Source organism: Dromiciops gliroides, chromosome 5 (assembly GCF_019393635.1).
Source record: "Dromiciops gliroides isolate mDroGli1 chromosome 5, mDroGli1.pri, whole genome shotgun sequence".
Taxonomy (NCBI): domain Eukaryota; kingdom Metazoa; phylum Chordata; class Mammalia; order Microbiotheria; family Microbiotheriidae; genus Dromiciops; species Dromiciops gliroides.
In genome coordinates, this window is record NC_057865.1 from 67,038,692 (window position 1) to 67,182,870 (window position 144,179).

The 144,179-nt window shown below is 41.0% G+C and overlaps 1 protein-coding gene and 1 long non-coding RNA gene across 4 annotated transcripts; both read left to right on the forward strand.

Moving 5' to 3' along the window:
* Nucleotides 1–38,327: 38,327 nt before the first annotated feature.
* Nucleotides 38,328–74,903, forward strand: LOC122730104. Of its 3 annotated transcripts, XR_006353381.1 has the most exons (7): nt 38,328–38,503; nt 67,779–67,912; nt 69,786–70,211; nt 71,790–71,841; nt 72,005–72,088; nt 72,553–72,862; nt 73,979–74,903. It is a non-coding gene; the product is annotated as an uncharacterized LOC122730104 (long non-coding RNA). The 3 variants fall into 3 exon arrangements; XR_006353379.1 differs by having other exon boundaries at nt 69,786–71,841; XR_006353380.1 differs by lacking the exon at nt 38,328–38,503 and adding an exon at nt 56,270–56,316 and having other exon boundaries at nt 69,786–71,841.
* A 63,573-nt stretch (nt 74,904–138,476) lies between these two features.
* On the forward strand, nt 138,477–138,791 carry LOC122728717 (myosin light polypeptide 6-like). The gene has a single exon (XM_043967514.1). The coding sequence runs from the start codon at nt 138,477–138,479 to the stop codon at nt 138,789–138,791; it is 315 nt and encodes a 104-aa protein (XP_043823449.1).
* Nucleotides 138,792–144,179: the final 5,388 nt, after the last annotated feature.

Below are 144,179 nucleotides of genomic sequence, written 5' to 3' on the forward strand. Positions count from 1 at the left end.
ATTTATGCTTGTACTTATCTTTTAAATAATCTTTATATTTACTTTGCTTTTTTAATGCTTAAATATACACAGACATACACACACACATATACTAGAGGTCTACATATATAAATATATAATATACATGTAAACATAATATATGGGTGTATAATATTGCATTATGTATACATTCATAACATACATGTATGTGTGTTTGCATCTATATGTATATATCATATATCCATACCTATATATACAAGTATATATTCACATCTATATGTAGGTATATATAGATATGTACATACACACATACATAGGTACAGCTATCCTAGAGGCATTTACCCCCATTTTGGTCTTGACTTGTATTTAATTAACAAGATGAAGATCTGAAATGTGTTTGTCAGTCTGCCAACAGACATTCATTAAGCACCTACTACGTGCTAAGCACCAGAGCTGAAAGATACAAAAGACAAGCCCTGCCCTCAAGGAGCTCCCAGTCTAACAGGGAGATAACTTAAATATCAAACATATTTAAGAGTAACCAGGTGGATGCACTGAGAGGTGAGGCTGACATAGCCAGTATATTTCCCAGGCAGAACTGACCCCATGTCTTTTTGACTCCAAGGTTAAGCCTCTATTCATCCCATCATGCTTCCTCTTGTGGATGTGGACATTGCCGTGCCTCACTTTAGAGCACTCCAGTAAATAAACCATGGCGTCCCTGGGTCTGCCACTTAACAGTAATCTTCCTCATCCCCCCTCCTTTCTGACATCAGCCCAGGAATGGAAAACACACAGTTTTATTGAGAACTATTGAGAAGAGCTCTTCAAAGGCTCATTCAAAGCTCTGGTGGATGAAAATGGGACGGGAAAGGAGAAAGACAGGGCACAAAACAAGAGGATAAGCTGGCTCTGAGAGGAACATGGAGATGTGGACTAGAATTGTGAAGATGCTCTGACGTGGTGGGATTGGATCCACCCTAGGGAAGTTGAATTGGTCTGTCAGCCATAGGATTAACCCAAGGGAGGGACCCAAGTATTTAAGGGACCTTCGTGGTTATCATCTTACAGATAAAGCCTATGGAAGTCATGATTTGCGCACAGTGACACAAATTACCAGTGGCAGAATCGAGATTCCAACAGAGGTCCTACAACTCCAAATGCGCCACATTGTCTCTCAAATGCACAGTAAAAGAAAATTTCCATTGTCAAGGACTTGTAGTACAATTTAATGGGAAGGGATGAATTTGGGAAATATCATGGATAAAGAAGAAAAAGTGTGAGAAATTAAGCAACTTGGGATCATTAGTCAGAGGTAAAGAGAAAATGACAGTATTGTTCCACAAAGAACAAATGAGAATTACATACAAATTACACAAAAAACAAAACAAAACAATCCAGCACAGATCTTTCTATTTTATCTTCCTATATCCCTCATCAGAGGCAACATGGCTTAATTGCTAGATTATTGGGTTTGGAGTCAGGAAGAAATGGGTTTGAATCCTTCCTCTGACACTGACTTCCACTGTGAATCTTGAGCAAGTCATATTCATTTCTCTGAAACTAGGACAACTCCCTGGGGCTTAAATAAAAAATCAAAGTGCATTGTGATCTGAGTAGGTAGAATGACCTCCCATTATAGAAGTCCCCTACATTGTGGGAATCACATATCCTTCAGGTTTTTGTGTATTTGTCAGGATAAACATTTAGTAAGCACTAACCAGATATCAGAGAAGGGGAGCTGCCTGTCAGTCCCCAGATTAGTGAGTACAAATGTGAAAAGTGCAGAGTTGAGTTCCTTCCTTGCCCTTCTCGTAGTGAGAGGAGTTGGTGCCAATCCATTGCACGTACTATGTGCTTCAGGGTCCATAAATGAGGTTTTACCTTCCTCACAACAGTCCTGAAGGGCCACTGTCCCCTCTATTCTCAATGAACTGGGTGTGTCTTGTGCTGCTTACCCTAGGCGTCAGGATTGTCAGTTACAGTTCTGAATTTGACAAAACTGGGTATTATGTGGCTTGTGAAAAATAACCTAAACTTGGATGTTAGAGAAGTCAGTGGTATAAGGGAGAACTCACTGCAAGTCAGTGGACACTGTGATGAGAGAGCCTGGATCTGAGAGAGTCTCTGTTAGAGGCTGGGAGGCCCTCGGGGGCAGCAGGGTCACTAGTATTTGTTTTGGAGTCTGCTCCCCTGTGTCATCATTGTGGGGTGGGAGAATGTTCACAGGTGTCTTTGTTGTTCCTGGTTTAGGGTTTGGGCTGCTCCAAAACCCTACACTACATTCACCACTGGGGAAAGAGAAATAATGATGAGGGCCCCAGTCAGATCCAATCCAGCCCTGCCTCACCTGAACTGTATTCACTTAATGGTCTTCTGCCCTGCCTCCCCCATCTTGAATAGGATGGCTGAGAGTACTGGACATGGGTAATAGCTGTTTTCTCTCTCTCCCTGCCCTTTTCCTACTTTCTCTACTTTTCCCTTCCCCTTCTTTCTCCACAGACACAGATATTCTACAGGTAAAACCACCTCCAATTCAGGGAAACTAAAGATCAATTTTACAACAAAGAGCAAAAGGACCATTTCTGAAACGCTTGCAAAGAAACTTAGATGTAGGCCAGTTTGATTCAGTTCAACTCAACTCAATTCAGTTGAATGCAACTCGATTCAACACAATACGATGCAATACAACAAATATTTATTAAATACCTACTATTCATACAGTTTGGTGCTAGGTGCTGTAAGGATACAAAACAAAAGACCAGTCTCTACCCTCAGGATGCTTATATTCTACTGAATCATCACATATAATCGGGTTTCCATGTTCATTTGGGTCACAGAATGATAGAACCAGTAGGGATCACTTAAGTCTCATCTTATTTTGTACAAGAGGAAACCATTCTCCTAGAAGTAGCCTGGTTTTGTCAGGAGTATACGTCTGTTGTGGCTACAGAGTTGGCAGGGAGCTCAGGAGTAAAATAGTCTGACACTCATACTAGAAAACTCTCTACAATATCCCTGATAAGTGATCATCTTGTCTTTGCTTAGAGACCTCTAGTTATGGGGAATATGCAAGGTCTTGAGGCAGCCCATTCTCATTTCTCATTCTATCTCTAATTGTTAGGGAGTTTTTCCTCATATTGAGTCAAAATCTGTCTTTCTGAAACTCCCACACCTCATTCCAGGTGCTCTCGTGCAGAAGCAAGCAGGACCAGCCTAGTTCTTCCCACATGAAACCCTTTCAAATATGTGACAGTTGCTTTGGCCTCAGACATTTGCCAGCTGTGTGACCCTGGGCAAGGTAATTAACCTGTTTTCCTCAGTTTCCTCAACTATAGAATAGGATAATCATAGTACCTACCTCATAGGATTGTTGTGAGGATCAACTTGGCAGAGTGACCCAGTACACAGTAGGTGCTATATAAATGCTTATTTCCAAGTCCAATACTCTTCCTCCATTAACTTGTTAAGTTTAATACAGTCAGTAAGCGATCCCAACCATCACTACCAGATTCATTCAAGTATATGAAATGTAATTATAAAGCAATGCCATTTTTATGCCTTTTTCTTTCCTACTTATGATTTCAAAGTGTGAAGAACTCCTGGTATGGAAACTTCCCCCACAGATGAAAGTTTTACCTGGGTCACTGAGAAATTAAGTAACTTGCTTAGGGTCACACAGGTAATATAGTTCAAAGATAATACTTGAACTCAGGTCTTCCTGACTCCAGAGCTTTACCTATTGTGCTGAGCTATGTTTCTAAAGCAGTGAAATAAAAAATTAAGAATAATGAAACTGATTTTTAACAAACTTATCAATACTTATGCCATCAAATGAGTGTTTTACCTTTCAAAATAGTCACCTTGAGAAACAAGACACTTATTTTTAGCTCTGTTACCCTTGCTCCAACCTGCCGAGGACTTTTTTTGAAATTGCCTTTGGGAGCAGCTTAGGAACCACAAAAGAAAATAGGTCTTTTTATAATCATACTTTAAAAAATACCAACCAAAGACAAAACCAAACCAGTATTGCCCGACTGGATCAGCTCCCTCCTTTACCAGACTTGGCTCTGAAAGACTCTTGATTCTAATGCTTATTACTGGTTATACCCATTCTTGCCATGGGCAGGAGCCATCTTTAGGAGATTAACCCTAAAAGCTAACATTTGTCAATGATATTTTGTAATGGTACCAGTATGAATTAATAGGAAATAAAATTAAAAGTGGGGGGCAGTGAAATAGGAATGCAATAATTGAGGAGAGTGAGAAGAATCAACAAGGAAGCAAACACTAAGGAATAAATGTAAAATGTCAAGCATTTGGGAACCAGAAACTAGAACTTGGACAGAGGATAGACAATTCCTGTGGGTTTTGAAAAGGAAAGGGACATTTGTTTGGGGGAACTCTTGTTGAAAGCAGCAGAGAGAAGGCAGACTCAGAAAGGGCAATTGCAGCATCTTGGGACTCATGGCCAATGATCACATGACCCTGGGAAAGAAGGGTCCATCTGTCAATCTAGGGAAACCAGTAGACAAGTAGACCCCTACAGGCATAGAACTAGGCTTAACAGAAAGCTGGTGAAATTGATTATGGAAAACTAAGCAGGACAAAGAGGAAGAGGTCTGTCAAGGGGGACTAAGTTATAATTTCCAAGGATTTGAATCATCAGGATTTCCAGAAGTTTGATGGGGTGGCTGCTCAGTTTGTATAGGGCAGTTGCAAGCCCAGGATATGCACTTTTGGAGGCTAGATCTGGAATGGACTTTCTTAGTTCATGAACCAAGGGTAAACATAAAAGCTATAAATCAGTGCAACCCGACAGTCCTTTTTAAAGGCATCTGCTTACACTTTGTACTAAGGGAGAGAGAAAATTTGGAGAACTTAATCTTTGTAAGCCTCCATTTCCTCATCTGTAAAGGAAGAACAATAATACCACTTGGTTGGGAAGAAGATCATTACGAGAGAAGGCATACAAGGCGCTTTGCAGGCCTTAAAGCACTATATATGAATATGAACAATGATAATTGTTATAACTCTAATATACAATAATGGATGATCATTCCATTAGTAAGATGCAAAGCCGAATCACATGAAAGATCACAGAGGCAAGGTCATGTGCAAGCATCCTATAACTTCAAAAAGACCCATACAGAATATTTTGACAGGCCTGTCCACGGACAGTTTGGTAGTGAGCATGCTCGGGGTGTGAGGATCTTGCATGAGAACAATAGTGGCCAGGTGCATTGCAACCTCTTTGTCCCTGTCTGGTAGTTTGCCTTTGGAGGGACGTTGTTAGCCAAGAAGTGCTAATTTCCTTTCAGCAAACCTAATGGATTGTTCCAGGACCTTCGAGATCTCTCTGGAATATGTCCCTTTTTCTCCACTCATACAGCCATGAGCTCATTGCCTGTGGCTGGGACCACTGCAGTATCCTATGCCTCAGGTCTCTCCAGTCAATCTATCCTCCTGTTGAGGTGAATTTTCTGTTTGTTTGGTTTTTTTTGCGTTTTTTTTTTTGGTTTGTTTTTTGGTGAGGCAATTGGGGTTAAGTGACTTGCCCAGGGTCATACAGCTAGTAAGTGTTAAGTGTCTGAGGCCGCATTTGAACTCAGGTCCTCCTGACTCCAGGGCCGGTGCTCTATCCACTGTGCCACCTAGCTGCCCTTGAGGTGAATTTTCTTTCTTTCTCTCTCTCTTTCTTTTCTTTTTTTTTCAGGGCAATGGGGGTTAAGTGACTTGCCCAGGGTCACATAGCTAATAAGTTTCAAGTGTCTGAGGCCGGTTTTGAACTCAGGTCCTCCTGAATCCAGGGCTGGTGCTTTATCCACTGCGCCACCTAGCTGCCCTGAGGTGAATTTTCTAAAGCCAAGGACTGACCAAGTCACCCTCCTCCACTCACCTCCACTTAATGAGCTCCAGGATAAAATACATACTTCTCCATTAGGCATTTAAAATTCTTTATAGCCTGTCTCCTTCCTACCTTTTTAAACACTGTTTTCCTCCACAAACTTCTTACCTGGCTGCATTGGCCTTCTTGCTCTTCCTTGAATGTGACTCTCCATCTCCTATATTGGTACCTTTATACTGACTGCCCTCCATGCCTGGAGTATTCTCCCTCATCACCTCTGATTCCTACCCTTTTGGGCTTCCTTCAGCTTCTTTGGTAGGCTTTTTTGCAATGTCACCAGCTGCTAATGCCATCTTCTCTGGGATTACCTTCCACCTATTCTGTACGTATATTGCATGTTCCTAGTTATTTATGTCTTATTTCTTCCAGTAGAATGGAACTTTCATTGGGGCAGGGACTATATTTGCCCTTTTCTATATTCCCATTGTCCACTGTTAACAAAATGTTTATTGACTAAGAGGTATAGATACATGAAGCTGGTCTCTTTTGTGGGAGATAAGAAACAGAGGTATGGCAAAACTCTGGTGGGAATGATAAAGAATGTGGAATTAATGTTAACAGCCTACTTGTTGGCACCTGCTTGGATAGCTGTGGGGAAGAAACCCTCCTGTTCCTTCCTGCGTTCATTAATGTCCCTTGGTCGACAGCACCTATTTGTAAATGATTGGCTCTTTACCCATCTCCTGGTTGAGGGCAACCAAGACCTGAACTTCCAGGTCCTTCCCTTCCCTGCTATTTTGGGGGGGTACAGCTTGGAATGAATGAGGGTTGTAGTCTCAACTAGATGTGGAAGGTGTTCTCCTGTTTGCATGCTCATGCTGCCTTTTATTATCACTCTGATTAAGTCTTTTCTAAGTGATGACCTTGGTAGAGGTGATTTGATGAACCACAAGCTAGGAATGGGAAGGGAGGGAAGTTGCTACATCAATGGGGCCCTTGCAGAGGGATATGATTGATGCAGACAGACACACTCCTAGACAGATGTCAGAACCTGGTGTAACCTCTGCTGGGTTAAAGTTAATGGATGATTGACAACCAGTTGTCCTGAGGATCCACCCCCCCCCACAATGTGGCTTGCAGAAAGAAGTTATGAGACAATCTTTGTTATATAACTTAAAGGCCAGAGAGAATACTGATTTTGGAAGGATGGGGGATGGGGACCTCGGGCAAGTCATTTAATTTTCTTATTCTTCAATTTCCACATCAGCAAAACGAGGGGGTCTCTGAAGTCCCTTCCAGCTCTTGACCTATGAGCCTGCCATCACTCCATACTTTTTCTGTTAACACTGAGTTTATCCACATTTTTAGTCTTTTTTTTTTAATTATTTTTTTTAGTGAGGCAATTGGGGTTAAGTGACTTGCCCAGGGTCACACAGCTAGTAAGTGTTAAGTGTCTGAGGCCGGATTTGAACTCAGGTACTCCTGACTCCAGGGCCGGTGCTCTATCCACTGCGCCACCTAGCCGCCCCCACATTTTTAGTCTTATTGTATTTTTATCCCCTAAGTGTGAGTGAGAGAATGAAAGGTCTCTATCCAGTGTATGTCTCTGAATTCATAGTTCTTAGAGATATTCCGGAACCGGAAGTATCTGGAAGCCCTCTCTTTTTCTTGACCCCAGGACTGCTTAGGGGACAGGGGAATGACTCCATACTTTGGAGGTCCTGTAGAAACCATGATGGTAGAGCTTGGCAGTGACTTGGTGAGGCAGGGGGTCAGGAAATAGAAGCCATGTGCCATAGCTCTCAGAGGCAGGGCTGGGGCTGACTTCCTGGCAACAACGTCCTTCTCCACCTATTTCAACCTCCTCCCCCAAAGTTATTCTTTTATGATGAGTTTTCCTCTTCCTGGTTGCCCTTGATATTAGACAGATTTCACTAGAATGGCAAGTGAGGGTCAGATGGTGGCAGCATGATTTGTTCTAGATCCTATACCCTCTTATCCCAAGCAGGGTCAACTTGAATGACACTTCCCCATCTGTTTTGGGCTAGGTCTGAAACTCACCATCCTGCTACTAACATAACCTTGACTCCCTTTGGGAGTCTAATTAGAGTAACAAGTTAGAATATGATTAGACGTATGAAAAATTTAGCAAGTATAAACTCAGGAATGCAGTTTTCAAATTTTAAAGTATCCTTCCTTAGGGAGATCTGGGTGTGTGTATACTTTGGTTATTTTATATTTGGAAAGATGACTTCTTTTTAGTCGCAGCTACATTGGGTTATGTTTCACCACTTAGCCTTATGATCACCATTTAGTGATGTTGGTGCAATGGTTTGGGGTCATTGTAACGGTCAGTAAGATTCAATCAAAGAATTAGAGAAATGATCAGTCCTGTGCTTTGAGTGGGTGTCCTTGATATGTCTTTAGCTCATAGATTAAAAGATGGAAGGAGCCATAGAAGACTTCTGGAAGAAAATTGGGCCCAGAGATTTTAGTGACTTGTCCAAGGTCAGACAGGGAGCAAATGTCAGAACCACAGTTTGAATCCAGGTCCCTCTGCCTCCAAAGCCTCATCTTTTTTTTCACTCTCTGCTCCTTATCATCAAACTCAAGGTTCCCAATCTACGACCGAAGTAGCCACTCATCTTGCCTCCCATCCTAAGTCAGTATGTAGGGCAAGTAAAAAATAATATGAACTTTATCCTTTCCCTCCTACGGTTAAGAAAGAAAAGGAAACAAACTTGTGGCGAAGGTTGTTCTCATTCCACGAGTTCCCTCATGCTCATTTCTGCTCATTTCCTTTCCTTACTTCATGGTCTATTTGTTTTACACCTTTTTAAGGGAAGGCTGTAAAATGCATTTAGCCACTTCCAAGCTCGCCTGTTCTCCAAATAAGTTCATTGTGCAGGACCCTGAGTATGTGCTTGGGCTTCCATGGAAATCTGCCTGTCCCTGAATATGCATGCATCTGGGTCAGTCTAAGGGCTTCATGTGTTGAGCACTGGGGAGAGATCTCTGTTTCCTTAACCTTCATTAGCTTCATCTCTCTCTCTTTCCTCCCCTCCCTTTCTCTTTTTCTCTTTCTTCATTGGAACCACCCAAAGCTAACTTGGGAATTGTTTGTTTTTGTTTTTTTCCCCTCATCTCTTGGAGCTGCTCCCACTCCTCTCTGATTCATGCCAGCTCCCTTCAAAGCTAAATATTACACAGGATCTGTCTCTTGACAATTGACCCCAACTAGGGACATGCCTTGGTACTCACCCTGGAGGCAAGGAATGGAGCCAGGGAAAGGTATGGCGGAGACAGGATGGAGCCAGTGAATGTCACTGGGGAAACCCGAGAGATGAGTTTGCCTTTTCTTTGGCCTAAACAACCCATCCCTTCTGGGAGGCACCTCTTGTAGGAATCCCTTTTGCCAGAGGGTGGGAGAGGAGCTAATTGTTTTTGTCTTCCTTTCCGGTGGACTCAGGGAGGGGCATGCATAATTTCTTTATTCTTCCGGCAAAATGGTAACTTTCCAGTTAAAACTATTGGCTGTACTTTTCTAGGCACCAGATAGTCCAGTCTTGCAAATTATTTGGACCTATTTACCAGCCTTGTTCTTCTTCCAAGTAGCATATAAACAATGGGGCAGCTAGGTGTTATGGTGGATACAGTGCTGGGCCCAGAGTCAGGAAGATCCAAGTTCAAATCAACCTTAGACAGCTTTTAGCTTTGTGATTCTGGGCAAGTAACCTACCCTCTGTCACCCACAGAGAAAGAGTGAAAATGAAATTCTTTATCTTTTTTTTTTTTTCAGTATAGAGCATTACTCATTTGAGACACACTGGCTAGAGTCTCAGCATAGTCATAGATCATTGAATTTTAGATTTGTAAAGAACAATGGGAATCACCTAGTCTAACCTCATTTATAAATGAGAAAATTGAAGCTCGAGAAGAGACTTGCTGAAAGTCACATAGGGTGTAATGGACAAAGTTAGTACTTGAACCTGGCATCTGTCTCTGTCTAGGACTTTCTCATTACATCTAGAAGGAACCTAAAAAGTCTTGCAGTCCAATGTTTGCATTTTACAGATTAAAATAAAAAGTGAAGACCCAAATGAGGGAAGTAAATAGTCTAAGATCACATAGGAAGTTCATAACTGAGTCAGAATGCCAACCCATGTTGGTATGTTACTGTTTGTTTTTGTTTTTTACCTTGAGTCAAATACCCTTTTCCTTTCTACCCTCAAGTTGACTTCAAATTCTGAATCTTTCTGAAGATACTGAAGGGGAGGTGGGGGTGAAGGAGAGAATGTTCTGTCTTCCAAGATCAAAGCTCTAGACTTAAGAGGGATCTTAGAGACCATCATTTTGCAGATAAGGAAACAGCCCCAGAGAGCTTCATTGACTTACCCAAGAGCATCATTGACTCAGCTAAGGTCAGGGAGTGACAAGCTGAATTTGAATCTAGGTCCTTTGATGATTGCAAAACCAGTACTTGCTCTTTCCACTCCACTGATTCCTCTCACAGACCTTCAGGGGAGAGAGTTCTATCTACACCTTGCTGCTTGATAGAGATGATCTGAAATCTGGTGTCCTAGCTTCTGACAGATGACGAAAAAAGGAGGAGAGACAAACCTGGCAAATGAAGAGCTGATGAGATAAATATGGGGCAAAGTCCATCTAGTAGCCAATACAATAAGAAATATTCCACAGAGAACCTGTAATAATCTTACTTTCCATAACATTGAGGCAAATCACAGAAATGAACAATCTCTGAAAAAGTATCATCAACATTCACATAAGATGATGGAAAGAGTCATTTTATCTTCAAACATGTCATTTTATCTGTGTGTGACAATATGGCCCTAAGGCTAGCCTGTCAATTGTCCCCAACAAGTCCTCCCAGAGTACAAAGCATGGAAACACTCTGCCTCCCCAAAGACGTATGCTAACTAACTATGGGTATCCCAAACTTCTCAGGAGGCCTGGAGGCAAAATTAAAAGTTGGCAGCTCCTTTATGGACCATAGCAAAGCTGTGGGAAACCCAGGAATCTGGGTTCATAAAATCTTCTTGGTCCTGTGGTCTCACTTTCTCCATCCTTGTCCACCCAATTGTTAATTTTGTTCAAAGTATTTCAGCCCAAAACTAGGGATTTTATTTGAAACTGGGTCAAAGTGCTATAAAACTTGTGCCATCCCCATCCCTACCAATCAAAAATCCCATCCTGGCACCTAGAAGGCAGAAAGAGGGTTCAGTCTCCACCCCTTTAGTTCAGCTTTAGCCAAGGCATAGTTCAAGGATTACAGAAACACTGGACATCTGAAAAAGAATCTCTGGGTTGAAATAGAGAGTTATTACTAAATTCTTCCTGGATCTCAGTCACACTATAGAGTTTGGAGTGACACCGTGGACCTTGGTAACATTCATTTAGTACTGGTGTAAATATTATTACCACTATGTATCCCATTTTGGAGACAAAGCCAGTGGCACTGATTCAACCAGTCATAGATTGTCTGGCAAAGTTATTACCAAGAGAAAAAAAAAAAGTATTCTGAGATAGCAGGACACCTCCCCCCCCCTTTTCAAGCTTTTTATTTCATTTTATGTTTGCAAATCCAACACTCTCTTTGACATTCAAAACAACAAACAACATGTATTTGTAGACTTTGGTAACCATTGATTGGCTTTGAGCAACGGCTCCTCCCAGTGGTACAACCGAGTCACTTCAGCCTGATCGCTTCAGGTGAGTATTTGTTTCCTTAATTGTATAGCACTTCCATTATCCTACCCCATCACTTACTAGCCCCCGACTGAGTGTGGGAGGCCAGAGGGAAGCCAGCCTTGGAGGAGTTACAGTAATACTGTCAGAACAGTAGAGGCAACATTAGTTAAATCACCTTTGTCAATGTATTTAAGCAGTCCCCTAACAGGCAAAAATAGTTACTACCACTGAGCCAAATTGTACAACACAGGTGCGCTCATCACAGCAGATATCTTATCACCAAGATAGTTTTGCATATTGGGTGGCTCTTTTGAGATATGGACAGAGACAAACAGGATGGGAAGGAACAGATGGGTCATGATCTGTGTAATTGATGGGATGTGTTGAAGAAGATGATGATGATAAATCATTTATATAGCACTTTGAGGTCTGCAAAGCACTCTTTATATCCAAGTTGAAGAGATTACAGAATCATTGAAGTAAATTTAGCTAAACTTGGAAAACTTCTGCAACAGAAATCCTCCAATTGTGGATGATTCGAACAACTGTGCGTCATTGCACGTTCTGGTCCATTTATTTCTGTCACTCACCTGCTAGTGGCCAACACAAGAGAGAGTGCAAATATTTAGCAAGGCTGAAATAACATTTGCTCTTCCCTGCTTTTAGGCTGATATAATTTATTTACTTCATGATAAATGACAGAGATACTCTGGGATAGTGGAAAGAACACTGAAAATAGAGTGAGAAGATATAGATTTAATGCCTTACTCTTCCACATACTAGCTACAGGACACGTTGCTTCTGAGCCTCAGATACCTCATCTATATAATGGGGATAATAATATGTCTACTACTCAACCTTTCAGGCTTATGGTAAGGAGAAGACCTCCACAAACAGTGAAATGCCATTTTCATGCAAGCTTATTATTATTATTATTACTTGCCCAGACTTGTGATCTCAGCAGCATGATCTAAACTAGACCAGTAACCTTTCAAATATGCACCTAGGTCAGGAGGACCTCCTGTTCACAAATGTTAATTCTTTTATCTCCTGTTACTGCTTTGGACAGTCCTTTGAGGATCTTGCATTCGAGTAGGGAGCTCAGGTCCTTGTCTAGAGTTCTAGAGAATTGTCTCAGTTGCTTAAAAAGACAGGAGATTTTCTACCTCCCTCCCTGACTAGGTTCATTCAGTAAGCGGTGTTGTGACCTAGCCAAATACCTCTAGGCACCATCATGTTATTGGAGGTAATTAAGCAGATTTCACAAGACATCCATTCCCTGCCCCTGATTTAACCACTGCTTAGCGTGAGAGGGCACAGTTGGACCCAGCCATGCAAGAACATGTGACACGTGGGGACTCAGAAGCTGTATCCCAGTAGGCAAAGAAGCAGTTTCGTTGTCCACCAGCAGCCGTCTCTCTTTTGAAGGGTGGTAGATTGCAAAGATGGCCTGGCTGGGTTAACTCATGGAAAGAGCTTTAAAGTCAAGCAGAGAGGTTGGCCTGGTGTAATTGGATTTAAGCACTGATGAATATACTATAAAAGTGACGCATCCTCCTAATAATTAGGGTTGTCATCCCCAGGTTTTATTCAAAGCTTCAATCATGCTTGAACTCGTAGCTTTGCTCTAAAGCTTAGTTATTTCATTTCAAAAGAGAAAATTATTGTGGGAACAGTACCAGGAATAAAGAGGAATCTTGGAATGTTCTTTGAGAGGGTCCTGGTTTGCCTCAATGATGTAATTGTCATCTTGTGGACAGCCCAGTTCCTGCTGTTTAGACAATCAGATGATTTGGTCCTTGTCAGAAAAAGGGAGGGGATCCCGTGCGATGATGGGGATACCATCGCCCGGCAGGGACTCTTCTTTGTTCTTCTGGTATACCTTTCAGGGAGTCGAGAGGGCTGTGACAAGTAGTTCTGTTAGCATACGCAATGGGTATTAATCTTGCAGCAGGGGGATGGGGACAGCAGAACTTGAGGATGCAAGTGCAAGAAGGCCCTTCAAGCATTGGGGGTTTAGCTTGGAACCTAAGTGACCCAGAATTTCTGGGTCTCCTATCCGTGCTCAAAGCAGCCCCGGAGGAAAGTTACAACCTCTCAGAAGCATGGAGAGGGAGCAGCCTCGTGTTTGAATTGCAAATAAACTCCTTGCTGTTTCCCTTAAGTCATGAAAATAAACAGGCAGAACTCCGGGAAAAATGAAACTGAAGATGAAAGGAAGCCTCCCAACAGAGAAATGAGTTGGAGGGTGGGAGAGGCTTTGCTCTGCTTTTCCTATCTCCTTGTTTTCTGGTACATCCTCCTCCCCTTCTGGTGCCTTCTCCTCTTTCCCCTTCTTAGCCTGGGACCAGGATGATTGATGGCAGCTCGGGCCATAACCTAGGGTCACCAGGTACCACGACTGCTCCTGCAGCTTTTCAGCTCAAACCACTGAAGGCCCATCTACATCTTAGACCTGCTTCCAGGACCGTTCCACTTTTGTCTCTTTCTCCCATCGGGCACATAACGATGCTTGTTGATGGACTGATTCTGGGCCCACACCAATCCAACTCTCAAAGGCAGGGGAATTAGGAGGCCTGCGGGAGCCACCTGTAGTTCAGAAGGGGTCAGTTCAAAGTCAGCTCCAACCATCCTCCAGCTGTCTCTGGGCCCTGGTTGTAGTAATTGGGCTTTTGTCTTGTCCATTGTGACTAAGTCCCCCAGCTTGTGTCCTGGATCGCTGTTTCTCCCCTGTGCCTAAAACTTTGTACTGGTCTCTGCTTTTTCCGTGCTGTCAACATCTCCACATCTTACTGCTCTAGTTTTCCTGGAATTAAAACCTTAATTCCTGCACATCTGTCCTAGGAACTGAGGCCCTGTCTCAGAGGCAAAGGCTCTCTGGCTTAGTCCTTGCTACTCACTGAAAGATTCCCACTGATGCCTATTGGCCACCACCATGTTATCCGGATACTCTCCGGAATTCTTCCAATTTCCTTATCCCATCCTCAGCTGACATAGCTCTCCTTCACTTATGCCACCCCCACTGAACTATCCCTGATTTACTCTGTTGTTGCTTCCATCAAGTTTGGTTTTTGCTTCTGGAGGAATGATGGAGAAGGGACTTGGGGATAGGGTGGTGAACAAAGAATGAGGAGGCCTATTAAGTCAGAACCATATCTGCCGTCTTCTTTATCCCCATAGGTCTCCTTCATCAGTGATTAGGAGAAGGGGTTCTGTTTCAAGTGTTCATTCACCCGACCTCTATCCCCCACAATTTCTATTTCTCTGAGGCTGGGACCCTACTCAATTTCCAAGGAATGATAGTAGACTACAGGTGACATGCAGACCTAGGTGTCTACATTACCCCTGAATTGAACCCCAATTCTCCCTGGCCCAGTGTTCTACAGGACCCCTCCCTGGTCTTTGTGGCCTACTCATGGCATGAAACATCAACTCTCCCTGTCTCTTGGGACAGCCTCTGTCCTGTTTACCAAATGAGGGCTTGAGATTCCAGTTTCACAATCAACAAAAGCACCTAAAAATAGCAAGATGGTTCATTCCAAGATCATTTTTCTTAAAACAACAAGATCCACAAACAATCCTTTCAGCTACATCTAAGTTCCGCACCCAGGCCTGACAGGGTTCTCTAGTCTGCTCCTCATAAGAGAAGGGAGGGGAGTGGCCTCTTTGGAGGCACCCCACCCCCAGATGAGCAATAGACTATGACAAGCTAATTGTGAATTTGAAGATATTGTGCCCTGTCCCAAGTTGACCAGGTGGCTTTTTTCAATCAACTGTCTCATGGCTAAGGCAAAATGAGGGATGAAATGGGTTGGGCAAAACCGCCAAGGCTATTTTCTACAAAGTCCAGATTACTTGTTGCCAAGCCCTTTTTCCTTTAATTTTTGAATCCCTGGGCAATTCCATGGAAATGTAATCCGGATGTTTCTGACTCATATACACATAATTCTTCCCATTATTGTTTCAGCAAAAGGCATTTGATGTCCATAGTAAACCATTTTTCTTTACACAATCAAGTATTCACAGGTACTAGGCTGGGCTAACAAAGGTTTGTATGTGGGGTCTAGTTTCATTCTCTCTTTCTTAGTTCCCAGATGCCTTCCCCTCTTAGATGACCTTCTAACCACTCTCTATATATATCTTGTACATACCCGGTTATTTTCATATTGTCTCGTTCAAATTTAAGTTTCATGAGACGCATGAGATGCAGATATTTCGAAGATCAGCTTCAAAATGCTCCCTGGGGTTCCTTTCTTTTGAAAAAGCTTTGGCTGAAATGGTTATTCCTGTCATTTGACATCTGTGACCAGTCAGCACCAGAAAGTGAAGAGGAATTAACCCAGCTTGTCTGGACTGTCAGGAGCCTGGAACCCATTTTTCAGATTGTTAAAATAGAGACAATGAGTTTCCCTTGTCAAATGGGGAGATGACACAGTCCAAATCTATCAATCTAGCTTTTTTTTGGAGCAGTAGGCTTTGTTTCCAAACTTTGCTGTTCTTTCCAAAAAATCATCCTGAAAGCTAAATACCCACCCTTCTCTATATTCTACTTCTCTACATACTTTGAGTGGGTTTAGGACATTCATCTCACAAGTACCAGATTTCTTCTGACATATTCCTAAGGTTGAGAATTTTGAAAATCAACTCTTGTCAACAGATGAAAGCCCTAGACTATCTGAACCATGTCAATATTAAATCATGATTCTCTATGCCCCAAGGGCCCTTCTTAGGTGGGACAAGACCTTGTTTCTGGTATATGAGAAGGATCCAGATGGTTAAGGCCTAATTGGATTCAGTTTATGGCCAGGGAAAGTGCCTCAAAGATTCTAGCTCTGATGAAGAAAAGAATAGCTGAAGAACACAGACTAGACTAAGTTCATTTGTCTTTTAAAAATAGTTATCTTTAAGGGAAGCTAGGTGGCCTAGTGGATAAAGCACCCTCCCTGGATTCAGGAGGACCTGAGTTCAAATGTGGCCTCAAACACTTGACACTTACTAGCTGTGTGACCCTGGGCAAGTCACTTAACCCTCATAGCCCTGGCCAAAAAAAAAAAAAAAAAAAAAAAAAGCTATCTTTTCTATTTACAAACTCTGATCAAGGAATTGAACAATCCTAATTCCAGATGACTGATAAGGAAATAAGCTCCTTGCCTCCTGACAAAGGGGTGATGGACCCATGGGTACTGAATGAAACCTTTATCTGTTGACATGACTGATGCAGGAATTTATTTTGACTATGCATAATTGTTACAAGGTTTTTGTTTTTGTTATTGTTTTTATACTAGAAAGGGGGGAGGTAGAGAAAATAGATTCTTGTTAACTGAAAAAAAATTTTAATTTAATTTAATTAAAAAAATAATCTAAGGGGAAGATAGTTGTTGTTTTTTCTCTGCTTTGCCTACCCATATTCAAACTGGCTTAACCAGTGATGGTGCTGAGGCTGAACCAGTTCTCTTGTCCAGTATACTAGAAAATTCCCAAATAGTTGCGTAGAGCAATTGTTGATTGGACAAGTCAGGTAGAGGAATGTGAGTTGTTCTGCTAGCAACATTTGCCCAATACAGCTCTTTATGAGGCCCCTGGCTCTTGTTCCTTCCCTTTCCCAGTCCCTGAGCTAGCTTGAACAATCAGAAGTTCTGCAAGGCTTAATCAGACCCTTCAGTGAGGCTGGAACATGCCAAGCGAATGGCAGCAAACCCCGCTACTACAGATGAAGCATCCTTTGAACCGTATACATCTTCCTGTTTGTGACAAAGAACAGATTTCCAAGGCCTTTGACAGTACAGCATCAGGCTGTGCCCAAATGTCCCGATAACGAGTTGTTGTTTTGTCTTCAAAAGGATTTTCAGGAAGCCTACAAGCTCTGCATTCATCCAATTTGGTTTCATTTGGATTTTTCATATACAGGGGAAATGTAGCTCCTTGGTTAAATATATGTACTGGAGTTCCTGAAATTTTCCCTTCTCAAGAGCTTTTCTGAAGTAAATTGGAACAGAGAGAGTGATGCTAAGATAAGGAAATGTAGATAAAAATACCAAGTAAGGAGTTCTTGAAAATGGAAATGTGTTCTGCACAGAGCATTGGCAAGCCTTCTTAGGAGGAAAAGGTGTGGTCATGCCCACATAGCTTACTCTATCAGAAGCACATCTTTTTTGATTCTATAATTTCAGAATGAATAGTAACCTTTCTAAAGCTTTGAAAGTCCTTTTCACATGGTGGGCATTCTCTAAATCATTGCCAATGAGAAGAATAAGTGGGTGATGATAAGTTAAGAATAGTACCATTCATTTATCAAAATATGTTCATGATTGAAATTCATATCTTCTTCAGAGCACGACTTACTCAGCATGAATAAAGTTCACTGACCATAACACCCAAAGTACTTTAAGGACACTAATTACAGTTTAGGGAAACCAAAGATGATCAGTACCCAGAGTATAAATGGGAAAGAGGTCATTGAAGTCTACAGGAATGAATCATTTATTTAAATGTTCATTGATAAATATTGGTAAGAAGAGATAGGATGCTCATAATTGAAATGACATCACCCATGTGGGAGGTGTTAAAAAGTGATAATGCATGAAGAAATTATTTGTTGTGCAGAGTATACTCCCTAAGTCAAATAGTATCCTAAAAAATGTGGTGGTGGTGTTGTTGGCAGTGATTATAAAAGTAGAAAACAAATTGTCCTATACCTATAAACAGAAAAGTATTAAAAAGGCATACTCTGAAAGACAGAACTACACTGGGAAATCATAGGGATTATTGAATTTTGTATAGTATTAAAATGCAACAAACAAGTAAACTCGTTTCCCCCATAACACTAAGACTTACATTGCTTCTTTAGGCTTTGCCCAGTGACTTTGTTGCACATTGATAGTTGGTAATGGAAAATTTGATCCACAGCTGCCCCACATCTTTAGCTCCCCCCATGACATCCCTAACTTGGTTTATACAAAGGTACACAGTGTGGGCTGATTTGTGGAAAGGAAGCTTTCCCACAATGCCAATTAAGTTTAATTTGGATGACCCAATAGGTTTTTTTTTTTCCACCCTGGGCTTATAGTAGTTTAAGCCCACAGAGAGTAACTCCAATCCTTACACTTGGTAAGTCCCTCTTCCTGAACCGTAGTCTCCATTGGTTTGTCTATGACACCCATTGGTACTGAGATCACTGAAGTCCCTTAACCACTTGTATATTTAGCATTTCCCTTTTCTGTGTCAACAAATTCTCAATCTTCTCCAGGAGAATGATCCTCATTATTTCCGTCCTAGGAGGAAAGGAGACTAGACAGAAATAGATCTAGCCAAAGGCTATAATAATCCAAAGGAAAAAAGCCTCTTTCCATATTCAGATCAGTCTCTGGATAATGGTGGCTCATCCTGTGACATTGTGGACCACTGTATATGTCCTCGAGTCTCCAAAGCATTATAAATTACACAAACTCCAAAGGTAAACGACACTATTTCTGTTTTTCTTTTCAAAAACAAAACCAACCACTGTGTAAATTTTGGGAAAGGGAGAGTCATCGAGGAGTCTTTCTTAGGAAATCCAGACTAGATTCTGTCTGGCAAAATATACAGGGTGTCCCAAAAGTCTTAGTGTAGTTTCTTAAGCTTCTTAAAACTTTACCAAGGCTTTGGAGATTCTTTGTATATGCATGTGTGTATACATATATATATGTACACACATAAATGCACATATATATAGTAATCTATAAAATATACAATGTATATTTATGAAATAAGATGGCACAAATTCTATATTATGTTACATATTCTATGGTGATCATATATAATATATCATGTAATGTCTTATAATGATATATAAGATAGTATTTATATTATGCTTCATATATACATGTATGTATGTAATTTGTATCCCCTTATTTCATTGCCATAGGGAATTCTTAGTGATGAAACTCCCTGTGCTAAGCTGGATCAGGAACTATTTAGCAACTTATGGTCTTAAGTTGTCCCCAGAGACACTGAGAGATTAAGTGGGATCACAGAATTCTAGCTATCAAGCTGAAAGCAATCTCAGATGCTATTTGTTGTTGAGACAAGATAGATAGATAGATATAGATATAGATATAGATATAGATATAGATATAGATATAGATATAGACATAGATATAGATATAGATATAGATATAGATATAGATATAGATATAGATATAGATATAGATATAGATATAGATATAGATATATGGGGAAAAATATATGGGGTGGCCCAAAAGTCTCAGGAGAGTTTATATTTTTACAATATATATACACATATGTGTGTATATATGTATATGTGTGTGTGTATGTGTGTTGCCAGACAGAATCTAGTCTGGATTTCCTAAGAAAGACTCTTCCACCAATCTCCCTTCCCCAAAATTTACCTGGTGGTTGATTTTGTTTTTGAAAAGAAAAACAGAAATAGTGTCATTATGTAATTTAGAATGCTTTGGAGACTCACAGATAATAAAAAATCAAAGGTGGAATTTGAACCCTGGTCTTCACACCGAGGCCAGATCTATCCTCCTTACCAAATATCGACCCTTCTCATTCACTTCTACATAAACGAATATACACTTTTGTGTGTAAATGTCTCTATCTAACAGAGGTGCCATGGCATACTGGATGGGGCACTGGAAGCACAGTCTGGAAGACCTGGGTTTAAATCCTACCTCAGACGTGTGATCCTGGACAAGAACTTAATTTTTCAGTGCCTCAGTTTCCTCAGCTGTACAATGAAATTAGACTCAATCCCCTGATGACTTTCTTCTTGCTCTAAATCTACAGTCCCTCAAGAAGCAGCCTTGGTCTCTAGGAACACCGGGATCATTGACTTTAGTGCTGGAATGTCATATACTCTGATCCCTTCATTTTTTTTTTTAAGTGAGGCAATTGGGGTTAAGTGAGTTGCCCAGGGTCAGTACAGCCAGTAAGTGTCAAGTGTCTGAGGCCGGATTTGAACTCAGACATTCCCGAATCCAGGGCTGGTGCTCTATCCACAGCGCCACCTAGCAGCCCCATCCCTTCATTTTACATATTCAGTAACTGAGGCTCCGAAAAGCTAAGTGACTTACTCAAAGTCACATAGGTCCTCATTGGCAGGACTTGGATTTCAAGATTATTTTGATCTGGAAGGAACCTTTGAAGTTATCTGAGACTCAGAAATTTTGAGTGACTTGTCTGTCTGTGGTCACACATGTCATAAGGAGCCAAGCCGGGATTTAAACCTGGGTTCCCATGTCCTAATTCCAGGGTTATCACTTCTGTACCACATTTTCCTCCTACCCCTGACACATAACCAGCTACAGGATCATGCATAAGTTACTAAAACTTCTCAACATCCCGGGCAACTCCCCCAAACTTGTAAGTAAGTGGTGAAAAGTTGCCATTATCAATCTACATGAGTGGAGGGAGCTTCTTTGGGCGAAATTCCGGCACTGATGTCATCACAAGTCTGGACTATTCTTCCTCACCTTTTCTAAAAATATAATAATAATACTAAAATAAAATCTCTAGACAGATGAATCCAAGATGGGTTTTATCCGTGCTGGTTTCAAGTGGCAAAATACCTCATGACACTGAAATTTGTAGCTTCTCCTGGACCAGTGTTATTCCAAGGCCCCACATTTACTCTGTTAGTGTGAAAAGAGATGTCTGTAAAATTTTCTTGGATCTCTCAGGAAACAGGGAGTATGTGAATGTGCTGAGAAGACAAAGGGGGAGATAAGACTCAGTAGGAAGATAGTTTGGTATCTGATTTAGTCAAAATGAGCACATTCAGCTTTGCAGAAACTACTGGGGGATATCTTGCCTCAGGGCCAGGGAATAAGCTATTAGTTCCCATCTTACTTACTGGACATAAACTCCTGGATCCTGCTCTTAGTGTTTTTTCTGTCTGATCCAGGGAAGGATTCCTAAAATGTTGATATGCATTGGTAGATGGTGCTGTGGTTCGGTATTAGTGAGTTTGGGTCCATCTGAGTTCTTGCACTTGCACATCCCAGGTACTTAAGGTGGGTTAAATAGGCCCGGTGTTGAAAGTCTGTTTATTGTTTGTAATTTATTGCAGCCTAACTGAATCTTTTCTGTCAGGAATGATGGGATGGAAAAAGTTGGACAGTAGTCAGTAAGGAAAATTAAAATAATTAAGAATGAGAATAGCTTACATTTATATAGCATTTGAGGTTTGCCAGACATTTTATGTGTATTCTCTTACTACAAACCCATGAGGTCTATGCTGGTATTATTCCCAATTTACATGTAAGCCTCTCCCAGAAGCTTCCATGGATTAAAGAGAAAGTTTCTTGACAGGAGGGTGCAGGAGATCTTGCCTAGGGGTATTGGGGGTGGGGTTTACTGACTGTCAGAATCTCCTTCCTTCTGCCTTCCCCCACTGCTAAGTGAATTCTCATTAGTCTGTAGAAGCTTAGGGGAGGTGCTAGGTATATTCAGATGGGGAAACTAAGGCTCAGAGGTATTACATGACTTGCCCAGGAAACAGGTTAACCTGTGAAAGGATTCACGCCTAGGTCTTTTGGACTCTGTATCTAGCATTCTGTCTTCTATGCTTCTATACATCTCCTCTCTACTGCAATGGCTAGCCTCTTGGAAGGAAAGCAGACCCTGCCCTAAGAAAGGGTTTCCTTGGAGGCACATTAAAGAGAATGGAAATAGCCAACATCCCCAAATTTTCATGTTGGAAGAATGTCACTCTATCTTAAAGCAAATATAATTGAGGGTCAAGTTAACAACTATTTATCATTCCTACTATGTGTCAGGCACTGTGCTAAATGAAGGCTAGGGAGAAAAATAGGAAAACAAAAGATGGTCTCTGTCGTCTAGGCATTTACAATCTAACAGGGGGAGATGACGCAAAAGAAAGCTGAAAAGGGGGTAGGGGGAGATAAAGTACCTAGTTCGGGGGTCTGTTGGCCCCAAAGATCTGCCACACTAAGGGTTTTTTTAACCTCTTCTGTTTCTTTAACCTCTTCTGTTTCTCATCAGATTAAGACATATGATAAATTTATAGGGTTATCAAAAATGTACTTCTCACCAGCAAGAATGATCACTCCCTGTTCATAGACATAAATTTCATGAATAGAATCAACAGCCTCCTTTGTTTATATTATATTGTTGCTATACTTCAGAACTGTGCTTGCTGTCTCAACAACTATTTGGTGGGGGCGCAGTATTCTTTAAATGATCTCTGGTGGGATTGCCTTATATCTGAAATTCCTTTAGAGCACTCCTTTGGCTGAACCCAGATGGAAATTCTATAATAATCCCAATGAGACTGCATCACGGATAGTTCCTTTTGGAGCAGCCTCTAATACAATCTCTCTACTTTCTATAAATTACCAGCAGAGTTATTGCCAACAGGGTCAGCAGAATGTAAGAAATGCCTATTTTGTAATGTCTCCAGACCAGTCCAAACCTATCAGCTCCTTCTTAGGCTATAGAAGTTTATAACAATGCTCTGTTTGAATATCCAAGATTACAGAATGCAGATTCTGTGAAAGAAAAGGCCATCTTAAGAGACTAAAACATCTATCTGATTGAATCCCAAAGAACTGTCAGTGCACAAAATAATTTCACCTGGAACCAGGTGGTCTTGATTATCCAGGCAACAGTGGAGCCCACGAATTGTATCATGTTCAGAAAGTCAATGGCAAGATGCTCTGGGATCCTGCTGGATTTGCAGCGTGCAAATTGTCAGACGCGATTATTTCTGACAATGGGCCTGCCTTTTACCTCCCCAGTTTAAGGTGTTTGTGGACAGGAATCTAATCTGAGCTATTATACCTCATCACCCTCAAGCAAATGGGCAGGATGAAAGGCTGGTACAGACTATTAAGAATGTCCCAAGGCAAATTGTTGGAGGAGATTGGCCAAGAAAACTTGCCAGCCCTTGCTGGCTAGTGCTCAATATGTTACTTCATGTTCGATAATAGGAGTCAGTTCTGCTGATGGGGTAATGCCTTAAGACTCTCCTTGACTGTTTCCATTCAGACTTTGAGAATTTACAAGACATAAAGGAACATATTCTTGATTCTCTGGCTGTAGTCATACCTTGCTCATTTCTATCTCTCTAGGTTTGACTTTGCTAAGCACTGTGGAACCAAACCACAATGGGTCCCTTTTGCCATAACTGAGGAGGCAAGGGCCTGTAACACACAAGACCTAGAACATGGATGGGTCTGTGTGGCCTCATCATGTCAGCCAAGAAAGGCATTCTTCCAAAGGAGACATGGCAACAGGAGGGCCATTAGAAACATCTCCCTTAGTGCCAGCTGGAATTAATTTTTCAGATACATCTCCTGAAGACCCACCAGAGCCACAAAGTCAAGGAAGCAATAAATTTCCCTTGGTCACTGCAACTGCTGAAGTAGAGTCATTCAGTTAAAAGATCATGTGTGCTAATGGAAGAGTAGAATTATGGATTTGGGGGTGGGAGGGACCTGCCCTATGAGTCTTCCTTAATTTGAGAGTTGGGTTATTCCAGATTCATTTTGCATCAAAAAATGTCTTGTTGAAGGCCTGTTAACTTGCCCTTTCCCCCATCTTTTTTTAACTACTTTCCAGCAGAGCACTCCAAGTTAGCATCCCACAGAACCACTGACTTCTCCACCTTTCTGCATGTGGTCATGGGTGTGAACAACTGGGTTGGAAGCTTGCTTTAAGAGAATCTTACCATGAGATGCTGGTGACTTCCTGCTTCTAGTTGGCTGGGATATTCTTTGGGAGCCAATCCTTCCTGTTGGAATATTTAGCCCCGGTGTGCTAAAGTGGTGCAGATTCCAAAGGACAAAAAGAAAAATATAACAAAAACCCCCCCAACAACAACAAAACACTGAGTTAGAAAGGAGAAGGAGAAAGCTAACCAAACTTTCAAGAAGCTTAAAAATTTTTTAAAAACACAACACAACGATCTGGTTTCAATGTGGGTGAAGGCTCAGAGAAAAGGGGAAGAGGTTGTGGGATTATTTAATGTAAACCAGTTTACCCACCCCAAATTGCATGCTTAGGTAAACACTGAGCCCTGGTGGGTGTCTAGAAGGCCTTGCAATTGTGCAGTAAGTAGCAACATTTTTTTAAAAGACCTCAGTGAAGTGAGATTAGGATCTAACCCTGAATTTTTCCATTGAAAAGAAAAACCAAAAAAGTCTTAGACAATGAATCATTATTTGTAATAAATGGAATGGGGGAAAACGAAGAGAAAGGGCTCATAGGAATTTGTGGCACTGGTAGCCAATCAGTGATGGAACTGTGGAGAAAGCATCCAGGCTTGAGTATGGCCTTAGGATCATTTTATCAGGTAAACCTAAAGAAAAAATGTTAAACATATTAGGAATGAACAGGTTCTCATTCCTCTGCCACTGTAGCTTCACTCTCCTCTAAGGCTTTGGGGACACCCTATATTTTTCTCTTTACACATACCACCAGTGCTCTATTCTCCATCAGACTTTGTCAGTTTTGTGCCTATAGCAAGGTGATGTATGGAATGTTCAAGGATGACTAGCATCTGTGGTGTGAGAGCTTGCTGAGTCCTTTTAAGGGATGCTTATCCACCTTTGGTGTCTGTCTGTCATGCAGCTCTCACCTGTGGCTCCAAGAAGCTGTAGTGTGTGTAGGGGCCATACTCCAGTCAAACTGTCTCGGCATATGGACTAAATCAAGTTGAGGGTAACTGACAGGCCTTACACCCATCCGTGAATTAGGGGGATGTCCACCCCGAGCATGTGAAGACTTCCTCTGTGAAATGGATGGAAGAGGACAATTTGTTCCAAAGTTCTTGAAGGCAGCTGAAACAGGTACTGTGGAGGGCTTGGAGCTTGGTCAGATACTGAAGATGCTAAGATCATCTTCTGCATCCTGGGCCATTACCCACCATCTTGACTTTTGTCTTGCTGCTGGACTTGGATAACTCTGGAAGAGAGAGCGAGGCTGATGACTTTGTGCAATTCTTTCTCACAAATCTAATTCACACATCAGTTAAGACATCACCCCATGATATCATTGGTCCTCTTTGAAAATGAAGGACAAACAATAGGTATACAAGCTGGAAGTGGGATGAAAAGAAAAGACTCACAAAACATTAATTAGGAAAACAATTTATACTAAAACAACAACACTGTAAAAGAAAACCTTTCAAAGATTTAAGAACTTTAATCAATCAAAGAATACCCACCAGTCATGGCAGAAAACAGATGATACAGAATGCTACCCATCTCCTGCCAGAGACAGGATGGAATAAAGTTGAAGAATTAGATGTACGGTTTTGGACATCGTCAATGTGGGAATTTGTTTTTCTTGATGATGCATATTTGTTACGAGAGTTTTGTTTTTCTTTTGGGAGAAGGGGAAAATGTGAGAGGAAAAGCAATGCTCATTAATTGGGAAAAAAATAATGTATAAAGGGGAAAAGATACCCTTTTATCTTGTGTGATGTTTTGCCCATGATGCTTGTACCTACTTCAATAATGCACAAATTGGACAGTTTCAGCCATGCCTCCTCATCACCCTATGAGGGTAACAATGGCCCCTGTCCTCATAATGCATTAGACTGCTGGGCTCTGTATAGGCTTTATGTCTGGATTCTCAAAATATGTCGCCATCAACTGGACCCTCATAAGCCCTGGGTCTGAAATCTAGACAAAGCTACCTCTAAAAGGCTGTTTCTGGGGGGCAACTAGGTAGCATAGTGGATAAAGCACCAGCCCTGGATTCAGGAGGACCTGAGTTCAAATCTGGCCTCAGACACTTGACACTTACTAGCTGTGTGACCCTGGGCAAGTCAGTTAACCCTCTTTGCCCTGGAAAAAAGGCCATTTCTTTTTTTTTTTTTAAGTGAGGCAATTGGGGTTAAGTGACTTGCCCAGGGTCACACAGCTAGTAAGTGTTAAGTGTCTAAGGCTGGATTTGAACTCAGGTACTCCTGACTCCAGGGCTGGTGCTCTATCCACTTTGCCACCTAGCTGCCCCAAAAAGGCCATTTCTTCATAAAAATCAATTCTTCCTACGAGTCTAACCCCTTGCCACAAGGCACCAAACACGGGGAAGGGACATGGAGATGCCCAAACTCCCCTCTAATATTTAGGGCCCCGAGGAGGTGACACAGAGACATGTCCACATCAGAGAAACTTGTCCTTGGGAAACCCAGGCTGTGTCCTTAAGTTCTTCTGTCATCTAAGGGGCTCACCTTTTTCCCTCTTATTCTGTGAACCATGGAAGGTAGCTTGCCTAGTGAAACCTGCCACTTTATTTGTCATAGCCCTTCCTGCTCCCTGGTAATCCCTACCCTTCAAACTGCTACAGGGGTGGAATCACTAGGGCTTCTGCCCTCCTTCAGGAGTCAGCTGCCTTCTCCCCACAGGTGCTGAATCAGCTTCTCTCAGCTTTATCATTAACCCTGCCCTTCTCTTATTATTCTGATAACAGGGCTAATCTTAGAGAACAAGCATCTAGGGCTACCACTCAGGGCTCTCAGCTCCAGGGGTTCTGTACTGCCCCCCCCACCAGATCAAAGATAAACTCCTCTGTTTAGATAGAAACCCTTCACAACCTTGTTCCAAACAAGCTTTCCATACTCGTGGAACACCCCCATCCCCCAACTTCCCCTTCCTTGCATGCTGTGATACAACCTGACTTGTTCTTCATGTACAACACACCATCTTCCTTCTCAGGCTTTGCACTGGGCCTGGAACCAATGCCCTTCTTTTTCGCCTTTACTTCACAGATTCCCTCTCTTCTTTCAAGATGCAATTCAAATATGACTTCTCTGACCTTCCCAATCACTACTGCCCTCCCCAATCACTACTGCCCTCCCTCTCAAATTACCTTCTAGTTAACCACTTTGTATTGGTTTATACAGGGTATCCAAGAAGACCCGAGTTCAAATGTCACCTCAGACACTTACCAGATGTATGACTTTGGGCAAGTCACTTCACCCTGTTTGCCTCAGTTTCCTCATCTGTCAAATGAGCTGAAGAAAGAAACGGCAAAGCACTCCAGTATCTCTTCCAAGAAGACCCCAAATGAGATCACTGAGAGTCAACATGACTGAAAAAATGATTCACTGATTGGTCTGTATTTTTTCCATTATTCTGTGTATTCACTCACACACACACACACACACACACACACACACACACACACTTGTTTCTTCATTAGAAACGTGTGCATAGGGATTGTATTCATTGTATTTGTATCCTTGGCGCCATGGTAGGCAGATGAAGTAGGTGCTTAAGAAATACTTGTTGATTGGTTAATAATCTGGTTCTAGATATAGATTGATTCTGTGAACTTTACAGGTTTGGGTTTATGATGCATACTCTCCACTCTTAGTATCAAATGCAAATAGAGACATACACATAAGAACCCTGCCTGCCTCCATATCGACTTACTTGTAAAATGTAATGTTATCTCTGTTTTGTTATATTTTTATTTATTTTGCTAAATACTTCTCAATTATGTTTTCATCTGGTGCTGGCCTCACTCAGGAGTGTTGTAGGACACACGTGGCCAATGGTCCACGTATTTAATGCCTCCGTTCTACACCTACTCTCAACCCCACAATTGTGTCTGTTATATATTACCCAGGAAATAATGAAATCTCCTCCTTCCTCTGTTGATCGAGGATCTACAAAAGCAAATATAATTTCATCCCATGAACTTTTAAATTTAAAAAGTCAGTCCCAGTGCGTAGTAAGTAAATCCACAATAGGAAAGGAACAAACCTGAGAGTAATAGAAAGAGCTGGGTACACTCTAGTATCTTTCTCATTAGTTATTGCTTAACATATTAACCCTGGTTTGACTTCAGAGGCTGAATGCTGTAACGAATTAATCATGAACCTCTTCTTAATCTCAGAAACTCTCAGTGGCACATGCCCCATTCCCAGCTCCTGGCTCCAGACTTCTAAGACTAGAAGCATCCTGGGACCCATGGCTTTTCTGCAGCCTCCAACTTTATACTTTTACAGAGAGAAGGTGTTAAGCACACTCTTAACTCCTAATTTGTTCTGGAGGATTTTAACTGCCAATCCAGTCACTCTAAAGGGAAATTTGACTCTCTGATACACTAGCAATTTCTTCTTCACTACACTGCATCTGAAAATACCATTTCAGCTATTTCCACAATTCTTCTCTTGAAGGAAAAGAGAAGCCAAGAAAAAGAGCAGGCTTAGGAACAATTCATTGCTGATTGTAATAACTCACGTTTATATAATGCCTTGCAGTTTATCGTTAAAAAGGAAACTTCTTTTAAAACAACATTGCAGGGGGAAGCTAGGTGGCACAATGGATAAAGCACTGGCCCTGGATTCAGGAGGACCTGAGTTCAAATCTGGCCTCAGACACTTGACACTTACTAGCTGTGTGATCCTAGGCAAGTCATTTATCCCTCATTGCCTTGAAAACAAGACAAAACAAACAAAACAACCCATTGCAAGGTAGTTGGAGCAACTATTGTTTCACTCATTTTATAGACAAGGAATTTTTTTTTTTTTGGTGAGGCAATTGGGGTTAAGTGACTTGCCTAGGGTCACACAGCTAGTAATTTTTAAGTGTCTGAGGCCGGATTTGAACTCAGGTCCTCCTGAATCCAGGGCCGATGCTCTATCCACTGCACTACCTAGCTGCCCCTAAAGATGAGGAAATTAAGGCTCAGAATGTATCAGAATTCAGGTCTTCTTCTATGGCCAGTGCTCTGTCCACTATAGAGGTCCTGCCAGACTCAAATACAAACAGGGCCTCTATTCCATACATTAGAATCCCCAAAGGCTGCATATTAACTTAGTTTTAAAATGTAATGTTACCTATTGTTCATTTAGTTTTATTTATTTTGTTAAATATTTCCCAATTACATTTTAATCTGACTCTAGAGGCAGGCAGGAGTATTGTGGGCCAAAGATGGCAGCCTGCAGGGTGTGTGTTTTATACCTCCTTCCAACAAGAGAAAAGTTTCGCAGGTGGCTGGGCTTGGATGTCACTTATTGCAACCAACAGCCCTGCTTTCCTCATCTAATTTTCAATTTAGATAAAAAAAATAAAGTAAATATTAAGCATAATATATAATGAAATAATAAGATCAATAAAATTGGATTAACAAAAATTATGGAAATAATGAATCTAGAAAACTTTACTGAAGAAAGGATCTATCAGTCTGCAAGACCTGGGCCTGGACTGTGGCACAATTGACTTCTTTCTTTAAGAATCTTCATTTTTTTTTCTTTGAATATTTCAAAATATTTTTGAATAGAATAGTAGAGATTTAAAGCAGTGGCTGCGGGGGGCGGCTAGGTGGCGCAGTGGATAAAACACCAGCCCTGGATTCAGGAGGACCTGACTTCAAATTCGGCCTCAGACACTTGACACTTACTAGCTGTGTGACCCTAGGCAAGTCACTTAACCCCCATTGCCCCGCAAAAAAAAAAAAAAAATTACAAAGCAGTGGCTGCAAGATAGTCAGGTAATGATCTGAAGCCCATTGGAAGACTTAAAAGAAATGTGTTTTCTTCCAAAGGAGGCCTCATTCCTGGAGTTTAGATTAGGAAAAGGGACGTTGGACTTAATAGTTGTGCTAACTTAGATGTAAGGCAGCTTGAGTATTGAGAGTGGAGTCTGCACCAAACCCAGAGAAGTTTTGGACAGATGCTTCCAAGGATCATGGAGAGGGAGAGGCCCAGACACAACTTATTCTCTAAGGGGTTAAGACGACTTGTCATTCTGAGACTTTCCCTCTTTGGTTTGTTATTTCAAACCCCTGCATTTCCCTATAATGAGAGGAAATGACAAACAAGGAAACAGAGAAAGAAAGAAAGCAGAGACAAATAAATCCATGGAAGGGCAGCCTGCTTATCTCAAAAACTTCAAGGTAAGGGAGAACTTTGTAAACTTGCATTTCTCCTTCTGTGAGAGGATTTGGTGAGAGGGTTCCAGGCTAAAACAAAACAAAACAAAAATGCCTGGGATTATTACAGCCTGCAAACTGGGCTTGAACACTGAGAGAATGGAGAGATTTCTGGGACTTCTAAGGGGTGTGTGTGTGTGTGTGTGTGTGTTAGTCATGGCATGTGGATGAGGGGGAATAGGGGATATGGGGAGTTCTCCAGGAGTTTAACAGCCTGCAGCAGGCCCCACTCTCTGATAACCCCAAGTTGTACTAGGTAATACTTTGGAACCACAAGATTTCTGCATTGGAAGGAACCTGAGTGATCATGTAATACGTGCCCACCCCACCCCCATTTTTAGAAGTGAGGAGACTCAGGCTCAGACTAGGAAAGCCACTTGTTCAATGTTCTACAGGGCTTAAATGGCAGAGACAGTAGGACTAAGGTGGTTCCTAATGAGACACTGGAGCTGGATGATGGTACCATGGAAAGAAAACTGGATCGGGATCCAGAATACTAGAGTTTGAATCCTGCCATCTTTGGGAGCTTGGGACACTCAGGGAACCTCTCTAGGCCTCATTTTCTTTATCTATGTTACTAAAAGGTTGGAATAAAAGACCTCTTAAGCCACTTTTAGCACTAGTTTTGTAATCTTATTATCTTCCATGACACAATGCTGTCACGAGTCTCTCCTTACTCCAGTCCATCCAGCACAGTGGAAAGGGTGTTGGGCCTAAAGTCAAAAAGACCTGAGTTCAGATCTCACCTCATACTTAGTAACTGCATGACCCTGAACAAGTCACTCAACCTTTGTCTGCCTCGGTTTCTTTAGCTACAAAATGGAGATAATAACATAAACTAACGCTCAGAATCAAATGAGAAAATATTTGTAAAGCACTTCGCATGGTGCCTGGCACATGGGAATTGCTTAATAAATATATGTTTCCTTCCTTCTTTCCTTTCTTCCTCCCCATCTTCCTCCACATGGCTAGAAAAGGGATTTCCCGAAGATGCCAGTCTGCCATGTCACTTCCATACTAAATAAGTATCAATGGCATCCTTTTATTTTCAGGATAAAAGACAGAACTCCTTCAGGCATTCCAAGCTCTTCACAACCTTGTCTCTTTCTACCTTTCCCATCTTCTTACACATTACTCCTCTACAAACAACCTACCATCCATCTGACCAAATTTACCTTCTTGCTGTTTCCTCACACACAACTCTCCATCTCCTTGCCTTTGTCCTGGTTGTGTCCCCCATGCCTTGAGTGCTCTCCCTCCTCATCTCTCCTCAAAACCCATGGTCTTTTTCAAGACTCAGATCAAGTACTGCCTTCATCAGGTCCTTCCTGATGCCCCACTCCCATCAAAGATTTACTTTGCATTTTTCTACATATATCTATATATGTGCATGTTGTTTTCCCCATTAGAATGTAAGCTTTTTGAGGGCAAAGACTATTTTTCATTTTGTCTTTATTTTCTTAACCCCTAACCCAGTGCCTGACACATACCAGATACTTAATAGATGCTTGTTCCATCCTATATCTTGTATTTCAATACATTCTAAAGACTAGAGAAGAAGAATGCTATTTGACAAGGCAGAGCCAAGATGGTGGAGTAGGGGCAGCAAATAAGTTGAACTCTTTCAACATTCCCCTCCAAACTACTTTAAAATAACACTTTAAATCGAATTCTGGAGTGGTAAGAGCCAAAAAAAGGTCAGGGTAAGACATTTTTCCAGCCCAAGGCAAATTAGGAGGTCAATAGGAGTGGTCTATGGCCCTGGGGTAGTGGTCAGCCTAGAGCTCAGTGATTTGGTAACACTTAGCAGCAGGAGCTTTGGGAGTTCTGGGGAAGAGGAAGGACTCTGGCTCATAGCTACAGGGAAATAGGGGCCCTGGTCACAGTTCTAGAATTGAGAAAAGTACTTGTGGTCACTTACCAGGGAGTAGGGACCTAGTCCCAGTTCCAAGACAGAGAGGAGAAATAGTGTTTATTCAGTATCATACCAATCAAACTGCTAAAAAATCATTTTATAAAACTAAAAAAATAATAAAAATTCATCTGGAAGAACAAAATGTCAAGAATATCAAGGGAATTACAGGAAAAAATTGTGAAAGCAGCCTAACTATACCCAAACTGAAACTATTATAAAGTGGTTATCACCAAAACAATCTGGGAGTGGCTAAGAAATAGAGTGGTAGACCAATGGAATATATTAGGCACACAATACACAGTAGCAAATAACCATAGTAATCTAGTGTTTGATAAACTCAAAGATCCAAGCTTTAGGGGCATGAACTCGCCATTTGGCAAAAAATACTGTGAAAATTGGAAAGCAGTTTAGTAGAAGCTCGGTACAGACCAACATCTCACATTGCATACCAAGATAAGGTCAAAATCAGTACATGATTTAGACATAAAAGGTAATATAAATTAGGAGAACATGAAGAATTTTACTTGTCAGATCTATGAATAAAAAAAGAATTTATAACAAAACAAGAAATAGAGAGGATCATAGGATATAAAATGGATAATTTTGATTACATTAAATTAAAAAAATTAAATTAAATATTAAATTTGCACAAACAAAAACAATGCAGCCCAAGATTAGGCAGAAAGCAAGAAACTGGGGAAATTTTTATAACAAGTTTTTCTGATAAAGGACTCATTTCTCAACTATATAAAGGACTGAATCAAATTTATAAGAATATAAGTTATTTCCCAGTTGATAAAGGGTCAAGGGACATGAACAGGTAGTTTTCAGAAGAAGAAATCAAAGCTATCTATAGTCAAATGAAAAAATGTTCTAAATCACCATTGATTAGAGAAATGCACATTATAACAATTCTCAGTACTACCCTATATCTACCAAATTGGCTAATATGACAAAAATGGAAAATGATAAATGTTGGGGGAGAATTGTTACACTAGCAGACTGTTGGTGGAATTGTGAACTGATTCAGCCATTCTGCAAAGTGATTTGGAACTATGCAAAAAAGGCTATAAAACTGTACATACCCTATGACCCAGCAATTACCCCTACTAGGTCTGTATCCCAAAGAGATCAAAGGAGAAGGAAAAGGACCTAAATTTACAAAAAAATATTTATAGCAGCTCTTTTTGTTGTTGGTAAAGAATTAGAAATCGAGGGGATACCCATCAAGTAGGGAATGTCTGAACTGAGGGTCAGAGAGGGGAAGTCATTTACTACATCCTACAGCTGTTAAGTGTAGGAGTCAGGACATGAATGAATCTCCTGACTGAAGGTTTGTGGTGTTTTCCAGTTTCCTTTTGAGAACCTCTGATTTAGGATACTGGAACTGAGAATCTAGTCAGCCAGAGGGAAAAAGAAAAAGAAAAAAAAGAGGTCACCTGGGCCCCCTATGGTGGCCTGAGGAAACACTTCTCTTAAGAAAACACGACTTTTAGCCTTACTGCCAATATAGTTATTTTCTCTCCAAGCATGGGCCTCACTTTTCCCGTCTTCACTGACTCCATCCACACCATCTTTGTTGTATCACTTAGGGGAAGCTTTCCAAACCAGGAAATTCAGGGAAGGAAGGTAAAGAAGATGAAGACTTTCAGTGCATTTCTCAGAAATCTCTCCTGGGAGCAGGCAGGGAAAACTGTCTCTGCCCCCTTAGCACTCACAAAACAGAAGGGCTCGGTTGGGGAATCAAAACAGATTTGGAAATTTGGGTTTCATCACACACAGCCTTTGAAAAGAGGCTCTTCTTTCCCTTCAAATGGAATAAAACAATCTAGAAAATTTTTCTGGGGAAAAAAAAAAAGCCTTTTTCTCAGTTCAGCTAGGAGAAAAAATTAGAGGTAACCCAATCCAAAGGGCAGAGCCCCGAATAGGGGAGTCAGAAGCCCCAGGTCTGCCACTAACTACATGAATTAACTCCTTTGGGTGGGAAGAAAAACATACCTATCTCTTCCCCACATCCTGGGAATGGCATAAAAGTTAACCAGTTATTTGAAGGAATGATTTATAAATACTCTAAAATGATAAGGGATGGGATGTTGGGAGGATGTGGGTGTCAGAGCCTGGAAAAGGATGGAGAGAAGGGGTTCTTACAGTCTCCTCTTCACACAGCTCTTAGGCAGCTGCTTCTCCCCTTGAGTCAAAATGAGGAAAAATGTTCAAAAGAAGGTATGATTCTATGATCATTGAATCATCATTTTTGAGCCAGCAGTAACCTTAAAGGTTAAAATGTCATGTCATTTCCCATCAGGCTTTTCCTTTTCTTGAAATCCTTTCCCCCCTATTCCTAGACTAATTCCTCATAAAGGGGTTGACTGGGAGAAAAAAGAAATGAAAAAGAAGTCAAACAATGAATATTATTATTATTATTATTATTATTGCAGGGCAATTAGGGTAAAGTGACTTGCCCAGGATCACACAGCTAGTAAGTGCCAATGTCTGAGTATGGATTTGAACTCATGTTCTCCTGAATCCAGGGCCAGTGCTCTATCCACCATACCTCCTAGCTGCCCCCTCAGAAACATTATTAAAAGCTTACTATGTGCCAGGCACTGTACTAAATGTTAAGGAGACAAAGAAAAATAACTATTTTCAGGAATGAAATGAATAAGCTCTGAGTCATTTTGATTATGAGCTTCTCTAATAGAACAAATTTCTTTTTTCTTTTTCTTTTTTTTGTGGGGCAATAAGTGACTTGCCCAAGGTCAAGCTAGTAAGTGTCAAGCGTCTGAGGCCATATTTGAACTCAGGTCCTTCTGAATTCAGGGCCAGTACTTTACCCACTGCACCACCTAGCTGCCCCTATAGAACAAATTTCTTAAGGACAGGACCTCTGCCTCAGTCCTTTTTATATGCCCCTACCAACACCCCAGAATGTTTGATCATGCCTTGAACAGTCATTGCTTAATACGTAATTATTGACACAATGAAGTAAACCACCGAGAATGGACTTATACTATCTTTTTAATAGCATACAAAATATGTTTAAAATGTGGACCTCATTTAATGCTGTGTTCTAATGGAGAAGGGAGACTTGGAACTATGGAAACACAGAGTAGATTTTTGTATGAGGATAATTTAGAGGGACTGTAGAGATACTGGAAAAAACAACCTAGTTTAAATGGATTGTTGGGGGAGGGTTGGACTGTTTTGACTTACTAGAATTTCTGGCTTGTTGGTTAGCTGGAAAATTACCCCCACCTCCTTTTTGTTGTTGTTGTTTCAAGCCTTGCTGGAAATTGTTTTAATTTACATAAGTACTCTTTCTTGCTTTACTAAGTATAATTTACTGAAGAAAATGCATTATTTTTTGCTTCATGCTTCAAGATCTTACAAGGCTTCAAAAGGCCATAAGCATGAACAGTGGGTCTTCCAGGACTGTAGTTGCAGAAAGTTGGAGGATTTGGGCTGGATCTGTCCCCACCCCAGAATAGCTCCTTGAATGAGCTTGTTTTCGGTCTTCTACCTCTCCTTGATGAGGATGGAATGCAGTAAAAAAGAAAACCCCTCTTCCAGTTAATTGAAGGTTCTAGTTATTTTAATTCTGGTCAAATCTAGCCTTTCCTATACATAGAGGAAATGAAAGCATGATAGGAATTTGAGGGGCCTCTGAGCTGGCATTTGAGTGAGCCAAGGCACGGTTTTGGTGCATAGGGAATGTTATGATTAGAAGGGATAGGAAAGTATCAAATTAACCTTCTGTTTTAGAAACCCTAATATTGACAGACACTCAAGGCTTCTGCTCCTGGACTAATTTCGATTGCCCTGATTGGATCCACTTCCTTCAAGCATCTCCCCTAAAATGTGAGCTCCTTCCCTGACTCGCTGCCACTCCAGTGGTGCTGGCCCAAAGGCGACACCAGCTGCCCTTACAACAGCTGCACCCCGCCTCTTCTCCCCCCCCCCTTCCCCCGCCCAGAGCCATTCGCCTCCCCAAGCCCTTAAGGTGGATTTCCAAATACCAAATCTAGCACAATTTCTACTGCTCCTCCTCCAGCCATGGATATGTTTATTCAAGCTATTCCTCACACTAGCCCTATTTCAAATAGCCTTTCCTCCCAGAACAAGCCCAAGATGCATCAGGGAAAGGAAGATCATGCCCTGCTCAAAAAACCTAAAATGAGCACAAAGGTACTGAACATTAGAGCCATGGAGCACAAATACACAGTCCATGCTGAATCTGAAGCTGAGAAGTTGGACCTTACGTCTTTCAGAACCAGAGAATGAAGTCAAAGAGTTGACAGAAAGACACCAGGTGGTCAAAGAATGGCAAGAGTGATGAATTGGCCATTGGGGAGGACAAAGCTATACAGATGAGGAAACAGTGGGTAAGTGACTTGCCTAGGGTCATGCAGCTTGATGTCTGAGGCCAGATTTGAACTTAAGTTTTCCTGACTCCAGAAACAGTATTCTATCTACTTTACTATGTACCTGCCTAGGTATTTTATAAATTCTTAACTGCTGTGTATGAGTGAATTGATTCTTATTATTCTCTCCCTTGTACTTTTTGACCCCTAATGAGGAAGTTAGGTGGCAAAGTATTGGGCTGGATGTCAAGACAGACCTAGGTTCAATTTTGCCTCAGATCCTTGCTAGCTATATGACCCTGGGCAAATCACTTAACCTCTCTCAGCCTCAGTTTCCCCATCTGTAAAGTTAGAATAATAATAACTACATTATGGGTTATTATAAGAATCAAATGAGATAATATGTGCAGAGTCCTTTGCAAACCTCAAAATGCTATATATATGCTAGCTATCATTATTGGTATTGTGATTATTTTTGTTGTTATTATTAGCCTTGTTACTGAGGTTGTCCTCCACCAGCAATGTAAAAGGGAACTAAAGACTGTTTTGGTCATTGATTCCTTAGCTCACACAAGATTATATTTTTCTCCTAACACCAAGATAAAGAACACAATGAACTGAACTTTGCTTCACCTAATTATAGCACTGTGTCTATTTGACCATGGAGAAACGTTGACTAAATTATTTTTTAGACCCAATGATACATCTTTTCTATGATATCTCTTCATTTATAACAAATCAACTGCTTTCTTTAAGGAAGTTCTCTTTCCTTCCCTTGCTCTTCCCATCTTCCCCACATTCCTCCAACTTTATCTCTACTCTATCTTCCATTTACCTACCCTGCTTGTAGCTGATTCACCTGCCTGGGGCATGACACTAGTAGCTGTTATTAGCTGCCAAAGCTCCTGTTTGGACCCAGGCCAGACCTAGGGGGAATCTCAGATGGAGTATATTTACATTGGTACAACAGGCAACGGGGCCCAACCTCAGAGGACCATTTCTATCTAGCTTTGGAAGGGCTTCAGAAACATAACGAGGGCAAGTGGGAGGCAGCCAGAGAAGAAAGAAGGAGCTGCATAGTTTTTGGCTGAGTTGGGTTTTTTTTTTTCCTTTTTTATATTGAAATCAGATGATGTCTCGGACTGTCTGTCTATGATTGACCCAGCAAAAAGGAGATGCTCTGGCCTGTCTAAACCACCTCTAATATGAGAGTCAGAGAAGTGTCCCAGTCAGAGAACTGAGACCGCTCCTCGCTCGGGCTCCAATAAGGTCCAGTTCACTTGTTATATGTAGGCGTTTAAGCCAAGTTCTCTTGGAATTGGTCCTCAGCAGGTAGCTGGAGCTGGAAGAAGCTGACTCAGCAATGGAATGTTTTCCTGGCTCTTAACATCCCAGGACTGACTATTCAGGTGCCTGTCTGGAACCTACTCTCCCAGTTTCTGTGCATTACTTGGTCTGGTCTCCCATACTGCTCCCCCTCTCCTATCTTACATCGACCTTTCAACTTCTGCAGATTTACCATTTGCTGACTATTTGTATGGACTTTGGACACCTGCTTGCTTAGCTGACCTACTGCTGTTGTAACTCTGCAAGGTCACATATGCTGTTTCCCAGGTTCCTGAGCAACCCGTGGCCACTCACAATATGGAAGGGTGCTGGGAATATGGGGCAGTGGAACCTTTAAATATCTGAATGGAGCCTGGAGGGCAGAAGAGAGAGCCCTGGTTGTTATACAACCTTAACCACAAAACTGCTGCTTTACCAGCCCATGAGGTCAAGGTGGGTAAATGACCCTTTTCCTATCAGTTCCACCATTTTTTAAAGCAATGGGTGAGTTCACTTGGGTGATGCCCTGCCTACTAAAGAGGTGAAAAATCTTGGCTAGGTGGTTCAGTGGAAAAGGTGTTAACTTAGAAGGAAGATAATGTAAGTTTAGATGCCATTTCAGCCACTTACTGTGAGTGTGTGAGTGTGGAGGGGGGGAGGGGAGAGGGAGGAGGGAGGAGGGAGAGCACAGCCAGCCAGAGAGAATAAATCACCTACTATGTGCCAGGCTGAGGTTAGCATTGTACAAATATCTCATTTTATCCTGAACAAGTTACTTTAACTTACTGTGTGCTTCAGTTTTCTCATCTGTGAAATGGGGATAATAATATCACCCACCTTCCAGGGACATTATGAGGCTCAAATGAAATAATATTTATAAAACACTTTAAAGTTCTATTTGGGTTAGTCACTGCCCCCAATACATTTTACACACACACACACACACACACACACACACACACACACACACACTCTACATATATGCATGTATATATATATATATGTATATGTGTGTATACACATACATATATACAGCATAAATATAAAGTGAATAAATACAACTATCTACCAAGAAAATAAATACAAGTTATTTCCAAGGGAGGCTCGAGTGCTAGGCCAGGAGTCAGGAAGACTTCAGCTTCCTGAGTTCAAATCTAGTCTCAAACACTTATTAGCTGTGTGATCCTGGGCAAGTCACTTAAACCCTTTTTGCCTCAGTTCCTCATCCGTAAAATGAGCTGGAGAAGGAAACGGCAAATCACTCCAGTGTCTTTGCCAAGAAAACCCAAGATAGGGTCACAAAGAGTCATATGTGACTGAAATGAAACAACATTTAGAGGGGAGGCAAGGCACTAGTAAGTAAGGGATGGCTTCATTCAGAATATCGTGACTCAGCTGTGCATTAGAGGAAGAAGGGGACTTTATGAAGCAGAGGTAAGGAATAAGTGCATTTTAACCATGGGGCTGGCCAGTGCAGAGGCAGATGTTGTAGTGCCTTGTGTGAGAAGGAGAGAGGACAACAGTTTGGTTAGATCCCAGAACAGAGAGGGGAGGAAATGTCCAATGAGGCTAGAAAGAGAGGTTGGGGACAAAAATCTCTATATGGCTTTAAAATCTCAGTAGAAGAGTTTGTATTTTATCTTGGAAGAATAGGAAGCCACTAGAATTGGTTGAGTAGGAGAGTCACCTGATCAGATATTTGTTTAAGGAGAATTGCTTTGGCAGCAGTATTCTACAGGAAGGGGAGAGGGAAAAAGAGAGGGGGAAGAGAGGAGGAAGGATGGAGGAGGGGGAGAGAGGAAGGGTGAGGGAAGCAGGGAGGAGGAGGGAGAGAAGGAGGGAGAGGGGAGAGGAGCCCAATGCACAAACCTGGGGAACACTCATAATAATGGTGTGTGATGTGACTGATGAGTCAGCAAAGGAGACTGAGAAGAGGTCAGACAGTCAGGAGGTGTCAAATGTAGTAGATAGGTAGAGAAGAATTAGGACTGAGAAAAGTCCTGTAATCACTGATAACTTTGGATGGAGCACTTTCAATTGGGTGATGATGGCAGAAGATAAATTGCAAAGGGTTGATTGGTAAATGAGAAGAAAAGAAATGGAGGCATAAAATATATACAACCTTTTAAAGGAACTCATCTGAGAAAGGGAGGAGAGACATAGAGACATAGTTTGAAGGAATGGTAAGGTCTGGTGAAGGTTTTTAAGGATGGGTGAAATTAGGAAGGTTTGAAGGCTATGGGGAAAGAAACCAGTTGGTAGGGTGAGGTTGAAGATTTTGGGGGAGGGGATTATTAAGAATGGAACTTCTGGAAAGAATGTAAGAGGATGGGATTAAGTTCACATGTGAAATGATTGGCCTTGTCAAGGAGAAGGGTCACCTCTTTGTCAGAGACTGGAGGAAAGGAAGAGAGAGGGAGGGATGCTATCAGAAGGTTTTGTGTAGAAGAGATTGGATGGAGATTTTGATTAGTTTTTATTTAGGCTTCAAAAGAGCAAAGGTTACTGCATAAAATAGATAAAGGGAGAACCTGGAAGTAAAAATTGGGAACAAATAGTATTTTGAAGGTGGAGTGAGGGCAGGAAACTTGCCCGAGTTCTCTCAAATTCCCCTCCAAACAACAATGTTTAAAAATGAATTCTGGAGCAGTAAAACCCACAAATGGACATGGCGAAACAATTTTCCAGCCCAAGACAACTGATAAGGGCCATAGAAAAGGTCTGTCTCACTTGGATAGAAAGGGGGTGCAGCCTAACACAGGAAGTGTACAGGCAAGCTAGTGAGAGGCCCCTAGCACAGCACAGCAATCAAGCCAGCCATTCAGTGGGATGGCTGTGAGGCCTCCAACCCCCCAGCGCAGCAAGCAAGCAAGCATCCAGGTCTGGATGTCCTGGCCCAGCAGGTGAGTTACCAGAAGTGGAGGCCCTGGTGCAGTAGGTGAGCATTCAGGTCCAGAGACCCCAGTGCAGTGGGCCAAAGGCCTAGCTCCTGGTCTCCAGCACAAGAAACTTGGGACAGAGTTCCCTGTACCCTAGGAGCAGAGCTCAACTTTAACAGTCATGAAATTGGCTGGAAAATGTGCAACTGTACCTTCCCCGAAGACCAAAAACCCTAACCATAGAAAGCTATTGTGGTGACAGAGAATATCAAATACAAACTTAAAAGAGGACAACAATCTCAAATCACCTACAAGTGAATCCTCAAAGAGAAGTATGAGTTAGTCTCAGGTCCAAAAAGAACTCTTGGGAGAGATCAAAAAAGATTTTCAAAATTAAATGAGAGGTAGAAGAAAAATTGGGAAAAGAAATAAGAGTTATGCAAGAGAATCATGAAAAAAATCAATAAAAAGTACCAGAAAATGGTACAAAAATTCACTGAAGAAAACAACTCCTTAAAAGGTAGAACTGGCTAAGTGGAAAAGGAGGTACAAAAGCTAACTGAAGAAAATAATTCCTTAAAAATTAGAATTGAGCAAGTGGAAGCTAATGACTCTATGAGACACCAAGAATCAGTCAAGCAGAATCAAAAGAATGAAAAAATAGAAGAAAATGTGAAATACTTTATTGGAAAGACAGCTGACCTGGAGATCCAGGAGATCCAGGAGAGACAATTTAATTATTACTGGACTACCTGAAACCATGATCAAAAAATGAGTCTAGACAGGATATTCCAGGAAATTATCAAGGAGAACTGCCCTGATATTGTAGAGTCAGAGGATAAAATAGTTATTGAAAGACTCCATCGATCACCTCCTGAAAGAGATACCAAAAGGAAAACTCCAAGGAATATTGCAGCCAAATTCCAGAATTATCAGGTGATGGAGAAAATACTGCAAGTAGCCAGAAAGAAACAATTTTAATATCATGGAGCCACATTCAGGATTACACAGGACCTGGCAGCTTCAACATTAAAGGATCAGAAGACTTGGAATATGATATTCCAGAAGTCAAAGGAGCTTGGATTGCAACCAGGAATCAGCTACCCAGAAAAATTGATCATTATCTTTCAAGGGAAAAGATGGACATTCAATGAAATAGGGGACTTTCAAAGTTTCCTGATGAAAAGACCAGAACTTGAAAGAAAATTTGATCTTCAAATACAGGACTCAAGAGCAGTATAAGAAAGTAAACAGGAAAAACAATGTTATTAAATAAGGTTAAACCCTACACAGGAAGATAATACTTATAACTCTGAGAACTATATCTCCATATGGACATATAGAAGAAGTCTACATAGAGGGTATAGATATAAATTGACTTTGATGTCATGATATAAAGAAAATTAAGAGGTGGAAAAAGGAGTATACAGGGAGAAGAGGAAAGGGGAGGTGGAATGGGGTTAATTACATATATGAAGAGACAAAAAACCCTATTCTAATAGAGTGAAAGAAGGGGGGGTGAGCACTGTTTCCACCTCACTCTTATCAGATGTGGTTCAAAGAGGGAATAACATATACACTCATTTGGATAAGGAAACTTAGCTTACTCTTTAAGGAAGTAAAAGCATAAGGGAAAATGGGGGCACTGATAGAAGGGAGGCAGTGGTCAGAAGCAAAACACTGGTGAGGAGGAATAGGGTGAAAGAATTAAAAAAAGGTCAAACTAAGGGGAACATATGATGGAGGGAAACACACAGTTAGTAATAATAACCGTGAATGTGAATAGGATGAACTCTCCCATAAAATGGAAGTGAATAGTAGAGTGGATTAAAAATTCAGAATCCTACAATATGTTTTTACAAGAAAAACATTTGAAGCAGAGAGATATACACAGAGTAAAGGTAAAAGGTTGGAGCAGAATATATTATGCTTCAGCTGAAGTAAAAAAAAGCAGGGGTAACAATCCTTATCTCAGACAAAACAAAAGCAAAAATAGATTTAATTAAAAGAGATAAGGAAGGGGCAGCTAGGTGGCACAGTGGATAGAGCATTGGCCCTGGATGCAGGAGGACCTGAGTTCAAATCTGATCCCAGACACTTGACACTTACTAGGTGTGTGACCCTAGGCAAGTCACTTAACCCCAATTGCCTCACACACACACACACACACACACACACACACACACACAAAGAGAGAGATAAGGAAAGAAACTACATCTTGCTAAAAAAAATGTACCTTAGACAATGAAGTAACATCAATACTAAACATATGCACCAAGTGGTATAGCATCCAAATTCTTAGAGGAGAAGTTAAATGAGTTACAAGAGGAAATAGACAGCAAAACTATACTAGTGGGGGATCTGAACCTTCCACTCTCAGAATTAGATAAATCTAACCACAAAATAAATAAGAAGGAGAAATTTTATATCTCTAAATGCTTACATGAATAAAATAGAGAAAGAGGATATCGATGAATTGACCATGCAACTAAAAAAGATAGAAAAAGAGTGAATTAAAAATCCCCAAATAAATACTAAATTAGAAATTCTGAAACTCAAAGGACAGATTAGAAAAATTGAAATTAATAAAACTATAGAATTAATAAGTAAAACTAAGAGCTGGTTTAATGAAAAAAAATCAATAAAATAGATAAACCTTTGGTTAATTTGATTTTTAAAAACAAAGAAGAAAACCAAATTACCAACATAAAAAATGAAATAGCACCAGCCCTGGAGTCAGGAGTACCTGAGTTCAAATCTGGCCTCAGACACTTGACACTTACTAGCTGTGTGACCCTAGGCAAGTCACTTAACCCCAATTGTCTCACCAAAAAAAATTAAAAAACGAAAGGGGTGAATTCACCATCAATGAAGTGGAAAGTAAAGCAATAATTCCGAGCTATTTTGCTTAACTATATGTCAATAAATTTAACAATCTAAATGAAATGGATGAATATTTACAAAATGTAAATTGCCCAAATTAACAGAAGAGGAAATAATAGGCCATTTTAGAAAAGGAAATTGAACTAGCCATCAATGAACTCCCTAAGAAAAAACCTCCAGGGCCAGATGGATTTACAAGTGAATTCTACCAAACATTTAAAGAATAATTAACTCTGATACTATATAAATTATTTGGTAAAATAGGTGAAGAAGGAATTCTACCAAATTCCATTTATGACACAGATATGGTGTTGATACCTAAACTAGCAAAGCCAAAACAGAGAAAGAAAATTATAGAACAATTTCTCTAATGAATATCGATGCAAAAAATTTAAACAAAATATTAGCAAGGAAATTACAACAATTCATCACCAGGATAATACACTATTACCAGGTGGGATTTATACCAGGCATGCGGGGCTGGTTCAACATTAGGAAAACTATCAGCATAATTGACCACATCAATAATGAAACTAACCCAAATCATATAATTATTTCAATAGATGCAGAAAAGGCTTTTGACAAAATACAGCACTCATTTCTGTTAAAAACATTAGAGAACATAGGAATAAGTGGAGCTTTCCTTAAAATGATAAGCAGTATCTACCTAAAACCATCAGCAAACACTATATATAATGGGGAAAAGTTAGAGGCATTCCCAAAAAGATCAGAGGTGAAACAGAGATGTTCATTATCACCTCTATTATTTAATATTGTACTAGAAATGTTAACTTTAGCAATAAGAGAAGAAAAAAGAATTAAAGGAATTAGAATAGGCAAGGAGGAAATAAAACTGTCACTCTTTGCAGATGATATAATGGTATATTTAGAGAATCCTAAAGAATCAACTAAGAAACTACTTGAAACAAGTAACAACTTTAGCCAAGTTGCAGGATATAAAATAAATCCACATAAATCATCAGCATTTCTATACATGACCAAAAAAGCTCAGTAGTAAGAGATAGAAAAAGAAATTCCATTTAAAGTGACTGTAGACAATATAAAATACCTGGGAGTCTATGTGCCAAGACAAACCTAGAAACTCTATGAACACAATTACAAAACACTTTTCACACAAATAAAATCAGATCTAAGTAACTGGGAAAATATCAATTGCTCATGGATCAGCCGAGCATAATAAAAATGACAATTCTACCTAAATTAATTTACTTATTCAGTGCCATACCAATCAGACTACCTAAAAATTATTTTTAGAGCTAGAAAAAATAATAGCAAAATTCATCTGGAAGAACAAAAGGTCAAGAATATCAAGAGAAATAATGAAAAAAAAATGCACAGGAAGGTGGGCTAGCCATACCAAATCTGAAGCTATACTATAAAGTGGCAGTCATCAAAACTATTTGGTACTGGCTAAGAAATAGAGTGGTGGATAAATGGAATAGATTAGGCATAGGAGACACAGTAGTAAATGACTATAGTAACCTACTGTTTGATAAACCCAGAGACTCCAGCTTCTGGGATAGGAATTCAGTATTTGATAAAAATTGCTGGGAAAACTCAAGATAGTATGGCAAAAAGCAGACATAGACCAACATTTTACCCATAAACCAAAATAATGTCAAAATGGGCACATGATTTAGACATAAATGGTGATACCATAGGTAAATTAGGAGAGGAAGGAATAGTTTACCTCTCAGATCTATGGAGAGGAGAACAATTTATGACCAAACAAGAGATAGAGAATATTATGAAATGCAAAATGGAATTTTTTTTTTTTGCAGGGCAGTGAGGGTTAAGTGACTTGCCCAGGGTCACACAGCTAGTAAGTGTCAAGTGTCTGAGACTGGATTTGAACTCGAGTCCTCCTGAATCCAAGGTCAGTGCTTTATCCACTACACCACCTAGCTGCCCCCAACCCTTCATCCTCTCTTGGATTGACCTGACTGGGGAGGCATCTGTCTACTGTACCATCATGTGGCATGTATTATTTCTGAGCCAAGACTTCAGTTCCAGATATGCTATTAGTTTCACAGGTTAGAAGGATGTCTTAGTTCTTGCCACATTTTTCTCCTTCATATTCATGGGAGCCTGAAGATCAAAGAATTAATTTCCCACCTTCACTGTAAGATGATTTTTCTATTATGGCACGGTTAGAGTCTGTCGTGGAAGAGAAAATGTTTGTGTTCCTTGGCTTTTGTGTTTGACTCATTCAATGGTGTGCCACGTCTCCTGGGAGTGGAGGAGTTAGCAATATTAGAATTAGAATGTCAAGGACCATCCAATCTGGCTAAGCTAATGATGGGCAGTGAGGAGACATCTCTGCAGCTCCTTGCTTCAGGGGCTTATACTCTTAAAAGTGACACGGCATCCACAGTGGTGGAGTGTTTTCCAAGTAGGGAAAAAACCAAACTAAACCTCGCCTTGGAGAGGTTAATGGGGTCACTGGGCGATGTCACTGCCAGCAGAGAAACAACTTGGCATGACTGAGAAGAAGAAAATAGCAATGCCAAAAAAAGAAATGGGCTTTTATCTGTGTGGATTTTGAAAAGATTATAACGTACCGGCTCCTGACCCTGTGCTGTGCGAGATTGCTCGAGGCTGAGTGCCCTGCACCACTTAACCTCTGTCTACGCAGCTATCTTCCTCTGGCGTCTCTGCATTTTCCATCTACGTGGTACTGAGGCGCCCCTAAGTATCCACAGCCAAGGACTTCTGAATTTGCAGCCTAGTCCGGGATTCCAGAGGAAGCCCTGGGGATATCACCCCCCCCCCCAGCTCCTGAGGGAGGTCACATTGCTAACTTCATCAGAGTGTGACCCTGGGTTGACTTTGACATGGTAGGCTGCAGCAACAGCAGGCTCATCCCCTCCCCACAAAGGAGAACGCCACCAGGAGAAGTTGATGTTTCAGTCTGGGAGAACTCTTTGGTAATTTTGAAAAAAAGAGATTTCTGCTGTCTCCATAGCTCAGGCCACAGAAGTGCTGCTGCCAACGTTTGGCATCATCCAAATGGCACCAGGACCAGTAGTAACCTCTGGGCATGAAGCTCACGTGGAGGGCTTATTCTCTTCATGGGTTTCCTTGAACACTGGGGCACAATGCAAAGAGAGGAGTACGTTGGGTCCAAGCATGGAAACCATTGGTGGCCTGGGGAGAGCTCAACATTACCCATTGACTCCAACTCATTTAATATGCTAAGGCAAGACTGTTTTGCAGGATGAAGAGTATCCTTAGTCTGTGGGTTGACCTACATGGTGGGTAACCACATCCAGTTTTTGACAGTAAACAATGGTCAGCATTTATTAAGTATAAATGTGCCAGGCATTATGCTAAACACTGAAAATATAAAGAAATACTGCTCCCCTGATCTAGTTTAACTCCCCTATATTGCAAAGAGCAAAACAGATACAGAGGTTAAGTGATTTGCCAATGGACATGCAGCAAATCAATGGCAGAGCTATCATCTGAATCCATGGATCTCAATTTGGAAGGGACCTCAGAAACCAGCTAGTTCAAATTCCCAATTTTACAGATGAGGAAACTGAGGCCAGGGAGGTCATGACTTGCCTACAGATGACCTTTGGGGGACTGGTAAGATATGGCTTTTGAATATGTGCTGACCTATAGCACACTGAACCTGGGGTACTCTGCTCTGAGAGAGTGGTTCAACAACTACATTAGAAAAGCATTTGATGAGGTTTGTCATCCTATTTTTTTTTTCTTTGCAGGGCAATGAGGGTTAAGTGACTTGCCCAGGGTTACACAGCTAGTAAGTGTCAAGTGTCTGAGGCTGGATTTGAATTCAGGTCCTCCTGAATCCAGGGCCGGTGCTTTATCCACTACACCACCTAGCTGCCCCCTATCATCCTATCCTTTTGAAAAGGATGGAGAAATGTGGGCTTTCTCTTGTTGTTCAATTGTTTTTCAGTTGTATCTGACTCTTTGTGACCCTATTGGGGGTTTTCTTGGCAAAGATACTAGAGTGGTTTGCCATCTCCTTCTCAACTCATCTTACAGATGAGGAAATGGAGGAAAACAGGGTTAAGGGACTTGCCCAGAGTCACACAGTTAGTGTCCGAGATTAGATTTGAAATCAGGTCTTCCTGACTCCAGACTTGACACTCTATCCACTGTACCACCTACCTGCCCAGATATGGGCTATATGATAGTAAAAATCAGGTGCCTTCAAAACTGATGGAATGGCTGAACCCCAAAAATAATCATTAATGATTCAATGTCAATTCAGAAGGAGGTGTCCAGTGGAGTACCCCAGGGATCTTTTCTTGGCTCTGTAAAGTTTAACATTTTCATCAGTGACTTGGATATAGGCAAGAGCTCGCTCATTTATCAAATTTCCATATAACACAAAACTCTCTGAATTTCCCTTCCCAGTCTTTGCTCCCTCCAAGTACTCTAAGATACAGTGACACTTGGCTTCCTTGCTGTTACTTTTACAAGGCCCTCCATCTCCCAGTAACATTTTCACTGGCTCTTTCTTATGCTTGAACACTCTCCCTTCTCATCTCCACTTCCTGGATTCGCTTCCTTCATATCTCAGCTAGAGTCTCACCTCCTCAAGAAGCCTTTTCAAATCTTCCTTCACCTTGGTAGCTTCCCTGTATCCGCCCCAATTTATCTTATGGAAAGATTGTTTACACACAGCTGTTGGCATGTTGTTTCCCACATTAGACCGTGAGCTCCTTGAGATCAGGGATTATCTTATACCACTCTGTGTTCTAAGTGCTTACCTCAGTGCCTAGCACATAGTAGACACTTAATAAATACTACTTAACTGACTGACTGGGAAGGTTAAGTAAAATAGTCAATGGCAGTCATACCTTCCCATACCCCCGATTTTTTACACTCTAAAGCAATGATGTTAAACTCAAATAGAAACAGGGCCTTTCAACATTGTATGTGAAGATCTCTGTGGGTAGCATATTGATTTAGCTTTAAAATGTAATACTATCTATGTTTTAGTATATATGTATATATACATATCTGTATTTATATATGTATGCACACATACACACACACACACTTGTATGTATTCATGTATTTTAGGTATCCAGGTAATTCAGTGGATATGGGCCTGCAGTCAAGGAAGACCCGAGTTAAAATCTGACTTAACACACTAACTAGCTGTGTGACCCTGGATAAGTCCCTTAACCCCCATTTGTCTTAATCCAGTAGAGAAGGAAATGGCAAACCACTCCAGTATCTTTGCCAAGAAAACCCCATGGGTAGTATTGGCATGGTATGGTTCACAGGGTCATGAAGAGTCACACAAGACTGAACAACAACAGTTTATTTTGTTAAATATTTTCCAATTACATTTTTGTTTGTTTGTTTGTGGTTTTTTGCGGGGCAACGGGGGTTAAGTGACTTGCCCAGGGTCACACAGCTAGTAAGTGTCAAGTGTCTGAGGCTGGATTTGAACTCAGGTCCTCCTGAATCCAGGGCTGGTGCTTTATCCACTGCGCCATCTAACTGCCCCCTTCCAATTACATTTTAATCTGGATTCAGGCCTCACTCAGGATTGTTGTAGTCTTCAAGTGAACCGACCTGTTTTATCCCTATGTTCTAGAGCATAGAACCCAATCTAATAAAATGAAATATATTAGAGATTAACAGGAGGTTTACACTTGTCTTTTTTTTTTTAATCTTCTTAAGTATTAGGTGGGGATGGGGGTGTTTCTCTGAAAAAGATTTGAGCTTCTAACCCTAGTGTGGTCGACCTCATTTCCATCTCTCCTGAATGGATTGAGTTCCGACCAGAGATTTCAGGCTGAAATCCCCTGCCCTGGCTCCAGGCTCTGCCACCACTAATAGCTCAAATCTCTGGAGCATTTTATGGCTCAAAGCTCTTCCCAATTAACCTGGACAACTCTCATTGTATCACTGTGTGCTGGAGCGAGCTAATACTGGTTAAGGAGAACAGAATGTTCAATTGGGGGGGGGGTGTTCACACCCTCAGAAATCAGCTGATCATTTGTACGCTTGTGATGGAGAAAGTGTTCATGCAGATTAAACTTAAAAGTGAGGCCTGCAGCACATTTTTTTAAAAAAGCTGGTTGTTAAACATTTACTAACATCCCTGAAAAGACCCATTTTACAGATGAGGTAGCTGAGGCCCAGAGATATGAAATGACTGTAAAAAAATTTGGGGGGGCTAAACTATGGATGACTAAACTGGGGACTTTTGACTATTTGGCTATCTGACTGCGTTTAATTGAATATGGGCCGTTTATAAAGTTCCACCACACTGCTCCGCTATTGATAATCTAAAGATTAAGAAGCCTTTTAAGTAAATAATCCAAGCAGTGTTTATTTATGAGATAATGTTGAAAATTAAGAATACAGGAAAATAAAGTGTACAACTTGACTGCTTTCCTGCAGTCTCTTGTCTCTTTCGCACCTGCTGCGCTTGGAACTTCTTGAATACAATAAGGGCCTTAGCTGCCTCTGGCCTCAGGGCACGTTACACTTTCCCTGGTTTGTATTAAGGCCTGTAACCTTGTCAGCCCCGTCTCTCCTTTTCCAAACCAAACTCTCCTCCGTCCTTGTCCACGCTCCCCTCTAGTCAGCCTCTCTTCTCTAATCCACCTTCTCCCCGAGTCTAACTCCCAGGTCTATATATACCTTTTCTCTCCACTCAAATCTCGGGGCTTCCTTTGCCCCCACAGACCAAGCTAATCCGCCAGCCAGGGCTGCGGCTGGTTGTGGGGGGGGTACACTCCTACTTCACGTGCCTCAGCACAGGCTATCCGCTCCACTCAGGTTGGAGGGAGCTGGGGGCTTTTTTTTTCCCCCAGCTGTCTGACCTGGCATCTTGCACAGCCCACGGGGCCTTTTAGCTCAGCTGAAGCCTAGGAGGATGGGGAGAGACCCTGAGGGCCTAAGGCTTTCTAATCTCAGTCTAAAGGTAGGGTCCCCAAATCAAAATAAATTTCCACATGACTTACCCCAATTCATACAATCAGTAAGTGACAGATCCAGGACTCAAACCTGACTGGGTCTCCTGATGACCATTCTAGGGCTTTTTCTGTTGCAATGGATTGTCTCTTTAATATAATAAGTTACTCATGGGGGGGGGGGGCAGCTAGGTGGTGCAGTGGACAAAGCACCGGCCCTGGATTCAGGAGGACATGAGTTCAAATCCAGAGCTAGTAAGTGTCAAGTGTCTGAGGCTGGATTTGAACTCATGTCCTCCTGAATCCAGGGCCGGTGCTTTGTCACTTAATCCTCATTGCCTCAAAAAAAACCCCAAAATAAAACAAACTGATAACAACAACCCTAATAGTTACTCAGCTCTAATATCTAAATAGTGCAGTGGACAAAGCGTTAGCTTAAAGTCAGGAAGCTATTGTTTTCCAGTCATTTCAGTCATGTCTCACTATTCGTGACCCCATTTGGGGGATTTTTTTCCTGGTAGACATACTGGAGTGGTTTGACGTTTCCTTCTCCAGCTCATTTGACAGATGAGGAAACTAAGGCAAATAGGGTTAAGTGACTTTCCCAGGGTCACACAGCTGAGAAGTACCTGAGGCCAGATTTGAACTCAGGAAGATGAGTCTTCCAGACTTCAATCTCAGCATTCTACCCACTACACCACCCGGCTGCCCTATTGCTTAGGTGAGTGAGGGATTAATACAGGCCTACCTGTCACATGAAGAGTGGTAGAACACTGAACTACTGGACAGCAGCCCAACTGGCTCACTCCAGCCTCCACAACAGAATTATTCATTAGTTTGGGGAAAAAATGGAGTGGTCCATTACCTATCCCTGGAGTTCTGTTATCTGATAGAAAAAGTTGAATTAGATTACGGCTTGTGGCCAACAGGGCAGCTCTGCTGAGCTATAGATGTTCAGCATGAACGCTTCGGCAACCTGAATTATTATCCGCTGTCACAAGCATGCCAATTTATGGAGGCGCTGGACAATGGCCATAGTATAGGATGGTTGTTCTTTGGGGCTATTAAGAGGAAACGTATAATATTTATTGCAAATGTTAATAGCGACGGCTGAAACATTAGAACAAACCCCCTGTGGGCAGTGAGCCAGGAATGGTGAGGAAGGATGGAGGGAACTTCTATGTGGAGGGGACTGCTGGAGAAATGCAGTCTGTTACAGGAAGCTGTGTTTAAAAGCATAAACCATTCTTCTTGGTGAGATCCCACATATAAAAGATGGTGTTTCAGCCCATCGAGCATGTCCTCCAGCTCAGTACTAGATTCATGAGAATAACGTGTTAAGATCTTCAAGTTAGGCAACCAACGTTCCCAAGTCTCTTTCTGGGGAACTTGAGTAGAGCACAGAGCTTCAGAGTTCTGCATGTGAGAGTACCATCTGTTGTACTACCCTTCTCCCTTGGGGTGGTATGAACTCTTCTCTGGGTCTTTGAGTGGTAGCCACTGACCTGAATTTGGGAATGGGTATTTTACTGTGAAAGAGGATTTTTCAGTATGATAGAGGGTCCTCTCCCGAAGGAGTCAGTGATAGTCAATCAGTGAATGCCCCCCCCCAAAAAAAATTTTTTTAAAAGCCCAAAGCTGATGTTTATGGAGTGTCACAATGTTCAAGGAGACCTCTTTACTAATGCTTTAAAGGCAGTGTACCTCTTGGAGCCTCAGTTTTCTCATCTATTAAATAAAGGTATTGGAGAGTTCTTAAAAAAAAAACCCACACGTTTTATTGCTATCTTTTGTCTTTATATCTCATTTCTGAGGAGAAAAGATCTCCCACGCCACCACTGAACAAACCCCTCCCCCAAATCAACCACCCAATTAAAATTCATTTAAAACAATTAAGCATTTTTATTTTTAAAAATAAGGAAAAAGCATTGGATTTGGTGACCATACCTGATAAATACATAGAACAAACTATTCAAGAATCCCCTGCCTTTTTGTCTCTTTCTGCCTCCCTATGTCTCCCTCTTGTCTCTTTCTACTCCTCTCTGTCCCTCTGCCTCAGTTGGAAAGGGCTAGGTATCCTGTTCTCCCAGAGCAGTTAATTAGAATGAGACCTTTTCAAATTGATCTTTTCATTTACATTACTAGAGTCATATGCACTATTTTTTTTTTTTGCTTTGGTTTTTACTCCAAACCATTGCATGTAATTCTTTCCGTGTTTCTTAGAACGTCTCACATTTCTTATTTCTTGCCAGACAATAATATTCCATTACATAGATCATAGTTGTTTTTTCCCCTTTTAAAAGAAATCCTACCCATCCTTCTGGGCCCATTTCAGGCATTATCTCCTCCCACAATGATGCCTTCTCAGATGGTCAAACTGGACATATTCGCTTCCCCCTCTGAACCCTAAAACACTTTGGTACTGCTTCTGTCGTGCACTTACATATGCATGACTTGTAATTCAGCCTTAGATATTTACTAGGTGTATGACCTTATTTATTTAGTTATTTCTCTGCTTGACTGTTGAGGCAAGTTTGTGGGTTTTTTTTAACCTCTACCTCTCTCAGTTTCTTTAGCTGTAAAATGGAGGTAATTATAGTACCTACCTTCTGGAGTTTTTGTGAGGATCAAATGAGATAATATTTTAAAAAGCATTTAGCAAATGCCTGGCCCATAGTAGACACTATAGAAATGTTAGTAAGTTTTTGTTATTATTGTTGTTTTATTTTATAGGTATGTGTGCCTCATTTCCTCTCCTAGATTGTAAGCTCTATGACAGCAAGATCTTTGTTGGTATTATTATTATTACTTTGTAGGGCAATGAGGGTTAAGTGACTTGCCCAGGGTCACAGAGCTAGTAAGTATCAAGTGTCTGAGGCCGGATTTGAACTCAGGTCCTCCTGACTCCAGGGAAAGTGCTTTTTCCACTGTGCCACCTAGCTGCCCCGAGAGCTATCTTATTGATCTTTGCACAGTGCTTTGAAGGCAGTTATATTAAATCCATCAGTCTCTGAGGTAGCCAGCACTGGATTTTGATTCAGAAGACCTGGGTTTAAATGTCCAAATTGCCATTTACTTTTTTGGTGGTGTAAAGTTGCCATCTGTAATGGGCTAAAATTCTAGCTAGACTGTCTAAAAATATAATGAGTGGTCACCACAAATTATAAGCTCATAGCAAGAGTTTAGACTTTTAAGTATTTATTAAGGAGAATAAGAATTTGGTGAGGAGAGAGAAAGAGGCCAAGGTTCCTTCATCTATCCATCTATCCATCTAAGGGAGCCAGCATCTCTGCTCCAGCCAAGCTGAGGTCCCAGGCCAAAAAAAAAAAAAAAAATGAGCCCTTCATCCCAGAAGCCTTTCTCAAAAATGGAAACAGAGCCATACACACACACACACACACACACACACACACACACACACACACACACACACACCTCCAAGCTAATTGGCTGATAGCTTTGACTGACAGTACCCATGAGCAAACTTTACTTCCTGATTCCAAGGCCACATGGCTTGTCGTCAGGCCAGAACTCACAAAATGTTCCTTCCAGCAGGGGGCGTTATTCCAACTCTCACAGTGGTCTTAAGAAAGTCTGTTCCTCACTAAAACATTGTTGGTGGAGTTGTGAACTGATCCATTCTGAAGAACAATTTGGAACTATGCCCGAAGGGGTATAAAACTGTGCATACCCTTTGATTCAGCAATACCACTACTAGGTCTGTATCCCAAAGAGATCATAGAAAAGGGAAAAGACCCGCATGTACAAAAATATTTATAGCAGCTCTCTTTGTGGTGGCAAAGAATTGGAAATTTAGGGAATGTATATCAGTTGGGGAATGGCTGAAGAAGTTGTGGTATATGAAGGTAATGGAATATTATTGTGCTGTAAGACATGATGAGCAGGCAGATTTTAGAAAAACCTCGAAAAACTTAAGTGAACTGATGCTGAATGAAGTGAGCAGAACCAAGAGAACAGTGTACACAGTAACAGCAACATTATGTGATGACCAACTATGATAGACTTAGCTTTTCTCAGCAATAGAAAGATCCAAGACAATTCCAAAAGACTCATGATGGAAAATGCTCTCCACATCCAGAGAGTCTGATTGAAGATTGAGAAATAGTATTTTCACTTTTTGTTTTGTTTTTTTTGTTTCTTCTTGTGTTTTTTTTTACTTTTGTTTTGATTCTTCTTTCAAAACGTGATTAATATGGAAATAGGTTCAACATGCCTGTGCTATATAACCCATATCAAATTGCTTGCTGGCTTTGTGAAGGGGAAGGGAAGGGAGGGAAAAACATTTGAAACTCAAAATCTTACAAAAATGTTGAAAATTTTCTTTACATGTAATTGGGGGAAAATGCTATTCAGTGGAAAAAAGAAAGTTGGTTCCTTTCTTTGTGTTATCATTTCTTCCTTTATTAAAATGAGGGGGTTCAACTAGCTGACCCCTAAAATCCAGCCCTAGGTTTCTCTTGGTCTATAATGGGGGGTAGTTCATTGACACTCCTTAGGGAAGGAGGTTTCTGAGAAGAATTTGAAGACTTGCAGTGAATAAGGGCACCTAGGCAAGACTGAGCAAAAGCAGGCAGCGGAGACTCATTTTCTTGAGAAGCAATCAAATTGTTTGGCAATAGGGAAGGAGGAAAAGTTAAATCTGCCCAACTCATCCCACAGGGCTTGCAAAATGGGAAATGCCTCACATGGTGTTCCAAGTCTCCCAAGTTATCCCCGCTGCATCTCTGTCCAAAATTCTGGAGGCCTTTACAATAAGATCCCTCAAGTCCCCCTTTCTTTGAAAGGCAACAGTAACTCGGTTTCTTCCCAAGAGCGGGCAGGAAGCAGGGGGGAGTGGTTGGGGGGGCGGGGATGCCTTTAGAAAACATAACATAGAACCTTTTATGAGAGAACTCATAGAAGGATTTCGTCCACAGCGCTTACATTCATCAGAAGCACTTTAGGGAAAGAAAATTAATGATAATCCTAAGTACATAATGACTTGCTGGAGACCAGCAGACTCCCTGCTTGATGGGTTTGACTGCAGGCTTGCTCCACGTTAATGAAAGCAGCCACCTATATATGCCTGACCTTGGCCTTGGGCTTTATTGTAAAAAAAAAAAAAATTAAAAACCCTGCAAGATGGTAGGATTTGTTAATCTTTTCCCTGGTAACTAAGCTCCAAGGGGTTGAGAGGAACAGATAAAGATCGTTGATAATGGTTCAGTAGTTGGGTTTAAAAAAAAAAAAAAAGGAAGTCCTCCCCTCCCTCCCACTCTGTTTCAATATTTCCATGCAAGTTCCCAGACCCCAGGGGAGAGCCTAGTAAGAGATCCCATGACAGGGCAGGGCTCAGACAAGGGTGGGCTTCCTACTTTAGTGCCTGTCTGCAGTCAGAAACCCATTAGCCTAAGCCAGAGTCAAAGGGTTAAAGTGTAATTGGATGCTAAAAACCTATGGAGCTTTACTAGTATTAGCCGGTGCCCATTTTGAAGAGGTTTTTTTTTGTCCTATATTTCCTCAGGCTTTCTCAGGAGATGGGGCCTGATAATGACTACCTGCCCACTTGGTATGTAACAACTGCTTAGTTGCAAGGGTGCTTTGAGATCCATGAAAGAAAGGAGCAATGGGAGGAGGCATATCTTTAATGCTATTGCTCATGATGCCCACTGACTTCTCTGACTTGAGGACCCATTTTCAGGACAATTGCTATGTTTCTGGAGCCTTTTCTAGTTTGGGGGGGGCGGGAATTACAGAATGTTTCCTCTACCCCATGGAGAAATGACATACATAGATAAAATGCAAGCTCCCTTAGGGCAGGTACTTTTTCATTTTTGTCTTTGTATCTCTAGTGGTGTGGTGTTTAATAAGTGCTTATCTGTTGATTGACAGCACCCAAAGGGACCTTCGAGCCCTGTCCCCTTTTACAGATGGGGAAACTGAGGCTCAGAGAATTTACTACTTTCCTGCTGTTGTACAACTCGTAAATAGCACACTTGGAATATGAACCCAACCCCTCTTGCTCTGAATCCAGAATTCTTTATAAAGACCCTGAGAGATATTTTCATGAAAATCACAATCCAAACTAGTGATGATGGTTAATGTTCTTCCAGTTTTCCCCGAGGATAAGGGGAGAGGAGAGGTGTGCTGGAATACCATGGGCAAGGAAGCCAGGAATGCACAAGAATCATTTGACAAGTCCTCTTTTCCCCTTCAGCAAGCTGCTCTTGTATTCTTTCTAGTTTTCTCCTTTGGAAGAGGAAAAGAAAACCTATTTCTAATCTTGAAACCATTTTCCATTTAAATTGTTTCAAAGAAGGAAATACACAAGACAAACACACACACACACGCACACGCACACGCACAATTGGTAACAGAAATCGATCTCATTCAACAGAGAAGTAGGAGGGGAAGAGAATAAAAAAAAAGGGGAGATGATAAAAGGGAAGGTAGATAAAAGAAAGCTGTCATCAGAAGCAAAGCAGACTTTAGAGAAGGAACAGAAGAAAAATAGGAGGATAAAGAAGAAAATAAGGTAGAGGGAAATGGGCAGTTAGTAGTTATAAATGTGAATGCAAATAGGATAAACTCTCTTATAAAACAGAAAGGGAGACCAGAATGGATTAGAATCCAGAATCCAACAATTTGTTGTTTATAAGAAATACACTTTAAACACAAACACAAACACAAACACACACACACACAGAGTTAAAATAAAGGACTGGAGCACAATCTATTATGCTTCGGCCAAAGTAAAAAAAGGCAGGGGTAGTAATTATGATCTCAGACAAAGCAAAAGCAAAAGGAGACCTAATTAAGAGAGAGAAGCAGGGAAGCTACACCTTGCTAAGAGGCACCATAGACAATGAAGAAATATCACTAAACATATATGTCCTCAATGGCATAGCATCCACATTTTTAAAAGAAAAGTTAAATGAGTTAGAAGAGGAAAGTGTAAAATTATACTAGTAGGGACCTCAACTTTTCCCTCTTAGAACTTGACAAATCTAACAATAAAATAAATAAGAAAGAAGTTAAAGAGATGAATAGAATTTTAGAAAAATAAGAAATGATAGAGCTCTGGAGGAAATGGAAGGGGAATGAAAGCATATACCTTTTTCTCAACTATAGATGGCACTTTCCCAAAAATTAACCATGTATTAGGGCATAAAAACTTCACAAATAAATGTAGAAAAGCAGAAATATTAAATGCATAACTTTCAGATCATAATGCAATAAAAATTACATTCAATGAAGGGCTGTGGAAGATTATAAATTAACTAGAAACTCAATAATCTAATCCTAAAGAATGAGTGGGTCAGGGGCAGCTAGGTGGCACAGTGGATAAAGCACTGGCTCTAGATTCAGTAGGACCTGAGTTCAAATCTGACCTCAGACACTTGACACTTACTAGCTCTGTGACCCTGGGAAAGTCACTTAACCCTCATTGCCCTGCAGAGAGAGAGAGAGAGAGAGAGAGAGAGAGAGAGATCATAAAAACAATCAATGATTTCATTAAAGAGAATAACAACAATGAGATGACATACCAAAATTTGTGGGATACAACCACAACAGTATGTAGGAGAAAATTGATCTCTCTAAATGCATAGATCATTAAAGGAGAAAAAAAAGACAAATCAATGAATTAAGTATACAACTAAAAACAAACAAACAAATTAAAGATTCTCAATTAAATACCAAGACGGAAATCCTAAAAATCAAAGGAGAGATTAATAAAGTTTAAAGTTTAAAAAATGAACTAATAAAATTAGAAGTTGGTTTCATAAAAATTCAATAAAATAGATAAACAATTTGTTAATTTTATTTTTAAAATGAAAGAACATCAAATTACTAGTATCAAGAATTAAAAGGATGAATATACCACCAAAGGAGATGAAATTAAAGGAATTATTAAATGTCATTTTGCTCAATTGTATGCAATTAAAACTGATAATCTGGGGCAGCTAGGTGGCACAGTGGATAAAGCACTGGCTCTAGATTCAGTAGGACCTGAGTTCAAATCTGACCTCAGACACTTGACACTTACTAGCTCTGTGACCCTGGGAAAGTCACTTAACCCTCATTGCCCTGCAGAGAGAGAGAGAGAGAGAGAGAGAGAGAGAGAGAGAGAGAGAGAGAGATCATAAAAACAATCAATGATTTCATTAAAGAGAATAACAACAATGAGATGACATACCAAAATTTGTGGGATACAACCACAACAGTATGTAGGAGAAAATTGATCTCTCTAAATGCATAGATCATTAAAGGAGAAAAAAAAGACAAATCAATGAATTAAGTATACAACTAAAAACAAACAAACAAATTAAAGATTCTCAATTAAATACCAAGACGGAAATCCTAAAAATCAAAGGAGAGATTAATAAAGTTTAAAGTTTAAAAAATGAACTAATAAAATTAGAAGTTGGTTTCATAAAAATTCAATAAAATAGATAAACAATTTGTTAATTTTATTTTTAAAATGAAAGAACATCAAATTACTAGTATCAAGAATTAAAAGGATGAATATACCACCAAAGGAGATGAAATTAAAGGAATTATTAAATGTCATTTTGCTCAATTGTATGCAATTAAAACTGATAATCTGGGGCAGCTAGGTGGCACAGTGGATAGAGCACCAGCCCTGGATTCAGGAGGACCTGAGTTCAAATCTGGCCTCAGACACTTAACACTTACTAGCTGTGTGACCCTGGGCAAGTCACTTAACCCCAATTGCCTCACCAAATTAAAAAAAAATTAAAAAAAAAACTGATAATCTAAGTGAAATGAATTAATATTTACAAAAATATAAATTGCCCAGACTAACATAATGAGGAAATTGAATTTTCAAATAATCTTAGAAAAAGAAATTGAATAAGCCATAAATGAGTTCCATAAGAAAAAATCTCTAGGACTAGATGGCTTTAGAAGTGAATTCTACCAAATATTTAAGAAATGATTAAACCTAATAGTATATAAACTATTTGGGGAACAAAAGGTTAAAGATTCCTGTCAAATTCCCTTTATAATACAAATATGGTTTGGATACCTAAACCATGGAGAACAAAAACAGAGAAAGAAAACTGTAGGCAATTTCTCCAGGGGAGATTGATGTGAAAATTTAAAATAAAATACTAGCAAAGAGATTACAGCAATATATCACAAAGATCTTATACTATTAATCAGGTGGGATTTATATCAAGAATGAAGGACTGATTCTATATTAGGAAAACTGTCAGCATAATTGATTATATCAATAACAAACACAACAAAAATCATATGATTATAGCAATAAATGCAGAAAAAAGCTTTTAAACTAATACAATGCCCATTCCTATTAAAATCACTACTGGGAGCAGCTAGGTGGCACAGTCGATAAAGTACCAGCCCTGGATTCAGGAGAACCTGAGTTCAAATCCAGCCTCAAGCATGACACTTACTAGCTGTGTGACCCTGGGCAAGTCACTTACCCCTCATTGCCCCCCCCTCCAAAAGCTACTAGAAAGCACTGGAATAAATGAAGGCTTTCTTAAAAAGAAAAGTAGCATCTCTCTAAAATCAAAAGCAAGCATTATCTGTAATGGGAATAAGCTAGAAGCCTTCAAAATAAAATTATGGGTCAAGCAAGGTTATGCATTATCACCACTACTATTCAATTTTGTACTACAGATACCAGTTATAGCCATAAGACAAGAAAGAGAAATTGAAGGAATAAAAATAGGCAATGAGGAAAACAAAAATATCATTCTTCACCAAGGATATGATGGCGTACTTAGAGAACCCTAGAGAATCAACTCAAACCTAGTTGAAATAATTATCAATTTAAGCAAAATTGTAGGATATAAAATAAACCCACAGAAATCATCAGCATTTCTATATATTACCAACAAAGCCCAGCAGCAAGAGAGAAAGAGAAATTCCATTTAAAATAACTGTATGCATTATAAAATACTTAAGTCTGCCTGCCAAGACAAACCCTGTGAATATATGAACACAATTACAGAATACTTTTCACATAATTAAAGACAGATCTACACAACCAGAGATATTAATTGCTCATTGACAGGCATAAAATAAAATATAAACAAAAATAAATATAAAAATTAAAATTAAATATAAAAATTTATAATTGTACCCAAGCTAATTTACTTATTCAGTGCCATCCCAATCAAACTACCAAATAATTACTTCATAGAGCTAGAAAAAATAATAATAAAATTCATCTGGAAAAACAAAAAGTCAATAACATCCAAGGAATCAATGAAAAAAAATGTGAAGGAAAGCAGCCTAGCAGTACCAGATTTCAAATTATACCAATCTTTTATCAGCTAAGAAATAGAGTGGTGAGTCAGTGGAATAGATTAAGTATACACCGCACAATAGGAAATTACCACATTAATCTAATATTTTATAAACCCAATGATCCAAGCTTTGGGGGCAGGAACTTACTGTCTGACAAAAATTGCTGGGAAAACTGGAAAGCAGTTTGGAAGAACTAGGCATAGACCAAAATATCATACCATGTAGCAAAATAAGGCCAAAATGGGAAAATGATTTAGATGTAAAGGGTGATATTCTAAGTAAATTAGAGAAGCAAGGAAAAATTTACTTGTAAGGTCTAAGGACAAGGGAAGAGTTTCTGACCAAACAAGAGATAGAGAGGGTCCCAGGAAGCAAAATAGATAATTTTTATTTCATGAAATTTAAAGTTTTTGCAGAAACAAAACCAATGAAGCCAAAATTAAAAGTAAAGCAGAGGGGGCAGCTAGGTGGTGCAGTGGATAAAGCACCGGCCCTGGATTCAGGAGGACCTGAGTTCAAATCCGACTTCAGACACTTAACAAGTACTAGCTGTGTGACCCTGGGCAAGTCACTTAACCCCAATTGCCTCACCAAAAAAAAAAAAAGAAAAAGAAAAAGAAAAGTAAAGCAGAGACCTGGGAGGTTGTGGTAGGGGGGAGGGGTGGAGTGGGATTTTTTTTACAGCAAGTTTCTCTGATAAAGACCTCATTCCTCAAATATATGGGGATCTGAGTCAAATTTATAAAAAGTAAGAGCCATTCCCCAATTGATAAAAAGTTAAAGGATATGAACAGGAAGTTTTCAGAAGAATAAACACTATAGTCACATTAAAAAATTAGAAAATATTTATAATTTATTCAGCCAGTTTCCTTCTCCACCAGCACAGGGAACACAACTCCCTTGGCCTTTAAATGTGGTTTTTACAGGTTTCCAGTCCATAATAAGGTATAAATGACTGATATAAGTTCTGTCCTGAGAAAAGCAGAGAAAGAAGTCAGTGAATATTTGAGATGAGGGAAGGAGAAAGAGCCCTAAATAAAACTTTTGGTGCCTAGCGATGGGCAGGAAACCCACCCTCAAATCTTGTGTTAGATGTGAACTTGTTGGGTGACTCTGGATAAGTCACTTAACTTCTCTCAGTTTACCTCAGTTTCCTTAACTGTAAATTGAGGGGCCTGGACTTTCTAGCCACTGAGGTCACTTTCTGTTCTAAATTTATATGATTCTCTGGCTTACATCAAAACCAATGGAAAGTAATAAATAATATTCACTACTAAGCAACTCTCCCCCTAGTAAGTCTCAATGACTTTGAGTAAGTCCTTGGACTTTGTTTTTCCCTATTAGTGATTTTTGTGATCTGTTCATTTTCTTTTTCTTTCTCTTTCTTTTTTTTTTGGGGGGGGGAGCAATGAGGGTTAAGTGACTTGCTCAGGGTCACACAGCTAGTAAGTGTCAGGCATTTGAGGCCAGATTTGAACTCATGTTCTCCTGAATCCAGGGCCAGTGCTTTATCCACTGCGCCAACTAGCTGCCCCTGTGATCTGTTCATTTTCAGCAACTCTGCCTCCCTTCTGGTTTATATGGAAAGAAAGAAAAGAAAGAGAGAGAGAGAAGCAAGCAAACAAAAAGCCCATCAAGTACAATGACAGATCAAAAATATACTAGATATATAAATGCTATGGAATAGCTTCCTTGGGGACTTGGGTTGGAGACCACTGATCACCCTCTGTCTGCCAGGAGGATTTAGAACCAAGAGGTTGGGGCAGGTAGTTGTCTAATGATTATAGGAATTAGGGTAGAGTTGGGGAGGAAATAAGAAAGGAATAATTCTGACAGAATTCCACACAAGAGAGAAACGAGTGGGAAATATGGGGAAGACCCAGTTTTGTCCCTGATACATCACAGGTAACTGTGGGCTATTTAATTCACAGGGACCTCTCACCACTGGGTAACTACATCTCCCAGCCTAAATACAAATACTTTTGAGCCCAGTTGAATGGACATAACCAGGAATAAAGTCTCTATAACAAAGGAACACCTCACTCCTGTCCCATGTCATATTCACCTCTCCCCACAGTGAGCTACTATGGCTTCCTATTACCTCCAAGGATCAAAAATACAATCCTCTGTTTGGCATTTAAGGTGCTTCATAATTGGGCACCTTCTTATTTTTCTAGTCTTCTTGCACTTTTTTCTATATATTCCACATTTCAGCAAAACTGGTCTTACATTCAATTCTTCAAACACAACACTCCATCTCCTATCTCCATGCCTAGAATGCTCTACTCTCTCACCTCTACTTCTGTTCAACTCCCACCTTCTACAGGAGGTTTTTCCTCGTTCTTTCAGAGGCTAATTTCTTCACCTCTCAGATTGCCTTCCATCTATCACATGTGTGTTTGTGTGTATGTATATATAGAGATACACATACATATACCTGTATATATGTATGTGTGTGTATGTATATATGTATATATATATATATATATGTATGTCTATGTGTTTATGTATATCTTGTGTATGCCTAGTTGATCCCATTTATTTCCTCCATTAGAATGTGAGCTCCTAAACACTGGCCCTGGATTCAGGAGGACCTGAGTTCAAATCTGACCTCAGACACTTGACACTAGCTGTGGGAACCTGGGCAAGTCACTTAACCCTCATTACCCTGCCCTCCCCTCAAAAAAAGTGAGCTCCTTGAAGATAGGGTCAATGTTTTTGCTATTCTTTGTACCCCCAGGTCTTAGCACAATGTCTGGCACATAGAAAATTTGCATAAAATAAATGCTCATTGACCACCTGCTTCTCCTCCTTTTCTTCCACCTCCTCTTCTTCTCCTCATTCCACTGTTCCCTATTCCTTTTTTGGTTTTCTTCTTGAATTTCTTCTTCTACTTCTTCATCCCCTTCATAAGACACTCAACAACTGTTCAAGAATTAGGCAAATTACAAAACCCAAGGAACTGTGCTGAGTGCCTTGGGAAGGCTCCATTGCTATGTAATCATGCAGTAGAGCCAATAACACACCCTTATCATGGAATTAATTACACAAAGCAGTTCCAGGATGTGCTAATTTGTGCCTTGTAAAAAGGTGAAATCACACGTTTGCTATTAGTACCTACTGCAGTTCTTAAGCAACCATGAAGATAATCTCGGGCAACTACACCAACTGTGGCACATTTTCACCTGGCCAACAAGATGACAAGTGATTTTGGCTTTATGGGTCCTGTTTTCTAGGTGATTAAAAGTTATTACCATCAAGGTGCTTGTTGGTTACCATAAGCTTTGGTGCCTCTAGCCTTTTATTGCCTTAGGGCTAGACAGTAAATTAAGTAATTACTCCGAGTATTCAAAAAGAAACTCTGAACATCTCAATTGGCCATCTTAGGCCAGGTGGACAAGCCTGAATTCAGATCAGAGATGATCAGATTACTTCAGACACAACAGCGACTGGCCCTTCCTGCTAGCCCAAAGCCCAAAAGATATTCAACTCAAGCAAAATGGAAACAGATTATGGAATGTTTTCAAAGACTATAGGATGTCTTGGTCACGTGGGGGAGATGAGCATCTAACAAACTAGGGAGTGGTTTTTCTGGTTTTGTCTTTTTGCAGCCAGATGTTTGAATATTCACACCCCAGTCAGTCCTAGGGGTTTCCCCAACTAACTGTAGTGACCCTTCCAATGTTCAGGTTTCAGGAGGCAGTGGGACCAGGCTAAGGTTGGATAAACTGAACCCGAGAACTTTGAATCTCATTTATGTTGGGGATGGAGGGGGATAACTTTTTGGTGTGTGCTGGGGAGAGTTAGTTACTTTGCAGTTTCTCTGATTCTTTTTTTTGTTTTGTTTTGTTGGGGTTTTTTTTTGAAGCAATTGGGGTTAAGTGACTTGCCCAGGGTCACACAGCTAGTAAGTGTTGAGTGTCTGAGGCCAGATTTGAACTCAGGTACTCCTGACTCCAGGGCCGGTGCTCTATCCACTGTGCCACCTAGCTGCCCCAGTTTCTCTGATTCTTTGGGATGCTGATGTGTGGGGAAAAGTGTGAAAAAAAACTGAGCTAGGACCAAGATGGGTATAAGAAAGCTCCTTGTGAATTGAGATTGCATTATTCATTGTATTTGTATCTCTAATATCTAACATAGTACCTAGAACATAGTAGGCACTTGATAAACATATGTTTGTTGATTAATTGACAGGTAAGCTACCAACTCTGTTCATCTCCTCATTAGGAATTCTAGCCGACTGCAGAAAGCAGGTTATGGCCAATGGAGATGGGGGTGAGGGGAGGATCATTGACAATGCCATTTACAACTTAACCTACAGGGATGGAAATCCCTCATTTACTGATTTATCATTAGCTGTGAATTCAAGTCTTGACTCACAAACTTGACCTCTTTAGACCTAGTTTCTTCACCTATAAAATAGGAATAACAACAGTCCCTCCCTCACAGGGCTACTGTAAGAACCAAATGAGATAATGCATGTAAATTGTTGAATAAATCCTAGCTATCGTCACCATCATTATTGTGACTATTATTATTTCTTGGGAACATTTATCCATCTTAAATTCCTGCATTCATGATGAATGGAAGCAAAAATCAAAAAACTACCCTGAGGATAAGGGCAACTACTGGCCTATAAATTTCCTTCCTCACTGCTCTATGATGTTTGTGAGAATGAGCTGTGTATCGAGTTGTTGTTGTTGTTGTTTGTCCTTCATTCTCAAAGAGGGCCATGGCAGATGTCATGACTTGCCAGGGATTGGATTTAAGTGAGGGAGGGCTGTGCAAGGTCACCAATCTCACTCTCTCCTCCAGACCCATCTGGGTCCAGTGGCAAGATACAGATCAGGACCACTGGAGATGGCCCCAGAGGTTTTAAGGTAACTGGGGTGAAGTGACTTGCCTAGGATCACACAGCTAGTAAGTTTGTGAGGTCACATTTGAACTCGGGTCCTCCCAATTTCAGGACCAGTGCTCTATCCACTGTGCCTCCCAGGTGCCTTATGTATTGAGTGTATCATTGATGCAAGTGTGAGAAGTGAACAAGTCGACTTTATGGGTGATTTCCTGCAGCAGATCATTTAGGAGCAGATTTTGTATTTCGGAGGCCACCTCATCCAAATCTCTAATGAGTGACTTTGCTCTCAGGGATACAGATACAAGCCACAAAACTAAACCTGGAGTCAAACCCAAGGCATCTGACTCTGAGGCCAGTGCTTTCTCCAAGGTACCATGCTTTTTGGTGTTGTTCAGTCATGCCTGATTCTTTGCAACTCCATACAGAATTTTCTTGGTAGAGATACTGGAGTGGCTGGCCATTTCCTTCTCCAGCTCATTTTTCAGATAAGGAAACTGAAGCAAACAGGGTTAAGTGACTTGCCCAGGAAAACACAACTAGTGTCTGAGGCTAGATTTGAACTCAGGTCCTCCTGACTCCAGGCCCAGTGCTCTATCCACTGAACCACCTAGTTGCCTCTAAGGCAAACAGATGTTAAGTGACTTGCCCTGGCTCAAAGCTATTGAGTGTCTGAGGTCAAATTTGAACTTAGGTCTTCTTAACTCCAGGCCCAGAGTTCTACCCACTGAGCAATCTAGCTGTCTCTAAGGTACCATGCTGCCTTTGAGTAAACTTCCCAGTCATACAATTGACTGAAATAAGATGAAAATACAACTAGGTCTCTGTTAGTGTGAACTAGGAATCCCCTTAAGTAATGGCATTATTTGAATCCATACTACATATTTCCATTAGACTAGAAAAATGACCACATCTATTGGAATAGTGTGAATTAAAACATAAATGGCCATTTCAAGGGATTCATCATTCACACTGATTGGGACTTATAGGCGTATTTTTATGTGCTGATTGCAGACAACAACAAACAAAAAACAAAAGGCATGGGGACAGCTAGGTGGCGCAGTGGATAGAGCACTGGCCTGGATTTAGGAAAACCTGAGTTCAAATCCTGCCTCAGACACTTGACACTTACTAGCTGTGTGGCCCTGGGCAAGTCACTTAACCCCCATGGCCCCGCAGGAAAACAAAAAAACAAAAGGCATTCACCTTGGTAAAGCACAGCCTTTACTTAGGCACTTCTCCAATGAGTTTACTCCCACACACGTGAAGGTTGAACAAAATTCTTTGAGACAGACAATCCCAGGGAGAATTCTGTTCAACAGCCCTCTGATTATTTGCCTTTCCCCAAGGATGCCACTGCTTGCAGATTAACCCCTAAGGAACCACAAAGATCTGTCAATGTTTCTTAATGTCTTTGCCAACACAGACTTAAAGAGATTAGTTGCCACGACCCACAATCCTTTGTAGAGCAGCATCAGACGACAGGGGCTGAGGCACTGCTATGAGGAAAATACAGCATAAAGCTTGTCTGGCTGTGTTCACAAGGTACTTAAAATGTTCAGCAGGAGATGGGTTTAGCTTTTGAAAGAAAATCAAATAAGAAACAACTTTGAAGCAGCTTCTGGGAGCAAGCTGGGGAAGATAGAAGGCAGGGTTAACTTAAATGATTTTTATGTTAGTGTCCTATTTAGCAGCAAGACAAGGGTTAACCAAGGGGCTAGGTTAGAACAAGAGAATGGGAAGTTCCTACCCTTGAAGCTTGGTCACCTAAAGGGCCAGATCCCAATGAAAAGGAAAACCTCTAAATCCCAAAGCTTTACACAATGTTAAAACGCGTCTAGTCCAAAAGTTCTCAGAGATTTTTTTGCTCACAGCCCAGTATTTGCTATAAGGAATGGTGGTGCACTGAATGCTCCGTGAGGTTCACTCTCATACATCATCACACTTCAATTACGGCTGCCATTTTTGTTGTTGCTCTTACAAGTACCAAGAACTGCTGTGTTTTGAGGTGAGTGAATACTAACCAATGTGTGGAGCAGGAAAGTTTTGTTTATTTTGTTAATACTATGTTGACCATACTAGGTAAGGACAACTTATATCAAGCAAAATTATTTGTTTGGTTTTTTATTTCTTCACTTCTTCATTCATTCATTTGTTCTTTTGTTTGTTTATTTAGGTGAGGCAATTGGGGTTAGGTGACTTGCCCAGGCTCACACAACTAGTAAGTGTCAAATGTCTGAGGCCAGATTTGAACTCAGGTCCTCCTGACTCCAGGGCCAGTGCTCTGTCCACTGCACCACCTACCTGCCCATGTTTTTTTTTTTTTTAAATCTACAATAACATAACTTCTGAAATGTCACCTGGCATACTTCGTTAAACTTGTAGCACACTAATGGATCACAGCCCAATACCACTGCTCCAGTTAACCACCACCCCCCACTTGACAAACAAGAAAACTGAGGCTCAAAGCTTAAGTAACTAGCCCAAGATTATTTTGTATGGCACCTAACTACTACAAGGAATGGACATTTCTGTTGAAGGGTCAGACAGAGAGAATATTAATCGTGGTACTAATAAAAATATCTGAGGATTGTATACATCTATCATATACATATAATCAGCATGTAACATACAGGTTGGGGACTGGAGCTAGGTAGCCAGCAACAGAGGCCCTGCACCTCTCCAGCTCCAAATTGCTCTTTTGGGTTATTTCTTGTCCCACTTTTTTCCTCAAGTCTTCCCTTGATGTTCATTTTCACTGGATTTCACCTGTTTGGTGGAAGATGTAGGAGAAAGCATACCTGGGATACTTTCCTTCCCTTTTCAAATCTGACCTCTTATGTTTCTGTCTCTTGTTTGCTGACCCAATTTGAATCTTTCTTTTCTAGGAGTTTTCTTTTTGTAATATGAATACCTTCCCAAACCCTGTCCTAGAAAGTACCCAGATGCCTATTAAATGTAGCAACTCAGTAGAAATGTCCCTTGAGACCATTTGTCCTCAGTTGGAAGCAACACAGTCCAGTAATAAAAAGACTGAGTCTGAAGTCAGAAGACCTGGGTTCAAATCCCACCCTTGTCAGTTACTACATTTGTAACTTGAGGGTTAGAAACAGACATGGTGGAAAGTCTTGGCAAACTAGAAAGGGAGAAAAATCCATCCAACCTCATTATATCATTCTGAACAGTAAATAATGTCAGTCCCGGAGGCAGGGGTGGTGCAGTGACCTGAGTTTGAATCCAGGCTCTGCTACTTGTTACCTGTGTGACCTTAGGTGAGTCACCCAAACTCCCACGGTATCAGTTTTTTCATCTTCAAAAATGAAAACTTTGGACTATAGATAGTCTTCTATATCCCTTTAAGCTCTAAATCCTAAGGTTGAATATTTCAGGGGCAGCACTGGCCTTGGAGTCAGGAGGACCCAACTTAAAATTTGACCTCAGGGGGCAGCTAGGTGGTACAGTGGATAAAGCACCAGCCCTGGATTCAGAAGGACCTGAGTTCAAATCCAGCCTCAGACACTTGACACTTACTAGCTGTGTGACCCTGGGCAAGTCACTTAATCCTCATTGCCCTGTTAAAAAAAAAATTGACCTCAGACACTCACTAGATATGTGACCCTGGGCAAGTCATTTAACTTCGTGTGTGTGTGTGCACACACGCACATGTAGATGAAATCCATTTCAATCTATGTCCCCTTTACTTAAGTCCTCCTCCAACATGTCCTTATAACGTGGAAGGATCCCTAGCTCCTTAATGGCTATGGGAATGGAGCAGAATCTTGACAAGTCCTACACATCTGGGAAGGCTTTGAGTCCATGCTTGATGACAGGTTATATTCATCCACTGACACTTTTCCGGTTGGTTCTATATCCTTGTACAGGCCACCCTCACTTAAATCCAGTTCACTGCAAGTCATGACATCACCCCGATGTCCTGATCCTCTTCAAGAACAAGGATCACCACCACCACCAGCATCCTTTATACTCTGTCAGAAGCGAGAACAGAGGCCGTTGGAGAGGACAGGAAAGTACTTCCTCTGTTTCTGTCTTCTGTCAGGAATAACCTGCCATTAACAGACTCCATGTGGGCCTGAGGCCACAAAGAAGAGATGCTATTCTGAATGACTAATGAAGTGATCAATCAGAACACTTGGATATGAAAGATATGCAGAGCGTCCATGGGTTTCTTGTCATTGCTGCCAACTTTAGAAAAGTAACAGTAACTCTGATCAAACAGGTTAACTCTGATCAAACAGGTTAACTCTGATCAAACAGTTTATCCACTTCCAGACAGAGGGAGGATGCACGTGCGTATACACACAAACACACAGCTAATGAGAGAATTTGTTTTGCTTGACTATACAATTTATAACGGGTTTTGTTTTTCTTGCTTTCTCACTGGGTGGGGGATTGGAAGTGGGAGGAAAAGAATTTAGAACTAAAACTAAGATAAAGTTGAATTTTAGAGAATATGGTAATTCATCATGTTGTACTAAGAGATTCTGAGGAAGATCCATAGACAGGGCAATGGACCACCCTGCTGAGTGACTAGGTCTCATGAGAGTCAAGAAGGTTTTGGGAGGACCCAAACCCAGTAAGATTAGCTAGTGGTATGAAAGGGTAGAAACGATAGACTGTCAAAGTTCTTGAAATGAGGGAATATTTCATTCCTTCTCTCTGTATTACACACCAGCCCAGTGCCTAGTATGTAAAAGGCCTTTAACAAATACTTGTTGATTAATTGAAATGGAAATGAAGAGCACAGGGGTCATCAATTCTGGTATTCAATGTATCTCTTGTTAGATTCAGTGATGATTGCTTTACTAATGGATGGCAGAATCTTAAATGAAGAATTAGTTTCTTTCCTCCATCCCACCCCCTACAACTGGGCTGTCTTACCTTACCTTCCAACATTCTAAACATCTAGAGGGTAAAGATTTGTTCTATCTCTTGTGTTCTTGCTTCAGATTATTACTAGTATCTTTCTCTACACTCAGAGTTTGATATACTATTATCCTTCTTGGGGAAGGGGGTCTCCTTGTATCCCCTCAAAGGTGGGTTTTCCTTACAACTATACTCTTTCGGTGCACTAGGAAATAAACACATTTAGTTGGGGTAGAAGACCAACATGCTTATACCAAAATCCATTTGGTAGTGAGAAGCATTCTAGTGTTGTCACATAGTATTAAATAATATGTCAAGAATTTTTGTGTAATTTGACACGCAAGGAAAATGAACACAGAGGACAAGTAGCCATCCTTCAGTACCTAAACAGATCTGAGATTCCACGGATGTGGATATTCCTTTGACAATATAGATCATCATGTGAGCGTGTCTTACTAGATAGTTTTGTGAGTTACTGTAGACAAAAATCCTCCACCTGGAGGTTAAACTTTTGGTCAGCTTCTCTAAAATTACCGAGGTGGTCTCTGGATTGTGTTCTATCATCAGAGCCATACAGGAAGCCTTTCTGACTAGCAAGTCTAAAGAATATATTCCTCTGGTGTAGTCTTCAAGAAGCCAGAGTCATTTTCTCATCATGAAGAGGTATGGGAGTGGGAATTAAAGACAGCTTTAATACAGAGCTCATCATGAAGTAGGCTTCATGTACAATGGGTGCTAGCCAGTGCCCTAGAATTTGTGGGGCAAGCCTGAGCCCTGTGCCCAAATCCCCCCTTTTTGAAAGACTTTTTGCCATTTGTTTCTATAGTTGGTACCATGGTCATTGTGGCTATTGGATTGGCAAACTGGGAAGGGTTATGTGTTGTTGGAATTAGGATTACCGGTATGAACCAGAGTAGCTGGCTCCCTATCTAGTTTTCCATCTTGTGCCTGCTTCTCTGTTTCTCTGATTTTTTTTTTTTTCATGTTGTCTCTCCCCTCAGACTGTGAGCTTTTTGAAAGCAGGGACTGTGTTTTGTCAGTACCTGGAACATGGTAGGTCCTTAATAAATGCTTATTATCTATTTCTATCTCCCCCTATTCCCCAATTCCTCTCTCAAAACAAAACAAAACAAAACCTGAAGAGGTGAATCTAGTGGGGAAAGATGGAAAAAAATCAAGGTTTTGTTGTTGTGGTTGTTATTGTTTGTTGTTCTAGGAAAATGAAACATTTTCTGGCATCATCCACAGACATGTTTTTCAATGTTCTTTAAGATAAGACAGCTTTGAAAATAAACTGGTGGTAAGAATCCTAACTTTCTCTTCAGTGCCTATGCAATCATATTTGGCATGCATTTCTCATCCCCTCTGTACTCCTCAGGCAATTTTCTTCTCCCAGAGCTACTCTGTTCACTGTCATTAATCCTCCAAACAGACCTGGGAGGTAAAAATCATGCATATAATTTCCTCCTGGTCCTAAAATATTGTTTAGAATTTTGCTTTGAAATCGCTTTCAGAGCAAAGAGCCCGGCTCTCTAAAAAACGAACCTGTAATAAACACGGCTGAATTCTCTCCAAATTACCTCCGAGAATTACCTGCTTATCTGGAAAAATAATCGGTGTAATTTTGAGAAATGTTGTTTACACTTAGCAGCGGTGCTTTTGAACAGTGTCTGCACCTTCATTCCTTGTCCTTGGGCAGGGTGGGCTCTGGTGCCGCCAATGCTCTTCCACAGAAATCCCCAAGTGAGCGTTTGTGTTTCTCAGGTTGGCGATTCCTGGTCCTGCTCCCAAGAGGGAAGACTGCCAAGATGCTGACAGTTTAGTCTGGACAGGGGACCTGGGAAGGCACTTACAACACTTCTGAAAACTGACCGATCCTTCCTCTTTCATTGGCTGCAGAACTCCAGGATTCCTAGATGAGGCATAACATCGGCCTTCTGGGATTGTTGTCCCAGAAAACCATCATTGTTATCCCTGGGCCTCGCCAGAAACATGTTTCAAGCATCTTTGATTTCTTCTATGTCGGGGGAAATGTGACAGTAGCCAACAGTGTGCATGTATCTGGCAATTTAAGGTTTTCCAAGTTCTTTCTTTACACATGATCAATTACCACATTATATTCCTATAATAGCCATATGAGGTAGATTCTACAAGTGCTAATTTACTCCCATTCTGGAGAAGATAGAAATAGAAGTTCTCAGAGATGTAGTGAACTGGGCTTATAGTCAGGATGACCTGAGTTCAAATCCTGTCTCAGATACTTGCTAATAATAATAGTTAGCACTTATATACTACCTACTATGTGCTAGACACACTGTGCTAAGCACTTTACTTTTACTATTATTAATTTTATCTTGTTTGATTTGCACAATCTTGGCAGGTAAGTGTTATCATTATCCCCACTTTACAGCTGAGGAAACAGAGGCAAACAGAAGTTAAGTGACTTGCCCCCCAGAGTTATCCAGCTTGGAAGTGTCTGAGGCTGGGTTTGAACTTAGTCTTCCTGACTCCAGGCCTAATGTTCTCTTTACCTGAAAGGGGAAGGGTCGAGGGTGTGGAATTGATGACTTCTAGGATTCCTTCTATCTCCAAAAACTACTCAGTGGACAGAGTGCCCAGCTTAGAGTTAGGAAGATGTGAATTCAAATCTGGCCTCAGGCACCTACTGGCTGGGCGACCCTGGGTAAGTCACTTCACCCTATTTGCCTCAGTTTCCTCAACTGTAAAATGAACTGGAGAAAGAAATGGCAAACCACTCCAGTACCTTTGCTAAGGAAACCCCCAAAATGGGGTCATGAAGAACTAGACATGACTGAACAACAACATAGTATAACAATAATGTACTAAGGTTTGACCAAAATTCTTATAAGTCTTTATTTCGGCCCATGTGATAAATGGTGGGAGGGCTATTCTGTCTGCCCTCTCCAAAGTTTTAAAGTGAGTCCTGTCTTGAGCAGTAAAATCAAACTTTTTTTTTTAAAGTAACCGTGTATGTATGTGTATGTGCACGCGCGCGCTCGAGTATGTGTGTATTAAAGAGTGTCTTTGTTAAGCCTAGGAGAAGGGAATAGAAATTTCAAGACAATTTGGTAGCAGCAGATATTTTAACTCATAAATATCTTTATCCACTTGGGGAATGTGTTTCCTGTTTTGACTTGTACTCTAAATCTATATAATTTTTAAATTGCAGGTTTACGTCAGGAGAACAATTTAGTCAAGTATTACTTTCTTCAGAAAACATGTCCTTATTGTAGCACATAAACGGTGGAATGTGAGCAGATGGAGAGAATGCAGAGACCCACGAATCCCCTCTTTTTTCCCCTCCCTTCCCCCCAAAATGGGGAAGGTAAAGACCAATTTTTTACCTTCGCTATGGACCCTGCTTTCTGAGCAAAGGGGGACCCTCAGAAGGGCAGCAGTGCCAAGCTTGGGTCTGTGTATCTCAAAGGGAAAGAGATTTCCCATTGTCTTGCAGGAGGACACTTCCCAACATGAGCAGGACTCTTTCTAACCTTGATGTACCAGTGCTTCCTGCTCCTATTCTGCCCCAAGAGGCAGCGTGGACCCAAAGATGGCTAAATTTCACATCAAAGGAGTTGGTTTCAAATGAGTTATCTGCCACTTACTACAGAGAGTAGTGCAGTAGAAAGGAGGGATTCTGACTTCAGGCTCCCTGGGTTCAAATGCTACCATTTACTGCATGTGTGTGACCTTGAGCAAATCACCTATCTCCTTTAGAGGTCATCAGAAAAATGAAGTCAGTGGATAGGTATTTGTTTAAGCACTTACTATGTGGCAGGCGTTGTGCTAAGCGCTGAAATTACAAATGCGAGGAAAAAGAGCCCTGCCCTCAAGAAGCTTACATTTTAATGGAGGGGAGAGAGGCAAAGCTGGGTGGTTCAGTACATAGAGTGCCAGGCCTGGAGTTAGGAAGACTCATCTTCCTGAGGTCAAATCCATCCTCAGAAAGACATATGATATCGACCTGGAAGGGCCTGCATGAGCTGATACAAGAATGAAATGTACTGTATACAAAATAACAGCAACATTGTGAGATGATCTGCTGTAAATGACTTGGATCCAAGACAACTCTGAAGGGCTTATGAAAAATGCAATCCGTCTACAGAGAGAGAACTGGTGGTATCTGAATACGTATTGAATCATATTTTTTGTGGGGGTTAGGTCTCCTTTATCTGAAGTTTTGTTTTTGTCGGTTTTCTTTCACAAGCTGGCTAATGTGGAAATGTTTTGCATGACTGCTCTTGTATAGCTTATATTGAATTGCTTGAGTTCTTGGAGTGGGGGGTGGGGGGAGGAAGGAGGGAGGAGGAGAATTTGGAACACAAAGTTTAAAAAAAATTGATGTCAAATCCAGCCTCAGACACTTCCTTGCTGTGTGACCCTGTACAAATCACTTCATCGTACTTGACTCAGTTTCCTCATCTACAAAATGATCTGGAGAAGGAAATGGCAAACCTCTCCAGGATGTTTGCCAAGAAAACCCCAAATTGGATTGTGAAGAGTCAGACACAAATTAACAACAACAGCAAAGCAAGCTGACTCATAAAAGGAAGTGTCCAGCTAGAGAGAGAACATGATGTAGAACAATGGAAGCCTAGTGGAAAATGAAGAGACAGATGGCCCGGGTGCCCTTTTTAAATAAAGAGGTCGTCCAGTCACAAGTAGGAGGGTCCCGGGGGCAGTGGGTACTTTTGAAGTGTGAGTTCTCACCTGAAGTGATCTTTTAGGGTAGAAGGTTGGGACAGGGTGGAGAAGTCCAGAGGATGTAGCCTGGTGGGCAGCGAAGAAGAAGAAGAAAAAAAAGTCCTTCTGGTTTTAGCTGTATGACCTTATCCTTCTCATTGCTAGGTCTGCATTATCCTTCCCCCATCCCAGATGCCCCCATCCCACCTTCATCTCCATGCCATAAAATGCTTCTCTGTCAGTGCCCTCCCCACAACCAACTGGCATGGTGCCTGGTGCATAGTAGGTGATTTAGAAATAAATGCTTATTGATTGGTTGGTCTTATCTATGTGACATTAGGTAAGCCACCTCACTGTACTTGGCTGCTCATCTTCTGTAAAATGATAATGTTAGAATAAATGACCTTTAAATCTACCATTCTATAAGCCTATGAGCCTTTGGGGGACCCTAAGTGGGTGTGTGGGTGTTTGGGTAGTGGCCCATGTTAGAAATACTCAGCCTTGGGAGGTTAAAGCACCTTACTTATGCCTGAATCACATACCAGTTGGGTTAGGAAGCCCCAGACCTACATTCCCTTGCTTCTCCCCACCCCAATTTCCCCAGGATATCTGAAGAAAAGATCTGAGTTGATGTGGAAAGGCCTAGGCTTTTAAAAACTATCAATATATGACTATGGAGTTGTAGAAAAACTGAGTGAATGAATAATATGGACTTGAGTTCATTGGAAAGAAAACTAACTGAAGTTTAAAAAAAGGCATACACATATATAATAAGCACAGGCTTCCAGGATTTCATGGAATAAAATTTTGCGCCCTAAAAAATCCAGGGCTTGGTATAGAAATGGAATAAACAGATAATATTAATGTAATATTTCTGTAAAAGAAAAAAAAGACTAATGTTACGTTGTATTAGGGAAATGACTGTGTACCAATAAAGATAATTACTACACAGCTTGTCTAAACCCCAGAGAAGGCTTCCTGGGGCCATCCAATGCAGAATTTTTATTTTATTTACCTAAAATATATCTGTCACTCAGGGTCTTCTGGGGCCTGTGCACAAAACACTAATTTAGGATTTAAGCTGAATCTTAGAGTGGAAAGTCCCCATAAAAAGGGGGGGAGGGGGAAATAACCAGGGAAAGATCCTTTTCCAGGGAGATATTAGACAGATCAGCTTCCCTCAGGGGCCTGTGAGATTCTCAGGTAATAGGCAGAAGCTAGAGTGGTTTCAGTCCTGGACACACAGCCTGTAGGTCTATTGGCCTAATTACTGGACAGAGCTTGTCCTGCCCTACTTATCAGATGTAAGAGGCTGGTAAACCATCACTTACTTAAACTGAGATCAAGATTATCACAGATAAGGAAGGACCTTTCAGAAACTCATTAGCCCCTCCCCACTTTGAAAAAGGACAAAGGATGAGAAAAAGAAGTCACATCAACCTCTTGCATCTTCCCTATATTTGGCTCATTCCTTCCTTATGCCATTTTTTCCAAATCTACATAAAATAAATTTGGTCCTATCACCTGTTAGCCCCACTCCATGTTTGTTCCTCTGGATCTTCTTTTTTATGTCTCACTCACTTTTTTTTTTTTTTTTTTGGTGAGGCACTTGGGGTTAAGTGACTTGCCCAGTGTCACACAGCTAGTAAGTGTTATGTGTCTGAGTCCGGATTTGAACTCAGGTCCTCCTGAATCCAAGGCCGGTGCTCTATCCACTGCACCACCTAGCTGCCCTGTCTCACTCACTTCTAATCTTTCTTTCCCACAACCTACAGTCCTGTCCTTTGTTGCTGTTGGTTCAAGACATTTCCCATTTTTCCAAACCACACATGCTCCATGTTCAAGCCCAACGGGCAACTTGTGGCTTTTCCTAAGATGTTTCATTTTCTTCTGTTTTCTCCACTGTAGAATGTAAATTCCTTGAGGTCAGAGACTATTTTCCATTTTTTCTTTGCATCCTCTGTAGCATCTAGTATGGAACTGGTTTATAGTAAGGTTTGTTTGTTTTTAATACTGATTGAATTGACTAGAATTTAGTCATTGATGTTGTTGTCATTCTTTTTCATGAGAAATTTTTTCTTACAGTCTGGAATGAAGAATACTTGCTAGAAACATTTATGCCATTTTCTGCTTATGTTTCCTTTTCTCCTGGGCTTAGAGTTTGGCTTTGAGGATGAGAGTGACCTCCACTGTTACACTCTAGGATCCTAGGTGTCCCATTTGACCAATCTTTTTTAAAAAAATAATAACCATTTTTATTAATAGTTTTTGAGTTTAGCCTGCCAATCTTTGGTTACCACAACCTGCTGGGTGGCTACTACAGGATACTCAAGTCTGGAGGTTTTCTACCGGAACTCACTATGCATGGATTGAATATGCATAGACATTTTGAAGAATCCTGGCAGAACTTGGCCCCTCAACCCAAACATCCCTGGCATACTACAGCAACCTTGGGCAAGTGGTAGTTGGATGGGATGGGGTGAGTGTGGGGTATTAGGTTTACCTAGGTTATGGCCAATCTCTGAAAGAATCCACATCCCAAAGGGAAAAGGACCCACATGTACAGAAATATTCATAGCTGCTCTTTTTGTGGTAGCAAGGAATTGGAAATTGAGGGGCTGCCCATCAATTGGGGAATGACTGAACAAGTTGTGGTATATGAATGTAATGGAATTCTATTGTGCTATAAGAAATGATGAGCAGGCAGATTTCAGAGACACCTGGAAGGACTTGCATGAACTGATGCTGAGTGAGATGAGCAGAACCACGAGAATATTGTACACAGTATCATCGGCATTATGTGTTGTTTAACTGTGATAGACTTGGTTCTTCTAAGCAATACAACAGTACAAGATAGTTCCAAAGGACTCATGATGGAAAAGGCGCTCTAAATCCAGAAAAAAAAAAGAACTGTGGAATATGGATGCAGATTGAATCATACTATTTCTATGGTACAGAAGAGTTCCAGGGAACTCATGATAGAAGAGGATCTCCAAATCCAAGAAAAAAAAAAAGAACTGTGGAGTATAGATGCTGAATGAACCATACTATTTCTTTTGTTTTTGATGCTGTTGTTTTTTTCTATTTTGAGGTTTTGCATCATTGCTCTGATTTTTTCTCTTATAACATGACTAATGCAGAAATAGGATTAATGTTATTATGTGTGTATATATATGTATATATATATACATATACATACATACATACATATATATATATATATATATATATAAAACCTATATCAGATTACCTGCTATCTAGGGAAGGGGGGAGGGAGAAAAATCTGAAATTGTAAAGCTTGTATAAACAAAAGTTGAGAACTATCTTTACACGTAACTGAAAAAAATAAAATACTTTATTAATTTAAAAAAAATATGGATGCAGATTGAACCATACTATTTCTCTTGTTTCTGGTGCTATTGTTTTTCTTTTTTGACTTTTTTCCTTTTTGCTCTGATTCTTTTCTTATAACATGACTAATGCAGAAATATGTTTAATGTTATTATACATATTTAACCTATATCAGATTACTTGCTGTCTTGGGGAGGCAGGGAGGGAAGGGAGGGAGGGAAAAAAATTGAAACTAGAAATCTTATAAAAACAAATGTTGAAAACTCTCTCTACGTGTAACTGGAAAATAATAAAATACTTTTATAATTAAAAAATTAATAAAATAAAAATACTGAAAAAAAAAAAGAATCCACATCCTGTTCTAGAACATTATGAGATTTCTAAGCTGCAGAAAGGGTAGAAAGTGCATCCCAAGATGGTGCTCTTGCTACTGATAGGGAAGGGATGGCTAGGGGAGAAAGTACACCCAGGGACAGTACTTGACTAGGCATCGTCTTTATTCTCACTCTGGTGGAAAATTGTAGTTTTCCTGTATCAGTTATAGTTGTGTCAGAAACTGAAATTTCATTAAGTAGAACTCTTTGCTTTGGATCTTGAAGCCTACTCAGTCTTCAGCAATCTCTCCCTGAAATGCCCAAAAGAGTGCCTAGGAAATGCTTGACTTACTGCAAATAACTACCTAGGAGCCCGTAACCTTGGGATCAAATTCACCTTAAAACAAACTCTGAAAAACAAACAATCAGCCACTACTAAATTGAAATTAGTCACTACCAAGTGACGGCAACACTACTGAGTCATGGGTGCTCTATGAGTTGGGAGACAGACATTGAAAGGGAAAAATGAGGCATATCAAAGACAGACTTCACATTTTTGCCCAGGAACCCAGCCCAGTTCTCATTACTATTACCCCCTAAGGATGGGAACAAGGCATCCACCCCTTCTCATCCCTTGGAGAGAATGTCCCCTCTTCAGCAGGCTGGGTTCCCAAAGGAAATCTCAGCATATTTTTAACTTTCATCTGGTATAAATGATGATTATTTTGCAAGAAGCAATGAAATGATAAATGGGTGTCTTAACAAGCTGTAATTATAGATTAGTCCAAGCGAGTCACTTACAAATATCCCTTCCCAGCATTGCTCAAAAATAAAACCCTTATCCAAACAAACTTCCTTCTGGCCATCCCTAACCTTTTCTCCAAGATAGCTTTCAGCCCCTCTTCCTCCTCAGACTTACCCATCTCAGCTAGGCTGGGCACCCCCAGGAGCCATGGCACCAGCCTGTACCCTTCACCAAAAAGAGGAGAGGATTGGTCAACTTGGTTCATTCTCCATCAGATTTTCTCCTTCCCACCAGATGCCTCCCAAGTTTCATATGGTAGCTAAATTGTACTTGTGATGTTTCTATCACATGGATTCTGTATCCAAGAAGAGGAACTATCAGGCCCCATTAATTCCATGACTGACCTCCCCACCCCTTTTCCAAGCTGTTTCATTTGGCCTATAACTTGTCCATAATCAAAAAGGACCCTGGGATTCTCGATCTATGAGAAGAGTGTTCAGGTTTCTTCCTCAATCCCATCACAGTAACACAAAGGCAACGCAATGCCGTTATGTCTTTTTATACTATCTGTATGATCCTAAGCAAGTCAATTCTACCTCTCTGGGATTCGGTTTCCTCCTCTGTAAAAGGAGAAGGTTAGATTGGATGATTTCTAAAGTGAGATATAATATCAGAGGGCCAAGAAATAGATGAATTTGCCTTCTCCGCAGGCTCAGAAGGGAGAAATTTTAATATGGAAAAACCACAGAACCGGGCAAGTGTAGACCTGATTTCTAATCTCAGATCTGTCCCTCTTGAGTTGAATAGCCTTAGATAAATCACCTCTGTGACTCAGTTTACCCATTTGCCAGATGGGAACATCATAACTCTCCTACCTGGCTTCACACACTTGTGAAGATCAAATGAGAACAGAGCAATGGTAGGAATTGGAAATAGTTTAGGATACTATATTGTGCTGATATCATGTGAGTGTGGGAGTTAGGCAAGTGTAGACAGTTCTTCTTCCCCTCTTCACCTACCAACGAGGTCAGAATCTCACCTGAGTCAGTGTTTACAACACCCTGTGCAACCTGTTTGACAACATCTCTAAGATTCCCATGCCCTTGGTGCCTGTGGGACCAAAGTTCATTTGTACTGTCAGCAGAAATTCATCGAGCTCCTACTTGGTTCTAGGCCCTGTGAAGGAACATAGAGATGTGAAAGGGATGGTCCCAGCCCTCAGGGGACGTGGAATTTAGGGGCACAGAGGAAATATAGTATAAGTTAGAATTTGAACCAGAGCATGGGTTAGAGAGGGAATCTGTGAACATGCACTAGACATTGTCTACAGTGGGAAAGAACTAGAACCATTACCAGAGGTCTGAGACACAAGGCCAGAAGACCTCATCATAAAGGTAGCAGAGACCTTCCAACTAGTAAATGTCAAGTGGTTTGGAGAGATGTGCGATGGTCAGACATGGCCAACATATGGAAGAACCCCAGAAAGGATGGTATGTCTCTTCTTATAAGACTACTTGGGAGTCCAGCCAAGTGTCCCATGCTGCTGGGGTGGGGTGTGAACTATATCCCTGCATCGAGTCCATTTCAGAAGTACCTGGAGTAGTCACGATGAGCAAGCTGAGGAGAATTCAACTTGTTTCATGAGAGAAGAGAAAATAGTTTTTTTCCTACTAATGACTTGTAAAGAATTAATTGTTATTTGAGGTTTTTATGCCTCAGCGCACACTGGCCTGGGGCTCCACAAATCCCATGGTGCTCCACCCACTGGTCCGCTGAAAATTCTTAATATATACATTGTCTCCGGGACTTAAATCATGCAAGGAAAAATCTAAAGGACCAGCTTGTACAGCAACTCCTGCTTCATGGAGTTCATGTAGCCTAGTTTGTAGTTCCTGTATATAGGAAGCAACAGAAGTATCACCTCCCACCAGTGATGTGACTGGGGAAAAAGTTTTAGCTTGGATAGGAGGGTGACCAAAAAGCATCTCATAAGGAGATATGTGGAGTTCAACTTTTGGTCTACTGCACAGATAGAATAATGCCAAGGGTAGAACATCAGGTCATTTTAAATGGGTTTCAGGACATAATTTGCCAATCATGCTCTTAAGCTCTTTATTCATATGTTCAACTTGGCCTGAGCTTTAAGGGTGGTAAGGAGTATGAAATATAGGAGTTACTCCTAAGAAAGAATAAATCTGGGAGAGAATTGAATTTGTAAAATGTGTACCTCTATCAGAGTCAATGTATGCTGGTGGCCCAAAGCGAGAAACAATTTCTTTAAGGAGAGCTTTGGCCACAAAGCCAGCAGTTGCTCGTGGGGCAGGAAAAGCCTCCACCCATCGAGTGAGCTGGTCAACAATAACAAGGCAAAATTTATATTGTCCTGCTTTGGGCATAGAAATAAAGTCAATTTGTAGATGTTCAAAAGGTGTATATGCCAAAGGGTGCCCTCCATATGTTTTAGCATGGAAAGCAGGTTGATTCTAAGACTGACACGTGGAGCAGCCCGAGCAGATTCGAGATTCTATGTTAGTTATACCTGGTGCTACCCAGGTCCTTCTAACTGAGTCCACAATGCCTTGTGTGCCAAAATGGCCTTTCTTGTGAATAGAGAGGCATACCTGGTGATAAAATTTCCGGGGAGAAGTGGGTAGAGCACCGTGTGCTCTGAGGCATAAAAACCTCAAATAACAATTAATTCTTTACAGACCTCAAGTGGAAGTTGTAGGCAGAGGTATGGGAGCTGTGGTGCTGATCCGCCTTATATCTTTTTAAGGTGACCCATGATATATTTGTCAACCAAATAACAGAATCATCATTGCCAACATAGTCCCTGTTTCCATTTAGATCCCTAGAAACCACTTCAGTCGTGGGCTCACAGGATCTCATCATGGGGTGAGTTAATAGTATCTCAAATTTCAAGCTTTAGGAGAACTTAGAGGCCACATGGCATCCTCCCCCCACCACCACCTTATTTTATAGTTCAGGACTAATCTTAGACTCTTAAGTGACTTGTCTAAGGTCACACACATGGTGAATAACACAACCAGGGTTTGTGCTTCTGTCTTCTGACTTCAAACCCAACATTCTTCCCATTGTGCCACACTACTACCTGCCATCTGACCAAAATCATTTCTCCAAAGTCCCCATCTTCCATTTGATCGATCCTTCAACAAGCAAGAAGAGAACATGTATCATCATAGTAAGGCAAAAACATACTTGCTTAAAATATAATTAAAAGTTTAAAAAAATTAATGTTAAGTAATAGACATTTCTTCATCCACTAATTCTTCCCACCTTCCAGTTTCAGAAGGGTTCCATCATTTTTGTTCCCACCATGGCTTTATAGTGCTACAAACCAGTGAATAAAAAACGTGTATCTAGAATGACTGTTCCATCAGCCAAATGCTACTCTCAATTTCTGGGAAAGTGTGAAAAAATGAATGAATGTATGAATGAATTAATTAATTAAAATGTTAAAGTCTCAATGTCTGAGAAGACATGGAGAAGTCTCAGAGTCCTGTAGCCTGTTGTTCCTTTATGAAAGTGGTAAAACTTCAATGGGCAAAAGGTTCTACATCTTTGATATATGAGAGTATTGGTGTTACATCAATGAGGAACAACTAGCCTGGAAAGAAGGAAGGAGATAGAGCCCTTGGTTTAGTACTTAAGGTTCTCCTTCTCTCTCCCCCTTTCTGTCTCTTTATTCTCCTTTTCCTGATGCCTGTTTTCTTAGCTTGAGCCTTCCTATGCCTCATTTCAATTTTAAGACTTCTGGCCAAGCACATTGCAAATGGCACCATACAATGAAAACCTGAGCTACCCAGCCAATTCAGATCTGGGGTTCAAACTCAAGACTTAGGACTGCACGGTCAGTGCTTCAAGCTCTGCATTCTTCCCACTGATTTGTCTCTGAATTTTATTTAATTGGATTTTGCCCAAGGTTCTAAGCTTTCAAAGTATTGTTGGCTCTTGACTATCGTCCATTTTGTTGGTTATCCTTCCAGCTTCATGCCAATTGCAAAGTCAATGAGCATACCATCCATGCTGTCATATTTCACTCATTAAAATGTTAGATAGCACAGGGTAAAAGATGCTTCCATAAGAGACCACTCTTTGAGGCAATACCTACCTCTTTGTGACCATTCTTTGTGTCTGATCAGGCAACCAGTTCCCAAACTGCACTGACTCTTTTGAATTGAGTTGTCCCTTCCCTGCCATCTACTGGTCATTGGGATAATTTGGAAGGGGTCAGGAGAGAAGGCTAAACGAGGCCTTTTAGTGTCACACACTCAATAGGGTTTTTTAAGATGTCCCTGCTTCAGGGCTTCCATTGTTGCCCAGTTGGGTCAAACAAGGGGGACTTTTATCAACCAATGTTGGAATAGTCACCTTTGGAGAATCAGACCAACCCACCATATTTTTGTAATTGCTCCCTTCCTTGACCGTACCAGGTGCCAAGAAATCTCTTTCTTTTAACATCCCAGCCCTCACGCTCACATTTTACTGTTTTGGCCTGGAAGAGGATTATGACAATGATCAACTTGTAAAAGACTTAGCTAATCTGATCTATAAAATGATCCGAGATAATCACAAAGGACTTAGGAAATTTAAAATACACACACATATCTAGTCATCTCTAAGGAGAGAACTGGTAAACTCTAAATGCAAATTGAAGTGTAATTTTTTTCACTTTATTTTTCTTGCCTTTTTTTTTAAACAACATGGCTAATACAGAAATACGCATGATTTCACATGTATAATTGATTTCCTATTGCTTGCCTTCTCAATGGGCAGGGGAGGAGTTGGAGAGAGAGAGAGAGAATTTGGAACTCAAAATTAAAAAAAAATAATATTTTCTTTAAAGGAGTGTTATGGAAATACAGGTTGCCTAATTTCCTTTCAATTCCTGTGTGCTACTGCTTTCTGCTGCTGTTTGGGATTCTCAGCAGCTACCATGCCAGTACAAAAATATTTTTTCTTTTTATGAAGCATTTTATTTTTTTCTTTCAAACCCTTGCTCTGTTTTGTTAAAGACTCTTACCTGCTTGTTTATCCCTCTAATCCTCCTAAATTATTGAGGTGGTTTCTTTCCATCGTTGGTTCCAACAAATAGAAACTTTCCTTCCCACCACAGACCCCTTCTCTCCTTCTCTCTTTACCCATTTCAGAGAGTGGGCCTTGTGTCCAACACAAACCTGACTCCAAGAATATCTGGCTTGTAGGAGAAGGGATAATAACATCTGTTCATGGCCGCTGTGGGAAACAGAGATTGTGATGAATGCTTTCAGCAGCTAGTTTTGGGTTTCGCCATTGAGCTGATTCAGCAAAGCCCAAAAGAGACAGCCCAACAGAGGAGAACCACTTGCAGAGCCTGGGATGCACAATATTTCTGTGTGTGTGTGTGTGTGTGTGTGTGTGTGTGTGTGTGTGTGTGTGTGTGTGTGTGTTTTCTCCTAGTATCTCAGTCCCAGCCCTTGCATGGTGCTTGTAAATAGTACCACATTCTGTTTATGTGAAATCAGTTGTAATCACCATGGAATCCACATCACAAAGGCCAGGGTGGCTGGCCACCACTCAGTACAAACAGAAATTATGTCAAGGAACCTGGGGAGAAGGGTATGGGAGAAACCCTTTTTTGCTCTCCAGACTTAGAAAAGCTCTATCCCAGGCCTTCATCTTTGATTGTTGATGGGCTGGACAGGGAAGCAATCCTTTCAAATCCTACCCACATTGCAACAAGGAACCTGATCCAACCTTACCTGCCATCAACAGCCTGAAAATTGCTACCTCCTTACATGTCTAAGGCATGTCTAAGGTTAGGAGGAAAATGGACTTTTCTTTTCTTTTTTTTAGGGGCAATGAGGGTTAAGTGACTTGCCCAGGGCCACACAGCTCGTAAGTGTCAAGTATCTGAGGCTGGATTTGAGCTCAGGTCCTCCTGAATCCAGGGCTGGTGTTTTATCCACTGTACCACCTAGCTGCCCCCTTGCTTTTCTTTTGTTCCTTTCTCCTTTCGCCTTCAAGGTGGGACTCCATAGGGGCAGATGCTGCTACTCACTTTGTCTCCTCTAGGTTCCAGAACCTAGCCTGGTACTTGGAGTGTCTAGCACAGTCCCTTGCACAGATTCAGTAGGGATCATTGATTTAGAACTGAAAGGGAGTCGAGACCCTAGGGGGTCATGGTGTCATGGCTAGAAGGGACCTTAGAGTCCATCAAGTTGAATATTTCATTTTACAGATGGAGAAATTGAAGCCAAGAGAGATTAAATAACTTGCCTAGATAATAGTATCAATAATAGGCAGTGACAGACCCAGGATTTGAATCCAAGACTTGTGACTCTGAATCCATCGTTCTTTTCACTGCACCACATGATAGTTATTTTGTTAAATTGAGCTCATTTGGCTCAAATTTTATTTAAAAAGCACACCACCAACAACAACCAAACATAAACCCCATTCTTATGTAACTGAGAAGCTCCTTGTTTATTTCCATCTCAAAAAGGAGGGAAGACCAAAAGATCTAAACCACGAAGCCAAGAATGGACAAGGTCTAGAGCTGAGTAGGGTCCTAATGAGACCCTGCAACTTGGAAATGCAGAATCTCAGAACTTCAAGCTGCCATAGCCATATTGCTTCAGCTTGTCTCCACACTCAAGGTTTGGAGGGAGCAGGAGGGGGTAGTTGGACAGCTGACTATTAGGGAAGTGGACTATTTTTTTCCCTTCCAAGGCTACTATTAAAGTTCTCTTCATTTTTTCTTTTAAAGCTCTAGGTCTTTGCCAGAAATACCATATAAAATATCTTTACGAAGTGAACTCGAGCCCTGCTCACACAAGCTGGCTCTGTTGGGGGAAAAAATAAAGAAGTGTTTCTAATTAGTGCTCGTGTCCGACGTTTCACTCAGTTCCTTACCTGTGCCCTCTCACCTAATTCTCTTGACTGCTGGCTGACCTGTGACAGGGGCCCTTGTGGTTACTGCTAATAAATATTCCTGGCATTTCCCTTGGGGCCTGGGAAGGAATGGAAATCCATTCTAACTCACCCAATCTCTGTACCAACAGCTTACGACACCTGACCATTTTAGACACCGTACACCGATTTGTATTGAGTGTTGGAGAGATGTTGCACCTTCGGACAATCACATCCCTCAAGTTCTCTCTCTTACAGGCAAAAGTACTATTACTCCTAGAAGAAAGCCCTGTTGAATGTTGTTTCAAAAGACTATCATGAAAATGTTATAGCTAAACTCCATGATAAGGTCAAAAGCTCTTCATGGTCCTATCTATCATTTGGCTTATCATCTATCTATGAGAATTTTTTTTTTCTATAGCACTAACTGCCCCTTGTAATATTATTTCACCTATGGTTATATCTTCAAGGAATATGCCTGTATTTCTCTTGTTTTCAGGAACAGGATGTTATGTCAGCGCAGTGTCTAATACTTAACATAGTTTGGCACTTAGGTGACATTTGATAAATGCTAAATGACTGTGTCTACTCTTGGCCACCAAAGGCAGCGTAGAATCCCAGAAAGGGAATCTGACTTGGTTTTGAATCTCTAATCTGCTACTTGCTATCCGAGAAACCTTGGACAAGTTCTTCAATGATAAAATGACCTAACAGCCTCCAGTTCCTTTCTGATTCTGAACCCCTGATCTTTATGATCTTTTACAAATGTAGTATAAGTGCCCTTGGGGAGCAATTTTTCCTACAGGTGGTAGAGTCCTAGACTTGGAGTCAAGAAGATCTAAGTTCAAATCCTGCCTCAGGTACTTACTGTCTATGCAACCCTGAGCAAGTCACTCTCCTAGCCTCAGTTTTCTTTTTTGTAAAATGGGTATAAGAATTGTACTTCCCTCACAGGGTTGTGAAAATTAAATGAGATATATGTACAATGTCTTGCAAACCTTAAAATTCAATATAAATACAATTTTTAAATTATTATCTCTATCCTAAACTAGTCACTCTATCTTCACCTTGAGAGAATGAGGGGAAATGAGCACAAGCAGGAGAACATTCTCCTTTGTTAGGCAAGAAAAGAACCACCTAAGAATTTGATGTGGTGGAATATGAAGCCTCTAGAAATGCTGTTGCTTGCGTAACAGAGTGGCTGGCTGACATGACCTGGAATCACAGACTATTTCCTCCAGAAAGACACTGACAGCAGAGCTCCAGTCAGAATCCCAATCTCTTCAATCTCAGGAGATTTCTCTCCAGTTTCTTCTTTCCACTGTCTAGTCTTTTGCACTTTTTCTCCTCCATTCAAATGTAAAGTTCTTTGAGGGAAGGCACTCTGCTTTTGTCTCGAGATATCCAGCACTCACCGCAGTGCCTGGCACAGTCATTCCTTAGCAAATGCTTATTGACAGACTGACTGATTGTACTCTAGTAGCTACAAATAAATGGAATTGATTAGAGTTGGGGAGAGGGGTTGGGGAGGGAGTTCAGTGATGTTCATTTCCCGAGAGAAAACTAAGCTTTCTAGATGTGCTTTATGTATAACCTCTTTGTCCACCTAGAGTTGGTATCTTTGCCCATGAATGTGCCTAGGGGAGTTTATTCTCTATCCCACCCTACCCCGAACCCTGAATGCCAACCCTTCCCACAACCTCAATGTCATCCCCCAAAGGTGGTGTTCTTTTGCTATCTCAGAAGATAGGGAATACCAAAAACATTAGACTGAAGCCATTAAGAATTGCCTTTAGGGGCAGCTAGGTGCTGCAGTGGATAGAGCACCGGCCCTGGAGTCAGGAGTACCTGAGTTCAAATCTGGCCTCAGACACTGAACACTTACTAGCTGTGTGACCCTGGGCAAGTCACTTAACCCCAGTTGCCTCACTAAAAAAAAAAAAAAAAGAATTGCCTTCACCTAGGGTTGTGTTGGGTCTTCAGATGACTCTGTCACCCAGAGATGCAGAATCTCAGCTGAGGGGAGAGGGAGAGGGAGAGGGACAGGGTGACATAGAAAAAAACACTTCACTACTTCAAAAACTGAGTTTAGTTTTGCCTTTTCTAACCCACTCACAGGTGCCACTAGTCTGTTTGATGTGGATCAATTAGGAGCACAGGTTCTTAGTTCAGCTGAGGGGCTCTGCATAGGTGTTAAGCAACTCATCCATACTGGGTCACCAGATCATTCTAGGTCAACTCTGCTCAAAGCCCTACAGCTGTGGGAAGCTTTCCACTGATAACATCTAATCAATTTGAGAAGTAACTCAGCATGGTGAACAGAGAGCAGGACTTAGAGTCAAAAAGGAAGGAAGGAAACAGATATTTATTAAATACCTACTATGTTCCAGGAACCTGGCTAAGAGCTTTGCAAATGATCCTTCCAACAACCCAGGAAGGGAAGTACTATTATTATTTCCATTTTATAGCTGGGGAAACTGAAGCAGGTTAAGTGATTTGTCCAGGGTCACACAGCTAGGAAGTGTCTGAGGTCACATTTGAACTCAGATCTTCCTGGTTCCTTAGCTTCTTGTGTTCAAATCTTGCCTCTGTCACAAACTGGCTCTATGACCTTGTCATTTAGTCACTTAATCCCCCTTAGTGCTCCAGGCAATTATCTGTAAAAACTCTAAACTACAGAGCAAGCACGGACCTACATTGGTGGAGGAGTTTACTCCCTGGGGAGTACCAATGTACCAATGAAGTCACTGATGTTCTCAAAGAACAAAAACCCTCAATGTGATGGGACTAATATTTACCAGGATTCCCCTGTGCAAAATTCTTCCTCCTCATCCATAGCATGGGGGTAGACTTAGGCCCCTCTTAGCTTTCCCTAAAAGTAGACAAAGCTGTCGCTGGAACCTGGTTGGCCCCAGCCTCCCAATTGTATCAATGGTAACCAGGACTCCTCTGACCTGAAGACCTTGCAAGTCACCGTGTCCTTCACCATATCCTGCCCTAATGACCAGATGCATTCCAGAGATGAGCTGCTAAATGCCACCATATTCTAAGTGCATGTCCTTGCTGCATTAGTGAGCTTCTTTTTCTTAGCTGTCAAATGACTTACACAAGGACATTTTCTGCCAACATTAACCCTGAAATGAAAGCTCTGGCAGCTGTCTCCAACACTGTAGCATGTACCAGAGACTTTGCTAGGCTCCAGGCAAAGGAGCTATAGCCTGTTGGGAGCAATACCAACAGGGAAGGGAAGAAAGCAAGGATGAAGACCTTGGCTGGCCCTGACATTGCTCAAAAGAACAGTCCCCTCTGTGTATTGGAGTAAGCTGCTGTGTGTATGCTGCCGCTCTGGGCTTTGTGCGGCACAATCGACCATGGAGGAAAATCACCTCTAATAAGTAGTAGCAGGAAAGGCATGCTCAAGATGTCTCATAAAAACAGTAATTGTTATAATCCAGCATTATGAATAACTGCACCAAAATGCACAAATACACATTACGAGCTTGTCAAGGCAGGAAAGAACAAGATCGTTCCATGGTGAAAGGACAAGATTTCTAGATGATAAGAGCTTCACTTGGCTCGTTGTGCCCCAGCTAATGTCCAGCACCAATGGCAAATTTATAGAATGTGCCTTGTTGACACTGCTATTCTCATGTGAATGGTTGGTTTATGGATGTGTCCTCTGAGAAATTTCTTAGCATGGGGAAAAAAAGTAGTTTAAAAAACATTAATTGTCTTTCTCCCAAATAAGAGTAAAAACACAAACACAATTGATCATTTTTTAAAAAATTGGGGGCAGCTAGGTGGCACAGTGGATAAAGCACAAGCCCTGGATTCAGGAGGACCCGAGTTCAAATTCAGTTTCAGACACTTGACACTTATTAGCTGAGTGACCTAGGGCAAGTCATTTTACCCTCATTGCCCTACAAAAAACAAACAGTAACAGAAACACACACACAGAAAAAAACCCTCTGATATCCTAATAGCCTCTAATCAAACTTTCTGCCATTAAACAAAAACTTTTCAAATCTTATTACATATCATATATATGGTTTATCACCTTTACTTCCCAATATATCTTTCCTCTTTCCCCTATCCAACAAGTCATTCGTTATAATAGAGATCTTAAAAGAAAGAAGAAAAGCAGTCCAGCAAAACCAACACAGTAATCATGCCAGAGTATATAGAATACTCCATGCCTCATCCAACACTTCTACAAAATATGGAGAGAAATACATTTTTTCCAATTGTTCTCCGTGGCCAAATTTGTTCTTTTTTATTATAGTGTTCAGGATCCAAATCATGACTTTTAGAAGGAATGTGTGTGTTCAGTTGTTTTTCAGATGTGCCTGATTCTTCACGACCCCATTTGGGGTTTTCTTGGCAAAGATACAGATGGAGATGCAAGACTGGTGGTCAGGAGCAAGGCTGTTGTTGTCAGTCAATTATGTCTGACTCTTCATGATGCCATTTGGGATTTTATTGATAAAGATACACCAGAGTTGGTTTGCCATTTCCTTCTCCAGCTCATTTTACAGATGAGGAAACTGAGGCAGACAGCGTTAAGTGACTTGCTCTGGGTGACAGAACTAGTAAGTATCTGAGCCTAGATTTGAGCTCGGGTTTTTCTGACTCCAGGCCTAGTTGCCCCAAGCAGGAATGTGATAGACATTTATTAACTTGCTGATTGTTAACTGACATTAATTCACTATTAATTTCTGTAGTGTCGTGAGGTACAAGGAACATTGGACCAGAAATCAACAGTCCTCAACATCAGCTTTATTCTGATTCTAACTCTCTGTGATACCACAGGCAAGCTCCTAACAGTCCAACAGTGGATCCCAACCTCTAGCAGACCCACTCAAGTGAGAATGGCTCTTGAGCAAGTTGGGATGGTCAGTATATTTGTGCTCTGAACACCATTCTCACCAAATTGGAAAAGGCTCATCACCTCTGAATGCACTGTAGGGGCATGGAATTTTTAACCAAAATCGTTCTTGATAACTGTCCACCAAGTCACAAAGAAGTTGGGAGAGGAGATACAGTGATGAAATCATAAGTCATCATAGGATGTGTGTGCATATATATGTGTATTTGTGTGTGTGTCATATCATATTCATTTTTATTTATCCAAATGATTTTGGGGAGAGACTAAAAGTGCAGAAATTCCCTCTACTGATGAAGATTGACAGTTTGGTTCAATTAATCACACATTTTTATCTGCAACTTATTTTCTTTTTGTTTGGATTTTTTGTGGAGTAATGAGGGTTAAGTGACTTGCCCAGGGTCACACAGCTAGTAAGTGTCAAGTGTCTGAGGCTGGATTTGAACTGAGACCCTCCTAAATCCAGGACCAATGCTTTATCCACTGTGCCACCTAGCTTCCCCCTAATTTAAAAAAAATTTTGGTGAGGGAGTTGGGGTTAGGTGACTTTCCCAGGGTCACACAGCTAGTTAGTGTCAAGTGTCTGAGGCCGGATTAAGTTATTTTCTTAGTTACCTGGGTTACCATATCCTTAATTATGTGTGATTTGTCCATGGTGATATAGCTGATATGTGTCAGAAGCAGCCCTTGAAAATACTGACTTCTGGGGGCAGGGAGAACAATCTCTTTTCTCCCATCCTATCTTTCTCCATTTTCCTTTCCTCAGTGGTTGCCATTTCTATTTGAGCTTAATACCACTTCTCTAGGCAGCTCTCTAAGACTCTACCTTGAAGAGAAGGTGCCAACCTGGATCTGCTTCCAGATGGTTTGCTCATCTGGGAGCTCCTTATACCAATAAAATCACACTTCTATTCCCTATATTATGTATCTTTGAGCTATACTGTATGGTAGAGGGGTCAAACACACAGCTTGTAATATGACCCACAGCATTCCTCAGCGCAGCCAGAATCAGATTAAAATGTAACTGGGAAATATTTAACAAGATAAAATAATGATACAATAAAACATAGATAATGTGAACGTGTGGTTTTCTTTTTCTTTTTTTTTTACATGCACACATGACATATATAATGTAAATTTTCTACATTATTACATTTAGATATACCTAGATATAGTCTAACATATAACTTAGTATTTTAAATCTTAAAATAACTGTTTTATAAGTAATGTATACATATCAAATTATATAAATAACATGACAAATCTGTTTAAATATAATTACTATATAAATAAGACCTAAATAACTCATATGTGTAACATATATATTTATGTGTGTGTGTGTATACATACATATATATCTCCTGGACCCTTCCCAGCACACCCCTCCCCCACCTTATCATTAATTTTTTTTTAAAGATTTAACGTTTTTATTTAGATTTTTCTGTTCCAGGGCAGCTAGATGGCACAGTGGTAAAGCACTGGCCCTGGATTCAGGAGTACCTGAGTTCAAATCCGGTCTCAGACACTTAACACTTACTAGCTGTGTGACCCTGGGCAAGTCACTTAACCCCAATTGCCTCACTAAAAAACAAAAAAACAAACAGACACTTTTGGGGCAGCTAGGTGGCGCAGTGGATAGAGCACCGGCCCTGGAGTCAGGAGTACCTGGGTTCAAATCCGGCCTCAGACACTTAACAGTTACTAGCTGTGTGGCCCTGGCAAGTCACTTAATCCCAATTGCCTCACTAAAAAAAAAAAAAAAAGAATCTAGATTTTTCTGTTCCAATTTCTTTCTTTTATTTTTTTTTTAGTGAGGCAATTGGGGTTAAGTGACTTGCCCAGGGTCACACAGCTAGTAAGTGTTAAGTGTCTGAGGCCGGATCCAAACTCAGGTACTCCTGACTCCAGGGCCCGTGCTCTATCCACTGCACCATCTAGCTGCCCCTCTGTTCCAATTTCTATCCCTCCTTTCCCTCCCCCTTCCCCGGGGCAGCAAACAATCCGATATAGGTTATACGCATATGATCATGCAAAATATCATCATATTTGTCACTTAATGAAAGAATGTGAAAAATAGCATGCTTCAGTCTGTTCCATCAATATCAGTTAAGTCAATATGTGACCTGCAGAGAGCTTTATGTATGATTTGGTACCCCCTTCCCATTTGTATTTGAATTTGACACCACTATTGCATGGCACATACAAGGTATTCAACGTAGTCTACAATTACAAAGTACATAATATTCTCCCATAACCCATATTCCAACTTTTTCTTCTGGTCTTTCCAAACAAATTATGGAAACTTAGCTATTTTAAAAAGCCTGTCCCATAGGTTTTCTTTCTGATTTTTATTTGTCTCTCTATGCAAAACTGTTTCCTTGCCTCTTTTGTAGATTGAATTAACTTGGAGACATAAAGAATTTCACTAAGATCACAGCCAAATTTAAAAATATTCCATTGGCTTGAACTTAGCTGCGCAAGAAAGTTTGCTCTGCCTGTAAGTCATTTGGATTCCAACCACAAAGAGTACATTGATGCATAGGAAAATGACATTCTTGTGTCTTTCAGGAACAGATAGTTAACATAGCAATTTAGTACAGTCCCATGTGCACTTTGGAAGGAGGAATTTTTTGTTGTTGTTAAAGTCTGGTTTTGCCTTTCTCCATATGTCAAAGAAAGACCCAATGATCCAACCTTTCCAACAGGAATAGAAGGCTTCATTTCTCCAGGCCTTCTCAGAAGATGTCACATTTTAAAATCTTTAAACTTTAGAATTTTGTGATAGAGACTGAGTGGGGTGTGCTGTTCTGACCCTCTCACAAATCGAAATTCTGAGTAAATAATGGAGTAGAACCACTGGCAGGTAGGAAGCAGCAAGACTGAGTGGAATGACTAAGGAATGGAAGTACAGGGTGTGTGATTTGTAATCAGTTTGGCTTTAAACAAGCCCTACTCTTAACCCCTCTGTGGCTGTCTGCAGGAATTGGTTGTAGCCCAGTAAATGTGGTTATGGAATTCTTGGTTAAGGACCATGGAGAGGTCCTTACATACAGTGTTATAAGTTGGACATGGACAATGGACTTCTAGTTAGGAGCCCCAAGGTCAAATCCTAGTTTTATTACACTTTAGCTTTACATACTCTTTGGCAGATCACTCTCTGAGCCTCACTTTTCCTTATTTGTAAAATGGGTACAGGAACACTTGGCACAACCAACCACATTATGAGGGGATTACTAGAAGTAGATCAGGATAATGGCAAAGACAGAATTTACCTAGATTTCAGCAGAGCATTCATCAAAGTCAGTGGAGAGACAATGGTCTCCATGAAGCTACAGTGAGGTAGATTCCAAAGCATTTGAATGGGTAGAGCCAAATAGCATTCATCATTGGCTAAATGTCAATTTGGATGGAGGTCTTCGGTGGAGTATCCCGGGGCTCTGTGCTTGGCCTTGTGCTATTTGTCATTTTATCAAGGACTTGGAAGAAAGCAAAGATGGCATACATTGAGAGAATTATATGAAGGACAGCTAAGGTGTGGAATGACAGAACCAAGATCTGAAAAGATTCGGCGGGCCTAAACACTGTGTGGGATCAAATGAGATGTGACAGAATAAGGATCGAGTTAAAAATCTTACAGTAATAGAATAAGACTAGGTAGAATACTGACAACAACAAGAAGATTCATGTTTGTTTCTGTGTCATGGAACAACTACAATCCTTGAAAAATGAAAATTGAGATTCATTAAGAGGGCAATGGAAAGATGTATGGTGGGCAAGAGCACCCTGTAACACAGAATCATTTATTTTATTTTATTTATCTTATATTTGGGGGGGCTGGGCAATGAGGGTTAAGTGACTTGCCTAGGGTCACACAGCTAGCATCAAGTGTCTGAGGGTGGATCTGAACTCAAGTCTTCCTGAATCCAAGGCCTGTGCTTTATTCACTGTGCCATCTAGTGACCCCCAGAATAATACATTTTAAAAGGAGCTTTGAAGGAGAATTTGGAATGGAGGTTGTCATCAAAGAAATATAGATCCAAAAAGATGTTTTGCTTATCTGGTAGCTGGTGGACAGCCCATGTGCTCCGCTAGTATCCTCGAGATATTGATAAGATGCAAAGAAGGCCCCTGACACATTGAATGTATAATATGTAGGAATTTTATAGGGGAACCTGGGCAAGAGTCCGACATGAAGGGCAGATGGAGATCTGGTGCTGTCTTTAGCACCGGGAGGGGCATCCGTATAAATGAGATTACAGAGCCATTTAGGTATTTGAGTAACAAAAGTAAGGCTATTTGGGTTTTTTAAAAACTTATTTTTATAAGCAAAAGATGGGGAGGTGGTGGCTGGCTGTGCAGCTAGGAGATGCAGAGGATAGAGTGCAGGGCAGGGAGTGAGGAAGACCTGAGTTCAAATCTGTCCTCAGATACTTACTAGCTGTGTGACCCTGGACAAGTCACTTAACCCTCATTGCCCCACCCCCACCCCCAAATGGTAACTTTGACCATCTTGGCCCTATTGCTTCTAGGGCAGGCCTGCTCCATGCCACCACATTCCCAGCATTCTCCAAGTCTCCTTAAGGGGGCCTGGGGAGTGTCCAGGCCCTCTGCCAATGGCTCCAGCCTGTGCTGATTGAACTCATCCCCTTGTACCCCAGTTCCTTTTAACTGCAGTCAGATTGATTTTTACAAAGAAATATTTACTCCAGAGGCATAATCACAAATATTCAAAGCAGCTTAGGTCAGTTCCTATAAAACACAGCTCTAAGTTCCAAGTCCAAAGGCCCCCCTGCCCCGCACCTGGGGCTCAAGTCCCAGGCACAGAGGGGATTACCACTTGCACTTAAAAACTGAGAAAGACACAGAAATTAGAACAAATGGACACCCCGGGCCTATTTCTCTGTCTCCCTTCACTGATATCTGGTATCTGCATTGTGGGTGAACTGTGATCTTCTGGCGGCAGCAGGAATGAGAGTGAGATTGTCCTAATCCTTCAGTTTTAAAGATTTAGCCTGTTTCCACTGTGCAGCAAATCAGGGAAGATCACTCCTATACAAGTGGCAGGGGAATGCAGAGAAACGGGGTGCCTCTGAGTTAGGCGATCTGGGCATGTGCAAAGAAAGCCCCCTTTAGACAAAGAAGAGCTCTATAGGGATGTGGAGAGGTGGTATAATCGGGGAAATATCTGTGAGTAATAAAATTTAAGAAAAAAAACCATTTTTTTAAAGTTGTGGATGGGAGGGAGGTATGTCAATGGGCTACAGATTTAATATAAGCTAACAGTGTGATAGTAACACTTAAAAAGCTAATACACCATTAGGCTACAGTGAGAGGGTAAGGCTCTGGAATTAGGGACTTGCCACTTTATCTGTACTCTGCCCTGGTCACACCACATCTGGAGTATGGTTTTCACTTCCAGGTGTCAAATTTTAGGAAAGATACTGATAAATTAGAGAATGAGCAAAGAATGGAAGCAGGTTGGTGAGAGAACACAATGCAGGGAAATCTGGTGAAAGAAAGAAAAAGAAAAGCCAGGAGCTCTCTGGGAACACAGCTCTGGGGTGTGATGGGCAAATTTCTGGATTACGTTTGGTGTTAAGATAGTGACCCCTTGGGGGCAGCAAGGTGGTGCAATGGATAAAGCAATGGCCCTGGATTGAGGAGGACCTGAGTTCAAATCCAACCTTAGACACTTGCTACTTACTAGCTGTGTGACCCTGGGCAAGTCACTTAACCCTTATTGCCCTAAAAAAAAAAAAAAAAGATAGTGACCCCTTGGGAGCAGGGGTCTACCACGTTACCTAAAGATGGGTGAAACAGCCCAGCTCAAACACAGGTCAGTGTTCTACTCTCAAGAAGAGATGAAATCTGTCTCATTCGTGGTCCCCTGCCCTTTGACCCTGTGTGAACTGGAAAGACCAAGCCTTAAAAAATTATACCCATATTACAGATGGAAAAACTGAGGGTAGGAGGTCAGTGATTGCTAAAAATCAGACAACGGTATCTAAGGCAGGATTCGATTTCAGGTCTTCTTGACCCCAGGTCCAGTACCAGGTACTCTGTGTTTCACTTTCTATTGGAAGATGCCAGGCAGGCTGGAAATCCAAGGCCCAGCATGTGGAAATGTATCACCTTTTTAAATAGTGTTGGCCTCAGGGACCATGCAAAGTGATAAAGACTCCCCCAAATACTGGAAAACCAGATGGTTGGACTTCATGTTGCCTCCTTAAACTCAGTAGTCATCCTTTCAAATAAGACTTTTTTCCCCCCAAGGTCATTTTCAAGGTTCTGAGGTTCCAGCCAAAGTCTTTACCCTTCCTGGCTCCTAGCACCATATAGTGGTGGGAACACACAATTTCACGGTACAAAGGAAAAGAGGCTTAAGAGACTCATCGGCTTCTTAGACATCAAAACGTTCTTACAAAACAACATTTTGATGAATGAAGGGTAAATGAATGGGAAACATATGGATTAGATGTCCCCTGAAGCACAGATGGGTTTGGAAATCCAGGGGCTGACGCATCTGGCGTAGCGTAGTAGGAGTCTCTCAAATCTCAAGTGTTTGAGTCCCATAAATAGATTAGCTGTAACTTCCTTTCATGTGACTTACTAGGCCAGTGTGATTTTTAATGAGCACACTACTTAACCGTGAGTTACTGCCTCTTCTAAAGCTACTGCTAAACATAGAATGTTGTCACTGAAAGGAATTTCAGAGGTCATTCTGTGCAACCTCTTATGACTTGTTAGAATATAAGCTTCCTGAGGGCAGGGACTTTCTTCCCTTTTGTCTTTGCTTCCCAGGACCAAATGCAGTACCCAGCCTATGGTGTGTGCTTAACAAATGCTTGTTGATTAGTTGATTGACTGCTTGATTGTTCTAGCTCACCCAGATCTATTTAAACCCTAAACCTGCCATCTGTTGAATTAGATTTTCTTCATTTTGGATCATTTGTTGACTGGATAAACTTGCCTTTTATCTCTTCATTCAAGTCATTGATAAAACATAGGGCAATGAACTTCAGACTTCTTTATAAAATTTTGACTGATTATTCACTTGACATTGGCCTGCTGTTCTCAGGCAGTCATCCAACAAGTATTTATTAAGCACCTACTATGTGCTAAGCACTGGGAATACAAAGATAGGCAAAAACACAGAACTTGCCTACAAAGAACACACATGCTAATGGTGAAGACAACAAGTCAATAACCAGGCATGAGCAAAACATACATGAATAGATGCAAAAGAATCTCAAAGGAGAGATACTTGCAATGGGGAGAGTACAGGAACAGGCCTTCTGCAGAAGATGGGACAGGAGTTGAGTCTTGAAAGAATCCAGGGAAATTAGGAGGTAGAAATGAGGAGAGAAAGCCTTCCAGGCATGAGGGACTGCCAGTGCAAAGATGTGGAGAGGAGAGATGGAGCATCGTGAGCATCATAAAGAAAGAAAGAAGACCAGTAATGCTGGGTGGTAGCCTAGATGGAAGAAGGTAGAAGGAAGCAAATTCAGGCTGGATACAAGGAGAAACTTAGTAAAAATTAGAGTTATCCCACAATGGAACAGGCTGCCCAGGGAAATATTAGATTTCCTCTCTTGGTCTTTGGCAGAACTCTGGATGGTCAATTGTCAGGAATGTTGTGGTAGGGACTGTCTTCAGGCATGGACTGGATTTGGTGGCTACTGATGTTCTGTCCAACTCAGAAAGGATGTATTCCTTCCTGCATGATCTCCAGAGTCCAAATTTTGAGGTCTATAGCATCAGTCCACCAATCAATCAATCAAGAAGCATTTATTAGGCACTTTCTCTGTGCCAGGCACTGTTCTAAGTTACTGTAGACACAGACACACACACAGACACACACACAGACACAGACACACACACAGACACACACACACACACACACACACACGCCTCTGTCCTATTCTCAACTTTTGCCTTAGATTTCCTGGTCAACCCTGGTGCCATGATCCTTGGCTACATGTGGCACACCCTACTAAGGCCTCCATTATAAAACATCAATTTGCCAGGTCGATATGTCATCAGGCTACCCATTCTGCAGGTTATTCACAGAAACCTGAGGTCTTCTCTTCATTGTCTATTCATAGTCTGGGTGGATGGAGCACAGGCTATTTGAATTAAAAGGGATGTTGATGGAATAAGTGTAAATCTATGCCTTTCTTTGTCACTAATTAAATTCCATAGCCAGGCATATATGATATCTGGATAACCTATTGCAGTATTCAATTCAATCCAACAAACATTTCTTGAACACCTATTATAGACTAGAGTTGTTCCAGGGCTAGGTGCTATAGCTACAAAGACAAGTCAAAGTCAATAAGCATTTATTAAGCACCTACTATTTGCCAGGCCATGTGCTAAGCCCTGGAGAAACTAAGAAAGAGAAGAACTGTTCCTGACTTCAAGAAGTGGGATGACTTCAAGATGTGGGAGAAAATACGCAAACAGCTATATACAAACAAGATATATACTGGATAAATTAGAGATAAACTCAGAAAGAAGCACTAAGAGGAAAACCAAAAGAGCCCCTGCCTTCAAGGAGCTTACATTCTAGTGGGAATAGGAGGTGGGAGAAGGCAATACAGACACAGGTAAGTAAATACAAATATGTGCAAAGAAAATTCAAAGTCATTTCAGGTAGGAATACAGAATAGTAACAGCATGAGCAATGACAAAAGGCTTCTCTATGTAGGTGGTTGCACTTGAGTTAAGGACCTTTTGTGAATAAGTGAGAGAGTGATATGATGGGAAATGCTCCCCTGGAATTTAGAAATCTGCTCAAGGACCTAGAATTTCTAATTAAAGCAGAACAGTTGAGGAGTTGGATGGGATTTCTCTTTATAACCACCAATCCCACTTGATAGGAGGGGGGAAAAAAGAGTGCAGATTAGTCTCTCACCTTGAAACTTGACCTCTTGTGGGAACATGGGCTTCTTGAAAACGTTCTTAGACTGAGGGGATAAGAAAATGGAAACTTGGCAGGTGCCAAATGGGATCTGAGAGGACGAAGCTTTACTCTAGAACGACCCAATGGGACCTCAGAGATCAACTGGTCCAACCTTCTCATTCTACAAACTGGCAAATCATAGACCCCAGAGAAAGTTTAAGTGACTTGCCCAAGGTCCTCCTTGTAATTAATGGCAGCCAGAACTCAAACCTAGGTCCTGAGTCTCAGTTCAATGATCTTTTCACCTTGTTGTCATGCCCCCTTTCTTCTAAGGGTATTAAATCTCAGCTGAGCCCTCTCTGTAGTTTTCCTATTATTATTGTTATTAATTATTATTATCATTTCTTTTTTCTTTCTTTCTTTATGTTTGTTTGCTTAATTATTTATTTAATTGTTTTTGTAGTTTTCCTACATTTGCTATGCTTTTAAGACTTTGACCTGGAGAGGTAGGTAGTTATTCCTTCTGGTAGCTCAGAGACATATTTGACAACCCCCAGAAATGGTCTGGTTGAATATCTGGTCTGTCCATTGTATAACTAGAGGCCTAGACAAAAAAAAAATCAAAAGAGTAATCTTCTATTATTATGAAGAAATTCTGTCCAGTCTGACCGTACTCACAGAGTTGCTGTTTGTCCTTTTGGGATGATCTTACCACCTACTAAACAACAACCAAAAGAAAAAGAAGAAAAAAGAGAATGCTCCACAATGCAGGGATGATTTACTCCTCACTAGCTACCCGGTCCCTCTCCTATGCCACAATGGACAGTCTGGCCACCTCTCTGATGATAATACATGAGAGTAGTGGAAATAAAAAAACCCAGGGCTATGCTGATAAGGGACAAAGGGTGTTCGTGGTGGGAGGATTCATTTCAAAGCAAGAATGAAAGATAGAGCCTATAACCAGCGTCACTTGATCTGTGCTAGCAGAAAGCAGGCCTCTTCCTTTTTCCCCCTCCTTCTGTTTGTTGGCTACTGATCAGAGATACTATGATAGCCTGGGAGGAGAAAATGGGAATCGTGAGAAAACTGGCAAAAGGATCTTTTCTACAAACGGAATATTGGGATGCTCCCCACTTATTATTAGCGGGGGTGATGAAAACCTGTCCTCACAGCTTCAAAGGGGAAGCTTCCCAAGATCACACAGTACTCTCTCTGTAGAGACCCAAAGCTGGAAGCCACAGGCAAGAGAGGCAGGGATAGTGAGTTCTCATCCCACTGCTGTCACCTCACTCCCTATGCTACAGTGCAAACACCAAGAATAGCTTCTTATTTAGGTAGAATAGGGATTGGCCCCCAAAATGTGATCTGAGAGGTGGCAAGCAGTGGCAAGAGCACAGGACATGGAGTCAGAAAGACTTGAGTTCAAATCAAGTCTCAGAGAGTTAACTAATTGGGTGAGTCTGGACAAGTCAGTTAAGCTCTGCCTACCTCGGTTTCCCCCTCTGTAAAATGGGGATAAGAATAATACCTCCCTCGCAGGGTTGTCCTGAGGATCAAATGAGACAATATTTGCCTAATGCTTTGTAAACCTTAAAGCATTACATGAATGCTAGTGTAATAGCTGGGTGCTACCAATAGCAGAAGAGGTCTCCCCCATCAGCCTGCTATGAATCTGAAAGACTCAGATGGGTTACTCCTTTCAGCTGATTTCCAAGGTTTGTGTGAAAATGCAGAGAGGTTCCATGTGTAGGGGAATGCATTCAGCTCTTATCAGCTCCCAAAGCAGGAATGTGCTTATCAGATCATCAGGGAACAGAGTGTGGGACTGGTTTATATGTCAGGTCAGTCTGGATGTGGAGATGGGGAGGACCCTGAGGAAGATTTAGAGGAAAAGGAATTGCTCGAGGCAGCAGGCCTGGGCACTGTAGTGGTGGACTCCAAACAGCCCAAAGTTGAACTAGACCCTAATCCCATCATCTCTGTCTCTGGCTATGCTCAGACCAATAATTGTATCTGGAGCTGGCAGTACTCAAGACAATAAATCCAGGTCTCTCCACCTCTATCTCCTGATCTGTGAAAGGGCAGTAATAACCAGGCTGTCATGAGGAATGACGGATGCTCGTAAAGCACTCAGTATAAGATGTAGGTAGCCAAATGGTTATTACATAGAAGGTCGACATGCAGAGACACACATTGACCAAAATCATTGGATTGACAAGAACTCGAAGAGGGGATCTGTGTCCCTTTGTGGCTGTTCCTTTGCTGCAGATGAGAGAAGAATATGCAAAAACCAGGGGTTGCTGTCTTTTGGTAGGACCATCCTGCATCATTTCCTATTGGTTTTACTCGAGAGGAATTGCAGAACCAAAGAATCGGAGGGGGGATTTGGAGGTGAGCTACTCCTACTCTCTTTCTCAAGCACAAATCCTCTGTGTCTCCGACCCGTGACCATCCAGTCTCTGCTAGAGTCAGTGCCTTACAAAGAATGGCAAATGCTTCATAAATACTTGGATCAGCTGGACTGAATGCTTCAAGTGATGGGGAGATCATGACTTCACAAGAGCATTTATTCCATCTTTGAACAGTTCTAATTGTCAGAAATAATTATGTTTATACATACATATATACATATGCATATATCTGTGTATAGCCATTATATATATAGGATTATATATATAATATATATATGTGTGTGTGTGTGTGTGTGTGTGTGTGTGTGTGTGTGTGTGTGTATAGGATTCTCTCTTTAGTATTAAAAGAAATTATAGTGGATAAAGCACTGGCCCTGGATTCAGGAAGACCTGAGTTCAAATCTGGCCTCAGACACTTAACACTTACTAGTTGTATGACCCTGGACAAATCACTTAGCCCTCATTGCTTCACCCAAAAAAAATTATAGATAGGTTTCGTTTGGTATCACCATTTCCAAATATATGAATCCTTCTACGCCCATATTTTGTACTACTAAAAACTACTACAACGGCTACTACTACCATCACTACTACTAGTCATAATAATAGCATTTAGAGAGTGCTTTAAGGCTTGCAAAACACTTTACAAATATTTCTTCATTTTATTCTCACAACAACCCCAGTAGGTATTACCGGTGGTGTTATTACTCCCATTTTACAGAGAAGGAAACTGACCCAGAAAGAGGTCAAGTGACTTGCTCAGGGTCACACAGCTAATAAGTGTCTGAAGTCAGATTTGAACTCAAATCTTGTTGAATCCAGGCTCCACACTTTATCCACCATGTCACCCAGCTGTCACAAAATAAGAAAGGAGATGGAAAAAAGCTTCCCTAAGTGCTTGAGAAATGCTTATTGCCTGGCTGAGTAGGTTTCCCAAGTACAAATTTTTCTTTGAAAAACAAACCCCAACAATACTAGGTCTGTATCCCAAAGAGATCAAAGGAAAAGGAAAAGGATGTATATGTAACACTTATTAAGTCCCAAGCTCTGGATTAATTGCTGGACTTACAAAGAAGGGTAACCTCTTGTGCTGCTGGCGACCTATCACTTCTCTTTCTAAGTTCTCATGATCTACCCATCTAAGAATCTGTTCTAGGACTTTTCCCCCTTATTTTTGCCCATCTCCAGGCTCTTGGCACTTCTCCTGTTCTCTGATATTACTAAGCCCCCTTAGTTAAGATATGCAGATTTGTTTCTCACTGGCTCACCCAAGTACCATGATTTGGGGTTTGTTTGTTTGGGTTTTCTGTTGTTTCAAGGCAATCGGGGTTAAGTGACTTGCCCAGGGTCACACAACTAATAAGTGTCTGAGGCCAGATTTGATCTCAGGTCCTTTCTGACTCCAGTGCTCCATTCACTGTGCCACCAACCTGCTCTGAGTACCATCATTTGGAAAAGAAAAACAGGAGCTCCCAGAAATCGACAATGGGAGGTAGGGTTCTCAATTTGGACTGGGGGACATGAAGGCGGGGGTGAGGGGGGGGGTGGGGATCCTTATGCTCAAGAACAAAGAAGAAATGGAGGTGATAAGTTCTCCAGTTAAGCATCTTACCTTTGAAGCAAGACTACTTTCCTGCTATCTGATAGAGGAAGAATGCAAAGATTCCTGCTGGAGGTGGGTGATCCCTAAACTCCCTTTCAGATGCAGGATTACATCATTCCATGATTAGGGAAATAGCCCAGAGTAGTGGGATGAGCTTCCAGTCAAGGGCCTGGGTTACAATCCTAATTCTGGTGCTTTCCAACTAGGCAATTTGGAACAAGTCATTCCATTTCTTGAGAGTACGGTTTCCTTATATAACAAATGAGAAGGCTGAAGGTCTCTTCTGTCTCTCAGAGAGTCCCAACCTTCATCTTTGAAGACTGGAGGGAAAGGCAGCCCCGGGACAGAGGCCCCAGGGTGACAGAAGCCTGGAGGAAGGTCACCCCCCCCTAGTGCTGAAGCATTCCTTATCCCCTGCACTGGTATGCAGCACCTAGTCATAGCTACCTACAAACTATAAATTAGAACAGTGAAGCTTTGGCTGTGTGTGCTAATAGAACTGACCTTGGGCACCCTATAGTGTAGGGGAGAACAGAGCCCAGGTCCGCTTCTTCTAACCTTTTCCTTCTCATGGCATAAACCAAGATTTATCTCTGGGAGCTCTTTTATCCCAGCACGCAAAAAGCACATGCAACCTCATAAAATGACTAACTTGACAACCACCAGAGGGGTCTTGGGGAAGGTGGGGGGTCAACAGGGTCAGGGTTATTTCCTCCTCATTTTCCAGTGTTTTTATTTTGATTTTTCATGGGTTTGAAGAAGCCCAAGAGTTTGTTGTGATAAGTTCCTCTGACTGTCATTTGTATGCAGGGACCCTTTGAAATAAATTTCTGTGCTAAAAACAAAATCTAAAAAGCAAACTATAATCAAAACTAGCTATCTGCAAATAATCTGTAACGTGATACCGGACAAGGCCACACTGTTTACAGTCATCTTCCCTAACTCAGAGCTGTGGGGGTGGCCCCTTGCCAGAATTCTAGGGGAAATTTCCATTCATTAGATTTCTTTTCACCATGTATTGGTGCAAATTACATAAGCTATGCACTGTGTGGGGATATATTTTTATTGTTTTGTCCTTTGACTTAAGTGATATTTTTATGTTCTAGATGGCAGATGTTAAATAGGTAAAACACCATTTCCAGGTTTGCATAGAAGGAAAATCCATTCTCTTTGTCTTTTTGAAGGACCTATTATCTTTCCCTCCAGGCTGGCAATTCCTAACCTTTTCTGTGCACGAGCTAGTAAAGCCTACAGACCCTTTCCCAGAAAGAAAGGAAGCCTCAATGTAAAGAGGGATGATGACATCCTGTTGACTTGGGGCCCTGTATCTGCCTAAGCCAAGGGTTCTTAACCATTTTTGTGCCATAGAACCCCTGTGCAGTCTGGTAAAGTCTATGGATCTCTTCTCACAATAATATTTTAAAATAAAGACATAGGAAACTGATTATATTGAAATACAGTCATCAAAGGGCAGCGAGGTGGCTTAGTGGATAGAGTGTTGGGCCTGGAGTCAGGAAAACTCAATTTCTTGACTTCAAATCTGGCCTCAGACACTTACTAGCTGTGTGACCTTGGGCAAGTCACTTTACCCTGTTTGCCTCACTTTCCTCATCTGTCAAATGAGCTGCTTGAGAAGGAAATGGCAAACCACTCCAGCATCTCCACCAAGAAAACCCCAAATGGGGTCATGAAGAGTCAGATACAACCAAAAAAAAGACTGAATAACAACAACATGGCTATCAAAATATTTCTTTTTAAGTTCACAAATCCAGGATTAAGAACCCATGATGTGGGGAAGCTAGGTGGCACAGTGGATAAAGCACCGGCCCTGGATTCAGAAGGACCTGAGTTCAAATCTGGTCTTGGACACTTGACACATACTAGCTGTGTGACCCTGGGCAAGTCACTTAACCCCAGTTGCCTCACAAAAAAAAAAAAAAGAACCCATGATGTAAGCAAAGAATACAGAGACAGTCTTATGGGAATTAAATGTGCATGTATTTTTTTCATGCGTCTGGATATGATACAGAACTGATTTTAAATGATCCTAGCAAAAGCAGATCCATCACTCTCTTACATGTTCATGATCCCTTGATCCAACACAGGGCTTCTTAAACTTTTTCCACTCACGACCCCTTTTCACCCAAGAAATTTTTACATGACCCTTGGTATATAATACATAAAATAGGTATACATAACCTTTTACTGTTGCCAAATTTTTCACAACCTCCACATTCAGTTATGAGACCCCACATGGGGTTGCAACCCACAGTTTAAGAAGCTTTGATCTAATAGACCTTGGCCTTGGGAAAATGGCCCCTCCTATTAAGCCTTCATTTCCCTAACTTTCATTGTAAACATTATAAACATTATGACACCCCTCAAATTATTTCTGCTTCTTGGATATTCATGCCATTTTGGTGATTATAAGTAAAGATTATAAATCATACCACCCTATCTCTTTAATGAAGGCAAATGGAATGGGTATTGTTTTTCCTCTATTTTCTCCCATTAATCAATTAGCTTCACTTTCCATAGTGCTTAGATACTAATTGAGACACCCCCTCCCCTTTTTTAAAAATTCTAGTTGATTTTTAGCATTATCCCAGAAATGTTTCTCCTATATTGTAAAGAATTGTTATTTGAGGTTTTTATGACTCCATCTTTTGGCTAGAATTTAAAAAACCCCAGCACGCACACTGGCCTGGGGCTCAGGCACCTCGCCTCCACAATGGCACGGTGCTCCACACACTGGTTGTAGCCATCACCATGGGCCTGGCAAAATTATAATGACTGAAAGCCCAGTGAGGGCAGTCAGTAAGGGCTGCCAGCCAATTGGCTTGGGGCTGTGTGTGGTCAGCCTGGGGTCTCTTAATTCTACTGATCTTGCTTGTGTTTTTAAGTTTGTTCTTGTTAATAAACCCTGTTCTGTTTTTGAGGGAGGCTGTTAGTCTCCTTCCTTGCCCCAATATTGCAGTGGGCCACCTAGCTAACACTTCCCAATTAAAATTTGGCCCCTACAGTTTTCAATCCTCCCCCACAACAAGATGACTTCTCATGTGAATTATTTTAATAGAATGTTTGTAGACACTGATGAAAACTTTGAAATTTCTGCCAGCGTTATCTATGATCCTCAAAAAACTACTCTTCTGCTAAGCTGTCAGACCCTTAGTGATTTATAGCATCTAATAGGTCTTCTATATCAATCAATCAACCAATTAGAATTCGTTAAGTATTTCCTATGTGTCAGAAACTGTGCAAAAATAATTCCTAATCTCAAAGATCTTACATCCCAATTGAGGAGGTGAGTGTGTGTCTATAATATATACAGTGTGTTTGGATGTAGGAACTTTGACTTTGTTATCTTCTTCTGAGGGTGCATTTTGATCTTTCTTGTGATGGTCAGGAACGTATTAGAAAAGCCAAAAAAACCCCAACGCCTCTTGGGCTTCTTCTTTAAACCCATGAAAAATCAAAATAAAAGTGATGGATTTCAGATCTTTCTCACTTTAGACCCAATACCCACTGGTGGAACCACCTAGAGATAGAGTTTATAGCTGCTTTCCTGGGATTTCTCTTCTCACTAGACTTATCACAAGTACATGGCTTAGTTTTACCCCAAGGCTTCAGGCGAGTTTTGCTTTTTGCCCTTGCCTGATATCTGCCAAAAGATTTCTTCCCTCCCCTTTTTTGGATGCCAGGCCTCCTTTTTCTTTTCATTAAGAACTGAGAAGATGATATCATCAGGTTGATTGGAAAACTCATCAGATTGGTCAGGGACTCCCCTCACACATTCATCCTTGTAACCCTTTTTTTATAGGTACATGTTTAGGGATATTGCTAAGTATTCTATTTTTCACTATGTTGGAATCATTTTAATAGATTAGCATGTTTATCACTGAGCTAAGAATGCCCCATGGTGAAGTTTAAAAAATAAAAATAAAAAAAGGAGGGAGGCTGAATATGGAGTCAGTTGGCCTCTGCTGAAATTCTGTTCCTAGAACTAGTTATTTGTACAAACATAGGCAAATCACTTCATCTCTCTGGGCCTAAGCTTTCTTGTCTGTAAAATGGGGGGATTCCAGCTCTAATTCTATGAACCCTCTGTTTTGTGGAAGTTATCCATTATCTTGATGGGGGGGGTTCTAAATAGACCACCTGATAATCTAAAAGATAAGATAGTTTAATAGTTTAAGAGATATTTTGGTCTCTCTCTTTTTTTTTTTTTGCCCATGCTTACTCTAACTTCATCATGTCAGCTGTGTGACCCTGGGCAAGTCACTTAACCATCATTGCCCCCCCCCAAAACAAACAACAACAACAAAACAACCTACATTTCAGGGACAGCTGGGTGGACCAGTGGATAAAGCACTGGCCCTGGATTCAAGAGGACCTGAGTTCAAATCCAGCCTCAGACACTTAACATTTATTAGCTGTGTGACCCTGGGCAAGTCACTTAACCCTCATTGCCCCACCCCCCAAAAATCATATCAGATAGTAATGGTGAGAGTGGACAGTTGTTATTATATTTATTATTACTGTTATTAAGGCAGCTAGATAGTACAGTGGATAGAGAGCTAGACCTAGAGTCAGGAAGACCTGGGTTCAAATCCAAACTCAGATACTTAATAGCTGTGTGACCCTGGGCAAGTCACTTCACCTCTGTCTCAGTTTCTTCTTCTGAAAAATGGGTATCATAATAGCTGTTACCCCAGCCTCAGATACTTGACACTTACTAGCTGTGTGACCCTGGGCAAGTCACTTAACCCCAATTGCCTCACCAAAAAAAAAAAAAAGAAAGAAAGAAAAAAGAAAAAAAATAATAGCCGTTACCTCCCAAAATTGTTGTGAAGACCAAATGAGATAATGATTGTGAAACTCTTAGCACAGTGCCTGGCACAAAGTGAGCACCATATAATGTAGAATCAAAGGAATTCATTTGGTACTTTGGCACTCCACCTAGCTGCCCTCAAGGAAAAGGTAGCAAGTACCAAATCCAAGTTCCAAACCCAGGTCCTCCTATTTCAAATCCTGTGATCTTGATAATCAGCACCATGTGGAAATAACACTCCATGATCAACTGTGTCAGAGAAAAATGATTTTCTTTCTAATTAGGCCTCCCGGGCTTTATTTTAATGCTTTGTCCTTTATTCGTATTAAATTTTAAAATGCTCAGGCCATTTTGGAATGAGTTCCTTTGATTCTACATTTCAAGAGAAGTTTGAAAAGACATCTCAATTAAGCTTTCATTCTCATCACAGCATTTTTAGGATGCCCAACTAGCTTTTCTTTTGCAATGCTTCTCCCTGCCTTGGGCTAGGGTTAAGGGTTTTCCCTGGCCCAGGATAAGGTTTCTGGAGCCAGGGAGCAAGGAAAGGCTACATAGAGCCTGAAAGTCCTTACTCAGGGAATGTCAGAATCATAGACCTCTTATACTCAGTCAGTGATTGTTATCTGGGCTGCTATGAAGAAGAGCCAGAAGAGACTGCTAGATTGTGGGTCAGAAACCTTCTTTTGTGTTCTGAAGGATCACATTATTCAAAGGACAGACAAAGAGACATGGGCTCAGTGAGGCACAAGGTTCCAGTATGGAGGGTTTGAATATTCCAAACAGTCTAAGACACAATTAAAATCATTTCAAGTCTTGTACCAGGTATAAAATGACTCTGGCTGACAACTTTGTGCAACTCTGTCTGGCTTAACTCTGATTCCCAAAGTGAGTCAAGATACCTCCCATTAGGGGCAGCTAGGTGGCACAGTGGATAGAGCACTGGCCTTGGAGTCAGGAGTACGTGAGTTCAAATCCATCCTCAGACACTTGAGACTTACTAGCTGTGTGACCCTGGGCAAGTCATTAACCCCAATTGCCCCACCAAAAAACCAAAACCAAAACCAAAAAAAAAAAAGATACCTCCCATTATCGTGATGTCATAGCACCTTTTCAAAAAAGAATGATGACCAAAAACATCCCTACCTATACACCTTATAATTGATGATATTAGAATCTGGATGCACCAAACGGATCAATGAGAATACTGAGATTCTGACCTGCTGTCTTTCTGATTTCTAACTGTGGAATGGTCTGATTTACTTCTGTTAAGTTTAACTTAAAGCTAAGAAACACAAAAGGTTTGGCTTCCAGATTTGGAATGGCCATTCTCAGGACACAGTACATAACATTTGTTGATGTATTTGGTCAGTTACATACTTGTTAAATTCAGGGCCCTGCCGTTCTACTGAAAACTTTAGCTCTTTGATTTTTTTTTCCAGGTGTGGGCTCCCAGAAGCCACACAAGGAGACACAATGATGAATCAGACCAGGATGTAAAAGTCCCTGTAAGAAACATGAGCCCAGGTGCTCCCTTGCCAAAAAGGCACTTCCCTCTCCCCTACTGTCCCCCCAACCTAGATTCAATGAAGGTAAGAGAAGGTAGGCTCAGGTTCCCTCTAACAAGAACCCCACAGGCCTGCCAACAGCCTCAGGTACAACTAAATCTTCCTATTCAATAACATAAGACTTACAGAAATTGTTTAAGCACCTTCTCCCTACTCCCAGCCTGGCTCACTGGATGGGGGATGGGAGTGGGAGAGGTTATATTTAGAAAGAAATATAATATAAAATAAAAAGATATATTAAAAAAAAACACCCAGATCTCTCAAGAAGGAAATTCACAATTGGCCTTGGATTCAACATTAAACAAGACTGTCACTCCTTGAAATGAGTAGACTTCTCTCCAAGAAGATCACAGGTAGCCAATCATGGCATGGCCTCAGAGTGTCTTGGCAAACATTTTCCCAAACTGACATTCTACGATGGATGCTTATGGGATACAGTTTGAGTAACTAGTTAGAGAGGGGCTCTGAAGCTGGGTCGTGTGAACTCGTGTGTTTTTTTTTTCACATGTTGATAATTATATTTCAATAAAATTCATTTCCCTTGCAATCCAGTGTATTTTATTTTATAAATTAAAAACATAATTCTTGAGAAGGAGTCTGTAGGTTTCACTCAACTACCAAAGGGGTCTGACAGGAAAAAAAAGAGCTATTGAGTTTGGTAGACACTGAGCCCCAAGACACAGAATGTTACCCCTCCTTACACTATGCCCTAGGTTTCTCATCTTCCTCTAGATCCTCATTGCTTTGGGTTCAGGGGAAGTTTGGCCCCTACTTTTGTCTGCAAAAGCAGTTTGGAAAAGTGCCCTGTGGGCTAGATGACAAAGAGCAGCTTATCAATTGGCTAAAGCAGAATAGCTCTGATGGGAGAATAAATTATTCACTCCTACACAGGGGCCCCTCTGACAAGTTGGAAAATTCACACTTCATAACCTTCATGATTGTTTTTCTTCTTCAGTCCAGCTTTTGTAAGTCTGTGAAGCCACCCCAGAATCATGTATGTGAACGTGGCCATCTGACTCTAGTGGTGTGTCTGGCGTCTGCGTGGGCTGTTGCTCTGCTCAGCTATTGAGAAGAGAGAGAGGATCTCACGACTGCCCACAATTCAGTGGCAAGACTGACCACCCCACAGTGGTCTGTCTCTGTCTTTGGTGTGTGTTTGGAAAAAGGCAACTGTTCCAGACCAGATTTGTTCTATGTCCCCCAGACATCTTCCGTCTACTTCCCAAGACCTTTGGTCTCTGCCAGACGCCAGAACAATGAGGGTTCTCCATGAGGACACGTGGCCTTCCACCAAGATTTTACAGGATGTGGTCAAGTAGAATGATTAGTTAGGTACTCTCTAAAGCATGTGGCCAGGTACCACCAAACAGAGAGCTATCCACCGATCCAGTCTTTCAGGGCCCTGTGCTCTGAAAAGTGAATTACACTTTCTTGTCCCTTTTCTTTCTCCTCCATCCCCCACTTGGTGGTCTTCTGCTTCCAGAGAGAGCTATCAGTTCAATTGTTATTTACTATGGATTAAGCAGGTCTAGTCAATTCAGCTGCTGCATGTGTGGCCAGTTCTCAGCTTAGAATCAGAAAGACATGAATTCAAACGCAGTTTCAGAAACTTACTAGCTGTGTGACCCTGGACAGGTCATTTAACCTCTATCTGCCTCATTGTTCTCAACTATATAATTATAATAGGATTATAAAAGCTCCTGACTCTCAGGATCGTTGTGAAGATCAAATGAGATAACATTTTTAATGTGCTTAGCACCATGTCTGGCATTTAGTAAGCACTTAATAAATGCATATTTCCTTCCTTCCTTTCTTACATATCTTTCAATTTTTGGGGGGTCCCCCCACATTTTGTTTCTTTCGAAGATCACATCCAGGTTGACATCAACCCAATAATCAATACTCTTCTTTGTTTGCAATATATATATATACATACTGATAGATTTACTTAGGGAGCTATAGGACCCACTGCACTTTATGATCTGAAATGTTCCCATTCTTCATCCCTTTGGTTAATCTAGTGTGCATTCTTAGTCCCAACTCTCTTGACTGGTCATGGATATGACTAAGGGGACCCTATAATGTTTGGGGATTTGATGCAATCAGCATAATATCAATCATACACTTAAACAGCTGGAGGAGCCCAACATCTATTGGGTGAATTCTCTCTTCTTTTTGGACTGTGTGAAGTACATCTTCTATGACAAGCAATGTTCACTCCTGGTGAACAGGCATCTTCTTAGTTTGACCTGATTTGCTCTTGAGATTTGGGTGATTCTTAAATTAACTTACTTCTCTCTGTGGTTGCTTCTGTTAAGGAATTTGGTATGATCTCAGCATAGAGCAAACGAAAGCAAAGCAAAAGTTGAACATCTTGCTTTATTATTGTTTCTATCTTTTGAAGAATGAAATGATCCTTAAAGTAAATGAGGAATTTATGGACTGTACTACTTTTAGTACAGAAAGATATCTGAAAGATGTTTTCCTTTCTTTTCCCCTCTTCTTTCCCCATATCCCCTCTCTGATCTCCCACGTTTTCAAATATCATCTCTATGAAAAGGACTCCTATATATCTGTAGGATCCAACTCTAGTTTCTCTCGAGTTCCATTCCCACATCACCACATATTGAATATTTCTAAGTGGATGTCCCATAGGCATCTCAAACACGTTATGTCAAAATAAGAGCTCACTTATTCTCTCTGCCCCTTCCTAAAAAAACAAAACCAAACAATCAGCCCCCCGACAAAAACCCTGAATAAAAACTACTCTTCCTAACCATTCTATTTCTGACAAGCAAACCACCATCTATGTACCCAAATTTTCAACCTCTAAGTCATCCCTGTCTCTTCAGTCTCCTTCACTACTAGTATGTCACACATAAATCTGATTATTTTCACTCACAATCATCACCCTATTTCGAGTCCCCATCATTTTTCTCCTGGACTATTGTGATAGCTTCCTAACTGGCCTCCCTGCCTCAGGCCCTTATCCAATTCATCCTCCATGCAGCTGCCAAAGAAATATTCCTAAAATTCCTACAGTTCTGACATCACTCTTCTGCTCAAAAAATCTCCAATGGCTCCCTATTGCCTTCAGAATAAAATACAAATTCCTTCCTCCCAGATTTATTATCCATTACTACATTCCAGTCAAATTGGCATAATTGCTCTTCATCCTACATGGCATTCTATCTTCCATTTCTTTGGCAGCTTATCACTCAAGCCTAGATTGCTTTTCTTCCTCACCTTCCTTCAAAGCTAGGTTTATCCTCCACCCCTTATATAGCATCTTCTTTCCTGATCCTGCCAATAGCTAGTACCATTCCCCCATCCCTCTAAGTATTTTATATTTATTTATATGCATAACTGTTGTTTCTCTTGATAGAATGTAAATTTAGTGAGGACAGGGACTGTTTTTGTTTTTGTGTCTTTAGTGGTTAGCAGAGTTCCTAGCATGAAGAAAGTGGTTAACCAATGCTTGCTGATAGATTGACTGATGTCTGGTTAGTGAAAGTCCTCCTTTACTATATTATACCTCCCTAATTTACCTCTTTCCTGAATTCATCATCCATTTTGTTTGCCGTCTATGGTATGCAGCCAACCATAATTTTGCTTCTATTTGTCCATTCAAGATTTTTGCCCATGTCCTTCTATGAATCCTCCATACAAAATCTCACAAGATGCATTAATAGCAAAATTTGAAATTTTTCCCACTGGGAAATTTTATGACTCTATGACATTATCCTTTAAAGTCAAATTCCATGCTTTATAGCTTTTAACATGTTATATCCTTCCTGGAATCTTCCCTGATTCTTTCTGGTATCTTTCTGATAACTTTCCCTCTGTGGATCCTGCATAACTTTTCATTTTATAGCTCTTTAGTTCACTTGTTTATTGTTTCACCTAATGATGATATATTCACATATATTTCCCTATCAGATGATAACATGCATGAGGCCAGGGACTATGTGTTATGTTTATAAGTCCTTTATCACCTAACGCAGTATCTGCACATTAGCAGACATTCAATAACTGACTTCTGAATTTGATTTAGTTATTGTTCCTAATAGATAATCTAATGATGCATTCCTCTAGGGTAGAGAAAAGCAACTCCAGACGCTTTTAAGGGATGTTGAACTTCCTAAATTATGTGTGTGTTTTTACCCCAAAACCTCAAGGCCGATTTTTCCAAGCACATTTTCCTTTCATTTTTTTAAACTCCCTGGATATTTCCAGGGAAATTTTATCCATATGTTTTTGTTTTGTTTGCACTTACCTCATCATACTGTTTGGTAAGAGCAACTGATTGTCCACGAAGCTTCACAACCCACTCTCAAAATCTTTTTTTTTCTTTTTCCTTCCTTTGGGCAAAGGACAGCCACAATCTTAACCAAGTCAAAGTCTGGTTTTAGATTCAAAGCCTACAAAACTCTTGACTTTACATATGATATCTCCCCCTTCCTAATAGAAAGGAAGATGCTGAGAGCCTCAGGCCCAGGACACCTGTGATTATACGGAGTGTCATTTTTCACTTGTTTTCAGTCATGTTCAACCCTTTGTGACCCCATTTGGGGTTTTCTTGCCAAAGATTCTTGAGAGGTTTGTCATTTCCTTCTCAAGCAGCTCATTTTACAGATGAGGAAATGGAGGCAAACAGGGTTAAGTGGCTTGCCCAGGGTCACACAGCTAGTAAGTGTCTAAGGCTGGATTTGATCTTGTAAAGATGAGTCTTCCCGATTTCAGGCCCAATGTTCTATCCACTGTGCCACCTACCTGACCATATTCAGAGTCAGGGACCTGTCAACAAGCCCTTCCTTGCCCCTGCCAATCATCCAAGGTTCGCTCACCTATTCTAAGTCCTGAATTTCAGGCCACTTGGAGGTGCTATTATGAGGGTACTTTGGAAAATGTCCAGATTCTCAGATATTGAACATCTGATGCTTTTTAATGCTACCTAGAAATATCTCTGAAGTTCTGCAAATAAGTTTTGTGATTTGGGGCTTCTCTTAATTTAAACAATCTTACCATTGTTTACATATTAACAGCTCATTGGCATGTCTCCATGAAAACCAATATGTTCTGCGATCCTATAATCACAGACTCTCGAGGTCACAAGCAGCCCCAGAAGTCCACCGGTCCAAACCGTACCTGAACCAGAATCCCCTCTGTGAGATCCTCACCCAGTCATCATTTCAGTCTCCTTGGAAACCTTCAGTGACGACCAACATGCCTGCTGGTTGATAGCTTGACTGAGGCAGTCCATTCTGTCCAAACACAAGGAAGATTTTCCTAACATCCAACTAAAATGGACCCACTTAGAATTTCTCCCTTATACTTTTGGTTATGTCCAATCTTATCTTGTATTTCTTGTTTTCCCAGTGGGCAGGTGGGTTTGAGAGAATCTGGAACTGGAAATAAAATAAAATTGAATGGGGAAAAAAATGGTCTGATCCCATTTCCACGTGACCTTCAAATATTTGAAAACAGCTATCCCGTTCCCCCTAAGTCTTTTCTTCTCCAGGCTAAAATCTCCAATTCCTTCAACTGATTTTCATGTTGCATAAACTCAAAGCCCTTAATTATCTTGGTCTAGCTTGAGGGTTCTTGATTTTTTGTGTCATGAACCTCTTTGACAGTCTGGTGAAACATGTAGACACCTCAGAATAATTAATTTAAATAATGGAAGGAAATGAGAAATTTTAGTTAAAGATTAGTGAAAATTAAGATGCAATTTAAAAAATTGTTTTTTCCCATCTAAGTTCAAACCCCCCACCCCTGAAATCTATCCAGGGGCAGCTAGGTAGTGCAGTGGATAGAGTACTTGCCCTGAATTTGGGAGGAACTGAGTTCAAATCTCACTTCAGACACTTATTAGCTATGTGACCCTGGGCAAGTCACTTAACCCCAATTGCCTTAAACATCTGGGGCCTCCTCCAGTCATCCTCATGTATATCTTGCCACTGGACCCAGATGTCTCTGGAGGAGAGAGTGAGGTTTGTGACCTTGCATAGCCCTCTCTCATTCAAATCCAACTCAGTGCAAGTCATGACATCACCCTGATGTCATGGTCCTCATCCAGAATGAAGGACAAACAACAATGAAATCTATCCACAGATTCCTTGGGGGTTTGTGTTTCTGATATTAATAACCTTTGCCCTAGATGTTTTTCAGTTTTCCCATGTTCTTCAAAGAATATGAAGTCAATAAGCACTTTAAGTGTCAACTATGTGTTGGGCACCAAGGCCTAAACACAGTATTCCAGATGTTGTTTAAATAAGGCACAGTATAGCAACCCCGAATATCATTACTCTTTTAATTTAGCCTGAACGTGCACTCCCTTTAGGGGCTTTCATGGTGTACTGCTGACTCATACTGAGTTGATAGTCTGCTGAAATATCCCATGGTAAAACAAAACACCAGAGCCTAGGATTTATCCATGAAATCCTCACCTTGCACTTGTGAACCTGAGTTTAAGATTTGTTCCTATGACAGTTTATCTTATTAGATTCTCCCACCAGCCCCGGAAGTTTAAGCTTGTTGAAATCATTTTGAACCCTGATTGTAATCCACTGTAGTAGCTGTCTCTTCTGACTTTGTCATTTCCAAATCTGATCAGTAGCATTGATAAAAATGTTCAACAGCATAAAATCAAATACAGATCCTTGGAACATTCCACTAGAGACCTCCTTCCCCAAATAATTCTTGGCATTGCATCAGTTCCAAAGCCACTTAAATGTATAATATCTAGCCCATATTTCTCCATTTACTCAACAAGGCTAGCATGAAAGACCTTATCAGTCAATCAGCAAGTATTTATTAAGCAGCTACTATGTGTCATGAATAAGCAAATAGGCAGTGCAATGGTTAGAGTGCTGGACCTGAAGTCAGGAAGACTCATCTTCCTGAGTTCAAATCTGGCTTCAGACATTTCCTTGCTGTGTGACCCTGGGCAAGTCACTTAACCCTGTTTGCCTCAGTTTCCTCATCTGTAAAATGAACTAAAAAAGGAAATGGCAAATCACTCCAGTATCTCTGCCAAGAAAACCCCAAATGGAGTCACGAAGAGTCAAACAAGACTGAAACAACTGAATAAAACAATAAGAGAATAAAAAGTAGAAACAAACTATATTTTAAAACAATAATCATCAAAACTTTGAATAAAAATAAAATTAGATAAACAAATCTAAGAGGTGGACAAGACTGAAAACAGCCAAATAACAAATGTTGTATGAACTATGTTGGGAGCTAATGACATTAAGATAGAAACAAAACTGCCCCTGTCCTCGAGAAACTTACATTCTATCGGGGAATACATATATACAAAATAAATGTAAATTGTAGGGATAGGAAGGTGGGGAGGATACTAGATGTGATTGGTATTTATCAAATGTTTTGTTAAAATTTAGGTAAAATATACCTTCAACAGACTCTCCCAGACTCCTCAGGGCATCCTGACAAATGCCTATCTCCATTTCATTCACAGAAAAGCACCAACCACTAGTAGCTTCTCTCCTTCCTCTTACTTTTAACCAGATGGTTTCTTATCTCATAGCACTTGTGGGTCCACAAGGACATGGAAAACTTTCAGCCACTTTCTAAGGGCTAAGTTCCTCTTTTTAGGAAGAGTCTCCTATTTGTTACTTAGTTGCAAGTGTCCATTTGTCTCCCTTTCTCCTATATGCTACATTCTTCTACCCTGAAGCTTCTGATGCTAATCAAGATTCTCATGTATTTCTTTTATAATTAATTTTTTAGTTAACAAGCATTTATTTTTCTCTCTCCTTCTTCCCTAACTCCCAATGGAAAAGAAAAAAAAAGAAAATCAAAACCCTTGGCATCAATTTGCATAGTTAAACAAAACAAATTTCCATATTAACCACATCCAAAAATGTGTCTCATTCTGTATATTTAGTCCACCACCTCTCTTTAAGGAGGTAGGTAGCATTCTTCATTGTCAGTCCTCTGCAATCATGGCTGGCCACTGTGTTGACCAAAGCTCTTAAGTCTCCTACAGTTGTTCGTTTTCATAATGTCATTGTTACAATATAAATTGTTCTCTTGGTTCTAGACAAATTCTCATTCATTCTCTCTCTCTCTCTCTCTCTCTCTCATCATTTTGTCTATTTGTTGTCTTTCACCTTCACTATATAAATGAGCCATCCCCTTTTGAGTCAAAGGGATTAGTTGGCTCCTAATAAACATAGCATCTGGAGTCATCTCCAGTTGTCCTGATATAGATCTTGCCACTGGACCCAGATGGTTCTGGAGGAGAGAGTGAGGCTGGTGACTTTGCACAGCCCTCCCTCACTCAAATCCAATTCACTGCAAGTCATGACATCACCCTTATATCATAGTCTTCATCCAGAATGAAGGACAAACAACAATAACAAACTATACAATAAACAGAACCGTGGGTTTAGAGATGTAAAGAACTTTAGAAGCCATCTGGTTCTACCCTCTTATTCTAAAGGTAAGCAGACAGAGGGCCAGAATGGTTAATTGGACTCTATAAAGCCACACAGCTAAAAGTAGCAGAGGTATGTATTATTCAAATATACTAAGGGTTTTTTCACCTTTATATCATGCTCCTAATTTTATTATTACTAGTTCTATGACTGGCCACTTCAATTATGGAGACTAAGGTCAGAAAAACAGAGAAAAGTAAATGCTTACATCATTGGCATTAGAATGGGAGGGGGAGATAGGAAGAGAGGACAGGACGGTCTCTTTTTCATCAGTCCTCTTTAACTTAAGTGATGGGCAGGTCACAACCAGCTGGTTGACCTCTAGATTCCTAAAGAAACACCATGTATAATAAATGCAAATAAGCAAGAAAACAAAGAATTAGAAAACTCAACCTTCAAATGACTTATAACATTATGTCATTAACTTTTGTCATTGTGCAGGAATTCCAAAACACGATGGAAGGTATAAACAGAGATGTAGCAACTGCTGCCTGGTATTTATCCTTTCAGAAAGTGCTGTTTTGGAAATATTGTCAGTATTTAGCAGATGTTAGCAAATCTCACGCACCTCCAAACATTTGCTTTTGCTGAAGAATTCTAAACACTGATTTCCATTAGAACCAGGCTGGATACAACAGAGGAATCCTAGTGTTTTGCCAAACTCTTTAAAAATGGGATCCTACCTGCATTTCCTAGCAGACTAGCAACTATGGAATGCCAATCCAAGTTGTGAAATACCCCAAGCTAAAACACACTACCAATAAAAATGAGAGGGCATGATGTGTGGGGCTCTGACCTTGCTCTGCTCTCTGGCAAAATACTCATTGAAAAGTTCAAGGTAGGGGGCAGCTAGGTGGCACAGTGGATAAAGCACTGGCCTTGGATTCAGGAGGACCTGAATTCAAATCCAGCCTCAGACACTTGACACTAGTTGTGTGACCCTGGGCAAGTCACTTAACCCTCATTGCCCCACAAAACAAACAAACAACAAAAAAACCCCAAAAGTTCAAGGTAGAGACTTTAAAGTGAATGATGGCAAGGTTGGATGTGCTACCGATTGTCATCATGAGAAAATGCAATAAAACAAATCAGGCAAAACCCATTTAGCCCGATAAGCTATATCCTGATCTTAAAAAAAAAAATTGATATGTGTGATATCAGTGGTTTGTGTGTGAAGAACAGATTGTGAAATGGGACCAAAAATAAGATCTTCTTCCTCATCTAAATGAGTAGATCCATGAAACCTGGCAGAATACATTTAAATTATTTGGAGATGGGGGCAGCTAGGTGGCACAGTGAATAAAGCATCAGTCCTGGATTCAGGAAGACCTGAGTTCAAATGTGGGCTCAGAAACTTGACACTTACTAGCTGTGTGACCTTGGGCCAGTCACTTAACCCTCATTGCCCTGCTAATAATAATAATAATTTGGAGATGAAGATCTCTCATGGACTTTTCTGACTTTTCTTTTTTAAACTTCTGTCATTGACTAAATCTTCACAGGAGGTGCTACTGCCTGGGCATTCCTGATTATTGTAAGGAGGAAAACATCATCCCCATCAAACCAACATATGCTAGGTCAGAAATCTGCTGGAATAACTGATTACCTCAGATAGCAAGGCCATATTATACTGGAAGACTGACCAGAAAGTACAGAAGGAAATGAAGAGTCAGCTACTATTGCAGGGGGAATGCCAGCCAGCAGAACATCATCCACCAGCCCTGAACTGTAGCCAGAACCCCAGTTCAAAACCCCAACCCCTGTGGAAAGTGTTGTTGGAGTTCCTAAGACCACAGTGGTTGAGATGCTGGCTTTCACCTGAGGTGCTTGGAGAAGGAAGGACTCTCTTGCTCGCTCTCTCTCTGGATCTCTCCCTCTCTCACTTGTTTCCTTCTTCCAATCCTTTCTGTATCAAGTAATCACTGCCTTGTAAACCCCTAAGACTCATGCCAACAGCGAGCACACGGCCTTTGCTGGCAGGCGAGTTTCATGCCCAGTGTAATACTGAGTGGCCACTTCAAGCCAACCATGTTTGTGAGGTTTACCTGAGGCTCATTGCCTTGGCTGGCACTGACTTCCCGGGTCTGAAGCCAGCCAACTCTGCTGGACTGAACATTTCCTGCTTCAGCAAGAAGTGGCAGTACTAAGTTATGGGGGCGGTTTATAATTTGTCATTTAGGGCCAAAACCAAAATCATTCCATTTCTTTTTGGTAGGAAAAGGAGCTTCTTCATTTAAATACTTCCATTTTTTTTTCCTCTTTGCCCCCTTTAAAGAAGGAAAAGGAAATGAATGCTTCCAATATTATTTAAGTCCATTTGACTGAGTAGATACTGATGCTTCTGAAGGTGAGGGATAAAAATAGGGCTGATGTTATAGTGAGACATAGCACGTAAATAAAAGGTTAATCAAAAGTATTTTCTTGCTGAGTTAGTCACAGTACCTAAAAGGATCACCATTAGAGATCTTTCTTATATAAAGACTATTATAGGAATATAGACTTCGAACTGGAAAAGATTTTAAGATCATCTAGTATAACCCCTTTATTTTTATTTTTGTTTATTTTAATTTTTGTTTGTTTTGTGGGGCAATGAGGGTTAAGTGACTTGCCCAGGGTTACACAACTAGTAAGTGTCAAGTGTCTGAGGCCAGATTTGAACTCAGGCCCTCTTGAATCCATGACTGGTGCTTTATCCACTATGCCACCTAGTTGCCCCCGACTCCTTCATTTTTACAGATAAGGAAATTGAGGCCCAGAGAGGAGAAATAACTTGCCCAAAGTGACAGTAATCCCCTCAGTCCATATTCAGCATTCTTCCCACTATGTCATGAAAGACACATATAAATTTTAACAGTGTAAAATTTAAACTTGGAGTCATAATACATTAGCCAGATAAGATTTCAACAAAGATTGGTTTAATCTGACCAGCTCTTTACAATCACCCATGATCATATAACAGAGAACAGGCTCCTGACAGAATGGGACAAGAGACAGATCAGTTTTGATGGAGAGGAGGAAGGGGAAGTTTCAGAGCATGTGGAGTTGATGATCAAGCATAAGGGTCCTAGATTTGGAGGTAGTATAAAGTTATCCAACTATCCTTTAACTTAATGGATTTTAATTCCTTTAAGGGATGTTTTCTGAATGATGGACGAGTGAAGAGAATCTTCAGCTCGCAGAATCTTATACTATCAATGAAGAAAGGCCTGCTTTGTAGGCCATTCGGTTCAACACGCTTTGTCTACACTCCAATTTTCAACTGCATGAAAAGTGGCTTCAAGTTTCAACCCTGAAAGAAATGGCTCAGAAGGATAAACCAATGAACAGACTTAGGAAGTTTATTAAGCTTGCTTTCCAACCCCAGAAGCACCATCGACCAGGCTAAGTGATTTCTGAAAAAATTTTCCAACTTCCCCATGCCTCGGGTTCTTCCTCACCAACCAAGGCATGGTAAGAATTGAGATGATTTGAAAGAAGTCTGTAAGAAGGCTAGACTAATCAAACCAACAGGTTGATACAGCATCTTTGGGCAAATGAACTACCCTGAAGGTAATGGGGTAACGCAAGGAATCCGAGTTTTATGGACTACCTCGGAAGAACCCAGGATCCAGCTGTTCAAAATCTCCTACCCATTTGCTTCATTGGAGGTGCTGGGAGTAGAGAGAGGGGAGGGACCTACAGACGCTGACCAAGAAGCATCCTGTTTAGAGGTGGAATTGCAAATAAATGCACAGGTGGTTAATTCTGTAGGGGTAGATCCCTTAAAGCTATCCTCCCCCTCCCCTTTCAACTATTAACACCCTGTGAAAAGGTCATTGACTAAGGATGAGCCTGGGGCCTTAAAAAGAGCTAATGGACCTCCCAGGGGGGGCAACCATTCCCTCTCCAAGAGGGGATTTGACTCCTGTGGAGCAGCCCCTTCAAGCATCATCAATAGAGCTCCTTTTTAAATGTCTTTCAGATGAAATAAATAGCTTCGGTTGCTCATTTTGCCCTGGGCTTGTTCAGAGGGCACTTCTATCCAAGGTGCCTGGCAGAGAGTCAGGTAAGCTTCCATCTACTTGGCTTATTGAAATTGGACCTCCGGCTATTAACACTCCCCCACCCCTTCTCCCAGGCCACTTATTACAATATTCTATTTCACTGGAATTTTTAACACCTTTATTTTAAAGCAAGAACTTGAGCAATTTCTTACAAGACTTTTCAGAAACTATAAATGTCTCACCTAATATCTATCCACATCGTTCACTTTCTCTTGCTAATGTGAATGGGATAAAATATACAGTTTATCCAGGAAGGGTCATACTTAATGGTGACATTGCATTTTGTTGAAAAAGTGGGTATCTGGTTACTTACAACCCCTCACCTTCTGGCCCAGACTAATACCATAATTACTCTCTTAAATTTCTCTTTATTTAACATCATCCATCCTGTCTTCTTTTGTTACCATTATTTAACTAACTAAACAGACCAAACACAATACTGGAGGCTGAAGGAAGGCAAAGATCCAACTTGTGGAAACCTGCTTTTAATTTAGGATTACGGGGCCAGTTTCCTAGAAATTGCCACATTTGAAAGAAAATGAATTTTTCTTCTTTATGTCAAGGGATGGTTGATCTAATTAGGTTCAGTTTAATCTAATAATGAGTCACTTTGGTTCTAATTTCATGTCTTCAAAATTAACAATCTGGTCCCCAATCCAAACTTTAATCATCAGATGCATCATTTTGCTAGTCTGCATCCAAGATTAAATCACTAAATTCCCATAAGAAACTTTTCTATTCCCACACAGATTAATGGAATAGTAGCTAGGCCAAAAGATAAGGGGAAAACTGTTTCAGTGACCACCCAAAAGGACCAGGAGGAATCCGTTTCCCTGCTAAGGAGGCACCAAAATAAAGACAAAAGAAAACTCTGCTTAGAAAACTGGGAAATTCTTAAAAGAGGCGAGTCAAGATCACAAGTCCTGAAGATGTAAAACTGAAAAGTACAAGCGATTGCCCCCAGGAGACAGAATCGCAAGCTGATCAGATCCCACCTGGTTTGGTGGAGGGATTGAGTTCATATTGAATCAGGGTAATAATCCATGTCATATTGAAATACTATGCCGCTTGAAATGTCTGGCACATGAAGAATTGAATTACTTGGAAAGAAATGTCGCTGGAGCAGTCTGCCAGCATGAAACCTTGTGTGTTTCCCCCATCCAATGACAATTTCACATCAGTGTTTGGCTTCGAGAGTGGGTTGGCCATGTAGAATCCCAGCGCTATCGTACTAATCTTTGCCAAGTTAGAAGTGGGATCAGGAAGATAGATCACTGAAAAACAAAGCCTGGAGAGCCCCAGTATGGAGTCGTATGATAGTAGAATTACTTATTCAAATTCTTCAATGATCTGTGACTTCTCTGGAGTGGGCAGTCCCTCCCTCCCTCCCATGAAGAGGGATGTCTTTAAGGGCTGTTGTACAGGAAAGGCATATTCTCCTTTAGTTAATGTGGTGACTAACTAGGATGGTCTTCCAAAGGTAGACATATAGTCCTAACTAGTTTAGGTCCAATATAGTAACTGTAGGAAATTTCCACTTTGTAAGTTCCAAACAGCGCAATAACTCCACCAAGGGTCTCTGTCTTAACTTAGTTCATTCTTGCCATCATCCCAGGCTACGGGTGAGTTTAAGAGAAAGACTTCTTGAGTAATATGTTGAAATTTGTTTGATAGGAAAATGAATGGTCTCCAGTCAGGCAGGTTTGCCAAAAGTGAAGGGCATTCTGCTTGTTATTATAGAGGTAAGAGATCAAGTTGTAGATGTTTGTCTGAACCCACAAGTCCCCAAGAAGATGGACAGTTTTCAGACAGTCAGGAAAAATAAAAAAGAAGCCAGGGGTCTTTCTTTTCCTGGAAGCAGCATGCTGTCTTTCCTAATTCCTTAGCTAAGAGTATTTTGTATACTACACCTGAATAAAGCAGCTGACCTTAGATGGGATGACATGGTCGCAAAAGGTTTAAAGTGGTGTTGAACTCAGCCAAGGTTGGCATTTTATACACACACACACATATACATATACATATACATATATATATACACACACATATATACATACATATATATACACACATATATATACATATATACACATACATATATACACATATATATATACACACATATACATACATACATACATACATATATACATATATTTAAGGGGAAAACTGTGGCAGGGGGAAATGGACAGAGAAAAGAAAATCACAGAATTACAGAAGTGTGGCCACTGGAAATGACCTCAGAGTTCCTGGCAAGCTCCTCACAGAGATGTTGCTATGATAATGGAAAATGGGGTTTTACAAAAATGCTTTCTGTAGTTAGAAGATTCTGAAGAACTTCTTAATTTAGCCAAGAGGCATTTCTTAAATATATGCATCCCCTAAATCCATTTCTATGTGTTTTTACATATACTTATACTTTTCTCTGCGTTATAAAGGAAAGACGAAAGCACTAGCCTCCAAAACAACTGGGTCTGGAGAGAAACAACAGCTATTTAACTGGACACATCAAAACTCCTCAATGGTTTACTGATGGGTTTTTAGGCAGAGAGAAATAGCATGTCCAGTTAGAAGTACAGGAGGAATTTTAAGGCAGTGAAAAAAAAGAAAAAGAAATTAATCCCTCCTTTTTTTTTTTTTAAGTGAGGCAATTGGGGGTTAAGTGACTTGCCCAGGGTCACACAGCTAGTAAGTGTTAAGTGTCTGAGTCCAGATTTGAACTCAGGTCCTCCTGAATCCAGGGCCGGTGCTCTATCCACTGTGCTACCTAGCTGCCCCCCCCCTTTTGAAGTTACGATAATAAAATTTTTCAACATTGCTCTTTTGATGGCTGACATAACAAAGAAAATACTCTAAGGAATATGAGACTTTGGCATGTACTACCCTCTCCCCATTTTTTCTTATAGACTTAAAAAAAACTGAGTAGGCAGCTATTTTTCTGGGAGAGTTAGGGTCAAGCCTGCACAAAAATAAGGGAATGGTTGCTTTCAAGCTTCAGATTCCAACGGGATACTTGGATGAAGCAATGTTCTAATCAACATTGGTCCTCCTTCCAGTGGTACAGATTACAATCCATGCCTTTTCATCTTGTAGGTCTCTTGTCCATAAATGCCCATAAACCTTTCTCAGGGTGCCCACCTTGGGGCTCTACCTGTAGACATGGGGCTCTTAACTTTTTGTGCATCATGGACCCCATTGGCAATCTGGTAAAGGCCTTAGACCCCTTTTCAAAATATTTTTAAATGCACAAAATATAATATATAGGATTACATAGGAAATTAACTATATTGAAAAGGATTTGTCAAAATATTTTTAAAAGGCCAGTGACACACGCAGTTAAGAACCCTTACTCTCTCAATGTTACATTAAGTATCACTGGAGCATGTAGGCTGTTCATCAATATCCCTCAACTTAACAGTTCAGATGCTCTTTTTTCAGTAACACATAATTCTGATAACTTTCATGCCAATTCTAGCATGTAGTTTATCATTGGTAATATGCTGCTGCTACATCCTTACACTCACTGTTCATCTCTCCATTACCTTCTCTAAGGGATTAATCAGTTAATTGACAAGGATTTAGTAAGTGTCACTATGAGGGGAAAGAGAGAATGAGGGAATAGGCATTTATCGAGTGCCACTATGTTCCAGGCACCATGCTAAGTGCTTTACAAATAGTATTTTGTTTAATCCACAATGAAATAGGCATTATTCTGGGCACTGCAAATGAAACATGTCCCGTCCTTAAGAATCATGCATTCCATTGAGGGTAACCCACAACTCTGATTCTCACAAGCCTGTGGCATTCCAATATTTAATTCCTAATCCCAATATCCTATAAAAAAATTACACTTATTGGGGCAGCTAGGTGGCACAGTGGATAAAGCACCGGCCCTGGATTCAGGAGGACCTGAGTTCAAATCCAGTCTCAGACACTTGACACTTATTAGCTGTGTGACCCTGGGCAAGTCACTTAAGCCTTATTGCTCTGTCCAAAAAACAAATTGCACTTGCCATATCAAGCACAAGCAAAATATATACGGATGTGATAATATCTGTCATCCATTTGCTCCAGTGAAAAATGGAGGGGAGGGGGTAACAAGAGAAGTGAATGAATGTTACTTCCCATGGGACAGGGAGAAGGCTAAAGAAGTGTTATGGGGAAAATAGGGTAAGGAGTTTGGGGCTTGGGATCTTTAGGAATTCCTCTTTAAAGAATTCCACCTTCTTGCACACAAAAGCAATTAGAATAAGATAGTAGTTTATTTAGGGGCAGGGGAAGGGAAGGGAAACTAAGAGGGAAATCATTGGACTTCTCGTGGGGAGAAAGGCATGACTCTGAGATACCAATCTCCTCGAGCAGGAGACCGGCAGGTACTTTTATAGAGGTCTGATGGGGGTGACCATCTAACTGTGGGGAAAGTTCCCTTAGTGAGGGAGGACCCTCCGCCCCTGGTGGTGGCTGGAGGAGTTGGGTGAGGGGGTGGCTGCAGATCTCAAGCCATCTCTCTCTCTCTCTCTCTCTCTTCCTCTGCCACAAAGGCAGCAGCCACACCTAATTTTATCTCCCCAGGGGTGGAGGAGACTGGAATGAAGGACTGGGGGAGCTTGCTCCTCTGCGATCTGGTTCCACTTATCTCTTTAGGTGTGTCTGTCCTTTGGATTAGTTTCTCAAGGAGAAGGTTCTTTGATGTGCCCCAGAGAACTTCTGGGGTGCTCTGGGCCCATAACAGAAGGATGGCCCATTGAGGTCAAGGGAAGCATGGAAAAATTCCACTGAGGCAGGTAAACTCCCCAAATTTCCTAAGTCAGAAGGTGGTAACTGTTGGTGAGGAAAACAGAGATGACTGGAAGGGAGCCTGAGGTATGAGTGTGAACACATTAAGAGAGGGAAAGCAGGTGAATTAATGGATAGTGATAGAGATCTTTAAAAAAGAAAGCATGAGTAAAATATTTTAAAATGCACATAAGAAAATAAAGTTCAGAAGGGAAGATGAATGAACAGGGCAATTTTATTACTACACTGTTAAATTTTAGGGGGAGGAAGAAAGGAACTGGACCTGTAATTTCATTGCCATAGTGAAGTCCCAGATGAGAAAAGCCCCTCTTCCAGTGCAGGTTGGCACCTTCTCTAAAACCCACAGTCAGTTTTGGAGGACAGAACTGACATCCATGTTATATAGGCTAAGGCAAGTTCATCAAGCATTAACTCTATAGCTATTATCATTCAAGGGGTAGGATTTAACCAGAGTATATCTGAATCCATGTAATAATTAGCCACATTATAACAAGACCTTCCGTCACTTGGCAAAATGCTTATCTGGCCTCGCAGGGAGCCAAGATGATACCTCACCCCGTCCAAGTACACTTCATTTCTTGAAGGATTCCACAAAGGCGAGCTGCAGCTTTAGCCCTAAAAGGAAGCCTTGTGTCCTCCTTCACATAAATAGCATTTCTTCTTATCTCAAAGTATGGAGCCACCCAAGTGGCCTGTCAGTCTGTATTATTTGTGACACCTATGGGAAAGGGCTTTGAAAAGTTAAAAGCTTTCCCCAGATGTCAGAGATCATCGTCATTATTATCATCACCATAAACAATGGCAGCCATTTTCACAAACAAGTCCTAAAAATGGGTTTTTACCCTCAGTGTTCTGGGAACAAACTCCATTTGGTTGTTCTTTTTACAAGTGAAAGGCTCGTTCAAATAATGAAATCTCAATTCATGATTCATTTCAATTGTTCATATTCCACCCCCAAATACAGATCTGGTATTTTTTTTTCCTACTGGCCAGCTTTTATACAGCAGTTTGGGGAAAACCACGTTCTATAGAGCATGGTGCAGATTGTAGTAATTCTGTGAAGATTCTCCAAGGGGTAACATGTGGTGTCTTGTTTGAGTATAGATGTACAATACTCCATTTCTTTTTTTTAAAAATAGCTCGGGGCAGCTAGGTGGCGCAGTGGATAGAACACCGGCCCTGGAGTCAGGAGGATCTGAGTTCAAATCCAGCCTCAGACACTTAACACTTACTAGCTGTGTGACCCTGGGCAAGTCACTTAACCCCAATTGCCTCACACACACAAAAAAAAGCTCAAATCCCTTGAGAGACTATACATTCAATCTATAACATTGGCAAGCATTGGTCCTGAGAGAGATCACAGTGTTGTTTAAAATGTGCTGGATCTGAAGTTGAGGATGTGGTTTCAAATATGACCTCTGCCATTTACTATCTATATGAACTTGGCCAATTAATTTAATGGCCTTGAGGCCAATTCTTCATTGCAAGATCAAAGGTTGCTGCTCAGTCATTTTCAGTCTTCTCCAACTCTCAGTGACCCCATTTGGGATTTTCTTGACAAAGATACTGGGGTGGTTTGCCATTTCCTTCTCCAGCTCATTTTACAAATGAGGAAACTGAGGCAAACAGGGTTAAGTGACTTGCTCAGGGTCAGACAGCTAGTAAGTGTCTCCGACCGGATTTGAACTCACAAAGATAAGTCTTCTTGACTCTAGGCCCAACACTCTATCCACTGCACCACCTAGCCACCCCCAAATCAAAGGGTTGGATTACATTAACCTCTTAGGTGCCTATGTCTCTAAAACAGAAGAGCCTTCTCTATACCTCCTTCCATTTGGAGCCTGTATGGTAGTGGAAAGAGTCTGAAGTCAGAGGACCTGGGTTCAAATCCTTCCTCTACTATTACTCTGTATGTGACCTTGGGCTAGTTTCAACCTCTCTGGGCTTCAATTTCAGTAACTAGAAAATGAAAGGGTTATACCAGATGATTTCTCCCCAAAGTCAGAATTTTTTTCAGAACAAATCAATTCTCACCATATTAGAAAAGTCACTAACCCTTTTGCCCCAGAAATAACACTATTGGGTCCATGTCCCAAGGAGGTCAAGGATGGAAAGGTTCCATCTGTACAAAATCATTGATGGCAGCATTTTTTTGTGATAGTGTTGGGGAAAAAAACAAAACACAAACCAAAAACTGAATCAAGATGTGTAGTAATCAATTGGGAGTAGACAAAGTGTGATACACACATCTATACATATATAGATGCATATTATCTACATGTGCATATATACAGACACATATGTATATAATAAATTTAGTTGAGTCAAGGTCTCAGAGACAATTTAATCCAACCTTCTCATTTTACATATGAGGAACCTGAGGTCCAAGGAAGTTAAATAGTCTGCCCAAAGTCACACAGGTGGTAAGCATCAGAGACAACATTTGAATCAATATCCTCTGAGTGTTCAGGACTAGGGGTATAGATTTGGGGATCAACTGCATGGAGTTAGAAGTTGGGAGCTCAAGTCATGGGAATGGTTCAATTGTCAAAGAGAGTGGAAATAAAGAAGAAAGGGCCAAGGATAGGCCCTTGGAGATGAAGGGGTCAGGAAAGGTATGTTGAGCCAGTGAAAGAAACAAAGGATGAACAATGAAAGAAATAGGAAAAGAAATGAGTGTAGTGTCTCTGAAGATGAGAGAAGAGAGGCTATCCAACAAGATTAGTCAACAGTCTTAAAACCAGTAGAGAGATGACGTAGGAAAGAGACTGAAAAGATCACCACTAGATTTGTCAGTTAGGTAGTGACCACTGATGACCTTAGAAAGAGAAGTTTCAGCAGAATGGAGACAAAAGTGTGATTGCAAGGAATTGAAACAAGAGTAGATACTGAGGAAGTGAAAGTATTGAGTATAGACAAGTTTAGCGATAAAGAAGAGGAAAGAGATGTTCAATGGACCGAAAGAGTAAGCAAGGCTTTTTTTTTTTTTTTTAAAGAACAGGGGCCATGAGCATCTTTGTAGGCAGGTGGGGAGGTGCTGGTGGGGAGGAAACTATTAAAGTTACATAAGAAAGATGAGGAGAGGGATGTAGACCAAAGGACAGGGGATTCTGGGAGTAGCTAGTGAGACATCAAAGTGACAGACTCTTGAGTTAAGAATGGTGGTAGAACCAAGCAAAGCTGTTGTGTAGGAACCAGGCTCAGAGAATAGGATTGACTCAGGGGTTTAAACACCATGGTATGGATGAAGACTTGATTTAGTATTTTTTTGTGTGTGTGTGAGGCAATTGAGGTTAAGTGACTTGCCCAGGATCTTGCTTTAGTATTTGTGAGTGAAAGTGGAAGAGGGAGAAGGGTAGGCTGCTCTGGTCAGAGACTGACATTTACCAAAGTTTTGGCTTTTGGAGATGATATAGTTCCAACCTATGACCTTTCCCTGTTTGGTTTAAGTGGAGAACACAGCCATTGGAATTGAAAGAGCAGACCAAAAAATGTAAATGATAGTTGTTAAAGCTGCTTTAGGAAGGCAGGCACATTAATCTGTTAATGATTGAATTGAATGATGAATTGCTTCATCTGTCCAGAAAAAATTTAGAACTATATCAGAAAAGTAACAAAATGCCACCATATCTTTTGGTCCAGAAATAACACTATTGAGCCTAGGTTCCCAAAGGGTCATGGATAGAAAGTTTCCATATATGCAAAACTACTTAAAATTTTATTTATTTGTGGTAGGAAAAAGTTGGAAACAAGGTACATAATCTGTAATTGGAGAGTGGCTGAACAAATTGTGATAGAAATGATCATAGGGGGCAGCTAGGTGGCGCAGTGGATAAAGTACCGGCCCTGGATTCAGGAGTACCTGAATTCAAATCCGGCTTCAGACACTTGACACTTACTAGCTGTGTGGCCCTGGGCAAGTCACTTAACCCCCATTGCCCCGCAAAAAAAAAAAAAAAATAAAGAAGAAGAAGAAAAGAAAAGATCATAGGCCTGGGGCTATCAGAGTTCATCTAGTTCACCCTCTTCTTTTCATAGATGAGGAAACTGAGGCTCAGCCAAGTTAAGTAACTTGGCCAAAGTGACACAGGTTGTAAGCAAACCAGACAGCATTTGAATTCAGTTCCTCTGATCCTAGAGACAGTGTTCTTTCCACTGCACTATACTGCCTTCCTTAGAAAACTGAGAAAAGGAATACAATGGAGTATTACCACACCATACTATATCACAGATATGAAGAAATAGAAACTTGGGAAGATGAATCTGAACTGATATGGAGTTCAGTAAACAGAACCAGGGGAAGAATGTACAAAATGACCAAAATAATGGAAAGGAAAATGATACAGAAAGACACCAGCACCCTGAAGAATGGAGACATCAACCTTAGATCTAGAACTGGAATGGATTGTCCGGGGGCAATCTAGTCCAACCTGCCCATTTTACAGTTGAGGAAACTAAGGCCTTAGAAGTTAAGTGAATTACCCAAGGCTATATGGATAGTAAGTAACAGGCAATATTTGAACCCAGAATATCTGACTGCAATGCCAATGTTTCACACAATTCACACCTTCCCTTGTACCCAACTTGTACCAACTCTGCTCCCTAGGACCAACCATACCTCCTTCTTTTTGGCAGAGGCATAGGCAAAAATAGACATGAAATTGAGTGCATTGTCAGGCTTCCCCTTTAACTAGACTTCTTTGTGATGTACAAAAATTAATTATTAATAACTATAACTAACCTGGAAATTTTATATATAATTGGATTTATGAAAAATTATGATTATATGGAAAATGATAAATTTAGAAAAATTATAATTGGGTCATAAATCCCTTCGTGGTCACCATTCAAATGTTGAAATATTTTTAAATGACTAGCCTAATTTGGGGGGCTAATCTGACTGGAGGACTAAACTGGGGACTTTTGACTATTTGGCTGACTTCGTTAATTTAACGTGGGCCGTTTATAAAGTTCCACCACACTGCTCCCAAACTGATAGACTAAAGATTAAGAAGCCTCTTAACCAAATAATCAAAGCAGGGTTTATTTATGAGATACTATTTAAAATTAGGAATACAGGGAAATAAAGTGTACAACCTGACTGCTTTCCTGTGGTCTCTTTCCACTGTGTCTCTTTCGCATGCACCTGCTGCGCTTGGAACTTCTTGAATACAATAAGGGCCTTAGCCGCCTCCAGCCTCAGGGCACGTTACACTTTCCCTGGTTTGTATTAAGGCCTGTAACCTTGTCAGACCCGGCTCTCCTTTTCCAACCGAACTCTCCTCCGTCCTTGTCCAGGCTCCCCTCTAGTCAGCCTCTCTCCTAGTCCGTCCTTCTCCTCTAGTCTGTCCTCTTCTAGTCAGCCCCCCTTCTTTCTAGTCTCTCCTTGCTCCTTTTCTATCTAGTCCGTCTCCCCCCTCCTGTCTCCTTCCTTTTTCCTATCTCACTCCCAGGTCTCTATATACCTTTTCTTCTCTCCACTCAAATCTCGGGGCTTCCTTCGCCCCCACAGACCAAGCTAATCTGCCAGCCAGAGCTGCAGCTGGTGTGTGTGTGGGGTGCTCTCATGCCTCAGCACAGGCCCTCTGGGATCCTTCAGATAGCTCCGCTCAAGTCGGAGGGAGCTGGGGGCTTTTCTTCCACCCAGCTGTCTGACCTGGCGTCTTGTATAGCCCACAGGGCTTTTTCGCTCAGCTGAAGCTGAGGAGGAGGGGGAGAGACCCTGAGGGCCTAAGGCTTTCTAATCTCAGCCTAAAGGTAGGGTCCTCAAATCAAAATAAATTTCCACAGTGATGTGAATTTTTAAAAAAGACTTCAATAAACTTTTTTTAAGAAGAATTGAGAGGTCAATTGAGGGGTCATCAGCATAAATATTTAAAGCTCCAAGCATAGGATAAGATAGAAAAGAAAAGAGGTGAGCAGCAATGCCCTGGAATGATACACTGAGTTCTGGGAACTCATTAAGTCACTTTCTATACAGCAAACACTTACTAGCTGGGGCCTAGAATCATTGATGCAACTTCTTGAAAAGTACCAAATTCCAGGGTCTAGTTTACTGCTGGAGAGTTTCTGGCTCAACAGCACTAGGAAACCTGAGTCAAGCCATGTGAAAAGCAGTCAGGTTAGCTATTGGAGGTGTCATTCAAAAAGGAAAGACTCCTCTGAGGACTGCTTCTTGGGGGACCAGACTGGCTGAACTCACACTGAGTTCAATAGGTCTTGAAAGCTAAGCCTGTTGGAGTCCAGATAAAGTATGTCTCTGACGTGTTTGACCCTAACAAGTCTCTTACAAAGGATGTTAATGAGCTCAGGTGCATACCTGAATGTCTACTTGATCTTCTACCCAAACCCCTCCCAGGAATCTGCAATCCTCTTTCTAAGGGTCTTTCTATCATTAAAGAGATCCTGCCTGGTGATCTTAAAGAGGGAATTCCTTGTACTCATCTCAACTCCTCGGGGCATTCTGGCTGTTAAGATAAGTGAATCAAGATCTACCAGCTGTGCACTATTACTTGGTGTACAATCTTGTTTATCTTAAATCCTAGCCACACCACTTTTCCATGTCTAAAATGTCTGGAAACACATTGAGATATTTTCTTCCCCTCATTCCTTAGATAGGGAATATTTCACATGGAGGTTTAAAAAAAAAAAAAAGACCTCATCATGACCTGGACTTGGTCAGGTCACACCTTATCTTCTCAGAGGAAGAAGATGTCAATTTGATGGGTAGCTAGTCAGCAAATCATAACCCCCTGCAAAAGTTGAGATGAGTACAAGGAATTCCCTCTTTAAGCTCATCATGGTGGTCTGGCATTCTCTCTACTGTGACACCTACCTGCCCTATATAGATTAGTAATAGAATAAACAGTAAAAGGTGGTATTGTGGATAGAACAGTAGCCTGGAATTGGGAAGACCTGAGTTCAAATGCAGCCTCAGATATTTACTGGCTGTATAACCCTGGGCAAGTCACTTACCCTCTGTCTTCCTCGGTTTCCTCAATTGTAAAATGAGAATGATGATACTCCATAGATTAGTTCTGAGAATCAAATGAGAGAATACTTGTAAAGCACTTCCCACAGTCCCTTAATAAAAGGGACACAAAGTCATCACTTAATGAAACCTTCCCTCCTTCCTTCCTTTTCCCCTTTTCCTCCTCTCTCCCTTCTCTACTTTTCTTTCCTCATTCTCACCCTTCTTTGGGATGAGCCTGGACAAAGAAGTGAGGATTCCCATTGTGTATGGGTCAGACTACATGACTGTTGAGGTACCCTCATACTCAAATTCTGAGACTGTGAAAAGTCTGGCTTTGGGTGGACTTCACTCCTTTAACTGCACCCGTTTAATCTGCCTAATTGCCTTCTCATTCCCCACCAAACTGCATTGCCTTAGTGGCCCTGCCCCATCACTCCCCTCCAGGTTGGAGGGATTAAAACCATTTAAAAATGATCTCCAAGGGAAAACGAGATCAAAGGAAGCCAAACTCAGACCGTGGGTACCAGGATAAATATTGTTCCACGACTGAAAAGAATCTTCCAGGCTGCCGGGGAGGCATGATTTGTAGATAAAACAGTTTTATGGTTTCCCTACTCCCTTCCTGGTAAGAGTCCTTGGTTATCCTGTAATATTCAGGAAGAAGCCAGAGCTCAGTCTTGGAGAATCCTAGTAAATCTAAGGTTGCTAGGAAATACAGCGATGAGTCTTAAATATCACAACTTCCACATTTACTACCCTAAAAAGGTAGGGATTGTGGTCTTTGGTGGTGGCAGCTAAGAGTAGAGGGGTAGTGGGATATAGTAGATGGGGACATGGTGGTGGCAGTGGTTTGTCTTTTTTTTTTTCCCCAAAGAGTACTGTGACATTGGAGTGATGTCATGACTTGCACTGAATGGGATGTGAGGGAGGGTTGTGCAAAGTCACCACCCTCACCAGAGTCATTTGGGTCCAGTAGCAAGATATATACCAGGACAACTGGAGATGGTCCCCTTTAGGCAATTGGGATTGAGTGACTTGCTCAGGGTCACACAGCTTAGTGTCTGAGGTGAGATTTGAACTCAGGTCCTCTTGACTCCAGGGCCAGTTCTCTATCTACTGCACCACCTAGCTGCCCTGTGTAGTGAATGAATGAATGAATGAATGAACAAACAAATGAACCATTTGTTAAACAATTGCTATGTGGGAAGCTGATAGAGAACTAATCAGACTCAAGAATGCCTTGATTCAAATCCTGCCTCTGATACATAGGGTTGTGTGACCCTGGACAATTTATCCCTCAGTGCCCTAAACCAATCTCTAAAATTATAAATTCCTAAACCCTTTTGGATCCGCTTTGGTAGGGGGAGTCGAGTCCCCTCACTGGGAATTTCCTACACTAATGAAAATCACAGGTCAGGTGAAATAAATAGTGATGGTGATGGGGGATAATTTTATAAACCAATTAGCATTTTATCATATATCAACCATTAGCCCCATCTCTTTCATGCTCTATATTATGCCTCTGGGTAACCAGCTCAGAATCCTTTCTGAAGTTATCCTATGGAAAACCAAACATTTCCAGAGAATAATAAGAAATCCCATAACTTCAGGGGAATGCACATGTCACATGGGGCGCTGAGATTCACTTAGTTGCTGAGTGTCCAAGGTGTATCCACTTTCTGATCTCAGACAATATAGATTACTCAGTCATTGCTTTACTTGAACTGGGACTCTGTTTTTGTTTTGTTTTTTTAATTGAACTTGAAAAAATCTCTCTGTATATTTCTTCGTGAAGGAAGCTTCAGTTCCCAAACAAATTCTTCTCTCTTCCAAGTTCCTACTTTAACTGTCGTGTTAGTTCACTAGTTTCTGGGTAAGTGGGTTAGCCAGCCAGCTAGGAATGGTTTTTGTATGGGTGAAGAAAACCCATCCCCAGGATTGTGGCAGTGCCCAAGGAGGGGGCATCTGGTCTTTGCTAGAGGGAGGGGAATGTAGACCATGCCCATAACATCACCCTGGGGTGCATTTTCGCCAGGCCCTGTTCCTACTCCTGTCCTCTCAGACACAGGGCTGCTCCTGATTGAGCAATATATTCCCTTTGCAATGTAGAAAGCTCCCCAGATCCCTGATAGACCCTAGATCTAGAGATGGAAGGGACATCAAAGAGTTCTATTCCTTCATTTTATAGATGAGGAAACTGACAACCAGAAAGATCACAACTTGCCCAAGGTCACACAGATGTCGAGCATCAAAGGAGGGATTTGAACCTAGGTCTCTTGATACCTGAGTCTTTCCAATGTAGAAGACTGTACCCTAGGGGGCGGCTCGATAGCACAGTGGATAAAGCACCGGCCCTGGATTCAGGAGGACCTGAGTTCAAATCTGGCCTTAGACACTTGACACTTACTAGCTGTGTGACCCTGGGCAAGTCACTTAACCCCCACTGCCCCGCCAAAAACAAACAAACAAACAAGAAGACTGTACCCTTTCCCCCTGGGCTCCATCCAGGTGAACCCACCCTATGTTATCACTTTCCCTTAGTGTAAAAATTGCAAGTTATGGCTCTGAATTATGGCATAACTCTAACTGACATTGGACAATCATAGAACTCGACTAGTCCAAGGCAATATGACATAAATGATTAGACCAAAGACCCAAATTCAAATTCATTGTGTAGGTGAGGAAACTGGAGATCGGTCTTTCCCTAGAGAAATCAGATACCTTGCCTAGAAAGCTGCCTAAGGTTCTCATTTATTCTGATCCCTCAACTTGATTTTTCCACTGAGTTCAGAGCAATATCCTCATGCTGCAAGTCCTTGAATCTAGTCTTGCCTCACTCTTTTTTCCTAAAAAGTGAAATGAACCTAATTATTCTGATATTTTTCTCATATATCTTACTTTCTTCCCTTGGAGTCATCACAGTGGCTTTCTCTAGCACAATGTTTTCCATATTTGAGATTGGAGGTGGGGAGAGAGAAGGAGCCATTATATACAGCAGCGGAAGCGGCAGCAACAGCAGCGCTATGACCAAGCTGCACAGCCAAGAGATGTGACTTCATGGAAGAACAGACTGCTGAGTTCAAGGAGGCCTTCCAGACGTTTGACCACACAGGGGGATTCAAAGATCTTACACAGCAAGCGTAGGGACGTGATGTAGACCCTGGGCCAGAACCCCACCAATGCTGAGATGCTCAAGGTCTTAGGGAATCCCAAGAGGGATGAGATGAATGTGAAGGTGCTGGATTTTGAACACTTTCTACCAATGCTGCAGACTGTAGCAAAGAATAAGGACCACGGCACATATGAAGACTACATAGAGGGGCTTCGGGTGTTTGATAAGGAAGGGAACGTCACATTCATGGGAGCTGAAATATGGCACATCTTCCTTGCTCTTGGTGAGAAGATGACAGAGGAAGAAGTGAAAGTGTTGGTGTCAGGGCATGAGGACAGCAACAGTTGTATCAGCTATGAAGAGCTAGTCCAGATGGTGCTGAATGGCTGAGACCAAAAGTCCCCTTTCAGCAAAGAATCCCCTTTCTCTGTAAAAACAATCCTCTAGGGTGCAGCTAGGTGGCACAGTGGATAGAGCACTGGACCTGGATTCAGAAGGACCTGAGATCAAATCCGGCCTCAGACACTTGACACTAGCTGTGTGACCCTGGACAAGTCATTTAACCCTCATTGCCCTGACCCCCCCCCCAAAAAAAAAGAAAAAAGAAAAAGAAAATGATCCCCTCACCCCTGAAGCAACTAACTACATTGTCAGGGTTACCAACATCCTTCCTTCCAACCCCCACCACACGTCTTCTTTGGCCTACCTGCTCTCTGCTTTCACCAAATAACTTGCTAACTGCTCCTAAAAAAAAAAAAAAGAAAACAAAAAACAACCCAAACAAAACTAAACAAAAACCAATGTCTCCGTATTCTCCTTTAAGTAAGGAAGCTAGAAATGCAGAACGTGCAAATTTAAGGAAGTCCTTTGGTGCTTTATGAGGTGGTGCACAGGGTTTGGAGTCAGGAAGACTCATCTTCCTGAGTTCAAATCTGCTGTCAAACACTTACTAGCTGGGTGACCCTGGGCAAGTCCCTGAACACTGTTTGCCTCAGTTTCCTCATCTCTAAAATGAGCTGGAGAAGGAAATGGCAAACCGCTCCAGTATCTTTGCCCAGGAAACCCCAAATGGGGTCACAGTCAGACATGACTGAAATGACTCAGTAACAATTGCTACCTTGTGATTCTCTCAAAGTCTTACCAGTGCAAAGGAGTGTATATATAAGCTGTGATTGGATGGAAATGAGATCAGCCAGTCAATTACAATTTATATATCCCAGTAGATGATGTCCTTTTCAATTATGACCTTAGGATGCTAGCCAGTGATGGGGCCAGTGCTTAAAACGATTTGGGAACAGCCCAAAGCACATTCTTTATTACTGTTCTCAGTGGTTCCAGTGAATTACATTATGGTCCAATGTAAGCTCCCTAAGGGCAGCAATGGTTTTATTTTGTCTTTGTATCACCAGAGCCTTTCATATAGTAGGCTCTTGATACACATTTGTTGAATTTGATTCTAGTGGCATCTTTGTTCTGGGAGGGTAAACGTGAGTGTTGGAAACCAAATCTGGAGAACAAAATGAATAACCAATGGAATAATAATCTGTAGGATATTTTTGAAAAACAAGAATGTTGAATAATGAAGTTAGTTTTCTCCTTATAACCTACAAACTTAAAACTAATAAACTAGCTCTCAAGGTAATTTTGAAAGGAGAATTCCCAGAAGGCTTTGTACAACTGACAGAAACATCATTGGAATAAGTGTATAGGCTCTCCAGGTGACCACAGTTATCCCCTCCACATTGAAGGGGTTGGGCTGCGACACCCTCTTCTTCCCCCACGATCTAGAATATCTGGATAAAAAATTTTGGCCCTTCCTTCATACTAGAGAAGCCTGATTTTTTTCTTTTTCTTTTATGGGGTGTGTACAGTACCTTATTGTACAATCCGAGTTAAGTATTTGGTCATTGGCTCTGTTGTCTGCTGGCCTTCCCATATGGTCTGCAGCATCCACAAAACTCCCCCCAAATTCCCATTTAATTTCTTATGCTGACCCCTCATACATGGAAAATGCGATGAGGAAAGTCACAATGTGGAAGGGATAATTGTACTTCACTGGACATGCATTGAACTAGTTTATTTATTTGAAAATCATTCTTGTCACTTCATAGAAAGATTTGGAATGGCTAAATGACCTCCCGATTCACATTTTCTTCCTGCCAATTTGGTTGCTGTCTCTTGTAGGAGAGGAAAATAAAGTAAGAATATTCCTTAGGCTAGACTCTTGTGGCTTAGCACCGGAGGTAGCTCTTGTCTTTAAAAACTTATTTAAAAAAGGAAAAGTGATTCCAGGGTGGACGAGGCCATTGAAAACAGCACTTTCTCCTCCCGCTTTAGCTCCTATTTACCAAACATCTCTCACCCCTGCCCCTAAACAGTAAGTAGTACCCAGCAACGTGTTCAGTACACGAAAAGGAGCCTGGGAAATGTTAAAAATGGTGGAATGGAAGGACAGCTAGATTGGGTGCTAGGAGACCGGAGTGTAAAGCTCTTCTCTACCACTAACAACCGGTTTGACCTTAGACTTCAGCTCACCTCTCTAAGCCTCCATTTCCTCATTTGTAAAATGGGGGGGGGGGGAGGTGGATTAGATGGCTTCTAAGCAACCCTCAGTTCATGATCCTTCCCCAGAAAGGCCATCTCTTAAATCAGTGTTTCCCTAGGACATGACCTTGTGACTGTTTCTTTTGGAACAACTGCAGGGACAAGGCTGTTCCAGCTTTGTCTTGATATCCTGGGGGCAGATGGGGAGAAGGAGAGAGGAACTGGACAAGTTAAAAGGGATTGAGATTACAAAACTGAAAGGAAAGGAGTGGTCTGTTTGTGAACGAGAGAATCTGGTGGGGAAAGGCTGGCCACTCGTGATCGCCATCTGCTGGAAAGGAAAGGAAGAGAGAAAAGGGAGGAAGGCATGGGAGATGCCAAGACTATAAACCAGGAGAGAAGAAAGGCCGGACCCAGGGAAGAATTCCAAACTCTGGCAAATCACCAGTGTAGGATTCCTTGTGATATTAGGGCCCAATTTCAGGTGCAAACCTAACATGATTTTCTTTGGATGTTTTAAACTTCCCAAATAGCATTTGAAAAGACAAACCAGCAGAATGATTGACTAACATTCACAGGGACTGGCTTTTGTCTATCTTTGTTTTTTCAGCACTTGACACAATGTCTGACACATAGTACAGATTTAATCAATGTTGAGGGCAACTGGGTGGCACAATAAATACAGTGCTGGGTCTGGAGTCAGGAAGACTCATCTTCCTGAGTTAAAATCAGGCCTCAGACACTTACTGTGTGACCCTGGACAAGTCACTTAACCCAATTTGCCTCAGTTTCCTCAGCTGTAAAATGAGCTAGAGAAGGAAAATGGCAAACTACGCTAGTTATCTTTGCAAGGAAAATTCCAAATGGATGTCACAGAGAATTAGTATATAGTAGGAACTTAATAAACATTTATTGATTTTTTGATTGATTATTAAGTTGAGGTTGAAGCAGATAGTGAAGACAGAGCAGGAATAATGAGCAAGTACCAAGGATTGGAGGGAATGGAGGTCTCGGGTTGGGGTGGGGGAGTGGAGAGAGACATAAGGAGAGCTGGAATGATAGGCAGGTAGGATAAGATAAGGGAATGTCAGAGTTTCTAATTAAGGAAGTGGAATGTATGTGACTAATGGTATGATCTAGTGTGTGACAATCCCTATGTATAGCAGAGGTCATTGTATTTAAGTGTTTTGTGTTATATTAATTCTTAGATACTTTATGCATTTTATAGTCATTTACAAAGGGGCAGCCAGGTGACACAGTGGAGAGAGCACTGGCCATGGAGTCGAGGACCTGAGTTCAAATCTCACCTCAGACATTTATTAACTGTGTGACCCTGGGCAAGTCACTTAACCTCAATTGCCTTAAACATCTGGGGCTATCTCCAGTCATCCTGATCTATATCTTCAGTTTTCCAGTTGTTTTTTGTTTTTGGTTTGCTTGGGCAGGGCAATGAGGGTCAAGTGACTTGCCCAGGGTCACACAGCTAGTAAATGTCAAGTGTCTGAGGCCGGATTTGAACTCAGGTCCTCCTTGATCCAGGCCCAATGCTTTATCCACTGAGCCACCTAACTGCCCCCGATCTATATCTTCCCACCAGCTCTGGAGAAGAGAAAGAGGTTGGTGACCTTGCACAGCCCTCCCTCACTTAAATCCCATTCAGTGCAAGTCATGACTTCACCTAATGTCATGGTCCTCTTTGGAAATGAAGGACAACATTTACAACAGCAGCAGCAGTCATTTACAATGAAGTTTCTCCATCTTTTCTTTTGTGCTTTGGTTAGAAATATTGAAAAATGCTAATCCTTTTTATCAACTATTTTTATCCTGATACTTTGCTAAAGGTATTAATTCATTAGTGGGTTTTTTTAATTGTTTCTCTAGGGTTTTCTTTTTTCTTCTCTAGGGTTTTCTAAATAAATTATTATGTTATCTCCAAATTGGGCTAATTTTGTCTCTTTTTTGCTGGTGTTTTTTCTTAATTTCTCTTTTCTTATTGCTATAGGTAGCACTTCTAATATTATGTCTAATAACAATAATGATTCTGATCATAAATAGCATCTATACAGCACTTACTCTGTGCCAGGCACTGTGCTAAGTACTTGACAGTTATTATCCCATTTGATCCTTACAATAACCTTGGGAGGTAGGGCTAATACTATCACCCCCATTCTACAGATGAGGTGGTTGTCCAGTCATTTTAGTAGGATCCAATGCTTGCTGATCTCTTCTAGAGCTTTCTTGGCAAGAGTACTGGAGTGGTTTGCCATTTCCCTCTCCAGCTCATGTGACAGATGAGGAAAATGAAGCAAACAGGGTTTAGAGACTTGCCCAGGGTCACACAGCTAGTAAGTGTCTGAGGACAGATTTGTAATCAGGAATCTTCCTGACTCCAGGTCTGGCACTCTAGCCACTGTGACACCTAGCTGTCCTCACAAGGTAGTAAATGGCTTCCTTAATTTCTGAGTAGCTGCTGTACACATGAGGAAGTTGAAACAAATAGTGTTTAAGTGAGTTGGCTGGGGTCCCACAGCTAGTAAGTATCTGAGGCCAGCATCAGATAAAATGTATTTGAAAGAGAACTCTTTCTGTTTCTGTGCATTTAATGTTTTAGCATTAATGAATGTTGTATTTTGTCAAAATCTTTTCTCTGCATCTGTTGATATAATCTTATTTGATGTTCTTGTTTCTATTGATACCATTGATTGTGCTAATTGTTTTCCTAATGATGAGCCATCCTGCTACCTATGGTATAATATATGGTATACCTTGATCATTTTTAAATATTCCCATGGATTTATGATTTCATCATTGTAGATACTTAGTTCAGGGATGCAGCCCCCTCCTTTCCCTACTGGACAATCCTCCCCTGCCATTTTGTCCTATAAATCTGCTACAGGAAGCTCAATCAATGTGACGAGATAAATTTTATCTGTGACTTTGCCTCTGACATTACAAAAGACAATTTTACTTCACACTGTCTCAGGATTCCCAGCCATAAAATGGGAGAGGTGCTCCTTTTCTAAGACTTTCAAAGGGTGAATGAAAAGCACTGAAATAGACCTCTGAAGACTTGGGTTGGAATTTTATTATTTATGGGACAGGTGACCACCCCTCCCAGCCTCAATGTCCTTTTTTGTATACTCTATCTCTAAGGGATGCTTTGAGGAGACAGAGCATGTGGAAGTGCTTTGAGAACTGGGACATGTCACTGTCATTATCATGGTCATGGTAGTG

Excerpts from the sequence above, each read along its gene's own strand:
- LOC122728717 (XM_043967514.1), top strand. The coding sequence starts at position 138,477 with ATGCTCAAGGTCTTAGGGAATCCCAAGAGGGATGAGATGAATGTGAAG.